The following is a 144179-nucleotide window of genomic DNA, read 5'->3' on the forward strand; positions in this document are numbered from 1 at the left end:
ATGTATGTAAATATGGACGTATGTACTGGTTTTTGAGGCAAGGTTTCTCTATGGAGCCCTGGTTGTTCAAGAACTCACTCTTTGGACCAGGCAGGCCTCATATTCAGAGAGGTGCTTGCTTCTGCATCCAAGAAAGTTGAGATTAAGGGCATTCACCACTACACTTGGCTTACCCTAAGGACTTAATAGACCCATGCATACCGTAAAACTTACACTGGTCTAATCAAAAGAGCAAATGTTACAGTTATGTAGAAAAGTAACTAAGCATCAGTACTATAGATTTTATTTTCTCTGCAACTTGTAGAAATAATCCAAATTGATAGACATGCAGATGACTGAATTACGATGGGTTTTATTTTTTTATTTTTTGAAAATTTTATTAGCTATTTTCTTTATTTATATTTCAAATGTTATCTCCTCTGAAAACCCTCTGTCCCATTCCCCCTCCCCCTGCTTTTATGAGGGTGTTCCTCCACTGACTCACCCACTCCCCGTCCAGGCATTAACCTACACTGGGGTTTCAAGGCTTCACAGGACCAAGGGCCTCCACTCTCATTGATGTCAGACAAAGCCATCCTCTGCTACATATGTGACTGGAACCATGGGTCGCTCTATGTGTACTCTTTGGTTGGTGGTTTAGTCCCTGGGAGCTCTGGAGTGTCTAGTTGGTTCATATTGTCATTCCTCCTGTGGGGCTGAAAACCCCTTCAGCTCCTTCAGTCCTTTCTCTAACTCCTCCATTGTGGACCTCATGCTCAGCCCAATGGTTGGCTGCCAGCATCCACCTCTGTATATTTCATGTTCTGGCAGAGCCTCTCAAAAGACAGCTACAACAAGCTCCTGTCTGTTCAACATACTTAATCATCAGGGAAATGCAAATCAAAATGACCCTGAGATTCCACCTCACAACAGTCAAAATGGCTAAGATCAAAAACTCAGCTAACAGCAGATGCTGTCAAGGATGTGGGGAAAGAGGAACACTCCTCCATTATTGGTGGGATTGCAAGCTGGTACAATCACTCTGGAAATCAGTCTGGCAGGTCCTCAGAAAACTGGACATAGTATTACCTGAGGACCCAGCTATACCACTACTGGGCATATACTCAGACTATGCTGCAACATATAACAAAGACACATGCTCTACTATGTTCATAGCAGCCTTATTTATAATAGTCAGGAGCTGGAAAGAACCCAGATGTCCTTCAACAAAGGAATGGATATAGAAAATGTGGTACATTTACACAATGGAGTATTACTCAGCTATTGAAAACAATGAATTCATGAAATTCTTAGGCAAATGGGTGGAACTAGAAAATACCATCCTGACTGAAGTAACCCAGTCACAAAAGAACATACATGGTATGCACTCACTGATAATTGGATATTAGTCCTAAAGCTCAAAATACCCAAGATACAATTCACAGACCACATGAAGCTGAAGAAGGAAGACCAAAGTGTGGGTGCTTCGGTCCTTCTTAGATGGGGGAACAAAATACCCACGGGAGGAGATACAGAGACAAAGTGTGGAGCAGAGACCAAAAGAAAGGTCATCCAGAGACTGTCCCACCTGGGGATGCATCCCATATACAGTTACCAAACCCAGACACTATTGTGGATGCCAAGGTCTTGATGTTTTAACACTTTCTCTGGTAGTGAATCTTTGTGGAGCGCTACTAGTAGATCCAGCACAACTATCTAGATAAGTTACTAGACGCACCCAAGATTCATGAAATAGGATGCTGCTGCTTAAAAAATATCCAGGGACACTTAAATATTTCAATATGTGATGATATTGACTGAAAGGCTCCCGTCAACATTATGAAGGTGGACTCCTTTGAAAACTAATTGCAATACATCTTTGTAAGGAAGGATAGCTCTACGCTTCCATGTCTGACAGGGTTTTGCTTTATTTTTTGTTCCTGTTGAACATCTATATTATTTTTTAAAATAAATGTCAACATTAAGTGTACTTGATCCCGGAGCCATTACAAAGTCACCTTCAATTACTGGAGGTCAGGCCTCTATCCCCACCTTTGCAAGATTAGAATCGCCAAAGCCCTTCTATTCTTAGAGAAGGGAGGAGATGTCAGGGGCAGCCCTGCTTATACACTGAAGGCCTAAAATCAGCCATAGGACTAAAATCAGCAATAGGCCTATCATATATGTATGCTAACACCAAATCTTGGGTCTCTGTGGAAAAACACTGAAACAGAGGGCTATAAGCTATTATAAACAAGCAGCTTTTGTGGACATTTACCACCCTGAGTAGTCATAGACCTTGTAAATAGGTAGTCTTGGCGGATAATACCAACTTAGATAAGGACAAGTGACTCATAGACAGAGTCATAGTGACCTGTTCCCTGAACCTTCACCCAGCCGATTCCATGTTCTGAAAGATATCTGTATTCTCCCTGAACACCCACTCTCCGGTATCACCCCTTCCCCAAGTTCTGCCTTTTTGTGTTTATAACCCCTGTGTGAATAAGTAAAAATTATGATTTGATTTTAAAAGAATAAAAAAATTATAAAAATAAGTGTACTTGATCTTTAGGGGGTGCTGTGACAGAGTATCACAAATTGAATGGCTCAAAAATCATATAAAATAATTATAGCTGTAGAGGCTAGATGTTTGAGAGAAACTAATATTAACAAAAGCCGAAGGATTTATTCTGTGACTCCTCTATTTTCTTCATTTTTGCAGCAATTATCATTATTCCTAGGATGTCAGCACATAACTATAAGCCCCGTCTTCATTATCACATGCTTTCACCAAGTGTATCTACTTTCATACAGCCATCCACTTCTATGGATACTAATCAGGCTCAACTTGGAGCTCAGTTAACTGCCATCTTAAACTGCCTTTTCCAATCCTATCTGTAAAGAAGTTATTTCCAAATAAGTTCAAGGTTTGATATAAGTAGGACTTATGATTCTGACATCTTTTTGGAAGGAATAATGTATGACCCAGAATGAGAGGTAAGATCTTTGATTACTTGTGATATCAAATAATCATTAGTAGTGGAAAACAATTTATACACTTGCTTTATTTTTTAGGAAATGTTAATGCATTTTAACAAAGTATTCATGCATAGCTTATTCATGATGATCTCTCATTTATATACTCACAGTGCTACTGTGTAGCTTTGGTTTCATTTTTGGTCCAATGAAAATAAAACCATAGCAAGAACTTGTATACCAAAAATTTTTGTGCATATGTCAAGCAATGATATACTTGGGTCATATGGTAGATGCAATTTTAGTTATTTGAGGATTCTCTTTCTGACTTCTAAAGTGGCTGTGCCAGTTTGCCTCCTGTGAACAGTGAATGGGGGTTCTCCTGTTCTCACAGCCTCCACAGCATTTGTTGACAGCTGTTTTGTTGACCTTAGACATGCAGAATGGGGTGATGTGACGTCTCCAAGTTGGTTCAACTTGAGTTTTCCTAATTGCTAAGAAAGATGGACAATTCTTGAAGTGTTTATTAGGTATTTTTATCTTTATATTGAGAAGTCTTCATTTACATCATTTGGGGTCATTTATTTGACTCTTTTTTAGTTCTGGATATTAATCCTCTGTTAGATGGACAGCTGGCAAGGATTATCTCCCATTCTGTAAATTCCTTCATTCTACTAGTTGTGTTCTTAGATGTACATGAACTTTGAATTTTATGTTAGTTATTGGTCTTTACTCCTGAGCAACTAGATCCCTGTTCATAAAATTCTTTCCCACAACATCTGTACCTTGTAGGATACTCTTATTTTCCTAGAAACTAGCATTTCAGGTTTCAAACTGAAGTCCTTGCTATGAGCTAATTTTTGTACACTGTGATAAATATAGGTTGGATTTCCTTCTGCATCTGAACATTCAGTTTTCTCAGCATAATTTATGGAAGGTTCTGCATTTTATCCAAAGTATGTTTTTTGCCTTTTGGTCAAACATTGAATGACTCTAGTTACAAGTTGCGATTGCATCTTTTGTTTTGTTCTATTGTCCATATGTCTGGATTTTTACCATTACCTTATGGTTTTAACACTATAGCTCTACAATATATCTTGATATCTGGATGTACATAATGTAATTTTTGAAAAAAATAGTATGTATTACCAAATGAATAGTCCTTTTAGATTCAATATAACTCAAACGTGCTAGAGCAAGAGTATTTTTCACATACATTTGCCTAAGTTATTTTTTTCTATTTTCCTTTTTAACATGGATGAAAACAGATACTTTTCAATGCTGACTTTAATAATGAAAAAGGCAGTTGGGGTTGATTATGTCAGGATTCCTAGTTCTAGTATACAAGATGCAAGTTGAGTGTGGTGAATTTGGGTAGCAGGTAGCTTATTCCAGTTGGCATTTGGAAGCATAGTAAGGCAAATATTTAAATAAAAGGCATAAAATGCCTAGTATATGCCCATGTTAACTCACAGAATGAAATAGCTGGGGAAAAGAAGACAATAAATTTCAGGAAACTACCTTATTTATATTTTATGATAATATTTTCATGTTACCCAAGATGACTGGTGTGTTATTGACATTCGGAAGGATTAAGATTCTTAGTTGTATACTCTGTGTCAAGGAGAATTAGTAATTTGCACAGTGAATATTTTTCATATGCATAGAAATAAAGCTTGTAATTGGAGAAGCTGAACCAATACGACAGATGTTTCACAAAAGTCAAAAAGGGTAATCCTAGTATTTTACCCTACTGGGGTAATCTTAATAATGAAACTCAGAGAGAATGGCTGGTATGTGGTATGCTGTCCGTTAATACTTAGTCTGGTCATCACAATGTAATATATGTTATAGGAATCATAATGAGGACATTAATATAAGCTCTGACATATAATGATACAGAGAAAAGACAGACACAGGGATTGTTTCAATGAGATGTTTAATGAGTGGGATTTTATTAATGTTGTCCTGAAACACAGGGTTGTCTTTGGACATATGGGAAACTATCTCTTAATTTTGATATGCATATCATTAAAGTTTTAAACTCAATTTACTCTCCCATTCCTTTCTCCTTTGCATACTTATCATTGTGTGGAGCTGGCCTGTGGAGAATTCTGTTAATGAGTAAATCCATTCAACAATCTGTTTTTGAGAAGTGACATGAAAACAGTTGGAAATTCCACAAATCCTATTAAAACTGTGTCTCAAAATAATTTGTGGAAAGAAATCACATTATTTTGCTCTCAATTTTATTTCAAGCTTTATTTAGTTAATGCAGCAATTATTCTTACTTCTTTTCAAAGACACCAGACTTGGATGTATCTAAATAAATTTGCTGTTTGGGAAGGATCAGAGTAGACAATAGAATTTGTTGAACATTTTCTAAAACTGGCTACTTTTTATTTTGACGATTCCCCCTTCTGTATTTGTATATGAAAATGGAGGTACATGTATGCCTCAGTGTGCATGTAAAAGTCTTAGGAGGCAAGCTTAGGAGCTGGTCCTTATCTCCCTTATCTCCCTCCAGGTTTCAGATGGAGTCTCTGATGTTCTTCCTCTAAGTACATTGGGCTATGTGTACCCCAGCCTAAAGTGGATTTTCTGTCTCTATCTTTCATGCCTCAGTATAAATAAATGCTGGATATATATATATATATATATATATATATATATATATGTGTGTGTGTGTGTGTGTGTGTGTGTGTGTGTGTGTGTGTATATATATATATATATATATATATATATATATATATATATATTTTATATCAGGCTTTTACACAGGCTCTAGAGATTTAACTCAAGTCCACAAACTTGTGTAGATAGCACTTTTACAAGCTGCTTCATCCACTTCAATACTTGTATATTAAATAAGAGGTTCTTTAGTTCTCAGAACTGTATGTCTGGTCTTCTTGCTGATATAGTGTGACTTCTGATTGTCTTGGTTTCTCACACATCAGTGTTGATGTAAGATTCTTTTCTGTCTGCCCTTTGAGTGAAACAGTGCACATAATGTTCAGATTTTCTTTATGACTCTTATTTTTCATAACAGCATAACTGAGCTGAAGCACAGAGGGATTTGATTAATATGGCCCAGAGAGCATTCATCAAAACTTTTTCATATCACCAAGTACATACGGATGTAGAGACGTCTCCGTGACATTACCAGAGTTCCTTATGGCTTACATTGATGGGAAAATTATTTGTCTTCTTTCTCTAACACTAAATTTGTCATAAAAATAATAGTGAGGCACTGGGAAACAATATTTTAAGAATTTGGGTTCATCCTGTTATTCTCGATTATACTAATACATGTTTTTCAGTGGGATTTATTTGCATTGTAAAACCATCAACTGAATCCACACTGAATACACATAGAATCACACAAATATAAGAAGAAATTCCATTTTTCTTATAAAGAATTATAAAATACTATGCTTTGTCTGTATGTATGTGTCAATCCTCATTACCTTCATGAGTAACAGTGTTGGGTAAGTTTACATGTCACCCCAGTGTGTATTTGTCTTGACAACACTCTCCTTCAAGGTTATCTTTTTAAAAATACATAACCATCTTATTTTATGTTCATTATCACACTTTAACGTACAAAATAAGAAATTTCATTAGAACAGTCCATCACCACATATAAACACTTTCTTGTGTTATTTGGAGAAACCAAAAGAAGTGGTTACAGACTCCCAGTAGCGTGCCTCTTACAGACCAAAATAATTTCCCTTAAGTCCAGCTCAGTGAACCAGGAGTTTATTGAGGTTACTTGCCGGAGCATGAATGACTAGAAGGCAGCTGCTTCCCTGGAAAGCCCATGCCTATATATGTGATGACTCGCTAAGGCTGTGTCCATAGAGCTCCTGGCATGACATGTTGGCAGCTCCTCCAGTGCGCAGGTCAGAGAATTTCCTTTCCACAGCAATGAGTCACTAGATGTGTAACCTGGAGGGGCCTTGTGTAACGTCCGGCTCCCGGAAGTTTTAAGTTTTACTCACATCATGGGTCTCATGAACCTCTCCAACTCCCTCTCTCCACAAGGCAACGGACAATGTTTTTATTCAGGGGAAATTGCTGTGCAGCCTGTTCCTTACCGGTTTTGCTTATTTCTATCCTTCCTCCCCTCCCTGTCCCCACCTTGCCATGTTCCGAATATTCTTTGTTGTTATTTTGTTTTGTTGTTTACTTGTACACACTGTTTACCTGGACAGCGCACACATAGAGGAAAACAAAACACAAATGACACGCTGGGCTTTGTGGACCTGTTTCACTATGCTGATCATCTCCACTTGCATTTCCCTAATAACAAAAGAAAAAAAATGTGTTATTTACAATTGAAAAAATCCTTCATTTTTTAATATATATATATGTACCCATGTGTGATTTATAGTAGGCTGGCTTCATCACCAGCAATGGTGAACTACACTTTAAATAACATGGTTTTGCAGTAGATTTTATTTATTTAATTTTTTGAATGTTTTTCTTTTCTTGGATTTTTTTTGTTTACATTTCAAATGTTATCCCCTTTCTGGATTCCCCCCTCCAGAACCCCCTTACCTCATCCCCTCCCCCTGCTTCTATGAGGATGTTGACCCATCCACCCACTCCTGCCTCCCAGACCTGGCATTTCCCTACACTGGGGTATCAAGCTTTCACAGGACCAAGGGCCTCTCCTCCCATCTTGTAGGATGCCCTACAAGAACATCCTCTGCTACATATGCAGCTGGAGCTATGGTTCACTCTGTGAATACTCTTTGGTTGGTGGTTTAGTCCCTGAAAGCTTTGGGGGTGGGGTGGGGGAAGTCTGTTTGGTTGATATTGTTCTTCCTATGGGGTTGCAAAACCCTTTAGCTCCTTCAGTCCTTTCTCTACCTCCTCCACTGAGGATGCTCTGCTCAGTGGAATGATTGGCTGAGAGCATCCGCCTCTGTATTTGTCCTTTTAGCTATGTACCCAGCAGTGTAATGGCTGTGTTATGAAAGCTCTACTTTGTAACTTTTTGAGCAAGCATCATACTGGCTAACCCACCTTCTTCTAATAGTGAGTGATAGCCCCTTTCCTTTCATATCGTCTTCTCCCACTGAAAGGCACTTCCCATATTCTCCCTATCATTTTAATTTCAATATTTCTTCTTTCTTTTTCTATGTTTTATCAAACTTAATACCATTAAAATTTTCTAAGTTTGTGTTACTTATTGGCTCTTTTGCTATATGTGTGTGTACAAATACGTATATATGCATTAAGACATTGGTGACTATATTAATATTTTAAGTGGTCTTTAAATTAGTTAATTTTATCTTATAATAATTTCAAAGAACAAATCAAATTTTCTTTGTCCTTTTTTGTACTTTTCTGTTTTTGCATCTGATGTTATGATAATTCCACCAACATTTATAGTATCACGTCTGAAGAATATTTCCTTTATAGATACTCATGTCATATGAACATTTTTTCTCTATAATAATTTTAAGCTTTCATCTGGTATAATTTTAACTACGGTTGAAGGATATTCCTTTGTACATCATGAAATTCATAATTAAAACATCATTAAATAATTCTTTGAATTTTGTCTTCAATTTATTTTGTTTTATTTTAATATTTAATCAATAACTTTTTTATTCATTAAACATGTTCATCATATTTCTTTTAGACAGATAGTGTCTCAATTTTCTAAGAATTTGCAACTCCTTCAATTTTGGAAGATTTGTCATTAAACCTTCTTGGGCTGACCCCAGTCCACAGAACCCAGTTGGATATTCATAGACCTTGTAGGGCAGAAAAGTCTCAAAAGCAGAGACATTGCTGTTTGCATTCAAAGGAATCTTGTTAAGCATATGATTTTAAAAATAATTATTTTTCACTTAAGGATGCTCACTTTGAAGGATCCTAGAAAAGTGTATATGTGTGTGTGCATGCATGGCGTGCATGTGTGTGTGTGTGTGTGTATAAATTTAAGTACTGGTGTCTGAGTAGGTTTCTCTGCCTAATAGTTATGTGCTTGACAACTTAATGTGGTTTCAATTTTCATGAAGTATAATACCGTCTGTTTATGTGTTGCTATGAATTTATTATGTGTTGATATATACCTAGTGAGTCCAAAATACAAGAACAACTCAAGTTGTTCACAGGAAAAGCTTCTGCAATGTTTCTGACATACACTAGGTGTCTCCAGTTTCTTACCCAGATGAGGAATGTGCAATTAATCATACTCACATAGACTTTGATGATAAATGACAAAAGAGAAATACTCAAAAGTTATTCTAATTATATTTTTATACCTATAGGTGACAAAAGAAATAATTTAGATTTCATGAGTTATATCTGAATTCTTAAGCTTAAATGATTTCAAGCAAGTAGACCTGATTTGAACTCAATCACAGATCATTTAGTCAGTTTCTGAATACATTTAAAAAAGTGATTTCTTACTAAATGATAAATCTATTCATTAATTAGCAAATGATGATTATGGACATTAATGTATTTCGTACTTAAGTTATTCCCAATCTTCTTGTTAGGATTGTTTGTTAGAAATTTTATCCCCCTGTCATTTGATAACTATAATGGTCAAATTTATAACTATATGAAAATCAGGATTTATGTTACTCTTGGCAGATGAAGAAACTGTCATTCAGGTAAATGTTGACAAGGAAATCGATGAAATCAGGTTGGTCTGAAATAAAGTTAAGACTTTTTATTTTAACTCTAGAACAGATATAAATAGGAGTGTTTTATATTGTTGGTTGATACATGAGAAAACAATCTTACAAGGGAAGCAATGTTTTTATTTAGCATTAAAGTCCAATTATGAAGGTGCTTTTATGGATTTGTATTCTTTAAAAAGTAGTACACATTTTATAACTTAAACAAAACATGAGGCATTCTTATTATCATTCAGATTAATTTATGACATGATATTATTAGTCCATAATGGAGCATACTAATGCATGGGATAGAACCCAGATCTGAACATGATTTTTCTTTCAAAACTTAGATCTTTGGCAAACATTTATTTAGGGTAAAACAGTAGTCAAGTGTGCAACATTGTATTGCCTTGTAGAGGATCACCACAACAGGTTTCTGTTTGAATAGATTATTTTAGATTGTTATTGTTTCCTTTATCTGCAGTAAACTTGATTAACAAGATGAAAGAGAGAACTGAAAATTGTTCAAAGGGTTTCAAAAGTCAATAGTGAGACCAAATTAACTGAGTATATATAGGAACTACATCTAATTCCTGCCTTCATTAGTAGCACTCCATTTTTTAAAAGTGGAAGCTGTTGATTTAGGAGGCACATACTTGAGGATTATCTTTAAAGTAAATCAGAAGAAATAATCTATTTAATAAATTTCTTATAAGAAAAATCAATTGTTGTTAACAATCTCTTCAGTTATTTTCAAGTTTACTGCTTTTACAGAATATGCTATGGCCCCCTTTTTCCAAGAATGTTTCTAAAGTTACCAACATATGCTTGTAATCAAAAGCATTTCAGAGCTTGGGGCAAACATAATAATAATTGATATATATTCTTAAGTCTAAACATTGGGTTGGTTTTGCATAAGGACAAGTTCATTTTTTATTGTACTTAGATGATGCTGTCACATGTGTTGGTTAAAATATATTTTAAACACACTGTTAAAAAATCACATTCCATTCTGTGTACTTAGCGGAATCACCGTAGCACACAAAAAAATGCAATCCTCATTCCTCTAATGAACCTGACATTCAGAATTTTCACTTGTGTGTGTGTGTGTGTGTGTAATCCATTAATAGATTGGTTCAATTACATTAGTGTTATACTCATGTTGTTACTCTCACTTTTATTTGATTTTAACGTTTGTATACATTGATCCCATATAGCAGAATGCACTGCAGCTCAGTCATTTTTTTGTAACAGTTTCTACAATGTCATGTCATACACAGCCTTGGACTCCTTTATCAAGATGATTTAAATCTTAAAAGCTACCACAGGTGTCTTGAATCTTTGAAAGGGTTTTTACAAGCAATTATCGCTCAAAAGGTGAGTAATAGAACTGATCAAGAACATTCTTATGCTAGGAAGTTGTCCTGAATCAATGACATGGATGTTGAGGACGAATACCTCCGATATTCTGTACTGAACTAGAAAAGGTCAGAGTCATTCTTATCTACTGCCCTTCCTAATCCACCATCGCTGGGCTCCCTCCCTCCCTCTATTCCTCTCTTTCTTCCTTCCTTTCTTCCTTCCTTTCTTCCTCCCTCCTTTCTTTCTTCCCTTCTTTCTTTCTTTCCTTCTTTCTTTCTTTCTTTCTTTCTTTCTTTCTTTCTTTCTTTCTTTCTTCCTTCCTTCCTTCCTTCCTTCCTTTCTTTCTTTCTTTCTTTCTGTTGTCTGTCTGTCTGTCTTCCTTACTTCCTCTTCTCCCTTCTTCTGTCTTTATCTTACTAATTTTCCTTTAAAAAATTACTTTGAAACAAAACATCAACACATGTTTCTAATAGCCTAATGAGGACAATTGGAGCTGATCATTATTTGATTCTGGCATCATCATCATTGTCATTGTCATCCTCCTCCTCACCATCATCATTTTCATTATGGTAGTGGTGGTGGTGATCGTAATGATGGTGACAATGATGAAGATGGTGATGGTGGTGATGGTGATGACAATGATATGGTTGTGATGAAATGAAGTTAGAGGAGAGTTGATTTTCTGGGTTCTGGGAGTGGTTAGACAGAGTTATTGGGCCTGGATACATATATACATGTATGAAATTATTCACCTCTTCCTGGATTTTTCAAAAAGTCTATAAAACATTATAATTTTTTTTATAAAAAGAGGTGATTCTATGAGAGCCCTTGTTAGCTTTTCTGAGAAGAAAAGCTAACTGAAAGATGTAGCATACCTGGTTCTTCTTATGTGAGAAAATCTTTTATTTTTGCTTTTAGGTTTTTAGCACTTCCAAGTAGAATATTGTTTTTGGAGGAACACCAATTTATATCTTACCTCTATTTGCTAATATTTTTGCTCTCTATTATATTTCATAGGCAAAGGTAGCACGTTAAACACAATAATTATTATGTATCATGTGACAGTAAGTAAAAGTTCTCTTATATTTTACGAAATGGTATAATTTATTTCTCTTCCATGAAGAATAAAATTTAAGGAATCAACCATATAGTTCACTATTTTTTCCATTCACGATTAGAAAAAATTAATTATATAAATAATTAATAAAAGTGTGAATTAATTTAGATAATAAAATTTATATATAAAAGCCAATTATATGAAATTTTTAAAATTTAAGATAATGTATATATTATTATTTATCTAAAATATCTTAGAAAATATATTCTATGTTATACCAAAAACTGTGCCTAAATATAAATAATCAATAGCAGTGTTTTTGCTATTTAGTTGGAATATAAATCAGAGAAGAATGGATAATATGATAATGAATAAAAATAAATTCTTTTGCCAAGAATTCTTTAAAAGCTTAATTCTTCTTCATAGAACACATAAATATATATCTTGTCTGACAATGCAGAATTCTGAATTAACTTGCAAAGACTGCTGCATCATTAACAACAAGAGATTCAAAACGTTGTCAGCAAATAGTGACAACTGCATCCTTCTCAAAAAACATCACTGCCTTCAGGGTTGGCTATGGCTACTCACCTATTAGATAGAACTCTATGAAGGCATCCTTTCTACAAACAGAACACTGGCAATTAAGAAACAATCATACACTCTTATCTGACAGGGATCTTAGAAGAGGTAACTAACAAAGCCACTAATTTAGCCTCTAAGTTTGAGTTTCTTTAGAATATGACAGGAAAAAATTAATTTTTTTATGTATGGCTAAAGTTGCGGTCACTCTATTCACGTCACTTGGCGTTATTGAAGCTGAACCACAGTGAAGATAGGAATGGTTGGTATGCTCATTTAATTTTTTTGTAGTGTTTCCATCAGTACGTGGTTTTATATTAGTTCATACACATAAGTGCTAGAAGAGCTTACTCCACTGAAGGAGCTGAAAGGGTTTGCGGCCCCATGGAGAGTGCAACAATACCAACCAACCAGTGCTCCCAGGGTCTAAACCACCAGCCTGGGAGCACTTAGGGAGGGACCCATGGCTCCAGCTGTATATGTAGGGGAGGATGGTCTTGTAGGGCATAGGTGGGAGAGAAGATCCTTGATCCCATGGAGGCTGGACACCGGGTGTGGGAGAATTCTTGGCTAGGGAGGTGGGAGTGGGGGGTAGGTGGGGGCACATCCTCACAGAAGTAGGAGGAGGTGGGATGGGAGAGGGGGTTCCTAGGTGGGGGAGAAATGGCTTAAGGGGATAACATCTAAAATGCAAATAAAATATCCAATAAAAAAAGAGCTTACTCCAGCACAAATATGATGATCGATTTATTCCTATAATAGTCTTCTGAGGAGTGGTGACAATTGAACATTCAGTCTTGTGTTTCAGGGGACCATCCGGCAACAACCTGTTCCCTGGAATGGACTGCAGAGGCTAGGCCTCATCTTTACCCCATTGCTGACATAATTAACATACTGTCTTTTCTTAATTAAATGAAAATCGCTTTGAGGTCTTTTTTGTTATAATCTCTACTAACTTCATAGTTTCATCATACTTATTTTAATTGCTTTAGGATACTTTATTAAATGATTTAATTCAGCAGGAAACTTGTCCTTGAGGGAACATACTGTGCATGATTAACTGACTTCTCTGACTTTACATGGCTAAATTGTAAGTGGATTTTTTTTTGTATTAAATGTAATCTATATGTAGCATACTCAACAATGCTGCAGAGGTACATGGAAAAGGAAATGAAATTCTTTTAAATTCCCTTAGGGAAAAATCTGTCGCCAGCTTAATTACTTTCTTTCTTTCTTTCTTTCTTTTTTTTTTTAACATTCATAAAGTAGACCTACAAAATCAGACAATCTTTACTGCAATGTTTCCAGTCAGCTTTATATTTATATCAGTGTCTAGCATCAGGCAGAATTAGTTTTGGAAGAGAATTTAAAGGTCATGTACTCCAAACAGATAAGAAAACATTCTGTATGTTTAGTGATTAATCGAAAAGTGTTCAGTTCAGGGTTGATATAATATTTGAGTGCTGTATCAAGGGATGGGTAGGAGGGGATAGTTGGAAATGCAGTGTTAGACTTCAATTTGTAGAAACAGGAGTCAGGAAGCAATGCAAAGAAGAATGCAAAGCCAGCTTTTAGATGTGTTGAATTTGAAATAGAAATGCCTGGCAGGCAGTCACAGATCCAGGGTTGAAATTTAAACTAGATATATTAGAGGGAGAGATGTGGGTTTTCAGATCAGCTCACAGAGGTGGTTGTTAAGCACTGGTCTCTATGAAACCTTTAGGGTAGGTTAAGGCTGAAGGCTGAAGACTAAACTTTGCAACTAGCATATAGGAGACTGATGGAAGAGAAGTTACAAATGTTCTCTGGAGACTTTCCTTTCTCCTAGTCTCACCTATGCATTCACTTACTCCTCGGTGCAATTCTTTTCCACCATTATTTAGACTATGAAGAATTCGAGGGTGGGAAGGTGGGAGTGGGTGGGTAGGTGGGGACACATCCTCATAGAAGCAGGAGGAGGGGGGATGGATAGGGAGTTCCTGGGCTGTGGGGGGTGGGGGGCTGGAAATAGGGTAAGGGGATAACATATGAAATGTAAATAAAATATCCAATAAAAAAGAAAGAAAATTATTTCAAACTAAAAAAAATTAAGATTAAAAAAAGATACTAAGAAGTAATATCCTCCATGTAGCTGCATATTGATGTTTGGCCTGATGCTATTTGTAAACCAGTTTCATAGACTATCTATTTGAAAAATAACGAACTTGCTGCTCTCATTCCTATTTTTTAAAAAATTTAAAAATCATTGTTAATAAGTCTTTAGTCTCTTCTCTTTTACTCATTTTTTTTATAAGTCCTCCTACCAACGACCTTCTATAGTAAGCACAATATGCAAATTCCACTTATTTTTCTCCCTGACATTTCAGAGAGTGGTTAACATCATGTTTCTCTTTCACTGTATTTGGAGTGTCCAGTCTCACCTAGAAATCCTTTCTGACCTTCCTTAAGGATGCCTGTGAATTCTCCAAGAACTTGTCTATTATTTCCACCTCAAGAAATATCCGAGGACAATCACTCATAATAGTTTGTAGGACTTCACATGAGATCACACTAAATAATTAAAATTAAAGCCTATTTTCTGCATTTTTGTTTAATTAAAAATAAGCTGTTTACATTTATTTATTGTGTGTGTGTGAGTGTGTACGTGTGTGTGTGTGAGAGAGAGTGTGTGAACAAGTAATGAGAAAAGAAACTATGATCTTGATAAAAAGATGGATTTATGGAAAGCTTTGAAGAGAGGAAAGGCAGGGGGATATGATGTGGTGGTATTATAATCTCAAAAGGGAAAATAAATAAGTTTTAAAAATCAACTTTTGTCTCTCTTTCCCTTGCTGCTATGTATTCATATCAGTTCAGTGTTTAAATGAGACAAAACCCTAGGGGGTGCAATGAACTACTGTGGTCATCTTCCACGTATTTTAATAAAGTCCACAACCAGGTCACTTGGCACTATAACTTATAGAGTAGCATTCTTAATGCTGAGTTCAGCAGTTTGAGCCTTTTCTAAGTCAATTCTAAGGAAATGATAATCTCTGTGAAAAGATATATACACTGTGTATAAGTCTGTGTGGCTTTTGCATTGCTAAGTACTTAGGAATCCCCATCTTATTAAGTGAGAGCCTATTTTAATTTTAAAATAAAGGTTGCTGCATCTTCACAAAGTGCCCTATTAAAGGTAGATGTTTTTCTTCAAAGTAAGCAACATGTATTTGGTTATAAAAACATCGATTTTGGAAATGTAGGAAATATTAAAACAAAATATGTAGTTGAACCTTTTATCTTTGCCTTTGAGTTACAAGAGACAGATATATAAACTAGTTTATTTTCAGCATCATATTAAAAAATACTGCTTTTATTCTCTTCCCCAGGATTATAATCCCAATGAGATAGTGTTTCACTGTTGAAAATCAATTTACTCTCCACTGCTTCACTTTTGTCTTTCTTGATGATGAAGTCTCAATGAGACTGTAAAATGTGCTTATATTCAGTAGAATTCTGGTGTGCAATGTGGTATGAATGTAACAACAACAACAACAACAACATAAATCTATAAAAGAACTCAGTAACTCAAAGACAGGAGAAACATAATTAGGAGAAAATCAATGATCTTTAATCAATTTAACCCAAATGCAAAGGTGGGGAATTTAGAGTAGAAAAATGACATGCTATAAAATTGGGTAAATGAGGTATAAGCTCTACAGCTGCAGTAGCAGTTTGGACTTCTTTATTACTGCATATAACCAAACCAAACCGAACACAAACATCTGTTTATGGGCTGGTAAGATGGTTCAACGGCTGAATAGTGTGTTATGCAACAGTAAGAACCTGGGTGTAGGTTCTTAGTACCTATATAGAACTCCCCAGTATGCATCTACAAGCTTAAACTCTTGAGCATGAGAAACACACAATCTTTGAGTTCATTTGCTTGGTAGGTTGCTAGTCTAGCTGAATTGTACAGGTGAAGGTTCAGTGGTGATGTCCTGTCTCAAAACATAAGGTGGAGAGTGATAGAACAACATAGAGAACATTGACCATTGACGTCCACATGTGTGTGATTACAGCTGCACATTCACCTATATGCACACCTTCCAAAGCTTGCACACACAGATACAACATATACACGCAAAAATAACTTTTACAATTCCTTATAACAAAAATAAAACATTTTTTATGCTTTGCCTGGTTCAGTGTTCTTAGTTATTTGGAGCTCAGGATGATGGATAGTAAAGCCTTTGCCTATTGTCATGGAAGCATGAATTGCACCTGTTGCCTCCTAAGGGCTCCTCATTGTTAACAGCATGAGAAAGGGGCAGAAGAAAGCACAGCCTTTTCCTGCAACACAATGGAAAGACTTAAGATTACAGGCCACTATCCAGAAGTGTTCATACTGCTCTGCCTCCCCAGGTGTTGGGCTGGGAAATCATAAGAGAAAATGGATTATTTGGGAACCACTAATGTGAGTTACACATTTTCTGAATTGCACATATTAGAACACAATTTTGTTAAATATTGCCTCAACAAATGTATATCAGATACATGTCCATAAATAATAAGAGGTAAGAAGGATTTATGTACATTATGTGAAGAAGTTCCCTGCTTTGCCACAAATATGATATCTCTTTTCTCTCATCTTTATTTAATGTTTGATTCATCTCCTCAGCTCCTCATGTTCCAATCGGTTCATGTGATTATCCTTGTGACCTATTTTTCTTTTTACTTTCCTCTCTTCCAGGGTGTGCTATCTTCTTCTGGAAATCATGCTATCTCCCAATTGCTCATGATAACAGAACTGTTATGGCTTCCATGGGCTTTTATTTATAACATGGCACAGAAAGCCCTATCACATGGGTTATAATATCATCTAGAAATAATGTTTTTTCTTCCGGGTCAAACCAGTGTCATTCAACTGAATAGAAGTACTGCTTGTTTAGAATATTAATACAGAGTGTTAATTTGATCACAAGCTTAAACTCATCACATCTGTCACATCATATCTTGTTTCCAAAGGCTGAGAAATGAATAAAAAATTATGATTTATTTGAAATTATTACCTGTTATATTGTGTCCACTTTTCAACTTTTATCCATTTGGCAAAAAACACAGTGTTTTAACAAATAAAATGATTCACACAATTTATTTATATTAAAACATTACTTAAAGAATTAGAGCTCAAAAATAAAGATATTTTCTTTCAAAAGTCAAATTATGGAAATATGCATGTCACATATTTGAGTTGTTACTATGGAAGAAAGATATGGCAATGCAGCATTGTAATTGAGAATTACACTATTTTTAAAATGGATGTTGTTTTAATTATGTGTATTTCACACCTGAGTAAGTTTGTGGATAAAGGGTCTTGACAAAGGGGAAGATCATACATTGTATTTCAATGAATGTAAGCATGTCATGAATTTGTCATGAGAGTAGATAATATATCAGTGTCAATGGGCAACATTGTACTATAAATTGGAAAAGGCAAGAAAATAGGCTGTTATTAAAATCTCCCAAAAGCAACACAACCCTTCAAACACTTTGATTTGAATTCCCTAAATCTCATAGACTTCTGAGATCTAGAATCATAAGTCTGTGTATTTAATTTATTCACTGTAGAGATGGCTTGAGGTGAACAGAAGAAAATAGTATACTCATGTAATATCATCTTACAGTCATTCTACTTAGAAATTTATTTTGATATGAGGGTAGTTTCAGAATAATGGTGTTCTTACTAATATAAAATCATAAAAACTTAAAGGTAGACTTTAGTAGAATGGCATGATATATTCGATATCAGTCCATTTGAACTTTTATTTTATGTCTATCATTAACTTGGGACTTGACACAAAGAGGACAAAGCAAGGCTCCTTTTGTAAAACAATCCTTAAGACTCTTCACACTTTGATTTCAGTGAAGCCATTACCTATTACAGGCTACTTGACCTCTTTGATCAAGCTTCAGTTTGCTGTTCTGGTTTGAGACTTACAGTCCCAAACATCACTACAGAAGCAGCCACATGATACTCAGTGGTTGAAGCAGCTCTAATTTCCTTTTGTCTTGTGTCCTCACCTCCATTTTGGGGTGCACAGAAAATTCCAACATATTTCAATCCAAGAGGTTTTTCTCTTAAAATTTATCTAGTGACTAAATTTATCCTTAGTGATAGAAGCACATCACCCCAAATATATAAACATTTTGTTACTCACCTTGTTTATGATCAAGTTTATTACACTCAAAGGTCTCTCAGTAATCAAACAACACAATTAGATAATAATGTAAGTCAGAATATTTTTCCCACTTTGACAAACCTTTGTAACAGTAAACTTAAAGATACATGCACATTTTGTGTATAAGATCATCTCTATAATGTCTGATCTCTCTGAAGAGTTGTTGAATTATTGTTCTCTGAGAACACATTCAAATTACTAGTCAGAAAAACTTTCCAACTCTAACTGTACAAACTAATATCCCTGGTGTCCATGTCCATTTTCATATATATATATATATATATAAAATTTGCCATTGTCTTAATTGCTTTTCAGTAAAATAATACTGTTTGCATACCAAATAGTTATTGTATTTTTGTACACAGACAAAGTCTTTACTGTTAGTATTCTGTCTAAACTCCACCTCCACAGTTACCTGGCAACAGCCAGGTATGCTCCTTCCCACAGTTACCTGGCAACAGCCAGGTAGGCCTGCCCACTATAAAAGAGGCTACTTGCCTCCTCCTCTCTCTCTTGTTCTCTTGCTCTCTTTCCTCTAGCTTCTCTCTGTCCCCTCGCCTCTCCCCTCTTCCCTCCCCACTCTCTCCATATGGTCATGGCTGGTCTCCACTTCTCTCCTCCCCCTCTCCTCTTTCTCTGCCATCTTCTCCCACTTCTCTCCCCCCACCTTTGCCCTCTGCCCTGAATAAACCCCATCCCCTTTGGAACCATTTGGTCTGGTGTTGTCTGTTCTAAGCTGCATGCCAATATCTAACATTTACAATCAGACTAATTTGTAATTATGAATACATGCAGAAAGGCAAAGCTTATCCTGATATGAAAATATTGACTAATTAAGTGGTTACCAATAAAGCAATTTTCTATTTAAACTTTCTGAAAAATTAGGGTCATTTTTTGCATTTCTTTAAGTAATTAAAATCAGTATTCTGTTAATTCAAAAGTAAAAATTAGTTATAAGATTAAAATATATTTTTTCAAAGCCTAAGTATTTTATGGAGCCAGTCATTATGTCTTTGAAAGGCATTCATTCTATTTTGGTTCAGTTTCAGGCCCATAACAAGCTCATAGTCACTGGTTCATTTTCACACTGAACAAAGTGGCTGTATTTTTTGAACCACTGGGCATATGGTTCAAATTGAATAATTCACAAAAATATCAATGTATCAGTGCTATTGAGACCTAGGAACCCAGTATATTTATACTATTTTGAAATGAAAACAAAGAAACAAAATAGCAAACAAAAAACAGCCAGAGGTGAAACGGTTAAAAAAAAAAGTCAAGCTCACACCAGTAGAAAAAGGAAAGTAGGATAGTGTTTGCTTCACTTGGATGCCCCTGGAGAGATCCTATGTGGAGAACCTGATGCTAATGGAAGGTGACATATTTCAAGTATATCATCATTCCTAAAAAACTATCAGTCACTCATAAATTACTCAAATTCATTTTTATTCATGATTCCATTTATTTACTCATAGTGTAATCAGTACTTCAGAAAATGTGATAGTTTTGCAATTTTTTTGAAATTATGTAATTTCACCTAAGCATAGATCAAAATTATGTTTGTTACTGTTTTATAATAAGATTTTAGTTATGTGCTACAGATTTTACTTAGGTGGAGTTTTCAAAGTTTTATTTTCCTTAGTTGATGCAAACTTCAGAAAATATTAAATTCTAATAAGTATGAAGGAGGAAATGTTATAAGAGAGTATTAGAATCTGCACATGATTCTGACAGAGACGCCAAACTTAGTCATAGAGAACTGCAAGATTCCATTGAGAATATTTTCATTAAGCTAGAAGCTGTATATTGGATATAGCAGGAGTAGGAATGAGAGAGGACGAATATGCTCAAAAACCAGAAAAGATCTCAGGAGGCAGCTTATAGCTCCAATAATATACTTTGGGAAATACAAGGTAAGGAAAAGAAAGGGAAGAAGAGGAAGAAGAAAAGAAGAAGAGAAGAAATAAGAGGAGGAAGAAGAGGAGGAAGAAGAAGTTGTTTTGACCATGTCATGTGAAATATAAACCTAAACTGAGGGAATCAAAAGAAGAGAGAATATATATCTGTGTGTGTATGTGTGTGTGTTTGTATGTGTGTATAGAGAGAGAGAGAAAAAGAAAGACAGAGAGACAGAGAGAGAGGAAGAGAGAGGGAGAGAGAGAGAGAGAGAGAGAGAGAGAGAGAGAGAGGAGAGACAGAGACAGAGACAGAGACAGAGACAGACAGAAAGACACACACACATATACACAGGGTATGAGAACGTGTCCTTTTGGCCCCTGGAAAGTTGAATTGTGAATTCTGTTGTGTAAGCTGGTAGACTAAAGGGTTAGAAAAGAGATAAGTGTTGAAGGCCATTCTGAAAACAGTCTAGAGGCTGTCTTCCTAGGAATACCTCTTTTAGTTTTTAAATTACTAAGTGGTTAAAGGAGAAACTTATTCATATTTCAGTGCATATTCTATTTCTAGTGAAAGTTTACTGATATATTTTTAAACAGGTGTAAATATTGACTTTCTAGTACACATTTGTATAGCAAATGTCTAGGCAGCAGAATGTGTTAAAATCAACACCAAATTAACTGTTTCAATTAGCAATGAAGAAAAGCTGCTATCTCATGGGAATAATGGTATGCATCTCACACCTGAAATTCTTGAAAAACCTTTGCTTGAAAGTTATGATCAGAGATTGTTAAGCCATTGAAAAGTTGCATATATTTCATATATCATTATATGGCAACAAAAAACCCATTAAACATCTTCATAAAATAAAATTGTATTAAATAGCATAACTATCCTTAAGTTAGTGAGAGTAAAGCATTGTGTGTATGTGTGTATATATATATATATATATATATATATATATATATATATATATGCATGAGTCTTGTACTCACATAATTTCCCTCCCTTCTCCACTCGTCAAACTCCATCACTACCACTACTACCTCTAAAATTATTGATATCTTCTAATTACCAATGTTTTACACATACACACTCAAACACACATTCCCTACACACACACACACACACACACACACGCATGCACACATGCTCCTCCCTGACATACATATTAGAAGGACTATTTACTGCTGGCCATATGCATTTGTGCTTCTGAATAATAACTTGGGACTAGAGAAGATTTTTTTTTCCTTTTCTCAGCTGCCATTAATTTCCTGAAGCTTTTCATCTAGTGGTGAGGTTCTTCTTATGATGCTTCTCCCATCTTTGATTACATATCAAGTTTGTTATGATGTTATTGTCCTTGTCTTGTATAGGTGACCTTATTGTTAATGTTTAATGGATGTAGCTTCCCTGTGATATATAAGATATTATCAAACATCAGGAATCATAATCCTGGCTCTTAGACTTTTTTCACATTCTCTTAATCAATGTTACCTGAGGTCTGGAAATTGTATTATAGAATTTTCAGTTGGGGTTCAGCACTCTACAGTATGCAGTTCTTATCATTTTGGCCAACTGTGGAATTCTTTAATGGTTATCTGTAGCATAAAGAACCATCTTTGACACTGAATGAGGGCTCTTCTGCATATGGCTCTAAAGATAAATATTTAGAACACAGACAAATATTGAACTAGCTTAGGAAGTGAAAATAGTAACTTTACCTCTAGAATGCATGGCCTCTTCAGACACAAGCATTTAGCTATATTTTAGTATCAGATCTGAATTTTCTTCTTAACCTGGGAGTAGTACTTAAGCCTATTTAGATTTCTGTTGAAATATTAGTGCAATTATTGAACTACTGTGGATATCTTATTAGACCTGTCATGGATTTTGGTTCATAGGTTTTGTTTCAGTTGGATAGGCCTATGGATAGTCTTATGAAAGATGTCATAAGCCAAGTTCAAGGAAAACAAACTATATCAATTTCAGACCGTCTTTGTCACTTTTATTTCTACTTTCCCTTTAATCGTGTGTGTGGAGGGTGTGTCTCTGCTCTGTCATAGATTTTTACCATAAGTCAAATGCTCTCAAGCACCCTAGTTTGAACTGTGACACTCATTGGCTTTTATTCTATGAATTCATTTTCACTGTAACAACATATATTTTATTTACTCCTGTAGAACTCTGCCTTGTAATGTGTTCCGTTTTACAATCAGTGCATTATATAATGACTCTACTACTTATGCAATCAATAAAGGTATTTGTTCCAAGAAAATGACTTTTCATGTTTGGAATCCTGGCTAATTTGTTACACTAAGTCAATTTTCATACTCTTATTAAAGGAAATTGGATAGAAAATCTAATAGGGGAAAGAGAAATCAGATGTGTATTTGGTGTGATGTAAATTATATAGGGATGGATTAAACCTGCAGAGGCTAAGATTAAAAAGGAGTGAAATATGCTTATATGTCAAAATTTCATAGAACATAACATGGGGAATCTATAACCCCTTCTCAGCACTATTTAAAAGGATCCTTTCATACCTTAGTGAGCTCAACCACTATATTGGACCTGCTTCTGGACCAAATTACCAAAATGTAGAATTGTCTCATTGGATACAGGAAAATATTTGTTCCAACAGTGTAAAGGTACACAAGTATAATAATGACTGTTCTATTTGTCAAGGTATTAATGAAAGAAGATGTGTTCTTTCACTATCAATTGATTCTGAGTATAAAATTTGAACTACTTATTTAACAAATGTGTGTTACTTGGATTGTAGGCAGGAAAAACAGAAAATAAACTCAGGGAAGACATAGTCTGCAAATACTATTAGAGGAAGTACAAACATCAATATTGTGACCTATATCTCAAATTTTCTAAATGCATGGGCATGGCATGCAACAGCCAGCTTTAATTTGAAGTCAGAGAAAAAGGATTTGTGAGGTAAAGAATAGAGGAATTAACCATCCAGAATGCATAGTATGTCAGAGATGTGTGGAGGGCAGAATAAAAGAATTTACAGACTAGTCTAATGGCAGTGTTGGTCATGGTACTATATGTAATTTCAACAAATTCTGTGGTATCATATAGTTGAATACATTGGACAACTTCTAAAGTGATGTAGCATAATTTCATACTCTAAATGCCATATATGAGTTGTTTAAATTAAGACTAAGCAAACAAGATAAAAGTTTATAATATATTATAGCAGAAATTTTCTGCTTATTAAGCTGTTTGTTAGTACACTTCAAAAACAGTAAGAACTTAAAAAGTTAAATACTAACAAACCAAATAACCTAATTAAAAACGGGGTACAGAGATAAATATAGAATTCTTTTATTTATTTTTTATTTTATTTTTATTGGCTATTTTATTTATTTACATTTCAGATGTCATCCCTCTTCACCCTTTCCCCTCCCTAGAACCCCATATCCCATCCCCCTCCTCCTTTGTGCTTTTACGCTATTTTAATTACATGCAAGTATTAAGATCAGTTATAGGTTGAAGAACTAGCAATACAATAGATGCAAATAGTCAAGGAACAAGCAAGACAATAAACACAAATAGTCAGAGAACAAGCAAGGCAATGAACAAATTTCCATGAACACTCTTGTGATCACTGTTTTTAAGGGCTTATGAGGATGACCAAAATATCTGAGCCAACTTCTCTGTTCTAGGCTAGAACAAGGACGTAGGCTTCAGTTATGTAAATATAGAATTTTTAACAGTGAAATCTTGATTGGCCAAGAAGCATTTAAAGAAAAGTTCAGTATTCTTCCTCATCAGGGTAACACAAATAAAACAACTTTGAGATTCCATCTTATACCCATCAGAATGCTAAGATCAAAAAGTTAAGCCATAGCACACGCTGGCCTGATTGTGGAGCAAAGGGAACTTTCCTCCATTGCTGTTGGGAGTGCAAACTTGTACATCCATTCAGGAAATACATCTTACAGTTTATCCAAAAAGTGGAAAGAGTTGTATCTGAAGATCCAGCTACCAAAATATTGCTCCACCATTCCACAAGGACACGTGGTTCACTATGCTTATAGCAACTTTATTCAGAATAGCCAGAAACTAGAAACAACCTGGATGTCCCTCGACTGAAGAATCGATACAGTGAATGTGGTTCATTTACACAACATAATAGTATTAGGCTATTAAAAACAAAGACATCATGAATTTTTGAAGGCAAGTGGATGGAATTAGAATATATCATGCTGAGTGAGGTAACTGAGACTCAAAATTACGTGCATGGTACGACTGGTAAGTTGATATTAGTCATAAAGTCCAGGATTCTCAGGTTATATGCCACAGAACCAAAGAAGCTATACTAGAAGGAGGCTTGAATCTCACTTAGAAAGTGGAATAAAATAGTCATAGGAGGCAGATGGAAGGAGGGAAGTGGGTGGGAGAGGGAATGGGGAGTGGAAGCGCCATTGCCATTCAGCATTATGTGTGTGGAGAGACAAGAAATAGGACCGGAGGGCCAGGAGAATGAATGGCAATCTGCAGCTGAAAGGGGTAGGGATGAGGGTTGGAGACAGACAACACAAGGAAGTGCCAGTGAATTTGAGTGGAGTGGGGGGGGGACTCTCAGGAAGCTATGGCAGTAGCTTTAGCTGAGACTCATAGCAGTGGAGATATGGAACCTGAAGTGGCCATCTTCTGTAGCCAGACTGGACCTCCAGTGGAGAGAGATGGGTATCAACCCACCCACAAAAGTTTGAACTCAAAATTTGACTTGTCTACAAGAAACGCAAGGACAAAGATGGAGCTGAGACTGAGGGAATGACTAACCAATAATAGGTCCAACTTAAGACCCATCCCATGGCCAAGTACCAATCCCTGACACTATTAGTGGTACTTTGTTATGCTTGCAGACAAGATCCTAGCATAACTATCTTCTGAGAGGCTCCACCTAGCAGTTGACTGAAACAGATGCAGAAACCCAGACTCAAGAATTAGGGAAAAATTGAGGTCCCCGAACGATATAGGGACACCACAAGAAGACCCAGAGAGTCAACTAACTTGGACCCTTGGAGAAATCTCTTGAGACTGAACCACCAGCCAAAAGCTCATACATGGGCTTGACCTAGCCAACCCAACTCCTACACACATGTAGCAGGTATCCCAACACCTGGATCGGGGGGCTGTCCCTATGGTGATGAACAGACAGGCTGTGGAATCTGTTCCCCTAACTGGATTGCCTTGTCTGGCCTCAGTGGGAGAAGATGTATCAGGTATACAGAGACTTGATATGCCAGGGTGGTAGGATAGCCAGCAGGGATAGGCAGAGGAACTGTTTGAGGGGGAACCTGGAGGCAAGACAGAGACCAGGACAGGATATAAAGTAAATAAATACATAAATCAATTAAAGAGAAAAGAAATAGTAAGGCTTTCTAAAGCATCAGCCAATAAATTATTACTTTTAGAAAACTGTGAGACTACATTTTCCACTAAATATAATTATGCAGTTTTATTAAATGCCCTGATGAGTCAGAGAATAGAGTGGGAAATAGTAATAAAGCTGATGAAAGTTAGATGCAACTGTATCTCTTCATAAACACTGATAAAATGTAACCATCTTCCTCAAATTCAGGCTTAGATATCAATATTCAAAATCATTTCTTTAGTTTGTATTTCACTGTTACTTACTTAGGTTTAATTATGACCAATAATACATGCTCTAATTTCATATAAAATCAAGCACATTTATAAAATGAAACTAAATGGTAATTGACACAGAATTTTCTACCCTTATTCAGTAACTCTTTGAATCCTATTAGGGTTAACTTTAAATGTTCTACTTCTGGAAAGATTATTTTATATATCATATAACTTTGTCTACTCAAGTATTTTAGTTGAATGTTGTTAATTCATCCAGTTGCAACACTAACAGACACAAAACACCTGATCTAGCAGAACAAAAGTTCATAGAAAGAGATCAAAATAAAATGCACCATTGACCCATCGAAAAAAGGAAGTTTTGTGCCTAGGAATATTGATGTGAATAAAATGACAATGAGTTTTATTTTAGAATAGAGAATTTTCAGTTGAAGTTACCTAGACTCTAGATGTGTAGACTAAAAAGAAATAATTTATAAGAAAGAATTTTATTTTCCTCAAAGTAGGTAAAATATCCAAGTATGCTGTGGAATGTAAAACTAATTCTCCTGCTCAGGCTCTTACATGAATAAATGGTAATAATACATACTAAGAGTATGTCAGATCACAAGACATCTTTATACTTTGAAAAATGGAAATGGGCAACTGCATTAATTTTCAAAACCTCAGTTATCTACTGTTAAGAGATAAATGGCATAGGATGACATCATAAAACAGGAAAAAGGATTTCAGGTAACTTTAGGAATTAGGGGAGCTTGGCTTCATGGCTGCAAGTGCAACAATCATTGAAATAACAATTTCTAAAATTTTTTCTACCACACTAATTAACTTTCCTGTGTGCCTACATTGTAGATGTCTATTATTTATTTTTTAAATCATAGTTATTCTATATTTTAAATGAGGTTACTAATATTATAAAGTTCAAGATAATTTTAAAGTAAATTCTGAACCAAAAGATAAAATTATCTATGTTGAATGCATTTTATCTACTTTGAATTTTGGTGCCATCTTGCATACAGTAAGTGAATGACCAATATAAGTTGAGAAGAGTGACATATATTCAACGTCCTCTTATGCCAAGTTAGTATACTAATCATTGCTAAACAATGATTTTTAATTAAAGCAATATGTTTACAATATCTTAATATAATCAGTAATAAAAGGAGAAATTTACACAATCAAGAGTTCAATTATTTCCAGATTGGTTGGCTATTTAGAGATATTCATACCTGTAGCACACATATTCAGGGAACTTCATTTAAATGATCTTAATGTACACGCACACACACACAAAATATTTAAAGGTATGTGTGTGTGTGTGTATGAGCGTTATGGAAGGTTAACTCATGTTGGAATGATGGCTGTCATTAGTTGTCTTCTACAAATGAATTTTATGTTTTGTTTCTGGTGTATATCAAGAACCTTTTGACATAGTTCATGTTTGGTTATTGAAGCCTATTACTACTTTTTTGACAACAAAATCACTGTGACTAAGTTACAGTCAGTTAGCAAGAATTTCAGGTGTTGCATGTTAGTAGAACTATAGATAGCGCAGTTGTGTAATGCACATTTGATTTCATCATAAAATGATAAATATTTGAGAACATAAATATGTCTAATCTGATTTACATATTACAAAATGTATGCATGCCTGAAAACAGTTCGTAGGTAGTACCCCAATGACTTCTAAGTTTTTTGCTATCTTTTATGTTAATCTTTTATTTCTTAAGATTATAATATAATTACAATATTTCATCTTTAAATTTTCTTTCTCCAAAACTCCCTTTGTTTTCTTTTTACTCTATTTCAAATTCAAGGCTTCTTCTTTTTGGATGAACTATCATTACATGCACATACCCATGCACACAGACACAGACACAGACACACATATACACACACACACATATATGTATATGTATTTATATATTTCCCAAATACAATTTTTAGATTTATGCATATTATTTAAGTTTAACTTAAACTTTTATCTCCAATGCAATTGAAGAAAATATTTTGGTACATAATTATTGTAATAAGTTCATAAAACAGTTTCATGGACTTCATATTCTAATTAAAATAAATTCACATAGTTTCTTTACTCTTAACTAATTAAATTATAGAAATATATTATTTCATAATTCAAAATGTTTTATATGTTTATGATCAGTGCTTGCAGGTAAATGATTCTTAGGGATTCACAGCCATTTCATTTTAATATGCAATATTTCATACATATATTTTTGAACCCCAATTTTTCTATTGCTATAATTTGAAGCAAATTCTAATTTAAATCTGCAATGTTTCTAATTTATAACATTTCACAGAAAATAATATACAGAATATTATTAAACAAGAAATGTTAAAAGCACATAAGTATTCATTTTGTTCAATCATTAATTTTTAAACATTGAGGTTAAAATTGCAATAAATAATTGATTTGACATCCTGTTAAAGATAAGAAATTAAACACATGAATTTTCTACAACTTCCACCTAATTTTCCCCCAAATGACAGTAAAGTGTTTACATGAATAAATAATGTAACTTTAAGTACGAAAATGATCAAAAAGAATTTTTATCCTCACTATTTTGGAAATTTAAAAGCATATGGATTAGTGGGAGCTAATTTAACACACCTGAGGCACAGGACATTCAATATGAGGAGAGGATGCCAAGGAACAGACTGGCCTCTGTGGAAGGTGTTTCTCCTGAGAGAAACTAAAAATGTCAATTTTCCTTTGAAAGAAATGACATAGGCAAATATCTAAGCCAAACAGCTAGAATATGCTCTGGGATTAAAAGTCCTTGAGGAAGAAAGTACTATCAAATCTACCTTGATATTCAATGTATCTAATCTTGATTCGATGTTTCCGAATTTTATTGTGTATATATGAGGATGCTTTCTTTAAAAGTGATGGCCTTCATATATAGTTGCCAATCCATTTAACATAAATATTTATGAATTGATTGTAATATTCTTTCATTAGACTGTTTGGTTGTTACATTATTATTCTGAGTAAAATTTCTTCTCTGGATCTAAGTTCATTTAGTATGTCTTTTCCTCAGTTTTCACTATTTTCCCCCAACTTTTCACATTAGTTTCTAAATATGATAATAAAACATACTAATCATCAAGGGATTACAGTGGGATTATGTAGGATAGAGGGGCTCACTGCAAATCAATAGAAATGTCAGTGATTCAAGCTGTTACAGGAAAGACATGCAATCCCTTCTTTTGATTTATACATAAGGATTATGCACTCGTATTCTTTAAAAATACTTGCTTAAGCAGATTTCCATTTCATTTACAGGAAAATTAGAAACACTGCAATATGCACATAGCTATTCATATAATTTTACAACCTTATACAAAGATAATTTAAAATAAGTAATCCATAATAAGCATTGTTCTGCAACTTCTGTACATATAGCAGTATTTACACAAACATTCTTTTGACTTGAAGTACCAGGTTATCTAGCAAACTGATAATTAGTTTCCAGACACACATCAATTCAAATTCGAAATCAACATAATTTCTAAGTTTTGCATATCAAATAGGATTATAAGGCTATGTATATAAACTTACCAAGTTTTTGGAACTGTAACTAGAGACTAGTTGCTGTCTTCTGATCATATTTGTGTTTTTTCCTATCCATTTCTGACTACTAATTTTCAGCACAAATTTCAGGAAGCTTCTAACAAATATCCTGACTTTTGCAAGGTTTATGTCTCTGCTTCAATTTCCTCTTCTATGAAATAAATCATTAACACTTTCTCCAGAATTGTACATTCTATAGTAAAATTAAAGGTAATATGGTAATTGTTTACAACATGTATAAATTATTATTTAGTGATTACTAAACAGTATATTATTGTTACATTGTGTTGTTCTTAGATTGTGATACATATACCAATTATTATACAAAAAATAATTTTATTTAATAATTTAAGAAATCAGCTCAGTAACATAGAAGATAAAATTTCAAAGACCTGACTGTGGGTTTGACACCAAAGTGAAGCTTTTCACACTATCGTTATATTGAAATATTTGCTTATTATTTAGACATACTGTGCGCCAAAACTTAAAAAAAAGAGTCTGGAAAATGTTACCCTCATTTATTTTACAAGAAGACATAAAACTAGATTTGTTCCTTTTTATTTTCTTTGTCTACGTCCAGTACTACAGCCTTCCTAGTGTGCAATGATAAGCAACTTCTGTGTATCAAAATTAAAAGGAATTGGTAACAGAGATATTGGGAGATATTCAGTAAATTCCCTGAGATGCAAACAATGTGAAGGATGTGTATTTGAAACTTCTAGACTTCTGTAATTATGCAAAAGCTATAATGGTTCTGCTCGTAGGTATTCTGGATTATGTACATATCTCACCAACTTCTAATGTGATTCCAATTGAAATCCTTAATGAGAGCCAAAACTGAAATGTTATTCCTATGGTTGTAGGTAATAGTTTCATCTTCATTTTGTATATAGCAAAGTTTTAGGTTGCTATCTGGCTTATTTCAGGTTGTTCAGTTTAAAACATGGCTCCAAGGCTTAAGCTTTATGTATATTTTATTTACAAATTATTTAAATATATGTGTCTGATTTTGATTTAGTGATCAATAAAGCGAAACCTCATGTTTTTAGCTGATTTTTAGTATCCTCTAGGTAGAGTATAGCTTGTGAAAAACCCAATTTTGTATATATTTGGTTTTTAATGTAGAATATATTGGATCAAAAGTGCCTGTAAAATCTGTCCATATTTTTAGACTTCAAAATTTATCGCTGAACATGTACACTAGGTAATTTTGTTTTTTTTTCTAGTCAGAACTGACAGCATTATAAGAAACTTGTAATGTCATTATTAAATAGATTCTTTTGCCACTTTTACATTTTGAATATTTCTAAATGCACAAATGTCAAGTAAAGTGTTTAAATACATAGACATAAGGCTATCATTAGTGAAGCTTCTTCACAGTATTTTTTTTCAAACAACATAAATGCTGTGGCTAAAATATCTAACATGTAGCCAAGTTATATATAACATGGCTTATGGGGAGTGGAATACACATGCTTTATTTATTTCTTTTTAAAATCAAATCATAATTTTTTACTTATTCACACAGGGGTTATAAACACAAAAAGGCAGGACATGGGGAAGGGGATTACACCAGAGCATGGGTGTTCAGGGGAAGTACAGATATCTTTCAGAATATGGTATTGGCTGGGTGAAGGCTCAGGTGACAGATCACTATGACTACGCCTATGATTCACTTGTTCTTATCTAAGTTGGTATTATCCTCCAAGGCTACCTATTTACAAGGACTATGACTACTCAGGCTGGTAAATTTCCACAAAAGCTGCCTGTTTATAATAGCTTATAGCCCTCTGTTTCAATGTTTTCCACAGAGACCCAAGACTTGGTGTTAGTATACATGTATGACAGGCCTATTGCTGATTTTAGGCCTACGGCTGATTTTAGGCCTTCAATGTATAAGCAGGGCTGCCCCTGACATCTCCTTCCTTCTCTAAGTATAGAAAGGCTTTGGCAATTCTAATTTTGCCAAGGCAGGGATAGAGGCCTGACCTCCAGTAACTGAAGGGGACTTTGTAATGGCTCCGGTCCCCCTGTTGTTGTTCAGTGAGGCATGAGGGCCATACCCGTCCCAATACACATGCTTTTTTATTCTTGCAGTGTTATAGAAGATACACATACACACACACACACACACACACAACTTATTAAATATTGTTTGTTTCCAGGGTCTTATATTTATATTCTCATTAAAAAATACATTTTGTTTCTCTTAAAATATAAAATGACTTCCCCACTCTATCTTATTTCTAGCCATTTTGTATCCTATTATGTCTATTTCTGGTGTACTCTGACATGATGTATATTGTCAATGGAGTACAACATGATAGCAGCCATTCTATCTTGGGAGGAGGAAATTTCACAAGAAGCTGGTCATTATTACTGGATTACTATGGCTGAGTTTTTTCCCAGGCTGGAGCAATATCCATACAAGCAGAACTGGCAGATAAAGTGGCAATACCTTAATAAAGTTTACATATTTGTTAGGTATACATTTTGAAGTTAAATAGAATTGTGATTTTCCTTTAACCTTAAGCTCACTTGAGTTGTGAAGAAAGAATTTCCATCTTTCCATAGATGGTGGAGACTTTCTGAAAGGACACACACACACACAAGGCTGACAGGATGAAACTTGGGACAGATTTGGAGAAATACACTTGAACCTGAAAGACTGTTATTTCATGGATATATCCAGTCATTAATCGTTTCCATTTTCTTGATAGCAATCAATGGACACCCGATCCCCACATTCTTGTTCTTCCAAGAATCATCTTATATTTGCATCTATTGATCTGCTCAAATGATCTCTCCCATAATTCTAAGAATAAGAAAACATAACATTTCATTCCAAAAATGTTGGTTATTGAGGGTATTTACTGGTGAGTTTGACAATCCTAAATAATTCTCTTGATTTTGCTAAGACATTTGTTGCCATAGACTAATATTCAATTTAGAAATAACTTTCTCTTCTTAAACACAACTGATAGTAAGGAAACTTCATATAGAGTCTGTGCTCCAAACATTTCATAGAATTCCTAAAATATATTTTGTTTTCCCTTTGAAGAACAACATTCCCAGGACCTTCCTCATCTGAAGGTCATTGAACTCTTTGTCTTTATTAAAGGATTAGCCCATACATTAGTCATTAGCAATTGGATATCTTTTAAATGTGCTTTGTTCTTATTAATCTGATTTTAACTGCCCTCTTTCCGATGTTTGAGGGATTCACAGTTCTAATGAATGTCTTCCATGCTAGTGTTGAAGAGTGGCGGCTTCTTATGCATTCTCCTTGTATGAACTCTCTTTATCATTTATCCTCTGATTATCAGCACTCTCATAAGTATCATTCCTGTGCACAAAATTAGCTCTTAAAGATAGCTTCCTCCTGCATACTCCACTTGTGAAATGATATGATGGTTTTTCTAGTCAACAAGCAGAAATGGCTTGATTTTAGGTTGAAGACCACAGGAGATTTTCAGGAGACAGTTTTACATGTTACAGCAAGCTACTCTCCACCCCCCCCCCAACAGAATGTCTGCTCGTTAATTTGTGTTCCTTTCTTGTTTTTGTATTTTTTGTTATGGACTTGCCTCTTAAAAGGTGTGCCTGCAACGATAACACGTAAACATTCTGCTGCTGTTGTCAGTGACTGTCCTCCTAGCCAAGCAACCATTATCTCAGGAGTTCAAATTTGCCCTCTTTCTAATAGATCATACCAGCTTGCCTTGTTGACAACTATATGCGCTCATGGTTGGATAGAGAGGACGACATGGCCCTCACCTGAATAGCATGACACTCCCTATCAACTGCTGTATGTAGTCTCTGGAAAGGACAAGAGTACATAAACTAGGGAAGACTAGGAGAGGGAATCTCATCATATGAGGCCATGGGGATGTGATAGACGCAGAAAGGCTTTTTAGATGAGGTTGGTTCAGGTGGAGGAACACCCCCCCCCATATCCAACCCTTTACCTGTGCTCTATAAGGAATCCCAATAAACACATTGGTTCTTCAAAGTGAATTTGGTGGAATTATGCCTTGCCTTGTTTTTTTTATTTTTTTCTTTGCTAGGACCTTATGAGATGAGCTAGATAGTGTTTATATCTCTCCCTGTGAGGAATTTTAGCAAAAGTGGTTTTGGTGGAGTAAAATTTTCTAAGCATGAGATCAACTAGCCATGTTCTACAAACTTCACCAAAATCCAAATGCTTGCATTTTCTGATTTCCTGATGACAGTCTGATGACTTTCCTGAGAACAAATCCATCCTATTATTGTCCTTCAGAAATTAAGTGCCAAACTTTTCTCTTCATAGACTTAGCTGTGTCTTCTTAATATTGTGTTCATTCCCTGTCCAGAGCACTCTGCCAGCCCTATTATTCATAGATAATTTATAAGATGGCTGGTTTGGCACTGTGGTATTGTCCAAAGGACACAGATGATACCACTAGACAACACAATCTGTTACTAACCATTTTATATCCTCATGCCATTGATCCAACACATTGGAAAGGAGTATCATTCAATTATTTGGAGTGACAAATTCCAAATACAAGTGGCAAATTTGTTGGCTTTCCCAAAGGGAAAGTAAAGAGAATTATATTTGGAATCAAGGAAATTTGTGATATTTCTCAAATGTGCTGGTAAATGGAATACATGAGCCTATACTGAAGGACTCATGTTGGGAAGGCTTTGAGGTTTGGGCAATGATCCCTGTGTATCTGACTGAAGGCACACAACACATGGAGTAAAGACTAATGAATGAATCAGAGTTAAATAACCATGATCGTAAATGTGAGTCATTGTTAACTGTAGCAATTTTCCCTTGTTTTAATCAGTCTTCCTTTCTTTCACCATTCTATGAAGAACAACAGCAGAAAATATTTTATTATGTTCTGGAAGGCAACTGATTTAGGTGAGCTCATTTCACGGTAGCTCAGACGTGGGCTCATGTAGGAACAATACATAGGGACAACAAAAACCATGTCAGGCATTGTCTAATGGCCTTTCTTTTATTTTCCCTATGTTCTAATTGACTGGTTTTGACAGATTACAAAATTGTAGTTGGTACCTTATGGCGTGCAACTGAGTTGAGTCAATGAGGAACCTGGGTTGGAAATAAGAGGAAGAGAGAACAGTAAAATTTAGGCTCCTTTCCTGTGTAATTGGAATGGCTTGACACTGTCCTACATATAAATTCATCATCCCAGTCATCTCTACTCAATAATAAATGTTTTGCTTCTAGGAATCATATTCTCTAATCATATATTTAGTTGTGCATTGAGTAGCAGCTAGAAACAGATGTCTGATGATCTTTGCATGCGTGTCAAAATTAAAATTATCTATGACATAATGTAAAACGTGCCACAAGGATCTGATATATATATATATATATATATAAATCAGAAACATATATATATATGTTTCTGATTTAGCTTCTAACTGGAAAATAATAAAGATTAATGAAGATTACCTGCTTCTATTGTTATCTGCTTCTATTTATTTACCGAATCAAGGATTTATCTACAAAATTAAAAAAAATTCAGATTTGATAACATGGATTTACTGAACCTTACAGAATTTTTAACTGTGATGTATAAATTATATTAGTTCCAATTTTTACATAAATGTGAACCAATGCTCAAATATCATATAAGTTTTCAAGCATATACAGTCAGTAGATAGTTGAATCATCATGAGCTAAGGTCCTATCATCCATGTGTTTTTAAAAGGATCCTTTATTTACATAATATGATTTTAATGTTTATTAGGTATATAACAGGAAATACATCAATAATAAAGTTGGCTTTGAATTATGGGTTAAGATATTCCATACTTGCAAAGAAAGTGCTACTAAACATCTTCAACTTTATTCAAACAATATTATTATTTCAAGAAAGCAACCTCAGACTTTCTTATGTCAGTGATCAATTGTTTATCAGTAGGAAGCTGCCAGGACATAATACTGTTAGGTTAAAGTCAAGATTTTCATGCTGCCTTAACTGATAGATCTTTGTAAACCGAAGGAATGCAAGCCAATTGCAAAATGGCAGCTGCAATTTAGTTGTTTCAATTAGATAAACAGAATTAGACTTCAAGATTTGGCTTTCCCTTAATAATGGAAGTTATTAGTTCATAACTAGAGGCATAGCTGTGAATTTAGAACACAATCAGGGGCATCAGTCAAGCATGACAAGAACAGTTCTCTTCACATATGTTCCATTTCAAAATGGAACATCCATAGCAGCTCACTGGAGCTCAAAATTACAGCCGAGAAGTGAGCAGTTTAACTACCTTCAAAAATCTATGTGAAGGAAAAAATACTGAAAAACTAGTTTCTTAACATTAACATGTGCAAATTATATTCATGAAAATATCTGATGCTTCTCAAAGTAAATAAGTATCTAGATATATATTTAGTATTTAAGAAAAGTAAAGTCATGCATTTTTGCAATATGAATTTATTTTAAGGTCAATTTCTTACAGAAAAAAATTAAACTAAGCTTGAGAGATTAAAAAAATGTGACAAGTCACACATTCATTATGAATGATGCAGGGGGCAAGAGAGATAATGAGGAAAGTGTCATTGTTTTGAAGTTTTAATTTGTATGATTTGTTTATTTGATTTAAAATGTTTTATTATATGTATTTTTTATTTATATGTATACATATACTGTATTCACAACATTTCTCCTTCCAGTGTCTCCTCCAGAGAATCCTATGTACCTCACTTTTCAAACTTATGCTATTCATATGTGTGTGTGTGTGTGTGTGTGTGTGTTTCTCCATGAGAATATAGGTATACACACAGGCCTGAAGGACACCTGGAGCTGGAGTTATAGGCAGTTAGGAGTCACCTGATGTGGATACTTAGAACTTCATAAATTAGTAAGTGCTCATAACTAATGACACATTTTTCCAATGACTCATATTTTTCAAAAAATATTTTTCATATGCTTTAATTTTTCACTGAATTAATTCTTTTCTTATAATGACCAGATTTTAACAGTACAGTCAAAGGTTTAAAAAAAAAGGAACTAGGGCATGTGATGTAAAATAGAAAAAAGAAAAGGGAAAAAAATTTGCAAGTACCCAAGGTAAGTATCATAGTTGCAGTATTGGGTTATGTCAGTGGTAGATGTGGTTCCAATTCATTTGAAGATATAAATAAAAGTTGAAACAAGGAAGAGTGACCCAGAGACCTTTTACTGACAGCCAGTAGAAATGAAGATAATTCTATGACTTGATATTTTGTAGCAGTCATGAAAGACTGTCATAATATTTGAAGAAAATAAATACCATCAAATTTAACTCAATTCTGCAGAAGGCATTCCCCTTGCCCTATGAATAATCCGATTAATCTAGATTCCAGAGTCCCGGTCATAATCTTGAGATACAGGCAGTGATTCTAAGGTTGCTAGCGCTTTGTAAATATCTAAGCATTATTATTAGAATTACTATATTTGTCTAGTTAAAATGCACATGAAGGACCAATGCTTTAAACACCTATATTAAAATGTTTTATGTCAGAATATAAAAAAATGTTTTATGTCCAAAATAAACAAATTAATTTAGTTCCTATTTGAACAGGGTTAGGCACTATCTACTTTCCCATGACACCTTTGATACAGTGAGATAAGTTCAGAGCCAGTGGCTTTAGATTATAGAAGAATGGACCCAGAAACCAAACTCTTTGACTGACATTGACTTTTATTTACTAGACATGTATATGAATTATTTTTGCCTTTCTTTTCTCAATCTAAATAGCATCTTCTAATTGTGATGTTAAAGAGTATCCCTCTAAAGTCTGACTGTCTCGTTATTGTCCAGCATCAATATTTTTCTTTTTAAACAGAAAATTCTGATTTATTTAATGGCAAGTGACACTAAGAAATCACAGTTTGACATGATTCATGCACATGGCTGTAAGAATCATCATTCTGCTCCAGCTGTGACACAATGATATCTGGTGCAGGCTAGACTTCAGTGACTTCCCCACCCTTCAGCCTTCTGCCTTTTACCACAGAAAGAACTCCTTCTCACTATCCTGAAGGTGCAGTAATTTGCTGAGGATGGAAATGTGCAGGTATTAGCATAAAGATTAGGAATCTCTATACCATATATGGAATAAGCAAAGGTTATCATTACAGTCGGACGTTGATTCATACTTTGAACTTTTAGATAAATGTTACTGAGAGGTGCAGATCTTCATGACCACTCTCTTGTGTGTGTGTGTGTGTGTGTGTATGTGTCTCTCTGTGTGTGTTCTGTTTATGATTTGTGTTGTGGTTTGAGACTGTATTTCACAGAGCTATCAATGACAAAGGACAACTTTTTTAAATTTTTAATTAATTATTTTATTTATACTTCAAATGTTGTCTCCCTTCCTGGTCTCCCCTCCTTATACCCCTGCCCACTTTGCCTCTAAGACATTCTCACCCACCCATTCACCCACTCTTAAATCACCCTTCTGAGGTAATAAGCTTCCACAGGACCAAGGGCCTTCCCTCCCTCTGATGTCAGATAATGCAATCCTCTGCTACAAGTGAAGCAGGAGCTATTGACATGACTTTGTATACTCTTTGGTTGGTGGTTTAGTACCTAGGAGCTCTATGGGGTCCGGTTAGTTAATATTCTTTTCTTTCTTAGGGGACTGTAATCCCCTGCAGCTCCTTCAGTCCTTCCCCTAACTCTTTCATTGGAGTTCACAGGCTCAGTCCAATAGTTGGCTGTGAGTATCTGCATGGGTCTTAGTCAGGTGCTGGCAGAGACTCCCAGAAGACAGACTCCAGTCTGCAAGCACTTCTTGGCATCAGCAACAGTGTTGGGGTTTGGTGTCTGCTCATGGGCTAGATCCCAAGGTGGGGTGGTCTCTGGATGGCTTTCCCTTCAGTTTCTGCTCATGTTTTTGTTCCTGAGTTCCCATGTATGTCCTTTTGGGTCTGTATTACATACTCAGGATATTCTAGTTCCATCAATTTGCCTACAAAATGCGTGAAGTTTTCGGGCCCTTTTTCTCTTTTTTTCTTTTTTTAAAAATTGTATAATTTCTTTATTTACAAATATTATCCATTTTTCCTGATTTTCCCTCAGGAAACCCACTATCCCATCCCTGCTCCCCCTGCTCCTATGAGGGTGCTCCCCAACACATTCACCCACTCTAGGCTCCCCACACTGGCATTTCCCTACATTGGGGCGTCAAGACTACACAGGACCACAGGCCTCTCTTCCCACTAATGCTTGACAAAACCATCCTCTACTTCATACACTGCTGGAGCCATGGATCCCTCCATGTGTACGCCTTGGTTGGTGGTTTAGTCCCTGGGAACCCGAGAGGGTCTAGTTGGTTGATATTGTTGTTCTTCCTATAGGGTTGCAAACCACTTAAGCACCTTCAGTCCTTTCTCTAACTCCTCTATTTGGGACTCTGTGCTCAGTCCAATGGTTGGCTGCAAGCATCTGCCTCATTATTTGTCGGGCTCTAGTAGAGCCTCTCAGGAGACAGCTATATCAGGCTCCTGGCAGCAAGCACTTCTTGGCATCTGCAATAGTGTCTGGGTTTGGTGTCTATGTATGGGATGGATCCCCAGATGGAGCAGTCTCTGGATGGTCTTTCCTTCAGTCTCTGCTCCACACTTTGTCTCTGTATTTCTTCCTGTGAGTATATTGTTTTCCCTTCTAAGTTGGACTTTGGTCTTCCTTCTTGTGCTTCATGTGGTCTGTGAATTGTATGCTGGGTGTTCTGAGCTTTGGGTTAATATCCACTTAGCAATGAATGCATTCCATGTGTGTTCTTTTGTAACTGGGTTAACTCACTCAGGATGATATTTTCTAGTTCCATCTATTTGCCTATGAATATTATGAAGTCCTTGTTTTTAATAGCTGAGTAGTACTCCACTGTATAAACGTACCACAGTTTCTGCATCCACTCCTTGGTTGAAGGACATCTGGGTATTATAACTAAGTCTGCTATTAACATAGTGGAGCATGTGTCCTTGTTATATGTTGGAGCATCTTTTGGGTACATGCCCAGTTATGATATTCAGATAGAATTATTTCTAATTTTTTCATTGATTTCCAGAATGGTTGTACCAGATTTCAATCCCGGCAGCAATGGAGAAGTGTTTCTCTTTTGCCACATCCTCTGCTGTCACCTTAGATTTTTATCGTAGGCATGTTGATTGGTGTAAGGAGGACTCTCAGGGTCGTTCTGATTTGCATCTTCCTGATAACTAAGGGTGTTGAACATTTCTTTAGGTGCTTCTCAGTCATTTGAGATTCCTCAGTTAAGAATTTTTTGTCCTTCCAAATGAATTTGTAAATTTCTCTTTCTATCTCTATGAAGAATTGAGTTGGAATTTTGATGGGGATTGCATTGAATCTGTAGATTGCTGTCTGCAAGATGGCCATTTTTATTATATTAATCCTGCCAATCCATGAGCATGGGAGATCTATCTATCTTCTGAAATCTTTGATTTCTTTTTTCAGAGACTTGAAGTTCTTGTCATACAGATATTTCACTAGCTTGGTTAAAATCACACTGAGGTATTTTATGTTATTTGTGACTATTGTGAAGGGTGTCATTTCCCTAATTTCTTTCTCAGCCTGTTTATCCTTTGAGTAGAGGAAGGCTACTGATTTGTTCGAGTTGATTTTATAAAGCCACTTTGTTGAAGTTGTTTATCAGGTTTGAGAGTTCTCTGGTGGAAGTTTTGGGGTTACTTAAATATACTATTATATCATCTGCAAATAGTGATATTTTGGCTTCTTCCTTTCCTATTTGTATCCCTTTGACTTCCTTTTGTTGCAAAAATTGCTCTGGTTAGGACTTCCAGTACTATATTGAATAGGTAGGGAGAGAGTGTGTAGCTTTGTCTAGTCCCTGATTTTAGTAGGATTGCTTCAAGTTTCTCTCCATTTGGTTTGATGTTGTCTACTGGCTTGCTGTATATTGCTTTTACTATGTTTAGGTATGGGTCTTGAATTCCTGATATTTCCAAGACATTTACCATGAAGGGATGTTGAATTTATCAAATGCTTTCTCAGCATCTAATGAGAGGATCATGTGGGTTTTTTTCCCCTTTGAGTTTGTTTATATAGTGGATTGCATTGATGGATTTCCAAATATTGAACCATCCCTGAATTCCTGAGATAAAACCTACTTGATCATGATGAATGAATGTTTTGATGTGTTCTTGGATATGGTTTGAGAGAATTTTATGGAGTACTTTTACATCTATATTCATAAGGGAAATTGGTCTGAAGTTTTCTTTCTTTGTTGTGTCTTTGTGTGGTTTAGGTATGAGTGCAATTGTGGTTTCATAGAACGAATTGGGTAGTGTTCCTTCCGTTTCTATTTTGTGGAATAGTTTGAAGAGTATTGGTATTAGGTCTTCCTTCCTTGAAGGTCTGATAGAATTCTGCACTAAAACCATCTCGTCCTGGGCTTTTCTTGGTGGGGAGACTTTTAATGACTGCTGCCATTTCTCTAGGTGTTAGGGAGCTGTTTAGATGATTTATCTGCTCCTGATTTATCTTTGGTACCTAGTATCTGTCTATGAAGTTGTACATTTCATCCAGATTTTCCAGCTTGTTGAGTATAGGCTTCTGTTGTAGGATCTGGTGATTTTCTGAATTTTCTCAGTTCCTCTTGATATGTCTCTCTGTTTTTATTAATTTGGATATTGTCTCTGTGCCCTCTGGTTAGTCTGGTTAAGGGTTTATCTATCTTGTTGATTTTCTGAAAGAACCAGCTCCTGGTTTTATTGATACTTTGTGTAGTTCTTGTTGTTTCTGCTTGGTTGATTTCAGCCCCAAGTTTAATTATTTCTTGCCATCTACTCCTCTTGGGTGCATTTGCTTCTTTTTGTTCTAGTTCTTTCAGGTGTATTGTCAAGTTTCTACTCTATGCTCCCTCCAGTGTCTTTTGGTAGGCATTTAGAGCTATTAGTTTTTGTCTTAGCACTGCTTTCATTGTGTCCCATAATTTTTCGTATGAAGAGCCTTCATTTTCATTAAATTCTAAAAAGTTTTTAATTTCAGCTATTAGAAACAATGAATTCATGAAATACTTAGGCAAATGGGTGGAACTAGAAAATATCATCCTGAATGAGGTAACCCAGTCACAAAAAACACACATGGTATGCACTCACTGATAATTGGATATTAGTCAAAAAGCTGGCAATACCCAAGATATAACTCTCAGAACACATGAAGCTCATAAAGAAGAAAGACCAAAGTGTGGGTGCTTCAGTCCTTAGAAGGAGTATCAAAATACTCATGGGAACAAATATGAAGACAAAGTGTGGGACAGAAACTGAAGGAGGAGTGGTCTTGAGACTGTTCCACCTGGGTATCCCTTCCATGTGCAGTCACCAAAGTTAGACACTGATGTGGATGCCAGGAAGTGCATGCTGACAGGAGCCTGATATATCTGTCTCCTTATTGGTCTGCCAGAGCCTGACATATGCAGAAGTGGATGCTCACAGCTAACCATTGAACTGATCATGCGGTCCTAATGGAGGAGTTAGAGAGAAACTGAAGGAGCTGAAAAGGTTTGAGGCCACATGGGGAGAGCAACAATACCAACCAACCAGAGCTCCCAGGGTCTAAACCATCAGCCTGGGAGCACATAGGGAGGGACACATGGCTCCAGCTGTATATGTAGGGGAGGATAGCCTTGGGGCATAGGTGGGAGAGGAGGTCCTTGGTCCTGTGAAGGCTGGATGCCCCAGTGTGGGGGAATTTGAGGGCAAGGAGGTAGGAGTAGGTGGGTAGGTGGGGTCACATCCTCATAGAAGCAGGAGGAGGGTGGATGAGATAGGGGGTTTCTGGGGGAAAATGTGTAAAGGGAATAACATCTGAAATGTAAGTAAAAAAAAATATATATATATATATACATATATATATCACACATACATACATACATACATACATACATACATACATATATTACAAAAAGTTTTTTTTTTGTTTAGTACTGTAGATGACAACTTTTTAAGGCTAGGTTTGTTTTGTTGTTCCCAGTGGGTTACATAGTGCAAGTATCTGGTCAAAAGTGTCTGAGTAATCCTCCTGTTTCCAACTCTGTCTCATTATAGAATAGAAGTGTTGGAATGATAACTGTGTACCAGAGCATCTGGACTGTTATTTGGGTCCCAGGGTTTGAATCCAAGTCACCAAGATATCTTGACATGCAGTTTTCTTGTTGTTCTTATTTTTTTCCTGAGGTAGACATCTTGTAAGTGCCACAAATTTTAAAAAAATACAATCTGATGTATTTTCAAGATTGTATTTATTCACTTAGCCACACCCTTATTGATATAAAGACTATTTTAAGCTCCTCAAGATGTTTCTTTTCATAGATAGGTCAACCAATTGAAAATGAAGTCACTCTGTAAAATATTTTTCTCACAGGAGACTTTTACTGTGTTATAACTAATGATAAATGGAATTGCAGAGTGTATGCACTTCCAGATTTGGATTCTGTCATTCAGTGTATGTTTAACAGATATATCTTTTAGCATACAATTCCAAAGGTTGCATTATTCATAGAATATGTGCAAAAAGAAATAGCAGAGGGTGGTGTTCTGTATCTATCTTCTGAGAAGTATATCACTAAAGCACTTCCTGAGGTAGACAGTGATGCTCCAGCCAATTTGTCTTCCTTCACCAGATCTGTAGCAGTCTTTCATACTTAAGAGGCAGGGCTTGTGGTGTTTTTTCTCTTCTATATTTAGCATCTACATTTGTTAATCTGGCTCTTTATTATTTGTCTCTCAGTGATAATCTTTGTATTCTGAGGACATCCTTTATCCAGATGATTAAAACAACTTCACTACGATTAATAACATACATGAAATGAAGTAGCGTGTAGTAATATAATGGGATTGTACCTAACATTTTACAAAATGAGCATGTTAAATAATAGCGTATGTTAAATAATAATAAGTTTAGATATATATATGGGTATTAACTCTTCAAGGATCGTTTTAAACACCATGAAAATGAATTACTTTTGTATTTTCCCTTTACAAGAGTAAACAGAATTACTAAAATATATATGTCACATGTTCTCTTAATTAAAAGAACGTGATAATATGATTTAAGATGATTAACATTAATGAATAATTTTCAAATTAACAGTATTTGAGAAATTTAAAAACTGACTGAAATTGGTATATAGTGTCTTAGAGTTTGTATTGATATCCAGTGCTACTTAGATTCATAAATGATACATTTTAAAAATATATTACTCTTCAATGTTATCTAGTTCTGAATCTATAGATCTTTATATTCTTAGAATAGAAAGACATTAGAAGAACAAAGAAACCTAGTAATATTAATGATAAAAATTCTTTTTTTTTTTTTTTTACATTTTTACTATGTATTGATTATATTATACCTGAAGGCTTCAGGAAAATGAAAGGTCACTCTTCTGAATAAGGTCAGAAGGTCATAAAAATTCTTAGTATTTTGTTTTTCAAACTGAATAATTTTGCTATACAAAGAAACACAATTTAGTTTAAAAGATTGTGTTATGCGCTGGAGAAATGGCTTAGCTGTTATTAGCTCTCACTATTCTTCCAGAATACCTGAGTTCAATTCCCAGCATGTCCATTTGTAACTTCAGTTGAAAAAAATCTCTTGTTCTTTTCTAGGCTCTACAGACACTAGGCACACATGTGTTATCCAGGCATAGGTGCAGGTAAAACACACATATACATGTGGAATAAAATAAAAGACATCTTAGGACACGTTGAGACTACTAATTTTAATTCTTCTTACTCTGAAGATAGCAAAGCCTCAATAGTAGTTTAGAAGTTTGTAGTTTTCATTTTCACTCTCCAAATACATTGTCTCCAGAGTTAATTAATTAGCTGATTGGCATCTCCTTGAAAACTGCATGCAGATAATTTAATAATAATATGCAGTCCCTTAATTTTCCTGTCTTTAGACAAAAAAGTTTTAGTATTTATAAATTTTATATTGTCTACCTTCTATTCCTACATTTATTTTTTATTGATTTATTATTTAATTGAGTTCCAACTGTGTAGCCCTGGCTTGCTTAGAATTTCTTATATAAAATAAACTGGCCCAGAAATTTATTTCTACATTTTTAAATACCAACACTTTTCCATATAACAAGAACATCAAATTATAGTTAGTCCTTAGCTAATGCTACTTTTAACATTTTAATGTTAAAATGTCTATTGGCAATATGTATATTATATATATAATTTCTTTTGACTAACTGGTTATCCAATCATGTTCTATCTGTCAAAATTTGGAATTGTGATACTAAAATGTCATTTTTTTTATTCATAAGATGTCTGAAAGTGTTAGCTCAACATCCCCAGAAAGAGAAGATGCTTAAATAAGAATATAAATCACCCGCATGAGAGTGCACAAGTTTAAATTGGTTCCCATTTTTTTATAGGAAGTTGTCCATCAATTCTCATTCTAGCACAAGTACCATAACTCATGGTAGGGTGGCTGGTACATTGAGACATTTCTCTAAATGCAAGTTTAGACAATTCTGATTTAGGACCAACTTGTGTGTAGTTCAGTATTTGTGAACCACTTAGTTTCACAAGAAATAGTCAACTGATATGCCCACCACAGTGACACCTACATAGGCAATGTAATACATAAGCAAAATCTCCACCATTTTAAGACATTATAATACAAGTTTACTCATGGATAGGGGCATTTGAATATTACAACATCTTACATATCACAAAATAAGGCCTTTTGCATAAATGTTTAACTATCTAAAATTCTCTTGAGTGCCTCAAGTGCTCTAATAGTCCATACTCTATAATTCCTACATCTGTTATCTCTTACTAGATAATCTTAACTCCTGTTAAATTTAATACTCTTTCCCTTATCTTTTTTTCAGTTTCTATATCCATACACTACTAGACTTTATTTGCATGAAAATCCCTTTTTCATCAGCCATATAAAACTGATGTGATTTATATGTCTTCATACTTTGGAGATTTTGAACCTGGGACTATGAGTTATTAGTCCTAATGAGGAAGACTCTCAAACTCTTCAGTATCCAGCTTAAAGTAGTGGCTGGGTACCAGGCCTGCACAGGTGGAAGAGGAAGCAATTTTTGAGACTTAGTGAGTTGGCATTTAGGAGATGAAATTATCCTTGGAGATGAGAAGAATCTTGGAAAATAATATTTATTTTTAGAGTTTTTTGCTAGATGAATATACTTATCTATGTTTCTATCTATATATCTATATCTATCTATCTATCTCTACATCTCTCTCTTTCATTCTCTCTCTCCACCTCCTCTCTCTCCATATATATATATATATATATATATATATATATATATATATATATAATTTTTGCTAGATGGTTAAGTGTTCAGAATAATTCATATTACTGAATTTCTACTTGGTCATATAGAAATAGAATTAATATGATGAGTAAACTAAGTTTGTATAATATATTCTATTTCATGATTCAAATAGATCACAGAATCATATAATTATAAAATTTGTTAGATGATGGAAATCTAATGTACAAATTTGTGTATTGAAAGCACATGATAAAAAGAGTATTAAGAAGTTTACAACTAAAACACTGACACTGCATTATTTATTATGTTCAATAATTTTAATTGTGTGATTATGCAATGTGTGCTTGTCACATATGCCACTGCACTTGTGGAGGTCAGAGGAAAACTTTCAGACTTTGTTCTGACCTTCTACTCTGAGTCTGGGGATCACACTCAGGTTAGAAGGCTAGCACGACACTTTTATCCATGCAGACATCTCATCAGCCCCCAAACAATGAGTTCAATGGATCAGAAATCAACAAATACTTTAATTTATGCTACAGTGCTCTTCTGGGTAAATATTAGCAGTTAAGAATTCTGTGCTCTTGGGGAGATCCTATATATTAGCCTGAACAACTTCAGCAAAAGTCTGTAATCAGATGATTTTGTGACTAAGCTTTTGTATCATGAAGACACCGGAGAATGAATCTCATTCCATCCAACCTCTGCTACAAATGTTGTTATTCAGTCTACATGATCACAGAGATATTATTATAATAGAGTTCTTACATGTTTAGTCACAGACCATATCCTGCCCAACATTCCTGTCATTTTGATAATGAAGTCCTCACTGGTTATTCTTATGTGTATGGTATCCTGAGCCTCAATACCTAAGACAAGTTCCCCACCAGACTCCTTCAATATTTTCCATTGGGCTTAATAAAACTTTAACTTTCAAATTTCAAATTTAGTAGTCATTTAAAAAGATCGTACTATTTAATGGAAACCAAGAAATTAACGAATCTTGAATTTCTTCATTAGGAAAAGCACAGGTCATAAAATCTCCAATAGTATATTATTCATGGTTGAGTGATAAAATTACTTTTGTCTTTCACTAAAAAATTCTCTGGCATAATTTTTGTTTATTTTATGTAAAAATGTTCTATTTTTATTGCATTTTTAGGATGGGTTTGTAGATAAGTGCATTTACTTCCTATTGATATTAGTACTTAATTGAACTGTTCACTACTTTAACTGCTTCAGGCCAGATACACTGTTAAATGGCATGCAGAACCCTCTCCCTTGCACAAAGTCTACTTGGATAGCTTTGTTTCCAAGTCAAAAGTACAGAGCATCCATTTAAATTTGACATTCAGGTGATAAAGATTTTCTGAATATTGTGTCAGCATCCTCACATTCTCCCCAACTAAATTGTTTAAAATAAAGTTAAAAATTATCTTCATGCTCTTAACTAGACATCCATAAGTTAATGCAAGTATTATTTTTAAAGATCCTGACTATTTCTATCATAGTCAAGAAATATATAAACAACATAAATTTATTACTGCAAATTTATCTGTGCGTATCTCTTTTAATGTTATTTAACATTGAATTTCTGAAAAAGAATCCTGTATCCATCTTATTTATTAATGTCTTTTGTAGTCCTAGAGCCTGGTATGTGTCTGTTGGATTGAAAATTGCTTATTCCTACTGAATAAAACATAACTTCTCAGTGTCTCCTATGCAGAAAAGTAATTCAATCTAAGGAAGATACTTTTTGAACACAATGGGCCATAACTCAAAGGTATATTAATTTTGGTCTGAATTTTTTATGGTTTTAGTTCTATTTATGTCAGGAATCTTTTCTGTATTCAGTCTTTAAGCATGTATTGTATAAACATTTCAGGTACCTACATAAGACATAGGAGTAAATCAATGTCACTTTACCTGTCTCTAAAAATGAATTCACAGATTTCTTTACTACTCACTGGCCTATTGTTAGATGAGCTGACACCAAAAGATAAGATGCAGAATTTGAATACCTGTGGCACTTATAATTAACCTTTCTGGAACTGAGCAAACTTCATTCAGCTCAACTTCACAGATCCTACTTTGTTGAATTCTTTCACACAGAATTTCAGAATGAGTAAGATAGTTTTCTTTGTGAGGCACTTGTAAATACTAAATTAACTAACTGCTTAGAAAAAGTCTAGTGTTTTTCTCCCTTTGAAGCAGTAAAGGAGACCAATAACACTTTTCCCAAATATAGATCAAATATTAATTTTTAAGAACCGAGTACAATTTTGTAAGTACATATGGATGTATGACCTATGGATTATTGCCAAATAAATATAATATAATGCACATATATTAATTACTATGTGCATGTCTAGAAAAATAAGATTATTTTGGCCAATGATAGTAGGTGTTAAAAGAATTTTATATTAAATATATGGTATTTGAAGTAGAATGTATATCAACAATATATAAGAGGGAGTTGTGAACTATTGCTTATTACACTTCTATCTGGTAAAGGGGTGTTTCTTGAGTCACTAAAATTTCTACTTTTCATTCTGTTGAGACACAAGCAGAGCTCTTCTGATAGAGTAGGACTCATATTCAGCCAAGCAGTTTAATTGCTGGATTTTTCATATGTACAGAAAAAATAAAATCTCTTTCCCAGAAGGCTGCTTCGCCCTCTTTACTCTTGTAATCAGCTTTATTCTATATTTATACAAATGAAGGTCATAAGAATGTTTATGAGTTTTATTTGATTTAAAAAAATTCTATATGATAAAACATATGAATCATTTCTCTCTTCTTTTAGTAAAATTTAAAAATTGTTATCTATATACAAATAATAAAGTTTTGCTTTAAAGGTAGCTTTTTTTTTTTTTTTACTTTTAAGCGAAGAAATCTTAAGACACACCCAAGGCATGTTTGAAATACCTATCAGGTAATAAATTCAAACGTTCGGAAAACAGTCTCTTTCAAACTCACTAATGAAGAGATGGTGACTCTACAGGACTCCCCATGCTTTATTTCCAGGATCTTCTTACATAAAAGCACAAAAAAATCAAACAAATCTCAAAAGTCTCATAGCAATAAAAATCTAGAAGGCCAGAAACCCAAACCAGTGGTACCTATGAAACCATTATAACTGAACTCAGAGATGTTTAACTACAGTTTTCAAATTATAAAATAGACCTAACAAATGCTAATTTCCTTTTTGTTCATTGAAATTCATGTTCCTACCCATAGCTGAATTTATTATTTAATCATTTCTTTGTACATTTTGATAGTATCTTTGACCCAAGGAATAAGGATTCTATTTCCTAGGTACTGTTTTTGTGATGAATACCTTAACTTTGTCATGTGTATCAGCTTTAACAGTCCAACTCAGTTCCAGTTTGAGAATTCCAGAGAATCAAGGAACATTACTTGTATACAGAGATTTAGATTATCAAATGCTTTTATCATGAGAAAGACAATAATCAATAATGGGTCTTAATGATGATATAATATTATCCCATGAAGCAATACCAATACTGCCCTCAAACTATAATAAAATGTAAAACTAGTCATTAATAATCATACTTCAGTCTTTAGAAATTATGCATTATAATCTTAGGATAAATGCACTGAAGTTTGCAACTGTCATATTGTTGTGTCCTCTCTTTAACTGTGTGTGGGTTGATTGTCATTTCCACTTTATCAGTTAGATCACAGACTGACACATCTAAATTATATAGCTAATTTTGCATTTCTATTAGTCACACTCAAAGAAAATTAATTCGTGCTATTGTGGAAATCTTTAGTCCAAGATAATGCTTTTTTGTGGGAAGATAGGAAAATAATTCTAAGTTATGTTACAAAGCTAGCTAAACTGTATAATATATTATCTGTGTATACTTTCTTCAAAACTTTAATTGACATACATTCATTCTACACAGAGAAAGTTGGTTAAAGATATTTCTTTTAAGTATGTGATATATTTGATGATGTTCATCTCCTGTGACATCTTTTGAGTCCGTTTCCAATAGTTTCCTTCCTCCCCCGGTCTTCTTTATTTTCACAATATATACGATTATATATGCCTATATCCAGTCTAGGATCACATTTGTCTGTGTCTGGTTTATATCTGCTAACACAATGACCTTTAATTACAATCATATTTTTCAGCCAATAGAATAATTTCATTCATCTTTATGGCTGAATAAACTACATTGTATACATACTCCACATTTTCTTTATCCATTTATCTGTTGATGGATTCCTAGACTGATTTAATATCTTGGCTGCTGTGAATATTACTGAAATAAATATTGACATGCAAGCATCTCTGTAGAATCCAGACTTAGGGTCACTTTAGTATATAGCCAGGACTTATTTTCCTGAGAATCTCTATGCTGATTTCCATGTATTATAAGCAATTACATTTCAAACAGCATTATATGTAAAAGATGTCTTTTTGATGGTCATTTCTATCATTTTTGATTGTTTATTTTTAAAAACAGGAAATCTGACTTAAATAAGAATAAAAATGAAGTTTGTTGCATTTATCTGATGAATAGAGAGTTTGAATATTTTATAGAGAACTGTTTTGGCTATGGAATTCTGCTGTGAGGTGTTAGAAATTTCAATAAAGGTATAAGGAAAAGAGAAAAACAAAATCTTAAGATAAAAGAAACAGATAAATAATTGTAAATATGCATAAAATAATAGTTGTGTAAGAGTGAAATTGTCTTTTGAGAAAAAAAACTAAAATTTTTTAACTTACACTGAGAAGTATCAACAAAAACTAAAACAAAAACAAAGATGACATCTACCTGTAAAACAACATAAATTGAAAGGATAATGACAAGAGAGTTCATACACACTATCAGAACAATATAGGGGGCTTATGTACAACATTTGTTCTTTAATAGAATACAGTACATGAGAATTGGAAGACCAAAACTACATGAACAAACTAACTTGGAATGGAAGTCTAAGTAGCACTATATTTACTAAAAATATTGAGTTGATAGTTGGAAACATCTAGCATTTCAATTCTAGGCAGATATCACTATACTGCAGCAATCAATCCTACAAAATAGCAAGATTAACTTCAGAGTATTAATAGAATTATTAATAAACAATAAATAGAAGTATTAATAGAAAACAAAATTGGATGGTACACTATTGAACTTATTTATAAATCCTTAATTGCAATAGTACTGACATGAAAAACACAGTTATCTTTACTAAAAAATCCTGGAGAGCAACATGCATCTCAGCTAGAGAAAAGTAGTCCACTGACCTTGTCTTCATCTCCTCCTCCTCATCCTGCATCATCATTGTCACCATCATCCATCACCATCATCCTCCATATTGCATCTTCCTCATCCTCCTCATCTGGATCCTTTCTCACCTCCTCCTTCTACACAAATGAATCACTTCAAGATTTAATTTATTTAATGTATAGATAATTTTTCAGCTTTCAAAATTTAATTAATTAATTTTGAAGAGTAAAATAATAATCACATAAAATTAATGCATGATCATCTTAAAAGATATGAAATTTGGCAAATTTCAAATTATATATGTCATAAAAACATCTTCACTCCCAAACAATAGATAGTAACACTGAGCACAATAAAAGAAATTATGAGAAACTTACAGCTTAGAATATACTAAATTCTCAAGGACAGAGTATGCCTTAAAAACAAGGTAAAAATGTCTGTCTTGCCAGTTTCTTTTGAATGAACATTCTTAAAAACAAAATGAGGAGCTTAAGTAAAATTTTTATCTATCTATCTATCTATCTATCTATCTATCTATCTATCTATCTATCTATCTATCTATATCATCTACAATCTCCATATTACACACACACATACACAAACACATATATATACATACATAATCATACATACATATTTTTGTATACAGAAGAAAAGAGCATGTTATTCAGATATGTTTCATTATTAAAGGCATTCAAAGTCAGTATTAGTTTTACAGCAAAATGTCACAGTTACATGAAAATAAAGTTGTCTGTAATCCAGTAATAAAAGATTATCTTTGGATATTACAATTCTGGAATGTTGAAAATTAAGAAATAAATTTTCATTCTATAAAATCTCCAGTCTATAGTATTTTGTTAAGACAGCCCATGCAGTATAATGTGAGTTTCACACTGAACAGAAATGGAAGTTGTTTGGGAACAGAATAATGGATGGAGGTGTTAAAGGGTTTGAGGTGCATTCTGGTAAATGTTAATTACGATATAAAAGGGCTAGCTCAAGTTGTTCTAGGGTTTGAGAAATTTGGATCAAGAAAAGTAAGATGCTGACAATCTGACACTGAACATTTAAGTAGTAGAACATGAGCATATGATGGAAGTTTAAATCTGGGTCTAGAAATACAAGCAAAACCATGTTGATGACAGATTAGCAAATATAAACAGTAACCATAAAGGGTGCTTGCCTTTGTGGAACAAGGAATAACTGTGGGTAAGGTGTACATGCTGTATTTTTCTCTGGTGATTCAGCTCTGAAGGATGTAAAAGAATTGCAAGCTATGGACACAAGGAAGGTTGTAGAAGAAGACCAAAGGCCAAGGTTAGAGTTTGAGGTGAAACTGAGCTGAAGCTGGCGTACACTGATAAGTCAGGACAGTGAGAGGTCAGATCCCTAAGACACAGTTGTCCTCAACCTTCCTAATGCTGTAATCCTTCACTATTACAGTTCCTCATGCTATGATCCAACAATAAAATGATTTTGTTTCGACTTTATAATTAGAATCTCATTACCGTTATGAATTGAATGTAAATATCTAAAAACGGGGCTTGTAACCCACAAGTTAAGAACCACTGCCTTAGACCCTTCTTGACAATGGTGGCATAAATTTTACTCTCATATAATTGAAATCAAAAGAAATGATTAATGCTAAAGATATGTGTTTCGCTCACTTTAAAGGTAGAAAAATGAGAAGAGGAAAAAAGAAGGACAGGAAAAATGAAGGGAGGGAGGAAGCAAATGAATGAGAAAATGGTAGGTTAAGGTATGTAAGACTTTAAGTAGCTGCAGTAAAACCTTGAGTTTCAGCCAGCAATTGATCAATGCAGAGGCAGATGCTTTGAGCCAAACATCAGACTGAATTCAGGGAACCTGGTAGGGAGCTGACAGAAGGACTGGAGGAGCAGAGAGGTTTGCAGCACCATTGGAAGAACAACGTAGGCTGTCCTGACTACCCAGTTTTCCCAGAGACTAGACCACCAACCAAGGAGTGCACCTAAAGGGACCTTTGGCTCTAGATACATATGTAGAAGAGGATAGCCTTGCTAACAGCAACGAGAGGGGAGGCCTTTGGTCTCCAGGAGATTTGATGCCCCAGAGTAGGGGGGATGCAGGAATAGTGGGGCAGGAGAGTGTGGGTGGGTGGGGGAGCACTCTCATACAGGCAAAAGGGAGGGGGAAGGCAGACGTGGGACACGGAGGTGGCGGAGAGGTGACCAGGAAGTGGGATACCACATGAGATGTAAATGAATGGAATGATTAATAAAAATTAAAAAAAAACTTGAAATCTAACTGCCGCACAGAAAACAGAATATAGCATAATCAATGGAAAATGCCAGAAGTATTAGCCCTAAAAATGGGAAAGAACATTGAACAGACCTAGGGTGTTGTGGTATAAAAGATTAAATTAAAGTCCATTTTAAAAATGAGTTTACAGAACTTGCCAAAAAATTGAGATGAAGGACAGATGAGAGCACAGAATATTGAATCATTGGAAGCTTAGCTGTTTGTCTAGAAAACTTAACTGATTCTTCATCATTTTTAATTCCTAATCTGGAATACAGATTTAAGTACTGTGATACATGTCTTTAATTTTTCTGGAATTAATGGTCTAGTATCATACAAACTTAAGATAAAAATCACCATTTCATACCTAAACTTTCAAACTTATTTGCTAACCATGCAAAAATTTATTCTTGATTTTAAGTCAGATATTCTACTAGTGAGTGAATATTCACCTTGTCAAATTTACATGAAGTGTAAACATGAACTGCATAATGACATACCTGAAAATTTGATTCTGAGCTTATTTCCCAATTATGTGAACCTTTCTTGGACCTGTATCTGTCCACACCAATAAAAATTAATTGAGATTCTGTCTGGAGTGTCCAAATCGTTCTTCAAATGGCTTTTTACATCATTATAAATCTATCTTCTCTTCTTAGTAACCGAATATTACTACAGATTCCTAATCTAGAAACCCTTTTTCCTCCTAAACTTTAGCTTTCCGTTTCTTTTTTCTTTTTTAATAGTCTATAAAGTGTTTTCTTTTAGGTAGACTTGGCTGTCTTGGATCTCATTCTATAGACCAGGTTGACCTCTGAACTCACAGAGATCCACTTGCCTCTTCTTCCAGAGTGCTGTAACTAAAAGCATGTACCATGTTCAGCTTTCTTAAGATTTCTTGACTGTTATATATTTTATAGATTTGAAACTCTTGTACCCAGAGGTCATGTGCTTGCTTTCTCTTTCTCCCTCCCTCTCTCTCTCCCTCTCTTTCTTTGTGTGTGTGTGTGTATGTGTGTAAAATTATAGTACTTATGTATGAAGAAGGTAAAAGTTAGCTCAGTCTATAGTTTTCTCATAGATTTTCTGCTAAATTGCAATTTTGAAATAGTTTGGTGTAAGGAGGTAAGCACTGCTACTCACATTTGAAAGTGAGCAGTGTACTCGAAGCAAGTTTATTGAGATAATATGTTGTATACATTTTGCAATCTGAAATGATGCACATATTTATTTAACTGTGTAGAAACTTTCAGAACAGAGATATAATGGGATTACCACCAATGCTTGTATGTATTTTTTATTCATTCTTACTGGGTGTCCTCATACCCTGTTTGATAAGCCTAAGTAAAATTTATTTTTTTAATTTTTTTATTAGTTGTTTTATTTATTTACATTTCAAATGTAATCTCCATTCCCAGTTTCCCCTCCTCAAAGGCCCTATCCCATCCTCCCTCCCCTGCTTCTATGAGGGTGTTTCCTTACCCATCCACACACCCCCACCTCCCTGTCCTGGCATTTCCCTATACTGGGGCACCAAGCCTTCACAGACCAAGGCCTCCCTTCCCATAGATGCCAGATAAGGCTATCCTCTGCTACATATACAGCAGGAGCCATGGGTCCCTCCATGTGAACTCTTAGGTTGGTGGTTTAGTCCTTGGGAACTCTGGGGTGGGGAGGTTGATTGGTTGATATTGTTGTTCTTCCTATGGGATTGTAAACCCCTTCAGCTCCTTCAGTCCTTTGACTCCTCCATTGGGGTGCCCTTGCTCATTTTGATGGTTGGTTGCGAGCATCCACATCTGTATTGGTCAGACACTGGCAGAACCTCTCAGGAGACAAACATATCAGGCTCCAGACAGCAAGCACTTCTTGGCATCAGCAATAGTGTTTTGGTTTGGTGTCTGCATATGGGATGGATCCCTTGGTGGGGCAGTCTCTGGATGGCCTTTCCTTCAGTCTCTGCTCTACCCTTTGTCCCTGTATTTCTTTTAGACAGGAGCAATTCTAGGTTAATATTTTTGAGATGGGTGGGTGGCTCCATTCATCAACCGGGGACCATACCTAACCTCTGGATATGGTCTCTACAGGTTTTCTCTCCCTTTTGTGGAGTATTTCATCTAATGTCATCCCCATTGGGTATATAGATTGAAATACTATTACGAGTTCCTGACAACTCTTGTCATATATTTTGAGAAAATGCTTATCCATTCTGTTTTTCTGAAGGCTAGCAATGAGATTATCCTATTATACCTTTCACTGAACATCAGAATTTATATTTTACTTATTTATTTTTGTTTTTTTTTTTTTGTTTTTTTGAGACAGGATTTCTCTGTGTAGCCCTGACTGTCCTGGAACTCACTCTTTAGATCAGGCTGACCTCGAACTTAGAAATCCACCTGCCTCTGCAGAATTCATATTTTAGAATGGAATCAAGAAAATCTTGTTCTGCTCTATACTGTCTGTATGCTTTCACAAAAGGAAAACATCTTGTTTTTATTTTTATGTGAAATATATCAGAGGGATTTTCTCAAAACTGATCATAGACTCGAAATCTTATGTACTGTGACACAATCTTTAAATGATTAATTATTTCAAAAACAGTGCTCAAATGATCTTTGTGCTAAAGAATAAAGCATATTAACTTTGGCTCATTAGTTGTTTTTATTATGTATGAAATATATTTGACATTTGTGCTTATTTATGTATGAGATCAAGCATGAAGATAAAATTAACTCTGAAGGTGAATATGGATTTCTTTTGTGTGAGAAAGGAAGTAGATAAAATGAGTTGGTGTATGGTGCATATCAATTAGTAAAATTTATGCTGACTTTGATGTTTATTGAGGAAATTTTTCTATTAGATTTCAGTTAGTGTGGAAAATTGGACCTTGCTATGCTCTCTATAGAACCCAAGCTCCAGACAGGCGTATGGACATCTCCATCTGTCAAATATCATGCTCTTTGGTTTGGAACATATTCCTTGCTTTGGAGCATTATGTTTGAACAGATGGAGTGGCCTGTTTGTAGATAAAATTAACAATGCATTTCTGTATATATTAGTGCGTTCTAGTTTTCATAATTTTTTTCCCTTGTGGTATTTAAAACACAAATTAGATGTGTTGTCTAAAAGAGAGGGTTTGAAAATGCTGAGCTCAGGAAACTCAAAATAGCTCTGCTGAAAATGCAGTGAACATTAAAGGTTTCAGAAAGAGAGTCCATGAATAGTATCTCTTGAATGCTCTAAATATAATGAACAGCAACAATTTTGGGTTTATAATTTCTGAAATCGTGTAAACTACAGAATCACTACAGTTCACAGTAGTATGTTTTTATTTTTTATTATTAAAAGCCATCCTCACATATTATTCCTTGTCTGTCCTCTAAGGAAAGAAATCTAATTCTATTGTAAATCTCCTAATTCCATTTAGTAGAAATAGATGGCACTGAGTACTTCAAAAGGAAAAGCATCAAGCCCATGAACTAAACATAAAGAGAAAATAAGCAATTTAACAATGACTCTACTGTTAATTCATGTTTTCTTACAGACACATAGCACACATATACAATAAAATACAAATATTGCATATATGTATAATACAAGGATACAAATATATTCTCAGTAAAATTTTATTATAGTTGATATTCTATTTTCTTTCTGAAGAAAACTGTTTACCTAAGTATGGTTCCTCAACAGGTTGCAAGATTTTTCCTAGCCTGTATATTTAAAGAAAATGTACACAACATCTAGGCATTATTATTGTTGTTTTTGTTGTTGTTGTTATTTTCTAGAGGAGTTGAAATTATTTAACTAATTGTATACCTTTAACAATAATAAGAAAGCTTCTTTTAGAATCAATGGGAGAAGAGACCCTTGGTCCGGTGAAGGCTCAAAATACCCCAGTGTAGGCAAATGCCAGGGTGGTGAGGTGAGAGTTTTTGTGTGGGAGGAGGAACACCCTCATAGAAGCAGGGGGACGGGGATGGGATGGGGGTTTGCTGAGGGGAAACTGGGAAAGGGGATAACATTTGAAATGTAAATAAATAAAATATCCAATAAAAAAGAACCATCTTTGGATGTGATGGATGTTTCAGAGTACTGTGTTTTGCTGCACAAGTCCCGAAAATTTAGTTAGAAATACTTGCAAGTCTAATTGTGACCTAATTGTGTTGCTGGGACTTAGGAAGCTTACAATGTTTAGTATCTTACTCTGTTGATACTGAAAGACCATGTTTGGCATATACACAGTTGTAGTCTTCTCAATGTATTGCTTTAAAGGACACAGAGCATTATAGAAATGTTATCTCTGAAGTAAATTTCATGAGATGTGAGAAGTATCTCTGTCATAGACTTTGTTGTGTTGTGTGGCTCAGGAGAAAGTTTCTTAACTGTCTTTTCTACCAGTTTATCTGCATACAAAATACTACAACTACCTCACTAAGCTTACAAGTTTTTAAGAGTTTGAATAGACTGTTATAAGTTGTGGCACAATATTTTTGTCTTTCAGTAAATACTATAAAATAAGAATTACATGTTTATTTGTCACCTACTGAGGATTCAAATGTCAGTTATTATTATTGTCACTACTTGTAAACAAACAGGTGTGTGAACCCTCATTGAACACATGTATTCTTTCTATCATAGCATGTTGTTGGCCTCCTTTTCCTATCTCTAATAAAGCTGCACTCCTTCTTCAAAGCTCTCAAACTTCAAGCTGAATTAATTACCATTTTATGAATATTATATCATTGTATGTATTTTTAATTTTATTCTAATTTAAGTGTTTATGTCTTTTTCATATTAAAAATTTTCTTATATTACATTTTTGATTCATTATTTTGTATATAAAAATGTCTGTAGGTGAGGCTAGAGAGATGGAATTTTCTCTCTTGCAGATAACCTAAGTTTGGGTCCCAAAAAGTACATTACTACTTTCTAACTACAGTTACAGAAGATCTGACACCCTGTTTTGACCTTTAGAGGATCTTCCACTTACAAGAAATCCATATCTACATTCAGACATATTGGAATACAGATGCATATAATATTGTTGAAATATTTGTGACTAATGCTAATAAATGTTTCCTTTAAATTTTAGACTTTAGTCTTTTGGAGTCTTCTGCTTTTTAAAAAATTCTAAGCACTGATTTAATATTCCCAATAGTAGAGAGATGGAACCTGAAGAGACAACTGCCAATAGATAGACAGGGCTCCCAGTGGAGGGGTGGAGTCATCAACCTACCTTCAATTTATTGACCAGGAATTATTCTTGTCTAAAAGAAATACAGGGGCAAAAATGGAGCAGAGATTGAAGGAAAGGACATTCAGTGACCTGCCCAACTAAGGATCAATCCCAATGCACAGGCACCAAACTCTGACAATGTTACTGATGCTATGTTGTGCTTACAAACAGGAGCCTAGCATGGCTGTCCTCTGATAGGCTCAACCAGCATCCTCCCAGAGGCCAAAAGGAGAGTAATGGGCTGAAGAACTTTTGGAGGGGGTACCTGATAGGGGGGCAACATTTGGAATGTATATAAAACAATAAAAAATTATTGCTTTTACCTATCTCCTCTCCCACTCAGCCACTGCCTTTCAGCTTATTTCTCTATCTCATATCTCACAGACAGGGGCTATGTTACTGAGATTAGAATTATGAGTCATTGGAAAGAAGTAAATTTTTATAAACTTAACTAAAACGAAAGCTTACTTTTGTATCTTTCCTCATAGACACTCATTTATTATTATCATTATTATAAATTATCATTATCATCATCATCATCATCATCATCATCACTTCTATATTTTTCCAGTACAGTTGTTGCACTCCTCCTAGTACACCCTTCCACAGTTCCACATCCCATTTCTCCTACCCACTGACACCAAAATGATGTCTCCATTTCCCCACCTTAACCCCTCATCATGCCTCTGGCACTGGGGCCTCAAGTCTCTTGAGAGTTAGGAACTTCTCTCACTGAGGCCAGACCAGGCAGTCCTCTGCTATATATGTGTTGGGGGCCTCCTACCAGCTAGTGTATACTGCCTGGTTGGTGGCTCAGTGTCTGAGGGATCTCAGGGTTCTAGGGTAGTTGAGACTGCTGGCCTTTCTCTGGGGTTGCCCTCCTCTTCAGCTTCTTCCATCCTTTCCCTAATTCAACTACAGAGGTCCCCAACTTCAGTCCATTGTTTAGGTGTAATTATGTGCATCTGTCTCAGCTGCTTGTTGGGCCACTTGGAGGACAATCGTGCTAGGCTCCTATCTGTTAGCGTACCATAGTATAGGTAATAGTGTCAGGTTTTGGAGCTTCCTATTGTGGTGGATCCCAAGTTGGGCTGGTCACTGAACCTTATTTTTCTCAGTCTCTTGTTCATTTTTGTCTCTGCAGTTCTTTTAAACAGGAACAAATCTGGGTCAGTGTTTTTGATTGTGGCATGGCAACTCCATCAGCTACTTGATGACCTGCCTTTATACAGGAGGTGGACTCTAGAAGTTCCTTCTCCCCGCTGTTGGGCATTTCTTCTAAGGTCTCTCCTTTTGAGCCCTGAGAGTCTCTCACCTCCAAGGTCTCTGGTACATTCTAGAGGGTCCCCCTCACCTCCTCAATCCCCTGAGGTTGCATATTTCTATTTTTTCTACTGACCCTCAGAGCTTCCCTCCTGTCCCCCAAAACCTGATCTTGGTCCCCATTTCAACTTCCCTCCCCTATATTCAAGACTGAAGCTTCAGGCTGCTTGTCTTTGAGGAGATCTGAGAAATTTATTCATTGCTCAATTTCTTTCTTCCTTAACATGGTCAAGGACAGTTTGAAAACCTCAGGGCATAGTGTTAGAAGACTTAAATTCATGCACTGGTTAATCTATGTGTTCTGGTGATATAATCATTGACACCAAGTTTCCACATGGTTTAAAAAAATATCCCACTGTATTCATTTTACAACCAACAATTTTTTATACACACACATATATATATATATGTGTATATGTATATGATGTATATGTATATGATGCATATGTGTAAGTGTATGTGTATATGTATATAGTTCAACATAGTAAAAGGAAACAACTCAGTTGATATAATAAAAATTGTAAACCATGGTCAGTAGGAACTGAGGCATTAGTGATTGGAGAAGCTCAAGACAGTAAAACAAACAATCTCAGAAACTTCTTAGAGTTGGGAATTGTACATGTACATATACAGAACTATATTAAAAATAATATTAAAGCAATGATAAACTCGATAATTATTTTAAAATATTATATAAAAGATTACAATGAGAAATTATTTGAAAAATCATTGTCGTACTTTCACTTAAGGCATCTAGCCACTACAATTCATTTTAATATTTATGTAGTGATATTATTTTTCAGTGATGTCTATGAGAGATCTTGAAGAAATACTACAAACAAGCATTTAATATGTTTATCACACAACTTTGTGATTACTATTTTACATTATTGTGAGACATGCCGATATAGCAACATCAAGCTGTTATAGTATAGATAGGGCTATTATGAATTCTAGGCCAGCCTGAGTTACTTTGTGACAACTGTCCTGCATTTTGAAGAATATATTTCCTTCACAACATTGGAGTTTAGGAATGAATATTTAATGACTTCAATGATAATTGGTAGAAATATGTATCTATTGCATTTAGGTTTTCTTAGCTTTTTCTTTTTTTGATTTAACCCTTTTCCTTAGAAACATTGTCTTCCTATCCCTGCTGCTGCACATTCAGAACATAATGGTATTTGACAATACATACTCAGCCTCATCAAATCACTTATCTCCCCATGCTTCTGGAGGAATATTGAGGGAATCTGAGTAAATCACATCTCAGAGAGTACAGCTGCTCTCAAACAGCATAACTAATAAATTGCCTTGACTGGAAGAGAGCAAGTAATGTCGTGCATTTATAATCTGTGACAGCTGATGGTCCAGTCCTTGATGTGAATCAGTCACCATAACTAATTACAACCTGAAAAATTATAGCCACTCTTTATGCTAGTAATTAGCAAACACCTAGCAGTGGCTTATGAAAAATAAAATAGATTTCCATACCTTTAATATATTATCTGAGCTACAGGACTGAGTTTCTGTTTAATTTTGGTTTTTATCTTTATTGCATTTATAGTTGTTTGGGCATCTCTTTAAAACGTTACTGATCTTAAAAAACTTGAGAACAAAGTAATATTCTCATAAAATAGACATTTTAAAGGCATGATTTAAAAATATTTTGCTCTATGTATATTTTCACAGCTGACCATTTGGTACCAAACAGCAGAGAGATGTGCTCTTCCCTAGCTAAATTCCCCTCTCCTTTTCAAAATATTCTGCAGTTTGCCTGTAGCATCTTTGTGTAGGGTTAAGGTCTGTTGGGATTTTCTCCATCTAATTTGGAATGTCTATGTCATTTGATCCTTTGGTTCTAGAATGTTTCTGCCCACTTGTCTACAATGTTACTTGAGCCTTAGATGAAAGAGCATTTTGTAGATGTATATATTGGGGCGGGTCTTCCCACGTCTGCATTTTGCTTGGTTGGGATTTTCTGTGATGAACTCTGTCTGTTGCAAAGAGATATTTCTTTGTGAAGGATGAAGACTATACTTATCCGTGGCTATAAGGACAAATATTTATGAATTGTTGTAAAGGATTAGTAAATTAGTGATTGCAGATTCTCCTCCAATAATCATGCCTTCACTAGTACTGAATAGTTAGCTAGGTTTCTTGTACCAGATATGATTTTCCTGTTGTTGACTGGGACTTAAGTCTAATTAGAGAGCGGCTAACCCCTGACAAATATATGTGAGCCACTAGTGAACCCTTAGGGTTATTGTGCCATGCTACTCGTAAGTGTGGTTGGCGTGCATCACAACTATCATTTTGCATACTGAACAGATTATATTTAGGAATATATGTTTATATGTATATGCGTGCAATAATAATTAGTGAAAGAAGAGGCCATGTATTGGAAGGAGACTAGAGAAAGATACATGAGAAGAGTTATAAGGTTTAAAGGGTAAAATTGAAATGGTGAAATCATGAAACCGTGTAATTGTAATTATATCATAATATCAAAAATAAAATAATATTAAATAGCTATAAGTTTTTATTGAAATGTTATGCATCAATATTGATATACCTATTGCATATTTAGTATTTATCATAATACTGCAGAGGAAGACTTAGAGTTGATACCTTTTAAAATTTCTATTTAATATTGTGAGCTGTGTTAAAACACAAGGATTTGATTTTTAACTACTACATTTGTCTTGATGTGAACTTTCTTTAGATATGCAATTTAGTTCACAACTAGGTTGCAAAATTCACAGGTCAGGAGTAAAACTGAGCAAAATAAAGTGACCAAGAATGAATAATTTTCATATTTGATCCTGTGAATTAGAAACACATTTTTTTAAAAGAAAGGAAGTAATGTAGGTGAGAAAACATTTTTCAACCTTTTTACAAACTAAAAAAAATAAACTGAAATAAAAATACAGGAAGGTATTCTTCAATAAAATGTATCCTCTTCCACAGGTTTAGTGAAAATAATTATGAAAGATTTTTCAGAAACACACTTAAGATCTGCTAAGATATCTATCTCTACTTCCCAAATAAGATCCCTATAATGGCAATACTTTTATTTCTATGTGTAAGTATTAGGGAAATAAAATAAATGCAACATGTGTAAGAGATATGTCCATGGAAACTGTGCTGGCATGAAGAAGGAAAGATAAAAATACACAAATTAGAAGAAAAAGAAACAATTGTCAATATAAAAACACATTCTCTGTGTGTTACATGATAAACCTTGTGACTTTCTTTCTTTGTCTTCTTAGTAGATATTTCAGGATGCATTCCAACTTCATAACTAAACTATGTTGTGCTGTGAAATATATTAATCTACTTCTTGTATGTGGATTTCTTTACCTGAAATTCTGGAATCCTAAACAAAACAATGACATTCTTGGATTGCAAAATCACAGAAGCAATGCTTTCCACATTATGAACCTTTAATGCTGTAAATAGAATGTTATTGGGATGATGAATTCCTCCTTTTTATATATTACTCAGTTAGCATTCTCAAAGATGTAAACAGTTGTGTGTAACGGAACTATGCCACAATAAATGGGTCAGAGTAAGTTCATCATTAGAAGAATATCACAAGACATACGTACAAATCCAGAGAGTGTAACTGGTATAGATCATGGCTATACGGTACAGTCAACTACTCAGAGGAAACAAACATATATACTATCCTTTTTATTACATACTTATTGTAACAGAGTTTTAATGCATCAGTACAGGGAAGTTAAGAATAGATTTAGGTTGATTCTGCATACTGTATAGTGTATTCTCATCCTGTCCTCAACCCCCTGGGTTGCCTTGTCCAGCCTTTATGTTAGGGTTTGTACATAACCTCACTGTAACTTGTTATGTCATGTTCGGTTGATATCCCTGGGAGGTCTGCTTTTTTGTTTTGTTTTGTTTTGTTTTGAGAGAAAACAGAGGGGGGTGAATCTGGGAGAGAGGAGGGAAGGTAGGAGGGTAACTGGGAGAATTTAAAGGAGGGGAACGGTCATTGATATATAATGTATGATAAAATGAAGATCGAGTAATTAATTTTTATGGCTTTACAATATATATGTTTCAAGCTAAGAGATATACTTTAGCATTTTAACATAAGAGACACAATATGTTTTAACATTAAAAGTTCAAAAACAAAATTTGTAACATAAAAAATGACAATGGGGGTATTATTGCTGAATGGTGAAGTGATATTTTATAATATATAGCATAGCCTATACATTTAGTTATTTGAAATTTATAATAGTTTACAAAAATCTCTTAGGACTTCACATGCTGGAAGCATTCACCTGTGGAGAAACTTCAGTTCTTAAATGTATTATTTTATTATAATTATTATTACATTCTTAATTTGTTTCTATTTTAAAATATATATTTTGCCAAAAACAAAACAGAAAAAAACACATTTAAGCCTAGAGAAGGGCAGGGTCATCCATATCTCTGTAACTACCTCTGTATTTTATCCACTTGAAGGCCTTGAGTAGCAATGGTGTATACAAAATTGTCTTCTCTCATAACTGCCTGTTGAACTTCCTCTGCAGCAGCTGACTAATTGGTTTATAGTCTGATTTTAAAAAATAAATAGGCTTAGTCTCTGGGAGTGTCCAGGGGTCCAGATTAGTTTACACTGTTGATCTTTCTATGAGGTTGTGAGTTCCTTGAGGGTCTTCAATACTTCCCCTATCTCTTCCATAAAGGTCCTCAACCTCTGTCAAATATTTGTCTGTGGGTATCTGTATCTGTCTCAGGCAGTTGCTGGGAAGATCTTCTCAGAGGGCTGCTATGCTAGGCTCCTGTCTGCAAGCACAACATAGCATCTTTAATAGTGTGAGGGATTGGTCCCTGACCATAGGATGAGTCTTGAAGTGGCCCTGTTAGTAGTTAGCCATTCCTTCAGTCTCTACTTCATCTTTGTCCTTGCATGTCTTTTAGACAGGACAAATTTTGGTTCAAAAGTTTTGTAGGTGGATTGGTGTCCCCATCCCTCCACTTGGAATCCTGTCTGGTTACTGGAGGTGTTCTCTTCATGTTTTATATATATCCCAAATGTTAGGCACTTTGGCTAAGGTCAAGAGCATTGACTCCTGGGAGCCTTCCACATCTAGGGTCTCAGAGACTTAATAGAGAATCCCTCTACCACCATCCCCTGGCAATTACATATTTTCATTCATTCTCCTGGCCATATGGAATTCTCTCCTGTCTTTCCCCATGGCTGATTCTACTCCCTAACCAAAGAGCATACATAGACTGGTCTGAAATCCCAGCACATATGTAGCAGAAGAGGACTTCTTTGTCTGGCCTCAGTGGAAGAAGGTGTACCTAATTCTGAAGAGACTTGATGCAACAGGGTTGGGAAATACCCTGAGAATGCTGCACTCTCAGATGTGAAGGAGAATGGGGCTACAGAAGAAACTTTATGAGGGGAGACTACAAGTTGGGGCACCATTTGGAATGTAAATAAATAAATAAATAAATAAATAAATAAATAAAGTTTTCAGTGCCTTTCAGTCTTAAGGGACAACCTCACCTTCTGCATATCCTAACACTGGTTGAGGTTTTTAGCAAGTATAGCTGCATATATATGTTTTTAACCTATTTTAAACATTTCTCTTCTCCTTTCTCCTTTGCTCCTTAAGCTTCTCTCATCTTCTTCCTCCTCTTCTTTGTCTCCTCGGCTTCACTCCTCTCCTTTCTCCCTCCTTCCTCCCCCTCTCTCAATTAGTTTACCTCTATCTTAAGCTCTCCCATTTTCATTCCAAACTGATACGAGATAAGATGCCCTCTTGGCAACATGCTTCCATCACTCTTATATCTAAAATTTGCGGAAGATTATGTTCTAGAAAACCTCAGAAGGCTATGGACAGAGCTAACTGGCAATCAAATGCCCGCAAAGGAGACTAGCATTCTGACAGGAATCTGAACATTAGAGACGTTCATCAGGTTTCACAAGATAATGAGGACTCTTGGGCATTGGGATTCAGATCATGCATGTTATATTTGACAGAAAATCTACCTGCATTTTGTCTAACACCTAAGCTTTCGTGGAAGCCTGAGTATAAGGACAATAGACTATGTCCTGTGGCAGACGATTCTGTTCTATGTCCTATTGAGGCAGTTCATAGAAATCTCAGGAGTACTCATTGATAGATGCTTTGAATGGGGTTTGCAATGAAATGGGGATAAAAATCAAATTTAAAGGATTTTAAAATGCACTCTTTGGTCATAAAACCCCTTGTAAAGTTGGTGTTGATAAAGCTTTGGTGCTTGAGGAAATGATCAATATTAAAATAAGTTAAGCATTTTACAGAGGGAAAAGGAGCTTCCTTGAGAATAGTACCAGAGAAATCAACAAAACTCTCCACTCTTCACAGGCTCCAGGGGATAAAGTGTGAACTCATTTACAGAAATGTCTTGAGAAGAGCTTTATTCATTTAATACCTCAAAATTAAAATGCATTTCTTTTTACTCCACTTCTCTTTTTATACCAGTGTCTTATGAAATAGTGTAAACTCATTTTCTGATAAATTCTCGATTAACATTTTGAACAAATATGTATTATATGACTGATTCAAGGAGTGACTTAGTAGTATATAAACAATAATAGTAATTATTAGTGTCCCTTGAAGAATTAAAAAAAAAAAACACAAGCAAACAGGGAAGGAATTAAACAAAACCATCAGGATCTAAAAAGGTAAATAGAAACAATAAAGAAATCTTAAAGAGAGACTAACCTGGAAATAGAATATCTAAGAAAGAGATCAAGAGTCATATATGCAAGCATCAACAACAGGATACAAGAGACAGAAGAAAGAATGTCAGGTGCAGGAGATACCATGGAAAACAGTGACACAACTGTCAAAGAAAATGCAAAATGCAAAAAGCTCCTAACCCAAAATATCCAGGAAATCCTGGAAACAATGAGAAGTCCAAACCTAAGGATAACAGGTATGGATGAGAGTGAAGACTCACAACTTAAAGGGCCAGTAAATATCTTCAACAAAATTATAGAAGAAAACCTCCCTGCTTAAAGAAAGAGATGTCCATGAACATACAAGAAGCCTACAGAACTCCAAATAGACTAGACCAGAAAAGAAATTCCTCCAATAACATAATATTCAAAACATCAAATGCACAAAGCAAAGAAAGAATATTAAAAGCAGTAAGGGAAAAAGGTCAAGTAAGTTATAAAGGCAAACCTATAAGTATTAGACCAGATTTCTCACCAGAGACTATACAAGCCAGAAGATCCAGGAGTGATATCATACAGACCCTAAGAGAACACAAATGCTAGCCTAGACTACTATAACCAGAAAAACTCTCAATCACTATAGATGGAGAAACCAAGATATTCCATGACAAAACCAAGTTTACACAATATCTTTTGACAAATTTAGCCCTACAAAGGATAATAGATGGAAAACTCCAAGACAAGGAGGGAAACTACAACCTAGAAAAAGTAAGAAAGTAATCTTCCAACAAACCCAAAAGAAGATAGCTATGCAAATATAATTCTACCTCTAATAACAAAAATAACAAGAAGCAACAATCATTTTTCCTCAATATCTCTTAACATCAATAGACTCAATTCCCCAATAAAAAGACATGTACTAAAGGACTGGACACATAAACAGGACACAGATTTTAACTGCATACAGGAAATATACCTCAATGACAAAGACAGACACTACCTCAGAGTAAAAGGCTGAACAATTTTACAAGGAAATTGTCCCAAGAACCAAGCTTGAGTTGCATTCTAATATCAAATAAAATCAACTTTCAACCAAAAATTATCAAAAAAGATAAGGAAAGACACTTCATACTCATCAAAGGAAAAATCTACCAAGATGAACTCTAAACTCTGAATATCTAAGCTCCAATTGCAAGGGCACCCACATTCATAAAAGAAACCTCACTACAGCTCAAAGTACACACTGCACCTCACACAATAATAGTGGGAGACTTCAACACCCCACTCTCAGCAATGGACAGATCATGGAAACAGAAACTAAAGAGAGACATAGTGAAACTAAGAGAAGTTATGAACCAAATGGATTTAACAGATATCTATAGAACACTTCATCCTAAAACAAAAAAATATACCTTCTTCTCAGCACCTCATGGTACCTTTTCCAAACTAGATCATATATTTGGTCACAAAACAGGCCTCAACAGATACAAAAAGATTGAAATAATCCTTATCAGATCACTATGAACTAAGGCTGGTTTTCAATAACAACAAAAACAAAGGAAAGCCCACATACAAGTGAAAACTGAATAATGCTCTCTTCAGTGATGACTTGGTCAAGGAAGAAAGAAAGAAAAGAAGAAATTAAAACTTACTAGAATTGAATGAAAATGAAGGCTCAGCATACCAAAACTTATGGGACAGAATGAAAGCAGTGCTAAGAGGAAAACTCATAGCTCTGAGTGCCTACCAAAAACAAACAAACAAACAAACAAACAAACAAAAAAAACTGGAGAGAGCATACACTAGAAACTTGATAGCACACCTGAAAACCCTAGAATAAATAGAATCAAATGCACCCAAGAGGAGTAGATGACAGGAAATAATCAAACACATGCCTGAAATGAACCAAGCAGAAACAAAAAACTATAAAAAATGTCAACAAAACCAGGAACTGATTCTTTAGAAATGCAACAAGATAGATAAACCCTTAGCCAGACTAACCAGAGGGCACAGAGACAGTGTCAAAATTAATAAAAACAGAACTGAAGAGAGAGACATAACAACAGAAAATGAAGAAATTCAAAATATCATCAGATCCTACTACAAAAGCCTATACTCAACAAAACTGGAAAATCTGGATGAAATGGACAACTTTATAGACAGATACAAGGTACCAAAGTTAAATCAGGAGCAGATAAACCATCTAAACAGTCCCCTAACCCCTAAAGAAATAGCAGCAGTCATTGAAAGTCTCCCCACCAAAAAAAGTCCAGGACCAGATGGTTTTAGTGCAGAATTCTATCAGACCTTCAAGGAAGACCTAATACCAATTCTCTTCAAACTATTCCACAAAGTATAAACAGAAGGAACACTACCCAATTCCTTGTATGAAGCTACAATTACACTCATACCCAAACCCCACAAAGACCCAACAAAGAGAACTTCAGATCAATCAACTTATCAATATCGATGTAAAAACCTCAATAAAATTCTTGCAAGAACACATCAAAATATTCATCCATCATGATCAAGTAGGCTTTAGCCCAGAAATACAGGGATGGTTCAATATTTGGAAATCCATCAATGTAAACCACTATATAAACAAACTCAAAGGGAAAAAAAAAACACATGATAATCTCACTAGATGCTGAGAAAGCACTTGACAAAATTCAACATCCCTTCATGGTAAAAGTCCTCGAACAATCAGGAATTCAAGGCTCATATCTAAACATAGTAAAAGCAATATACAACAAGCCAGAAACCAACATCTAACTAAATGGAGAGAAACTTGAAGCAATCCCACTAAAATCAGGGACTCGTAAGGCTGCCCACTTTCCCTATCTATTCAATATAGTACTGCAGGGCCTAGCCAGAGCAATTAAACAACAAAAGGAAATCAAAATGATTTGAAAAGAAAAGGTAGAAGTCAAAATAACACTATTTGCAGATGATATGATAGTATACTTATGTGACTCCAAAACTACCACCGAGTACTCCTAAACCTGATAAACAACTTTAGCAAAGGGGCTGGATATAAAATTAATTTAAACAAATCAGTAGCCTTCATCTACTCAAAGGATAAACAGGCTGAGAATGAAATTAGGCAAATGACACCCATGACAATAGTAACAAATAATATAAAATATCTTGGTGTTAATCTAACCAAGCAAGTTAAAGATCTGTATGCCAAGAACTTCAAGTCCATGAAAAAAAATTGAAGATCTCAGAAGATAGAAAGATTTCCCATGCTCATGGATTGACAGGAATAATATAGTAAAAATGGCCATATTGTTGAGAGCAATCTACAGAGTCAACGCAATCCCCATCAAAATTCCAACTCAATTTTTCATAGAGGTAGAAAGAGCAATTTGCAAATTTATTTGGAATAACAAAAAACCCCTGGATAGTGAAAGCTATTCTCAACAATAAAAGAACTTCTGGGGGAATCACCATCCCTGGCCTCAAGCTGTACTACAGAGCAATAGTGATAAATACTGCATGGTATTGGTATAGAGACAGACAGAAAGGTCAATGGAAAAGAACTGAAGACCCAGAAATGAACTGACACACCTATGGTCACTTGATCTTTGACAAAGAAGCTAAAACTGTCAAGTGGAAAAAGGACAGCATTTTCAACAAATGGTGCTGGTTCAACTGGAGGTCAACATGTAGAAGAATGCAAATTGATCCATTCTTATCTCCAAGTACAAAGCTTCAAAGTTCAAAGTACAAAGTTCAAGTAGATAAAGGACCTTCACATAAAACAGATACATTGAAACTAATAGAACAGAAAGTGGGGAATAACCATGAATACTTAGGCCCAGGAGAAAAGTTTCTGAACAGAAAACCAATGGCTTATGCTCTAAGATCAAGAACTGACAAATGGGACCTCATAAAATTGCCAAGCTTCTGTATAGCATAGGACACTGTCAGTGGGACAAAATGGCAACCAACAAATTGGGAGAAGATCTTTATCAATCTTACATCCAATAGAGATCTAATGTCCAATATGAACAAAGAACTCAAGAAATTAGAATCCAGAAAATCAAATAACCCTATTAAAATATGGGGTACAGAGCTAAACAATAAATGCTCAACTGAAGAAACTAGAATGGCTGAGAATCACCTAAAAAAATTTTCAACATCCTTAGTCATCAGGGAAATGCAAATCAAGACAACCCTGAGATTCTATCTCACACCAGTCAGAATAGCTAAGATAAAAAACTCAGGTGATAGCAGATGCTGGTGAGGATGTGGAAAAAGAGGAACACTCCTCCTTTTTTGGTGGGATTTAAAGCTGATATAACCACTCAGGAAAACAGTCTGTCAGTTCCTCAGAAAATTGGACCTGAGGACCCAGCTATACCACTCCTGGGCATATACCCAAAAGATGCTCCAACATATAACAAGAACACATGCTCCACTATGTTCATAGCAGTCTTATTTATGATAGCCAGAAGCTGGAAATAATCCAGATGTCCTTGAACAGAGGAATGGATACAGAAAACATGGTACATTTACACAATGGGTTATTACTCAGCTACTAAACACAATGAATTCATTAAATTCTTAGGCAAATGGATGGAATTAGAAAATATCCTGAGCGAAGTAATCCAGTCACAAAAGAACACACATGATATGTACTTAGTGATAAATTGTTATTAGCCCAAACACTAGCAATACCCAAGATACAATTCACAAACCACATGAAGCTCAAGAAGAAGGAATACCAAAGTGTGGGTGATTTGATCCTTCTTAGCAGGAGTAACAAGGTGTTCATGGGAGCAAATATGGAGACAAAGTGTGGGACCCAAACTGAAGGAGGGCAGTCTGAAGACTGCCCCACCTGCATATACATCCCATGTGCAGTCACCAAAGGCAGAAGCTGAAGTGGATGCCAGGAAGTGCATGCTGACAGGAGCCTGATATACCTGTCTCCTTATTGATCTGCCAGAGCCTGACATATACACAGGAGGATGCTCTCAGCTAACTATTGAACTGATCAAGGGCTTCCCAATGGAGGAATTAGAGAGAAGACTGAAGGAGCTGAAAGGGTTTGAGGCCCCATGGGGAGAGCAACAATACCAACCAACCAGAGCTTCCAGAGTCTAAACCACCAGCCTGGGAGCAATAGGGAGAGACCCATGGCTTTAGCTGTATATGTAGGGGAGGATGGCCTTGTCAGGCATAGGTGGGTGAGTAGGTCTTTGGTCCTGTGAAGGTTGGATGCCCCAGTGTGGGGAAATTTGAGAGTTGGGAAGTGGGAGTAGATGGGTGGGTGGGAGCACAGCCTCATAGAAGCAGGAGGAGGGGGATGGGATAGGGAGTTTCGGGGGGGTATAATGGGGAAAGGGGATAGTATCAGAAATTTAAATAAATAAAATATCCAATAAAAAATAGAAATCAAATCGCACAGACACACACACATACAAAATACTGTGAAAATCCATGTCCCTTGTCTCTCTCTAACCTGTGACATAAGATGGAAAAAATCCAGAAAAACAAAAACAAGAAAACAGAATGAAACACATGACCTTTGTAAGTGTATTAGTAATATATGTTAGGCTCCTTTTTATCTCTGACTGCAGTAAAGAAATACTTTCCTGGGCCTTGTAACTAAAGCACCCAAGTTTCAGGCTTTTACAAACATTAGAGACCTTTTCCCAGCATGGATCGACCATCACACAGATCATGCATTGAGTAAAATTAATTGAAAAACAAGTGTGGGAGCTGTAGGTGTCAAGTAAAGAATGTAAGTAGTAACAGGAGAATGATAATTCAAAACCAGCTAGAAAGCATGATATATCTGAAGAGACATATTTTTACAAAACCAGTGATAGGTGCCAACCATTCCTCCAAAAACATAAAAAATAACACTGAGAATTACATAAAAAAGAAATGCTTATTTATTATTATGTTCTATTGGCCAATAAGAAGCAAAGTCAAAAATCTGGAAGTAAAGCTAATACCCCTCATGTGAAAAAGAACAAAGAAAAGTTTCTAGAGCTTGTCTTTCTAGATTCTGTGTTCAAGATGACAGTATATTGAAGTCTTAATATTTTAAAAATTCGTAAGTTGCAAAAGTGAATAAGTTTGAAGTCTATCACTAGCAAGTTGGTATAACCACTCTGGAAATCACTCTAGCTGTTCCTCAAAAAATTGGAAGTATTTCTACCTTAAGACCCAGCTAAACCATTCCTGGGCATAAACCCAAAAGATGTTCCAACAGAAAACAAGGACACATGCTCCACTATGTTCATAGCAGTCTTATTTATAATAACCAGAAGCTGCAAACAACCCAGATGTCCTTAAATAGAAGAATGGATATAGAAAATGTGATATATTTATACAATGGAGAACTACTCAGCTATTAAAAACCAATGACTTCTTAATTTTTTTAGGCAAAAGGATGGAACTAGTAAATATCATCCTGAGTGAGGTAACCCAGTCAAAAATGAAAACACATGGCACGTACTCACTGAGAAGTGCATATTAGCAAAAAAAAAAAAAAAAAAAAAAAAAAAAAAAAAAAAAAAAAAAAAACAAACTTGGAATACCCATTATACAACTCACAGACCATATGAAACCCAAGAAAGAACAACAAAGTGTGGATGCTTCAGTCATACTCAGAAGGGGGAAGAAAATAACCATAATCACTGGAGATAGAAAAAGAGAGAGACTTGAGAGGAAAGGGGAGGAAAAAGGGGGCAGGATCAGGTGCGGGAGGAGACAGCGGAGAAGTACAGAGGGTCAGGAAATTGAATGGAGGTGTGTAGGCTGGGGGATGGGGAATTGAGGGTAGTCACTAGAAAGTCCCAGATGCCAGGGACGTAAGAGGTTCCCAGGACCCAACAGGAATGACATTAGCTGAAATACTCAGCAAAGGAGAGAGAATCTTTATAAGCCATATCCAGTGGATAGGCATGGCCCCGGGTGAAGGATGGGGCCATCAACCCATCTCAAAAATATTAATCCAGAATTGCTCCTGTCAAAAGCAAATGCAGAGACAAAGAGTGGAGCCGAGACTGAAGGAAAGGCTATCCAGTAACCACCCCACCTAGGGATCCATCCTATTTGCTGACACCAAACTCAGCTTATGCCAAGAAGCACTTGCTGACAGGAACATGGTATAGCTGCCCCCTGAGAAGCTGTGCCAGTGTCTGACCAATGCAGATACTGTTGCCCACAGCCCACTAACTTACTGAGCACTCGATGGAGGAGTTACAAGGATGGAAGGAGCTGAAGGGGTTTGCAACCACATAGGAAGAACAACAATGTCAACCAATCAGATTCCCCAGAGGTCCCAGGGACTAAACCACCAACCAAAGACTACATGTGGAGGGACCCACGGCTTCATCTGCATATGTACCAAAGGATTGCCTTATCACTGGGAGGGGAGGCCCTTGGTCCCTTGGAGGCTTGATTCCCCAGTGTAAGGGAATGCTAGGGAGCTGAGGCTGGGGGCTGGGTGGGTGTTGGAGCTCCCTCATAGAATCAGGGGGGACAGGGGAGAAAAGAGGGTGTTTAACTGGGAAGGAGGAATAGCATTTGAAATGTAAGTTAAATTAAATTAAATTAAATTAAGAAAACCAAACAACTAAATTCTGTCTCAATGAGCTCAAACTGAGGGCATTGTAAGTTCATTAGTTCTATAAGAAATGGTAAAGGACATTTCTGGGAGACAAAATCCTAAGTCAAATGCCCTGATTTTCTGGTCCTTACAAATCTTATTTCTTCCTCTTCCACAATGTTCCCTGAGTCTTAGGTGTGGGAGTTGTTTTGCGTATCTATCCCTTGTGTCTGGCTCCACAAGTTTGGATTCTGTTTGGTTGTGGCTTTCTGTAATAGTGCTCATCTGTTGTAAAAAATTTCCTAGATGATTCATGAACAATAATTTACCTTACCCACAAGCACTACTTTACTAAACCAGCATAAAATGCTATGCTTCTATATGAGAAGAAAATTTGTAAATTAAGAACACTGGAGTCTTAAATCACAGCCAGAATGTTTCTGGCAGTGTTCATAGTTGTTTGGAGTGAGGTTATGCATGATGTAACGTGTACATGTGGTATGTTCAGAACCGAGGAACCCTTGATGTTTGTAGTACAGTCAAACACTGTCAGAAAACCTAGGATTCATTGTGCATTTGGGAAAATAAGATATTCCTTCATCCCTATTCACTTCCCATTTACAACCATAAGAGAAAACATTTTCCAGTGTCTCTCTTAAGAGAGACTTCTACTGAATCATATCCAATTTCTTTGTTGCATGTTTCCATAATGACACTGAACTTTCTCTTTTGTGTTACTCAGCATGGTATAAATTGCCTGGAGATTATGTTCTGTGTTACATCAGAAACCATTTGACGTTTTACTAAGAGAGTCCCAGTGCATATCACAATACTGAAAGGACCTCTATTATTAGCAATCAGTCTTTTTGAATGTATCAGTTCTACAGAAAATTCATGCAAGTCTTGAATTTTTTATACTGAAATTTTTCTCACAAAGCAAGGAGGAAAGTATGTTAAAGAGTGATTTGAATTCTTTAATGAACATTTTTCCCAAAGTAATTCTTTAAATTCAACAGGACACACTACAATAATCTGCTTAATAGACAAGTAAATAACAAGGAAAACATAACCATGTATAAAGTATATGAAAATATCTATTAATATTTAAGTTTATCATTGCTAATGAAATCAATATATCACTAGATAATGATATCAGGAGTGTTTACAATAATGCTTAAATATATTTGTAATAACTTATAGTAATTAGGAAATAGACACACTCCAAATCATAAAATAAATGAATGTGACAGGAATTATAGTTTTATGGTTGATGAAATATTTATTATCTAATAAAGGAATTGGATAAACAATGAATGAAAATACATTTGTTGTTTGACCATTGGAAGTGTTTATCATTTCATTGGTTTACAATAGTTTATTTTTATAGTTTTTACACTTTTGCTGTCTATATTTATATGTTGTCATTTTTATAATCCTTGCATATTTGTCAATTCTCTTTTCTCTTTTTAAAATCCAGTATTATAGTTTTGTAAAAATTGATTTTCATATAACTTTAATGTATTTTAATTGAAATAAAATTAAAAAATTTTTCTCCTTCAAGAGCTCAGTTACCCATCCGAGATCCTCCCCATATTTTCTTCCTAAAGCTGAGAGCTTCTTTTTCTTTGATTATTATTGTTATATACACACATAAACACACATATTATTTGTATATACAAATTATATATATATATCATATACATATATATATGTATATATAAACAATATCCTGAGTCCATCCATACACACACACACATAATTATTGGAAACCAATCAATAAAGGGGCTCATTCTTGGTAGAGGGTAGCCAATTATGCTTCTCCCAGGAATCATTAGTTACCTGTAGATTTTGTCAAAGATTAAGACCGTGAAACATGATCACCTCTCCACATTAGCCTACTCAATTTACTACCATTGTTCTGGTCTTGTTTATGCACCATTTCTAGGAGTGACTATTTAATGTCAAATCCTTTGGTTTTCTTGGAGGGTGGGCTCCTATTACTAAGACACTTAAGATATAGGACACAGGGTTAAAAGATTCGTTGCTTACATGGTTGCAGAATAAAGATGCAAGTTGCCAAGGAATGAAAATAATGAAACAGTTCTATCAGCTGTAACATATATGAACCAAAACATTTACAACATGGGCCACACATATGTTGGTGGTAGCCAACTCCTGTCAAATTGCTCCCATTAACAGGCAATTTGTGCCTCTTACTGGAAACTTACAAAGCTTCCCAATGCTGGTAAGGTAATGAATCTCAGGAAAAAAAAAGTTACTATTTTAATTTTTGCTAGACCAGGATAATTCCTTACTATATTCTAAATCTTACTTAGCCTTATATCTACAGATAAATATAGCTGTCTCACTTCCTTTAGGAAGCTTCTCTTACAGCAAGTGGAGACCATCACAGAAAACCAGACTGGATACTTTTTCAAGTGTAGTGTTGAAGTGTTTTGTTAGGTAGTATTTGGCTTCTAGGGTCAGCATTGTCAAATCTCAATGGGAAAATTAATTTAAACTATATGTGTACATATACACATATTTATATGAGTTATACACAATTTTAGGTACATATAATAATATCATTCCTCATAAAATTTAATTATTTTAAAATATTTTATGTTATTTAGGTTATGTTTATGTATAAAGGTGGGTATTCATGTGAATTTAGATGCATATAGACGCCAGAAGCAACAGCTTTGTGTTGAAGATTTGAAGATCTGAATATGGAGTTATAGGAAGTTTTTATCCACCCTACGTATATTCTGGGATAGAAACTGGGTCCTATGCAAGACCAGTGCTTTCTCCAAGCCCCTTCGCTATTTCCCCAGATACTAATTCTTTCTCATGCATGATTATTCATTTTTTTCTCTAAGATCTGATGTTAGTTCTACATATAAGTATAAAGGAATTCTTACTTCAAAAGTTCTGTTAGATAAAAATTAATGTTAAATATTAAGTTCTATGGCACAAAATCATATAATGCTGCAATTTATTAATATCAAATTATTAAATGACTTGATAAAGGCCTAGAAATAATTGTAAAGAATATAAAAGAGTCCATGATGTAAGATTCTTAATATAACTTCTAAAAAAGGAAAATGTTAAAGAGACTATCAGTTATGAAAAAATTAGAAAACATGTACACATTTTATCTATAAATATAAATAAATTAAATGCAGCTGTTTCTTAACAAGCAAAATAAAATAACATTGGCAGAAAAACAAATGTTATAATGTATAAATTATGTTAAACAAAGAAAATTCTAAAGCAGCTGTATATAGTCATTGCTGAAATAGAGGGCAGAGATATAATTACAATAATTACATGTCTGTATTCTAGATTATTTTATTATATGTTTAGCAACAGACAGAATTCTCAATGGTTATTATTGTCTTCTAGACATAAGCAGAAAAATATTGTTTTTCTACAAGCCTCTTTAATTTCCCCCTCATATATATTGAACTATATAGAAATTAATATTTTTGAAGGATAAAATATTTTATCATATTTGAGTAGAATGTGCTACCTGTAAATGGCCACTGTTTTTCCCATAACATTAGTGTTCAAGACAGGGAATGTCTCCAAATTATGTACATACCCTCTCCCCATTTCCTTAATCAACATTGATTACAAAATTCTTGTTAATTGACTCAATTTTGTTATGCTTGTCTTGACTCATCCAAATCAAGAAAGGCTCATTAAAATTCAAGTTTCCTGTAATAACATCAGATTATACATTAATAGGATCCATTTGTTTAGAGACAAAACTGGATGAGATTGCAATATCTTATGCAAGAAAAGCAAATGTGACCAAAAAGTATAGCATTTTTAATTCAGAATTAAAAACCTAGGAAATTACACTTATTTTACAATGGTAGTCATCTTTGGAATAAACTCAGGGAAATAGATGTATGTATATTCAGTGAACACAGATCAATATTGTTTAAGTTTTCAATCATTTACATGAAAAAGATATCTTTGATGAATCTATGAGAAATATTTTGAAGTTGTATTAACCTATGACTAAAGAGTATATTCATTTCTATTAAGGAGATTGAAGTAAGAAAAATCACACCTAACTTCTTGTTACACTGTTAAATGCACTTAAACTCTCTTCTTTCATGTACTTCTGCAATTATTTTATTTCTTGATAATTTCATACATGCTTATTGTATACTCTAGTCATACATCTAATATTCTCTTTGCTCCCTTATTCAAATCATGCTTCTTCCCTTAATTTCTCCTTAATTATTATGTCTTTTAGTTTTCTTTAACCAGGACTGCCCTCATGGACATTGCTGTAGTCATGTTCTAGTCATCTCCTAGAACATTGGTCACTCACTAGTGGCTATGCCACTAAACACAATGATTCTCCCTCCCCTAGCACTACCAGTAGTCAATAGCTTTTTTCTCTAAACAAGCCCCTCCCCAGTCTATGAATGAAAGTGGAAAGGCCAAGTATTTTGTAGGATGCTAGAGATGTCAGAATCATAAGATGATTACTGTGTCTAGCTGCAGGTATAAATTGAAACTGAACCAAAAGAGAAACAACAGGATCTGCTGGCGACAGAACTGGAATATAGTAGCTATCCTAGATAATTAGAACACAGATGATTCAATCCTGAGCCAAAGATGATGAAAAATTTAAAGACAATGAACCTTTAGAAACAGGAATGAATGCATTTTCTTTAATAAGAAAAGTCTACACCTTTGAAGAAACATTGTAGAGTACGATTATATAAAGTTGGAATTCACTTGTATTGTTGTCATAGTTAACCATCATTGTCAACTTGAAACATAATAATTGATATAAAAACACATCTCTATGTGAAACTCTTTTTTTCTATTGCTGTGATAAATACCATGATCAAAAGCATCTTAGAGGAAGAGATGTTTTGTTTTATCTTACAACTCCGAAGTGACAATCCATCCTTGAGTGATATAACCATGAAGATCCCAAGGCAAGAGCCTCAAGGCAGAAATTGAAGCATAGACCTTGGAGAAATGATGTTTACTGATTTGTTTCTCAAGGCTTACTCAGTTTTCCCTTTCAAACAACATAGGACCACAGACCTAGCAGTGGCATTGTCCACGGTGAATAATGGCCTTTAATATCAGTCATTAATTGTAAAGTATAAACTTGGACAAATGCAATCTGTAACATTCTTTCCTCAATTGAGCTTCCCTCTTCTTATTTGGCTGCAGATTGTATCAAGGTGTCAGAAAACTTACTAACTCAGGGTTTATGAGAGTATCTCCCTAAATGTTAACTGAGGAAAGACCCATTATTAAAGTGGGTGACACCAATAGGCTTGAACCCAAATTGTGTAAAGAAGAAAAAGTGAGTTGAGTGGAGGCATTCATCTTTCTCTGCTTCTTGACTGTGGATGCAATGAGGCCACTCCTCCCCCCATTTCATCTCTCACCCAGTTTCTTTCTTCAATTGACCTCTGATAACTATTTGGTTTCACCTTCTGAGAAAGATTCAACCATAGTCCCTTGGGCACTCCATGTTATTTGGCTTCTTTAGGTCTGCTGATTATAGCGTGGTTATTATGTACTTTACTACTAATATTCACTTATAAGTGAGTATATACTATGCAAGTCCTTTTGTATCTGGGTTACCTCACTCAGAATATTTTCTAGTTCCATCCATTTGCCTGTGAAATTCGTGATACCATTGCTTCAAATGTCTGAGTAGCATTTCACTGTGTAAATGAACCATATTTTCTTTATTCATTCTTCAGTTGAGGGACATCTAGTTTGTTTCCAGTTTCTAACTATTATGCATAAAGTTGTTATGAATATAGCTGAACAAGTGTCTTTGTGGGATGGTGGAGAATCTTTTGGGTATATGCGCAGAAGTGGTATAACTGGGTCTTGAGGTAGAACTGTTCCTAATTTTCTGAGAAGCTGCCAAATTGATTTCCAAAGTGGTTGTATAAGTTTGCACTAGAACCATCATTGAAGGAGTGTCTCCCTTGCTCCACATCTTTGTCAGCCTATACTGTCCATTGAGTTTTTGATCTTATCTATTCTGATATGTGTAAGGTGGAATCTCAGCGTCATTTTGATTTGAATTTCTCTAATGACTAAAGACACTGTATATATTTTTTATGTTTTTTAAATGCAAAAATATTTTTATTGGAAATTTTATTTACATTTCAGATGTTATCCCTTTCCCCATTTCTCCCCTACCCAGAAACGCTCTATCCCATTCCCCCTCATCCTGCTTATATGAGGATCTGCGCCCACTCACCCACCCTCTCCTACTTCCCAGCCCTGGCATTCCCTTACACTGGAACATCAAGCCTTCACAGGACCAGGACCCCTAGGCTGGCGGTTTATTTCTTTGAGTGCTTCTTGGCTAACTGAGATTCCACTATTGAGAATTCTCTATTTAGCTATCTATCTCCACTTTTTAAACTTTTTTTATTGGATATTTTATTTATTTACCTTTCAAATGTTATCCCCTTTCCCACTTTCCCCTCCAGAAACCCCCTATCCCATCCTCCCTCCCCATGCTTCTATGAGAGTGTTCCCCCACCCACCCATCCACTCCTGCCTCCCAGCCCTGGCATTCCCCTACACTGGAGCATCAACCCTTCACAGGACCAAAGGCCTCTCTTCCCATTGATGAACAATGCCATCCTCTGCTACATATGCAGCTGGAGCCATGGGTCCCTTCATGTATACTCTTTGGTTGATGGTTTCCCTAGGAGCTCTGAGGGGTCTGGTTTATATTGTTGTTCTTCCTATGGGTTGGAAACCCCTTCAGCCCTTTCTCCAATTTTAATTGGGGTTTTTTTGTTTGTTGGTGTCTAACTTTTTTAATTCTTTATATATTTTGGATATTAAGCCTCTGACAGATATAGGGTTGGTTAAGATCGGTTCCTAATCTGTAGGTTGTCATTTTGTCCAATTAATAATGTCCTTTGACGTATAGAACATTTTCAGTTTCATGAAGTTCTGTTTATTGATTGTTAACCTTTACCACTGAGCCATTGAGATTTTGTTCAGGAACTTTTATCCTGTACATGCGAGTTCAAGACTATTCCCCACTTTCTGTTCTATTAGATTTAGTGTATCTGGTTTCACAGTGAGCTCTTTGATACACATGGAATTGAGTTTTGTGCACGTTGATAAAAATGAATCTACATGCAGATAACCAATTAGACCAGCACCATTTGTTAAAGATGTTTTCTGTCTTCTAATGTATGGGTTTGGCTTCATTGTCAAAAATTATGTATTTTTAGGTATGTGGATTTATTTCTGTGTCTTCAATTTAATTCCATTTACCAACCTGTCGGTTTCTATATGAATATCATGTCATTTTTATTGCTATTGCTGTGAAGTACAGTTTGAGGTCAGGGATAGTGATACTTCCAGAAGTTCTTTTATTGTTCAGAATTATTTTAGCTACCCTGGATTTTTTGGTTTTCGATATGAAGTTGATAATTTTTATGTCAATGTCTGTAAAGAATTGTGCTGCAATTGCAATGGGTATTGCATTGAATCTGTACATTGCTTTTGGTAAGATGGCCATTTTTCACTTTATTAATCCTACCAATCTATGAGCATGGGATATCTTTCCATCTTCTGATATCTTCCTCAATTTCTTTCTTCAGAGACTTAAAGTTCTCTTCATATAGTTATTTCACTTGCTTTGTTAGGGTTAAACTAATACATTTTATATTATTTGTGGCTTTGTGAAGAGTATTATCTCTTTAATTTCTTTCCCAGCCTGTTTATTTGTATAGATGAGCACTACTGATTTTTTTTTTTTAGTTAATTTTATACTCAGCAACTTTGCTGAAGGTGTTTATCAGTTGTAAGAGTTCTTTGATAGAATTTTTAGGGTTACTTATGTATACTATCAGATTATTTGTAAATAGTAATACTTTGACTTCTTCCTTTTCAATTTGTATCCCCTTGATCTCTTTTAATTTTCTTATTACTCAGGCTAAAACTTCAAGTACTATTTGAAGAGATAAGGAGAGAATGAGGAGCATTGTTTTATCCCTGGTTTTAGTTAAATTGCTTTACATTTTTCTCCATTTAATTTTATGATGGTTATTGGCTTGTTGTATATTGTCTTTATTGTGTTTAGGTATGTGTTTCTGTCCCTGATCTTCAAGACTTTTAACATGAAGCAGTGCTGGATTTTGTCAAATTCTTTTACAGTATGTAATGAGATTATCATGTTTTTTTTATTTTAGTTTGTTTATATGGTGGATGAAACTATCTCTTGCATGACTAAAAAAAAGATAACTTGATCATGGTGGATGGTGTCGTTGATGTATTCTTGAATTCAGTTTGCTAGTATCATATTGATTATTTTGGCATCAATGTCCATAAAGAAAGTTGGTCTGAAGTTCTCTCTCTTTGTTGAGCATTTGTGTAGCTTACATATCAGGGTGACTGGGGCCTTATAGAATGAGTTTTGCAGTGTTCCCTCTGTTTATGCTTGTGGAATAGTTTGAGGAGTATTGGCATTCTTCAAAAGTCTGGTAGAAGTTTGTGCTAAATATATCTGGTCTGGGGCTTTCTTTGGTTAGGAGACATTTGATGAATACTTCTATTTCCTTAGGGCTTATAGAACTAGATCAGATAGTATATCTGATCCTGATTTATATTTGGTAAATGGCATCTCTCTAGAAATTCATCCATTTCGTTTAGATTTTCCAATTTTGTGGAACAGAGGCTTTTGAAGTAACACTTAATGATTTTTTGAGTTTCTTGTGTCTGTAGTTACTATTCCCTTTCATTTTTGATTTTGTTAATCTCTGTACTGTCTCTCTGCCTTTTAGTTTGTCTAAAGCTTTGTTTATCTTGATGATTTTCTTAAAGAATCAACTCTTGGTTTTGTTGATTTTTTTCATTGTTCTCTTTGTTTCTAATTGATTGATTTCACTCTGGAGTTTGACTATTTACTCCTGGGTGTGTTTGTTCCTGTTCTCCCCCCCCCCATTGTCTTCAGGAATAGTTTAATTCATTACTGTGAAAACTCTCCTATTTCTTTATGAGAGCATTTAGTTCTATGAACTTTCCTCTTAGCACTGCTTTCATAGTGTTTCATAAGTTTAGAGGTTGTTTTGCCCTCATTTTAAGTGAATTCTAGAATATTTTTTTTCATTTCTTTCTTTACCCAGTGATCACTAAATAGAGGGTTGTTTTGTTTCTATGAGTATATAGGCTTTCTGATATTTCTGTTGTGGATGAAGTCTAGTTTTAATCCTTTTTGATCTGATAAGATGCATGGGGTTATTTCAATTTTCTTGTATCTGCTGAGGCATGCATTGTGACCAGTTATATGGTCAATTTTGGAGAAGATTCTGTGAGGTGCTGAGAAGAAGGCATAATTATTTGTGTTTGCATGAAATGTTCTATAAATATCTATTCTGTCCATTTATCATAGCTTCTGTTAGTTTCATTATTTATCTATTATATTTTTGTCTTGATGATCTGTTCATTGAGAGAGAACAGGTTGTTGAAATATACCACTATTAATGTGAGGGTTTCAAGGTATGATTTAAGCTATAGTAATGTTTCTATTATGAATGTGGGTACCTTTGTATTTGGGGCATATATGCTCAGAATTGACATGTCCTCTTGATGAATTTTTGTTTTCATGAGTATGAAGTTTCCTCTGTCTCTTTTGATTACTTTAGTTGAACGTCTATTTTATTGGGTATTAGAATGGCTGTTCCAGCTTGCTTCTTGGGTCTATATCCTTGAAAAACCTTTTTCTAGAGTTTTATTCTGAGATAATGTCTATGTTTGCTGCTGACATGTATTTCTTGTATGCAGTAGATTGACGGATTCTGTTTACGCTTCCATTCTATTAGCTTGTATACTAGGGAATTGAGTCCATTGATGTTGAGAGATATTAATGACCAATGATTGGTATTCCATGTTGTGTGTGTGTGTGTGTGTGTGTGTGTGTGTGTGTGTGTATGTGTGTGTGTTTCTCTTGTTAGTTTTAATGGTATGAAAGTATTTATTCCTTGTATTTTCTTGAGTATAGTTGCCTCATTTGGTTGGAGCTTTTTGTTTAGAATCTAGTGCAGGCCTGGGTTACTGAAAAAGTATTGTTTAAATTTGTTTTTGTTACAGAATATCTTGATTTCTCTATCTATGGTGTTGAAAGCTTTGCAAGGCATAGTAGTATGGGCTGATATCTGTGATCTCTTGATCTTTAAGACATCTGCCCAGGACCCCCTAGTTTTGAGAGTCTCAGTTGAGAAGTTGGGTATAATTCTGATAGACCTGCCTTTATATGTTACTAGGCCTTTTCTCCTTGATGTTTTAAAATTCTTCCTTTGTCCTGTATATTTAGTGTTTCAATTATTATGTGGCAAGAGTACTTTCTTTTCCAGTCCAATCTTTTTGGTGCTTTGTTAGCTTCTTGTACATGTATAGGCATCTCTTTCTTTAGGTGAGGTGAAATTTCTTCTATGATTTTGTTGAAGATGTTGCCTGAGACATACAGCTGGGAATCTTCTCTTTCTTCTAGTCCTATTATTCTTAGGTTTGGTCTTTAATAGTGTTCCAACCTTCCTGAATGTTTTATGTTATGAACATTTTAGATTTCACATCTTCTTTGACTGACATATTTTGATCATATCTTCTATGCCTGAGACTCTATCTTCCATCTCCTGTATTATGTTGGTGAGGCATCTGTCTATAGTTCCTGTTCTTTATCCTAGGTTTTCCATTTCCAAGATTGCCTCAGTTTATGTTCTGTTTATTGCTTCTATTTCCCTTTTCAGATCTTGGACAGTGTTATTAATATCATTCACCTGTTTGATTGTATTTTGCTGGATTTCTTTATTGTAATTTACCTCTTCTTTAAATGCCTTCACCTGTTTGGATGTATTTTCTTATATTTCTTTAAGATAACTATTTATTTCCTCCTTAAAGGCTTCTATCATCATTATAAGATTAGATTGATGATCATCTCCTTGTACTTCATTTTCATTAGGACGTTCAGGGTTTTCTGTAGCAGGATTACTGAGCTCTTATGCTGCTATATTGCCTTGATTCTCATTGGTTGTATTCTTGCCACTATCCTTTATGCATCTGTTTTTTTTCCCCTGGTGTTGGCTGTATAATCCTGATGGCAGAAGAACATCTTGGTAAAGTGGGAGAGATGTGGGCCAGACAATATCAGTTGGGAGTGTGCCTCTACCACGACATGATTCTGCAGGGCAGTGCCTCAGGCAGACTCCATTGGCAAAGGATTGGTGGGGCAATGTTCCAAACTGGTAGGACTTGGGGTCTCCACAAGACTCCAGGGGAAAGTAGGATGCTTTGGGTCCTACAAGATTCCTCAGAATCAAATAGTGAGCCCAGAAAGACAATGGATTTCAGAGGAATGCACACAACCCACTTCTACAGGCAGTGCAGTTATTTCTTTTAAGAACTATTCCAATAACATTCTCCTCTCTTTATCAAAGTTGAAAATTTTATATTGTTATCTTTGTTAACAGGTTCTTATGTCTTTGTTCATTGCTTTATGCAAACTCTCTCCGTCTCTGTTCTCTCTCATGCTCTCTCTCTCTCTCTGCCTGACTCTTTCTTTAAAGGCAATGGACTCATCTCAATTCTGTAATTTAGTGTAGTGAAGATTTTTATTTAAAACTGACATTCAATTTGCTTCACATTATATATATTTTATATTCTTTATATGTAAATATATGTCCAGTGTTTTGACTTGACAGTTGGGACTTTTTAAAAAGAATATTACATTGGTTTATGTGCATGCAGATGGACCCAGAGGCCAGAAGAAAGCATCAAGTCCCAGGAACTGGAATTATAGGCATTGGGAGCTGATATTTGGCTACTGGAATATGAACCAAGTTTAGCTACAAGAGCCATATATACTTATCCAATGAGAAATCTCTCTATCCCCTATGTGGCTATTTTTACACAAACCATTTAAATATATTAGATAATATAAATAATGTTTTCTTCATCATATTCCCCAAGAAACTTGATATTATCAAATTCGATCACATATTCATGTACATCATATTACAACACTTACATTTTGAATTTTTATTTATGAGACACTGACTCTTGTTCAAATCCTGTAGAGAATGTCAGGTTTACATTTAGTACAAAGATTTTCAGTTCAAGTTGATGCTGTAAAGAATAGGTTTTATTTTCTGAACAAGAGGTTCAAAGTCATTCTTCTTTCAAATGAACCACAGTCCTGTACACTTTTCTATGTGAGTACTAATCATAATCTTTTAGCTTCTCACATACTAATAAAAATTAGTAGCCGGGCATTGGTGGTGCATGCCTTTAATCCCAGCACTTAGGAGGCAGAGGCAGGCAGATTTCCTAGATCAAGGACAGCCCGGTCTACAGAGTGAGTTCCAAGACAGCAGGGCTACACAGAGAAACCCTGTCTCTAAAGACCAAAAGAAAAAAAAGAATTAGTTACAAATTGGCCTGATGCCTTCCCCATGCCTAACCTCACCAGAAGTGATAAATTATAAAGAATTACACTTCAGCACCCTTAACACAATTTTTAAAAATTCTCTTCAATGTGCTTCTGTCTAGGCCGTTACTTTTTTGTTGTTCTTGACATCCATGGGCCATGCTACCAAACTGGACTATACTGATATGAGTCGCCTGTGCTTCCTACAAGGGCTATGATAGTTTCCATGGCCTGTGCTGAGGGAAATGCTGATGTCTGTAGCCAGTACTGCCATGTGAGACCATAGTGAGGTTTATGGCAAGTGCTGTAGCCAGAAACAATGTGAAAGTCCAGGATCTGTGCCCCTATTGACTCAAAGGGACAAGAAAGCTACTTTTTTTTTAGTGGTATCAATGACTGAATATTCACAACTGAGAAAGAAAAACAGAAGACATCTGTGATAACCCATAGTATGCCCTGGTGGCAGCACAGGGTAAGGATATCAACAGGGCTATAAGTGGCAGCACACACTTTGGATATACACATAATCTTTGAGGATAATATGGGTGAGGGACATCAATATAGCCCTTTCTTAAAGCTCTTAGAGAGTAAAAATTAATCTAGACAGAAAGCCATCAAAGAGAACTCTTAACAATTGTGATAAAGGTGCTGACATATATCTCTCCATGATTCATGGTTTCTGTTGGGAGTAGAGATAGAGGTGGAATGGGGAAGAACTTGGTTTTCTTGAAGAGGCTGGCCACTGGGAGTTTGATCATGCTTCAGCGAATATATGGGCAACACAAATCGGATTTGTTTTCATTTATTTGTTTGTTTTCTGAATTTATTTCTTTTTAAAAAATGTTTTATTCACTTCTGTACATGTTAAATGTTGCTCCATCTACTGGTCCCCCTTCACACATTTTTTCACCTATTGCCCTCCACTTTGCCTCTGAGAGGGTAGCAACCACACCCCTTTGTATCCCTTCACCCTGGTGCATCAAGTCTCTGCAGGATCAGGCACATTCCCTCTCACTGACACCACACAAGCTAGTCTTCTGGTACCTATGTGTATATGTGTGTGTGTCAGGGGATGAGGCTGACTTCCCCTAATATGCTTTCTGGTTAGTGGCTCAGTCTCTGGGAGCTCCCAGAGGTCCAGGTTAGTTGATACTGTTATTCTCTTTTTTTAATTTTTTATTGGATGTTTTATTTATATTTGAGATGTTATCCCCTTACTCCATCTCCCCACCCAGGAACCCCCTATCCTATCCCCCTCTTCCTGCTTCTATGAGGATGTGACCCCACCTACTCCCACTCCCACCTCCCCACCCTAGAATCCCCCCCACACTGGGTGTCCAGCCTTCATAGGACCAATGCCGACAAGGCCATCCTCCCCTACATATACAGCTGGAGTCATGGGTTACTTCCTATGTGCTCCCAGACTGGTGATTTAGACCCTGGGAGCTCTGGTTGGTTGGTATTGTTGCTCTACTCATGTGACCACAAACCCTTTCAACTCCTTAAGTCTTCTTTCTAACTCTTCCATTGGGAACCCCTTGATCAGTTCAATGGTTAGCTGTGAGCATCCGCCTCTGATTATGTCAGATGCTGGCAGATCTCTAAGGAGACAGCTATATCAGGCTCCTGTCAGCATGCACTTCCTGACATCCACATCAGTGTCTACCTTTGGTGACTGCACGTGGGATTGATACCCAGGTGGTTATTCTTCATGTGGGGTTGCCATATCCTTGAGGGCCTTCAAGCCTTCTCCTAACCCTTCCACAGGAGTCGCAGACCACTGTTCAATGTTTGTAAGTCTATGTATCTCTCTCTGCTGTGTAGGAACTCTCAGAGGGCTACTATGCTAGGCTCCTGTCTGGAAGAACAACATAGCATCATGAATAGTGTGAGGGATTAGTGCCTGCACATGGGATAGGTCTCAAAATAGGCCAGTCACTAGTCGGACATTCTTTCAGTCACTGTTCTATCTTTTCCCTGCATTTCTTTCACACAGGATGATTTTGGGGACAGAAATTTGTAGGAAGGTTGGTGTCCCTATCCCTATATATTGGCTCTTGTCTGGCTACTGGAGGTGGTCCCTTCAGGTTTCATATTCAAACTGTTGGGCATTTCTGATAAGGTAACCTGTTTGACACCTGGGTGTCTCCCTCATCCCGGGTCTCTAGAACTTCTTAGAGAATCACCCATACCAACTACTGGCAGAGTATATTTACTCATCTGTCTCTCCCCATGCCTTACCCTCTCCACTATTCTTCTAGCCCTCTCCTTACCCACCCAGATCCCTCCTGCTCTCTTCCTCCCATGACTATTATGTTCCCACTTCTAAGTGGGAATCAAGCATTCTCACTTGAGCTTCCCTACTTGTTTAATTTCCTTGAGTCTGTGAAGTATATCATGGATATTCTGTATTTTATGGCTAATTTCCACTTAACAGTAAGTGTATACTGTGCATATCCTTTTGGGACTAGGCTACCTCACTCAGAATGAAATTTTCTAGTTCCATCCATTTGCTTGCAAAATTCATGATGTTCTTGTTTTTAATAGCTGAATAGTATTTCATTGTGTAAATGAACCACATTTTCTGTATACCCAGTGGTATAACTGGGTCTTTAGGTAGAACTATTTCCAGTGTTCTGAGAAACCTCCAAGAAACAAAAGAGACTAACCTCTCTAATATTTAATAAAATAGATGTTCAACTGAAAGCTATCAAAAAATACATGGAAGGATACTTTATTCTCATCAAAGGAAAAATCAACCAAGAGGATACATCCCACACATTAATAGTGGGAGACTACAGCACTCCATTTTCATGAATATATAACAGGACATCGAGACAGAAATTAAACACAAAAATAACAAAACTAATGGAGATTATAATTCAGATGGACAGAATAGATATTCATAGAACTCTTCACACAAACACAAAAGAATATACCTTCTTTCTAGCTCCTCATGGAACCTTTTCCAAAATTGACTGTATAATCAGTCACAAAGCAAACCTCAACAGATAAAAGAAGATTGAAGTAACACTATGCATCTTATTAGATTACCATGAGTTAAAGTTGTACTTCAACAACAGAAACTAAGGAAAGCCTACATATTTATGGAAACTGAACAACTCTCTACTTAAAATGATCAGTCGGTCAGGGAAGAAATAAAGAATTTTGTTTGCTTTAAATGAGCCATGTCGCTGTGAGCAGAACATGTTGTCACAAAGGGCCATCTCAGGGTCTATGGCCCTACTGCTGAAGGTCTTGCTGATGTCCGTAGTCTATGTTACCAACTTAGACCATGTAACTGTCCCTGTTCTGTGTTGCAACCTGAAGCAATATTGATCTCTCTGTCTATAGTAGGATATTAACATGGCCACTTAAAAACATTTTTATTTATTCTTCCTTCATATAATACATTTTGGATCAGCTATTACAATCTAAGCTCACAACCAAACATATATTTGTCATTCATGAGAACTTAAAAGAAGTAAAGGAGGAAAAAAAGAATAGATTAACTTTTACTGTCTTCATTAGCATTAAATTTTTCTTCTGTAAAATATCTACATGAAACCCAACATTTTTCTACAGTATATTCCATGCTTCTATTTTAAGCTTTATTTCACATTTCAAGCTAACATTATGAAATAAGTCAAGCACAGACCAAGAGATCCTAATGGAGACTGCATTTGAAGGTTCTTTTATTTGGGGCAAGTTCTTTCATTTATCTAATGCTGCCCCCTCCCAGTCCTCCAATGTCCCTAACACATTCTGTCAGATTTTATAATCTCCCACTGTAAAAGAAGGTGGATGTTCTTATTTCATCTTACTCAATCAATTTTCCATAAAGAAAATTAACATATTACAAAAATAATTTGGAATATTTATACCTATTCAATATGGACTTCCTGTTATCTCTTTCTTCTCTGTTGCTTTGTTTTTCAGCTTCTCAATTATCAATTTTATAGGCATATATATGACAATGAAAAGCTTTAGTATTTTAAGACAGACTAATCTAACACTATATCATAACAGTGAAGGTCATAATATGGAATCAAGTAGACTTCAGTGCTTTTATAAGATTTTAAGTACATTAAGCCAAGTCAGAAAATTATTTTTCTCATATAGTATATTCATTATATATTACAACATATTTAACATTTTCCTAATATACAAAAATATAAATTAATTCCATTTTAATGGAAAATAAATACATATAATATTTATAATGCAGAAAATAGCTTAGAAAACTACAAATTATGCAATTTGATGTGAAAATATCAACTATAATACTATGATAATAAAACAGTAACTTCTGTTTAACTTAAAAGTTGAAACTAAATTTGTTTACTACTCTAATTAACCCTGTTCATTGTAGTCAGAAACATGTATCTAATCTTAACATCTAGCAATGCTACACATTAGACCAAGGGCCAATGATTCACACACATGGACTGTTTTCCAGATGATGATCTGTTGTTTGTAACATATCAAATATTCACTGATCAAATGTCATTTTGTTTTTTGCATGAATGATATAGTACTTCTACATATTGAACACATTTGAATTCATCATGCAAGCATATAACCATTCTAAAATAAAATCAAAATATTATTTTCAATAAAATGATGCTGGAGAAATTATTCACCAGACAAGAGCATGTACTGCTTTTACAGAGGACATGAAAGAAGACCTTTTATAGAAGCCACATCTGGTAGCTCACAGTGGATAGAGCAGACTCTTCTAGCTTTCTTGGGTACCTACAGTTACGTGAACTCTTATTCACCTCCATGTGCACATAGTTTTTAAATAGTTTTTAAATGATAGCAATGAGAATAACATCTCATTTTCTGGCTTTGCAAAAATGTTTTACCAGAATATTCTGAGTGACTTTTAATGTAAATGAAATGGTTGTTGGTGGGTACTATCTTTTTAGCTAAGAGAATACAGATCTGGGAGTTACAGAACATTTCAGAACTGATAGTGGGTGTTTGCTGCCTTATATTTGGCATGGATTAGAGTTTTGTCGTTTAGACAACTTTAGACACTTCCTTTGCCACTATCATTCCATTGAAACTTTTGTTGCTTGAAATGATGAAACAGTGACAGAGTGCTAATCAGACACCACTGAATTGCATTATATTGGCAAGAATCCTCTACTCAGTTGGACAGATTGAAGTTGAAAATGCTACATAGAAATATTTTATTTGCATTTATGCCTCCTTCTTTGGTTGATTTATATCAACAACTCTATTACATTGTCTGTTACTTTTATCAGTTATTCTTTAAGGTCTCTTCTTTAAATATAACTGTTGTATGTGAATGTAAACATTAAAACTGAATGCTCATTGGATGTATTTTTTTGTCTTTTTGCCTGTACGCACTGAGACAGCTCTTGACCTATAATTTTAGATATTTATTACATATGTGACATTTAACTTTATGTCCTGCTATACCATATATTTAGTGGTTAAATTGGTGATCTTAAACCAGATTTCATATGGATATACTAAGATTTCATTTTCTGAGCCTATAAACTTGAGAAGACCAGCAATAATCTGTAAAGCTCACCTACATTGCCATAAAACAGAAAGCTGTCTTCAAAGGTGTCATTACCCCTATACCTCTGCTCTTCAGTTAATCATTTTAACTGTGAAGATTTATATTTATGAACACAAAAAGAATACTTTGTCAAGAGAATTTCTATTTTTAGATATATTGAATGTTATTTGTGAAACATAAGAATACCAAATTGTATTCTACCTCTCCTCTCCTTTATCTCTACATAGCCAGGCAATCATAGATTATAAAGCTTTTTGGTGGTTTCAGTGAGTAATGTGCCCCTTATTTTAGGGCATTTAGATACTTGATCCCCAGTCCACATCATGGTTTTGGGAGATTTAGATGGCACAGTCTTGCTGGAGGAAGTACACTATTAGGGGTGAAATTTGACATTATAATGTCTCTATCACCACTTTTTCCTGCTTCTTTCTTGATGTTCCACATGTGAGTGTTCAGCTTCCCTCTCTTGTTCTCATGCCTGCCACCAGCAGCAACACTTACCTTGAAATTATGGTTCCTCCAAAATCTTAAGTCAAACTAGTTTTTTTTAGTTGTCTTCATCATTGTGCATCATTGTGTTTCCTCACAGCACCTGAAAAATAAGTAGGTCAAGCTCTTTTCTTAGTAATCTTTCCTTTTGGGGTGCAGTTCAGAAGCATCATACACATTTTCTTCCTGAAACTTAAATCTTTTTGATTCAATAAACATTATGAATCCATGTCACAGATTTGGCATAAATTCATAGTATATGGTATACGTCATTTAGTAAAATTAAGGAGTATTTTTTTTAATCTCTAATTTGGACTAATAAAATATTTTGAAATAGATGAAGATTTTTAAACATAATAGAATTATTTTTAAATTAAGGGAGAAACAGAAGACAGAAACCCCAAATCATATTAAATTTTAATGTTTCCCATCCAAGTATAAGCTAATGGGTATAGAGATGAGCTATGATTATTATATACCTAAATACATGTCTCAGGACTGTTCATGCTCTGAAATTATGTTTGTTTTTCTTTGTACAAACCAGAGTGGGTCTAATCAAAGTAAACACTTCAAATGCCAAGCACCTGCTGCTTTTTTACATGAGATGTCAAATCAGCTCAATTCCTCATAGTCAGAGAGAAATGGTATCGTAGACCAGTTTTATATCACTATTCTTTCCAGAATATTTTATGGTGATATTTTGAGTATTATCAAATGTCAAGTTGATTCATTACATTTACATAAAATCCAACAGAGCAAGAACATTAAAGTGCCATTTATCAAAGTAATGAACTATTGGAAATACAATTCAAATGTCTCAATTGTTCCAGGCTAGTTACCTACAGGTTACACTTTATGTATACAAAACCATTAATTTGGTAATGGAAAACATGCCATGAAAATAAAGAAATACAATGAAAAATCCTGTGGAAAACTTTGTAGTCTTAAATGTAGGAATTCTGAACAAAGATGTCTTCATTGAAAAATTATAAAAACTTTTAAAATATCTCAGAATTATCTTTTCAAAAGGTAGTAACAAAATTCTTAATTTCCGGTAGCACTGTGTGAGCTTCACTGACTCCTCATGATAAGTCTAATGATAGCACAGGATAAATCATCATTGTATCTGTCAGTCACCAAAGCTTAAAATTATGTGAATGATCAGTTTTTTTTATGAAAAAAAAATTCTAGTCAGAGTTTAAAATCAATGTCTTCTTATTCTGAAAGGTGCTTTCAATCTCACTTAAGTGTAAGTAAAGATTATACACTATTATTGATATGCTATAAATAAATATAACTCCTTAGTATAAGCCAATATCACAAATGAAAGTATTTTTCAACAGATATCTATTTTTCTGAAGTATGATTTATTAGATATAGAAGTTAAGTTAGTATGATGAGCATGGAGCTCCCAAGTACTTCTGTATACAATGAGAATGGATAGATGGAATCCTGTTGATTACAGCTAGAATCTACGTGTGCTGGGTAAAAGTAGCCTCTCAAGTCAGCACCAGGTTATAACTTGGAAATATTATCATTTAGAATATTAAAAGATGCTCATTCTTCTGAAGTTAGCAATATTGCCTGACAGTGGCATGATGGTAAGCATTAGTTCTCAAGCACTGAAATTAAACTTGTATTACAAGCACAAAACTCTTTCTGACCAAAACAATCAGTTAAATGATAGTTGCTAAATAAGTGAAAGAAATTTTAAACTCTTGTTTGTCTTCCCAATTGCTTTCTGCACAAGTAAATGTGCTTACAGCAGTTAAATGGGAATTCATGGCTTATTGCTGGTTTAGCCAAGCACTACATTCATCTACTTACGGCAATGCTAACACGTTGCCCTATACATTAAGAAATAATCATCTTGTCTTGCATTAGAAATTGTTTATAAAAACAAGAGCTCCAGTGGAGACTTTTAACAGCACCAAAAGCATTATAAAAACACAAAACACACACATGCTAAGCCTCTGAATGGACTTTCATTTGTGGGAAAATCTTATGGCTGATGCTCCCATGTACCTTGGAGTTTGATCACTTTTGGATCCTTTATCAATTCAATATTGACAGGACTTGAACGTGAGATAAAGCATTATTTACTTGATTGCTCCATGTATTAAAGTGATAAAATATACTTTTGCTCTGAAATATTTTCTATAATTTGTTTTAATTCAGAACTATAAAGCCTTCTTAAAATTGGGTCATTCTGTTATCAACATGTTCTCAATCAACCAAGAGTAGACTTAAGCTAATTTAGGATTTAGTGAATTAATTTTAACTAACAGATCCATTTGGGAAAATTTGACATGCAAAGAAAAAAATCCAGCCCCAAATAAAGTCATTCTTAATTTAACATTTTTGTTGAGCTAATAAAATTAACTCTTTTTCTGGACTACATCTTCTTGACTTCTATACGAAAATAGCATTATTAAATTTCTTTAATCTGTGTCACAGCACACTACCTAGACACTAACACAGAGAATAAACAGGGAGGATATTGAAAAGACATAATGACTTATATTTAATAACTAGAGACTGTATGGGGTATTCCTTTATTAAATATTTACCATCTGCTACAAAACCAGATGGCCCAAGTTGTTCTTTGTTAATATGGCTTACAATAATTTGCTAGTTTTGTTCTAACACGAGCAAAATATGTTTAAGAGAAAAATAAATGTAAAACAGTCCTATAAATTGTTAATAAAAATTTAGCTCTTAAATTTTAATATTTTGTAAATCTAATTAGACATAGTCATTTGTTATTATTCATTTATCTGAAAAAGCTGTAGATCCCTTAAATAGAAAGGATTGAATCAAAAGAGCAAGGTTGTAATATATGTTTTAAGTAATAGAGCCATCTTATGAAAATGAGTTCTCAGATTTTTTTTCATATTTTATTAACTTACTTGAGATCCAGAGAGCTGTGACATTTTGATATGACAACTCAATATGAACAATAGAAATTTAATTTCATCTTCTGGTTATTGTCTGAAGAAGTGAATGAGAAGAATAATAGATATTCAGTCAGTCTAAGTATATAGAAGAAAATACATACAGGATATTTGGTTTAAATTGGTTACTATACACCTTTTATATCTGTAGTTACTTATGTCTCATAATTTGATTGATAACTAGTACAAGAGTAACAAAACTATTATGTATTAAGAACTCAGAATGATTGATTCAGTATTGAATGCAAACCTTTGTGAACCAAAATGCATATATAGTGAAATTTAATCGGATCATAGTTCCTTTGTACATTCTTATGTCCATGATTCATTATAAACCTAGCAGTTAAGATGTCATATTTGTAGAAATCTAATATATTGTGATAATACTACACAATAATGAAAATATATGAGGCATGAATACAAGCTTTGAAAATAATTTGTTGCTTATGAATAGCTACTTTTTCCAATTTTATACTTAAAATCCCTGTCAAGTATCCCATACTGAAGTTATATAAAGAGCTTGCACTAAATTTGTTGTTTTTACAAAGTGTAATTCTACATGTTGTTTTAAATTTTAATTTACTAATTTTACTTATTCACTTTACATCCTGCTCACTGCCCTCTATCGTTCACATTCCCAAACCTGGTTCTGAATCCCCATTTCTCTCCCTATTCTCTTCCCTCCCAGTTACTCACCCCTCAATTTGTCTCTGACTATTTTATTCCTCTTTATTAGTGAGATTCACAGTTTAATACTTGGGCCTTCTTTCTTAATTAGCTTTTTGGGTTTTTGGAGTATAACATGGTACCTGTGTTTTATGGCCAATATCCACCTATAAGTGAGTACATGCTGTATATGTCCCTTTGGTACTGGGTTATCTCACACAGGATGATATTCTCAAGTTCCATTCATTTGCCTACAAAATTCATGTTGTCTTTGTTTTTCCTAGCTGAAAAGTGTTCCATTTTCTTTATCCACTCTTTAGTTGAAGGGCATCTAGGTTGTTTCCAGTTTCTGGCTACTATGAATAAACCTGCTATGAATATAGTTTAACAAGTGTCTTTGTGAGATGTTGGAACATCTTTTAGGTATATGCTCAGGAGTTGTATAGTTGGGTTTTTCTTTTTTGATAACAATGTTATAATTGTACAAAAGAGATAATTTCATATCTTCCTTAAATATGAACCAACTTCACTCTCTAGCTTTAGAACAGTGTCATACAAAGACAGAGTTATAATTTCTGCTCAATATCAGACAATCATTTGGCTTGAGAACTTTGGCTAGGTCAGTTTATTATTTTCTTCCAGATATCCTTCATCACCATATCAGTATGGTTTGACCCAATGTGTGTTTATCTGGCAATAAATGAGGGTGGTTCCGTAGCATTTGCTATCAAGCAAATACCTATTTTCTTTTTGTTTATTGATTATTTTATTTATTTACATTTCAAATGTTAGTCCCCTTCCTGGTTTCCTCTCTGCAAACCCCTATCCCATTCCCCCTCCCCTTCTTCTATGAGGGTGCTCCTCCTCCCACCCACATACTCCTGTCTTCCCATTCTGGCATTCCCCTACACTAGGTCATTGAGCCTCCACAGGAGCAAGTGCCTCTCTTCCCATTGATATCAGATAAGGCTATCCTATGCTACATGTGCAGCTGGAGCCATGGGTCCCTCTATGTGGTTGTTGGTTTAGACGCTGGGGTCTCTAGGGTATCTGATTGGTTGATAGTGTTGTTCTTTCTGTTTAGATGCAAACCCCTTCAGCTCTTTTAGTCCTTCCCTTGACTCCTCTATTAGAGTCCCTGTGCTCACTGCAATGGTTGGCTGGGTGCCTTCTCCTCTGTATTGGTCAGGATCTGGCAGAGACCCTTAGAAGACAGCCACAATAGGTTTCTATCAGCAAGTGTTTCTTGCATTCCACAATAGTGTCAGGGTTAGCTGTCTGCAGATGGAATGGATCCCTAGGTTCAGCAGTCTCTGCATAGCCTTTCCTTCAGTCTTTGTTCCACTCTTTGTCCCTGCATTTCCTTTAGATAGAAGCAATTCTGGGTTAACATTTTTGAGATGAGTGGGTAGCCCCATCCCTCAATCAGGGCTGTGCCTAACCTCTGGACATGTTCTCCACAGGTTCTCTCTCCCCTTTGTTGGGTATTTATCCCCACTGGGTACTGGGAGCCTCTTGCTTTCCTGGCATCTGGGACTTTCTAGTGGCTACCCTCAATTCCCCATTCCCCACTACTGTGTACCTCTGTTCAATTTCATGAACTTCTCTACTTCTCCCCTTCTCCTCCCACACCTGATATTGTCCTCCCATTATCCCCCCCTCCTCTCTCCCGCTCCTCTTCTACTGTGATTTATAGCTGGGTCTTGGGTAGAACAATTCCCTGTTTTCGGAGAAACTGCCAAATTGATTTGCAAAGTGGTTGTACAAGTTTGCACTCACATCAGCAATAAATAACTGATCCCCTTGCTAGACATCCTTGACAGGATGTGGTATCTCTTGAGTTTTTAATACAGAATACAAAGGTTTATTTCTAAAAAGATTACTTTTTTTCAACCCAGGATACACAGATGCACTTAATATAACAATACCTTATGCAAAAATAGGTTACATAATACTCTGAAATGCAAGGAAAATCTTATTCTTTAAAAATTAGACAGCAGGCTTTTGAAGCTCAAGTAGCCTTCAAAATGGAGGGAGCAAACACTCGTGACACCACAAAGCTATGCTGCAAATGAAACCACTACCATTCAGCTGCAAATCACCCATGTTCACACAGTGCCAAACAGAACAGCCTTGTGCCAATCCTTTCCAATGGGTCTCAATGCTGCAAGCCAAAGTTGAATGATCTACAAAACTAAGTTTCAACAGAACTATTTAAACACCTTCCCTAAAATTGAGGAAAGAAATTGTGTTACATTTTTGAAAAAAGAAAAACAATAGTCAGCTAGAACTCTCCAAGCAGATGTCCTCCTAGTGAGAAGTCAGGAAAATTTTACATGAGATCTCAATAAACTGTCTTGAAGACATAGCAGGAAGCTTGCATTAAAACAGCTATGGCGGTCTACTCTTAAATGGCTTAAACCCAAAGCTGCTTCCACTCATCTGCACAATTCTGTTAACTGGAGATTCAGTGCTTGAGTGTTGGGTTGTCAGGCCAGGCTGTGGAAGGGTATCTTGGTTCTTGAGTTGGCATGGGCCTGGAGCCCTGAGATGAGAGGGGTTCGGCCATGCCCCCAGAACCCAGGGCCCTGCCATTCAGTCTAATCTTCCAGTCTAATCTCCATTTAACCTGCACTGTCAGTCACATAAGTCACAGGTAGAGGGCATGACTACCAGGCCTCCACCTCGAGAGATTTACATATTCATGAGTTATCTAAGGGAGGGGCATAGATAATTAAGCTATTCCTTTCTAGTCCCTCCTCTTTCCCACTCTCCTATTTAAGCTAGCTTTCCCCTAGCTCTTAGGGGACACACGCACATCCAGATCTAATGCCATGAACAATAAATTTCTCTTTGGAACCCAGTCCACGTGTCTTTTGGGGCCTGCTGCTGCCAAGCTTCCAGCTTTTGAAAATTCAGACGTTCTCCAGTATGTGGGACCTGCCCACAGGAAAGTCCTGGGACTCCACCACTGCCTGCCCCTGCAGGCTGCCTCTGCTGGGGGCACCACAGTGGCCAGGGGCTCACCACCCCGCAAGTTTTTTCCCACATTGGATTATCATGCCTGCTCCTGCCTGGCCATCACTCATTCGTTTAGTGTCATGGTAGATAGGCCCCTGAGAAGGTCGGTCATGCCACTCTTTTCTTGGACCAAGACTTGTGTGTCCCGTCCATGAAGTTCCACAACACGTTGTTATTCAGAATAGTCCTGTCCTCCGTTTCCTCTGTCAGAGATGACTCCTCAGTCTCTCTGTCTGTCTCCATAGCCTGAGGCACTATTCAGATTCCCAGGGGGTTCTTCCCTCACAGTGTGTCCAGAGACTTCTCTCCAAGATCTTCTTGCCTTTCAACTCTTGACTCCCATTTCTCTGTGGACATATCTGCTTTGCTTTTCCAGAAGGTTTGTCTAGAAGGATTGGGCACAGCTTCTTGAGGGTGTCTGGGGTGACCAACCTCAGGCCTATCATGAAGGATTACCGTTATACTCCTGTCTTGTTCCCCTTGGACCTCTCGTCTTTCTGTTTCTCTAAGTTCATTTCTTGGTGGTGGAGGCCCATTTCTTCTGGAATCACTGAAGTTTTTGGGTACCTTTCAAAACTTAGTTCTTCTCTTTGGGCTGGTAGTCTCAGTTTTTTTTTCCCCCTTCACTTCGACCAACAAACTGTTACTATCTTTTAAAGGATGACGGCTGTACAGATGCAGTGTCAGGAAACCTGGCCTGCTCTTGGTGACATAAGTCAAGGAACCTGCTCTGTTGATGATAGTTAGACCCATGGTCGAATCGTGCATCTGTATCTGGAGATAATTTTTTATTCTTGCTCCAGTAATCATTTTATTCGTTTACATTTCAAATGATATCCCCCTTCCTGGTTACCCCTCCATTTTGTTAAGTGCTTCTCAGCTATTCCAGGTTCCTCTGTTGAGAAGCTATTTACTCCTGTATTCCAGTTTTTACTTGAGATATTTGGGTTGTTGGTGTCTAACTTCTTGAATTCTTTGTAAATTTTGGATATTAGCCCTCTGTCAGATGTAGAGTTGGTGAGGATGCTTTCCCAGTCTGTGGGCTGCTGATTTGTCCTATTGCCTTACATAAAGGTCCTGTTTATCAATTGTTGATCTTAGAGCTTGAGCCATTGCTGATCTGTTCAGGAACCTGTCTCCCATACCAATGTTTTCAAGGGTATTTCTCACTTTCTCTTCAATGAGACTTAGTGAATCCAGTTTTATGTTGAGGTCCTTGAACCACTTGGACTTGAGTTCCATGCAGGGTGATAATTCTGCATCTATTTTCATTCTACGATATGTAGAAACCCACTTAGTCTAGCACCATTTGTTAAAGATGCTTTCATTTTTCCATTGTTTAGTTTGGACTTCTTTATCATATATCAAGTATCCTTAGGTGTTTGTGTTTGTTTCTGGGTTTTCAGTTCGATTCAGTTGATCCACTTGTCTGTTTCTTTATCAATACAATTCAGTTTTTAATCACTATTGTGTAGTACAGCTTGAGCTCAGAGATGATGATTCCTTCTGAAGGTCTTTTACTGTTCAAGATTGTTTAGGCTATTCTGATTTTTTTGTTTTTCCATATGAAGTTGAGACTGTCTCTTTCAAGGGCTATAAAAAATATGTTAGAAATTTGATGGGGATTGCAGTAAATCTGTGGATTGCTTTTGGTAAAATGGTCACTTATGTTAATCTTACCTATCCATGAGCATGGGAGATCTTTCCATCATCTGATATTTTATCAACTTCTTTCTTCAAAGAATTAAAGTTCTTGTCATACACATCTTTCACTTGCTTGGTATGAGTTTCACCAATATATTTTATATTGTTTGTGTCTATTGTAAAAGGTGTGGTTTCCATAATTTCTTTCTCAGCCCATTTATCATTTGTGTTAATGAGAGCTACTGATTTCTTTAATTTTGTATCCAGCTAATTTGCTGAAGGTGTTTATCAGCTGTAAGAGTTCTCTGGTAGAATTTTGGGAGTCACTTATCTATACTCCTGTATCGTATGCAAATAATGATACTTTAACTTCTTCATTTCCAATTTATTGTTGTTTTATTGCTCTGGCTAGAACTTAAAGTATTATAGTGAGTAGATAGGGAGAAAGTAGGCAGCCTTGACTTTTCCCTGATTGTAGTAGAAATGCTTTTTCTCTCCATTTATTTTGATGTTAACTAATGGCTTGCTGTGTAATTGCTTTGAATATATAGATATGTGCTCTGTATCCCTAATTTCTCTAATACCTTTAACATGAAAGGATGTTGGGTTTTATAAAAAAGATTTTTCAGTGTCTAAGATAGTCATGTAAACTTTTTTCCTTCAATTAATTTATATGGTGGATTATGTTGATGATTTTTGTGTAATGAACCATCCCTTGGATGAAGCCGACTTGATTGTAATTGATGATGTCTTTGATGTGTTCCTGGATTCAGTTTTGGAATATTTTATTGAGTATTTTTGCATCAATGTTCATAAGAGAAATCGGTCTGAAGCTCTCTTTCATTGTTGAATCTTGTGTGGTTTAGGTATCAAGATGTCTGTGGTCTCATAAAATGAGGTTGGTAGTATTCCTTCTGTTTCTATTTTGTGGAATAGTTTGAAGAGTATTGAAATAATTCTTCTTCAAAAGTTTGGTAGAATTCTGCACCAAAACCATCTGCCTCTTGGCTTCTTTTGGTTGAGAGATGTTAATGACTCCTTTTATTTCTTGAGGGGTTGTGTGGCTGTTTAATTCATTTACCTAATCTTGATTTAACTTTGGTAAGCGGCATCTGTCTAAAAATTTTTCAATTTTTTAAAGATTTTCTTATTTTGTGGAATACAGGTTTTTAGGTAAGATTTCATGATTCTTTGACAGTTGTTATGTCTCCCTTTTCATTACTGATTTTGCTTCTTTGGATACTGTCTCTCTGTGTCTTGGTTAGTTTGGCTAATGGTTTTTCTATCTTGTTGGTTTTCTTAAAGAAATAGTTCTTAGTTTTGTTGATTCTCTGTATTGTTATCTTTGTTTCTAACAGATCAATTTCAGCCCTCATTTTGTTTATTTCCTGCCTTCTATTCCTCTTTGGTGTTCTTGCTTCTTTTTTGTTTTCCTACAGCTTTCAAATATACTGTTAAATTGCAGATATGAGAACTTTTTAATTTCTTATGAAAGCACTTAGTGCTATGAACTTTCCTCTTAGCACTGCTTTCATTGTGTCCTGTAATTTTGACACTTTGTGCTGTTATGTTTATTTCTTTCTGTATTTCTTCCATGACCAAGAGATGATTAAGTAGAAAGTTATTCAATTTCCAACTTGCCAGTGTTTACCACTTGGTAAAGTCCAACTTTAATCCATGGTGGTCTGATAAGATACAAGTTGTTATTTTAATTTTCTTGTATCTGTTGAGGCTTGCTTTGTGACTGACTATATAGTCAGTTTTGGAGAAGGATCCATGAGATGCTGAGAAGGTACATTCTTGTGTGTTTGGGTGAAATATTCTATAGATTTCTGTTAGATCCATTTGATTCATGTCTACTAGTTTTCTTATTTTTCTGTTTAATTTTTGTCTAGATGTTATATAAATTGGTGACTGAAGTGTGACGTCTCCCCCTGTTAATGTGTGGAATTCAATGTGTAATTTACATTTTAGCATGTTTTTTTTTTCCCACAAATGTGGCTGTCATTGTGTTTAGGCAATGGATGTTCAGAATTGAAAAATCTTCTTGGTAAATTTCTCCTTAGATGAGTATGAATATATACATATTCCTCAAGGTCTTGTGTACTTTGCACGAATATTGAACAACTCTGGATTTCTTTATTCATTGCCATCTATTGTAAGAAAGTAGATTTTCTGAGGATAGTTGAGAGATACACTAATCTAATGCTATAAAGATTAGAATTTAAGAGCCCTTTGAGTTTTAATCCTATGATTGTAAAAGGTATATTAGAATGGCATCTCATTCACAGAGAAGATTTGAAAAACATATTATTAAGCAAGCATTCAGAGGATTAGAAAATGAAAATAAAAATACTTAAACTAGCAGTTTTCATTGTGTGCCAATATCAAGTCAAAGTTATAAAGAACTAAAATCTAAATCTAAGGCCAAAATAAAATGATATAAACACAGGAACAATTAATTGACTGGTAGCAAGACTGAAGAATGGGTATACACATATAGTAAGCCATTCCCAATATAAGGTAAATCCATGCATTCACCTTGCTAGATATAGTTATAATGATATAGTTGCATATATCATTAGATAGGGAAATATATTACTATGTTTTCTTTGTCAATTTTCTATAATCTGAAATAGAGACATTAATGTGATTAATAGTATCTTTGGTCCTGTTGCTAAAGAGGTGAAAGGTATGGTGGTGTTTTACATGCTGATGATAATTGCTATTCAGTTCCAACATTCAAGTGCTGCACAGTAATGCAGAAGCTAGTTCATTTTATGCTATCCATCAAAAAACTATTGCATGTAATGTAAGTCTTCACTCTCTGCTTCCCTGAAAAAGATCTACCTGTGCCAAATCTTGCATTAAGCATATGAATTATGTGACAGTAGCTGTAGTTGTATCCACGGGATCCATATTTTGGCAAGTACTTTACATCATCTTGAATCTATCTGACAGATGAGTAGGCATGTTTATATTGTCATTGTTGAATATTGATAATATAAAATGAGTAGAGTAAAAGGCTTTTGTTCTGCACCATTGCATTTATTAATTACAGTTGATACTGAGAGGCTGCAAAGATTGATGAGCATGGTTAGTCCCTATCTGAGCATAGTACATACTGCTTTTAGAGCTGTATGTGCTAACACCCAGCTCCATCAACATTCACTCCCACATCATAAATTCTTTCCAAGTCATATTGACTTAAATGGAGAAAGAAACAATTAATTTTCACATCTTGTTACAGTAACATCTTCCCAGATGTACAGAATGCTAAGGTAATTCAAAGTATATGTATTTTCTCTAGTCTAACCACTATTTTACCATATCATTTAAACCACATATCAAAGAATGAGAAATATTTCAAATTAGGCATCGATAAAATATTTTTCTGTATTTTGCTTGTTTGGTGTCTGAACAATTTTAAGAAGATTCTGAATGCTTTGACATTCAAAATTTAAAAAACAATGTTTCTTAATATTTCCTGGTCATGTTGAAAATCTTCTGTGACAGACCAAAGCCGATATTGGTATGCATGGAGGTGGATGAATTTCACAGAGCCTACTAAGACACAGAGTCTCCTGAAGGATTTCTGCAGATTAACATTGTTACGAGTTTGACAAAAATTAGTTCTTGCTGTATTATTAGTTTCTGTGTTTACTGGAGAACCATGGTTAAATCTTATGGGAAGTGCTGAGTTAGCAACAACATTTGAGGCTTTTTGATTTGAGAACTTTTCCCAACAGCAGATTTACATAGTGTAAAACCTAAGACAGAATGTTTCATCTGAGTGTCACAAACTTCTTTAAACAGGATTTTCTTCTTTACACAGAACACTAAAGAAATTACTTAAAATTAGGTCTTAAGTCACTCAAGTTGTAAATTGCAAAGTTATTTTCTATAGTCTAAGTTGTTCAAAAGTTATGTCAAAGTGATTTTTATTGACTTTAAACCTAAAATCTAACCGCCCCCCCACACACACATACACACACATACCACAAACAACTGGTATAACATATATTATTATGACGTAAGACTTTTGAAAAAATTTAAACTTTTAGAACTTTTCTTCATGTTTTGGACTCAGAATTATTTGAGAAATAATTCTAATGTAGGATATTTTAGATGTCTATAATTAGTTTTTATATGTACTTCAAAATTCTATTTATACCGATTTAATTACACAGTAAATAATTTTTGATGGAATAAGATACCTTGCCTTTTTTCTTTTATATGCATTTTGTAAATTTTATACTAGTTATAATTGTTATGTCAAATGCTATGACCAAAAATGTGAATAAAAGCAGACTGTGAAATTTACTAGATCAAATTTTGTAAGTATGTATAAAGTTGGTATCTAATAAACTCATAAAACAATTAGGCAAAGGATTTTTTATATGTATGTAATATAGAATATCTTTGAATACAAAAGAAAAATGCACAGTCGGAAAGTAAGGTAAATCAAAATTTAAGGAATCTTCTGCACAGTAGCTCACCATTTTTCTTTAGTTAGTATAGGAAATCAATGAGTTTATAACCTTCTGAAAATTATAAGGAATGCTCAGGCTCATTTTCTCTCAGGGCAAGCATACTAGGACACAGACATCAATTCTCCATGGTAAGGTGATGGTGCCAGTTGTGGAGTAGACAGCTATCATTTGTTTAAGTGGCTGAATAAATAAATGACTAAGCTAATTTTTAAATTGACATATAGAAAAATATAGATTCCTATTTGAGAAATACTTATACTGGCATACACTGACTTTGTTATCCTAAGAAAATAGTTTAGATATGGAGTCAGGAAAGTTACCTAACAGGAAGGGCACAGTATGGACTAATTCTTTGATATGGATATGCAAACAAATTCATTTCATTCAGATAACTTTAAACAACAATTACCCCATCAATTTTTAATTATTTTGAAGGCATAAGAAAACATAAAGCTTATTTGTGAAATGACAGAAATAGCATAGGAATTACATTGGAATTTTATAAATAAAGGATCAGGGCCATAATTGCTGACTAGTTATTTATAATTTAAGCAAGAAAAAGTAAGTTTTTATCAGGAAACATTCATGATTGTAAATCAAAGATCAGCAACTAATGATTTCAAATCAAAGATAGCATAGGAATATTAACTCATGTTAAGTAAGCTTGAGTAATATTTTTAAAATATATTGTCCTTTACATGTCTACAGAAATAGCAGCGACCTACTCCTGTGTGTGTCCGGTTGCTTAGGCTACTAATCCTGCTGTCTGGCACATCTGCTCATAGTCATTTATGAATCCAAATATTGTACCATTTCTTCCAACAATCCCTTCTTTCTTATTGAAATTCTGTCCTAAAAATCTGTTCTCTAAAAATAAATCTTTCAAACCAGAGGCAGTAGCAAGGGTGGTGGTGGGGCATGTTAAAAATGTGCTGAATATCTTCTAGTTCAAAACTTAAAGTTTAGCCTCTTTTGCTAAACCTCTATTTCCACCTTGTTTAAAATAAATTCTTTATACAGCACTTCTCTGTTTCTTTTTAGCATTCACTAAATAGAGAGAACAGAGTACCACACTTAGGTAAAGCAACAGAAGCAGGAGGTGAAGTGGTTGCTTAGCAACGACACCTGTGAGTAATTAAGCATCTCTTGAGAACTGCTTGGTTTGGCTTTAAGTTCTTGGCCTTGTTACAAGGAGCTATATGAATTGGTTGGATTTTGGCTAACTATGGTATTAAAGATTATAGTGGTCAAGATCCTCATCCAGGTAAGTAGATCTCCTTACTAAATTGTATCAATGGCGTTTATATTTCGCCATTCTCCTTGCAGTCAACTCAGACATACCTTAGGGAAAGTAGAGATGATTCTTCTTGTCCCAGGTGAATATCTACGTTTTTATAAGTAATTCCCAGTTCTATATTAATTTCTGGTTCCTGTAGCTATAGTTTTGTATTATTAGGCTTTAATTCTGTATTAAAATACATAGAAGACTCTACAATAGGAAATCACCTGTGTAAAAGACTATCGCTCTGAATGCCTATGTTTAGAATGCTGGGAGCAAGGTTAATATTGGTTTACATTAAAAGAGGGTTTTTAAGAGATGGATAGGAAGGAAGAAATGATGCAATTATTTCATGATCTCAAAAATAAAATAAATTTCCCTTTGCCTGTGTGCTACATTTGTGTAGCTTGGTCTTCTTACTGAACTCCTAACAATGGGAGCAAGGGCTGTCTCTGACTCTTCTCTGTGCTTTTGGAATCCTTTATCATACTGTGTTGCCCCATCCAGCCTTAATACAAGGACAGGTGCCTTGTATAGAGAACCCTATATGCCATGTTTAGTTGATATCAGTGGGAGGCCTGCCATTTGTGAAGAGAAACTGAGGAGGCATGAATGAAGACAGAGGAGGTGGAGCAGGGACTGTGAGAAGAGTCGAGGTAAAGGGCTGCAATTGACATGTAATATATGATAGAAATATAAATTTTAATTTTTTAAAAAACTTTAAAATGCCAATTTAAAAGACTTACTGATCATTTGAAGTAAAGGAAGTACAGAAGACTGAGCAAATAAACTCGTTATGATCCTCACATAGTCATGTTCTGCTCTTAGGATGCATATTTGGTAATTCCCTTCACCTATAAGGAGTAAATTTCTATCAGAGAGCTGCCCCCTAAAATAACTCATGAAGATAAAGTTGCATTTTCATGTTAATAAAAACTAAAAGTCATACATTAGAAATACACAGAACTTACAGAGCTACATACATATTAAAATATTTTATAGTAAGTTTGAAATAAGATGCAAAATAATAACCAATTATGCTTTTCTTGTGCTAGTAATTTTATATTTCAGACAACAATGGGATGAAGAGTAAAGTGACCCAACAGCTTTCATAAATAGTTTTAAATGGCGATGTGTAGAGTGGGTAGTTGGAAATCTGGTAAAACCAAATTGTGATGCAGGATGTTGAAATGCTGTCATCGAGGATGGAAGATCATTTCCCTAGTAAATGTGTGGCTGCACAAGCATGAACATCTGAGTTCAGAGAACCACATAAATGTACAGCATGATAGATCTCTCTTGAAATCCCAAGCTGGAAGAGAGAAGGATCCTTAGGCTTCATGGTTATCCTGGCTATCATACTTGGTGAGATATCAAAGTGTGATATATACGTTTATCAGATGGCTAAGGCCAAGGAACATAAGAGAGTTTCTCTAGTCTCTACTTAAAGTACTCACATGTGCATACATGCTTTCATGTCATATACATGCATAATCACACAAAATTTCTTCTTTCATAGAAGTATATCACACCTTTGAAAAGGAAATATCTATCTACAGAGATCTAATGACTTGTTATTCACTTTACAGGAATATTAAGTCAATTACTTAAGGAAAAAATGAGCATAGGGACTTATGTTACAACAGAAGTTATCCAGCACTGAGGAATATTCTCAGGCCTCAGCTTTTACTAAATGAAAATATACTTATTTATTTTTAAAAGTGTCTGATAAAATTAACAGATGAATTCAATGTTGCATTTTAGAAAGATTCAATTGTGTGTACAATCCAAGAAGTGTCATAAAGGTCACGAAGAGCAGAAATGTTGGTAAATCACAGAAACATATCAGCGTTTTTAAAAAACTCAATGGTCTCTACAGTGTCACTGTCAGAAAGAGGGATGTTTCTATGGAAACCAAAGCAAGTTGACAGTAAATTGAATGTTTACCAGGAATTCTTGGTGATTAAGGAGGCATGCATCTCTTCGGAGATATCCTGAGGATAGAGAAACATTAGTTCTGCAGACGGAACGAGCCATTAGACTAATATGGTTCAAACAGTAACAACATTAAAAATACTTCTTTTAAGTATTAATTTGCATCTTACTAATTTATATAAATACAAATATATTCTGAAAATAAATAGAATTCTGACTTTATATTTTAGGTTTGGAGCCTAGCCTTTCATGGCTGAATCATCTTTCCCGCCCTAGTTCCTGAGTTAAGGAATGGCAATGAAATTCAAGGAAATTGTTTGTAATTTAGAGTTCTCTGTTTTTATTTATATCTATGAAACTGATTACATTGTGGTGGCTAAGTTTAAAATTGTGACTTACGATTTGATTATAATTTATAAATTCATAAAGCAACATCTGTACACAAAAGTCATATTTTTCTGGTTGGTTCCTGAGTCTAAGGTTAGGGACTCAGAAATGAGTTGATTAGCTGTATGTAATTCAGTAATCCATGACAATTTGCTGCATATTATACTCTATTAACTACTTAATATATCAGTTATTCCTCAAAATAAAATCCCAAGCAATTACTCTATGGAGCAACACTATTTGTGTTGTATTATAATCAGCCTCCACCATCTTTTCAGAGTGACAAGTTGCAAGGTTAACTGTACATGAAGGAAGTGTCTATCTCATGGTATCACACAGCACATAGCTGCAGCCCTTGTAACTTATTCTTCAGTAACTATTCCACAACACAGCATTCTGGAATGAGTAGATACAAAAAAGTTTACTATAAATGTATTTTAGTCTCGATATCTTTTTTGTGAACATAATTTCTATGGTTTCCTCATTCACCCATTAATCATACTGAGAAATAAACTATGAAAATCAAATCAAATCTGAGTTGCAGAGAAGAAATAGCATCTTGATGGTATTGGGATTTTCTTTGCAGTAGAACTATTATGTGATGATGTCCCACTGACATGGATCAATTGCCTGCTAGTAGTGTTGGATTCGCTCTTGTCCAGCTGAGGAAATTCTATACACCAGTATTGTCAATGTTACCATGTATTTATTCTTCCTCTTTCATTCATTTTACAGGTTTAATATCACAGCCATTGTTTGATTGCTGTGCATGTGATGGTTGGTCTTGTCAGTTTGGCTGAACTTAGAATACCCAATGTGACACACTTCTAGACTTTTCTGAGAGAATGTTTTCTAAGATGATTAACCTGAGAGAGATGGCCTATACTGAGCATAAATGGCATCATGCTATGGGTTAGAGGCTCAGCCTAAAAAAAAAAAAGAAGAAAAGAAAAGTGACAAAAAGCGATCCGACCAAGCACTGGCATCCCTTGCTCTCTGCCTGCCAATCACATGAAATGGGAGCAGTAGTTTTCATACTTGCACTGCTATGCACAGGACTTAGGTTCCTTCTTATTTTTTCCCACCATGGTAGAATGTGCTTTCAGACAATGAGCAAAAGTAAACCCTTTCTTTCTTAAATCGATGCTTTCACTCATTTTACCACATCATGAGAAATCTAACTAACATGGCTATTTAATCTAGAGATATTTCCAAAGAATGCGATTCTTTTTTTGAGAGCATATCAGAATAACAAAGCATGCATATTAGTATTATTGACTTATCACATAGAAGAAAGATAAGCACTATTTTAATTACCCATTCATTTGGATTCTTATGCTTTTCTTCTCTTTTATTCACTATTTCTTCTTGGGGGTAGTTCTAGGTATGGTGATCTTGTTGAATACACATTGCAAGTAACAAGGAAACCACATTCTTCAGTGGTCTTCATAACACTTCTTATTCTTTTAACTTTTGATATCTGGGGCATTTGTCTGTGGATGTATCTTTTGCTGTCTTCCTTTTCATATTCTGGTGATCAGATTGCCATGGCCTTACTTGGAGACATGCTGTTATTACAGAAATTCATGAGTAGAAGGATCATATATGCAAAAATTCCTCAAGATTTGTGAGAAGGAATCAGACCATCCACTTGCCTAAGAAAATGATATTGACCATGTGAGTATCAGAGGAAGGGAATAGACTTTGTATACTGGGAATCAGTTACTGCATGCGGCTTGGCAGTAAAAGGGGTGTTACTAAAGTGTGGACTAAAATAATTTGCAAGAAGGTGGCAGCATTCCAGTTTACTTGAACTATAACTATATATTGATCTCTTCACAGGCCCCCAGCCCCTGTAGCATTTTGAGAGGGAGCTATTTTATTGTACACAAATAGTCTCATATCAAACCTTAACATCTTTATTCTCAGTCACCTCCAAATGAAATGCAAGATTCCTCAGCAGTCTAAACCACCTTAGTTTACTTACTTTGATCTGATGATACCACTCATATGCTTGATTCAGTTTCCTTCATATTTGTGTTTATTGTAACTAAATGCCTTGCATATATTTTCCCTCTGGCAAAAATACAATATTCTCCCATGTCTACTCCTTCTGTTATTTTCAAGGGGAGAGAAGAGGAGGTAAAAACAAATCTCAAAACCTGGACTAATGTGCTTTTAATGTCCACACTCTCACTGTTCTAACACTGCCAGCACTATCATCATCCACTGACACCCAAGTTAGTGACCTCTATCAATAGTGCTGACAGAGCACTGATGTCAATGAGCATTTAGTAAATAGCAAAATAAATCCCAACTTGGATTCTAGCAGATAATCTTGTCGGTTTTGTGTGTGTGTGTGTGTGTGTGTGTGTGTGTGTGGTGTGGTGTGAAACTGTCAGCTTGGATTGAGGACCTATTTATAGTCCTCCCACATTGAACTTGTCATCTTCCCTATAAACAACTTGGGAAATGAGAAGCAGAACAGATTTTGATTTCTGATGTGCCACTTGGGGAAGCTCCTCCCAATAGAGACGGAAAGTGCCCATGAACTAATTGAGAGTCTCTAAATATGCAGGATGTTCTTTCTTCCCTTCCTCCACTCATTTCCTGTGCTATTATTTCCTGCCTCTGGCTCTTAGTTTCACTAAATGCTATTCTCCTTACAATCTACCATTCAGAAACACAGCTGACATGTATAAAGCCTTCTCAAACTTGAAAGCATACCTTTAATCATTAGTACAAATGTTCCAAAACACCCTCTGAGATCAGCTTTCTTATCATCCATATTTAATTGATGTGGAAATTGATTAAAAATATATTAATTAGTTTGCCCATGATTATACTACCAGACATCTCTAGGAAGGTAGCAGTCTTTCAGGGGAGCAATTGGATGCTCATTTGGTTTCCTCATTCTGTTCTAAGCCAAATGGATGAGAAAACAAAAGAATAATAGACAAAACGTTAAATGCCAGTAAAGCAGAAGTTCAAAAACAAAGCGTACCTTTTCAAGCAAGCCAACCTCTTCAGAATGAACTGCTGTGTGGTGCAGATAGACAGATATAAGTATGACCCCAAGAAATCAGGGCAGAAATCAACTAGGAAGGAGATTTAACTCAGTTAACTTACTGCCATGGCCTGAAGGATCAAAGGAATTTTCTCACTTCAAAGAGATTACTGTCAACAGGAAAACCATTAGATCCATGAAAATAATACATGTCCAGTTTGCTACTGAATATGTTTGCCTACCTCTCTTGGGGCAGGAGGATACGGGATCAATAAAGACATTGAATATGAAAATCTTTATACGTGGAAATAGAAGGGGAAAAACACAGGAAGAAAAAATACTGCTCACAAACAATGGCAATTTTATATTCTTTTTCTTCCTACACTTTTCTACCCGCCCTGTTATTTTCAGCTGATGCCTTTTGCTTCATACTTCATTGAGAAATATTAATAGCTAACACTTGCATTATACTTGCTCAGGCTAGACGCTGCTCTAAGAGCTTTACATGTATTGAGTCTTTTAATGAAATGGAAGCAATCAGGCAGAAAGTGCCTGTATTACATAACACTGAATCTACAAAACACATTCCCTTCTTACTTGGGTGATTTTCTGTCTTTAAAGTTACAAGGAATAAAATGTTCTTGTTTTAAGATAGGATTAAACCTAGCATCACAAACTCCTGCTTATGTTTGTGTCAAAATATGCCCTTACTTTTGCAAGAATTTTGCTGATGCGATTATTTCATTTTTACTAGTGAATCTTTAATAATTTGCTTGTAAATTTTTTATAACTGTACCATGGCTAATTATAAATACAAGTTTGTTCAATATATTTTAATAATTATTTATTTTTAGTGAAAAATGATATTTTTGTGTCTTTCCTGTGGGTAAGTTGCTTTTAGTATCTGTGCATTAGAAATGTTGTAGAGAGTTCATTAACATAGGTGTTAGATCACTTGTTTTGTTTTATTTTTCAGTGAGAATATTTAACATCTGCTCAGAGGTTTGGAAGAATGTAATATACTGGAGGCTTCATAACTCACCACAAATTTATATTTGCTATCTGAGATTACATACCTGTCTATCAACATTCTCTAGTTTTTTTGGCCCCTAAAATGCTCTCTACTTTTGGTCAACTGCCTAAAATTCACATGTGAGTGCAATCAAGCAGTCTATGCTTCTCTGTGCTTAAATAATATCTTTTAACATAGTTACTGCACCCATATCCACCTTTATCAAATACTGTGTGATGCCTGTTCAAATATATTTTAAAGGAATGATGAAAACGTTGTCCTCTTTTTTCAAATTCTATTATGTATAGGATTAATTTAGCTTGAGCCTACTTTCATGTAAAACAATTAAATGAAGCTAATTCTGACATGACTTGCATTTCCCACTGAGTGATTTTCTGACTAATTTTTCTTCAGTGTGTTTCTTTTCTTGATTTTCAATATTCTGTGTGTATGTGTGTGTGTGTATTGTGTGTTTGTGGTTTATGTGCACTCGTGTGTGTGTGCGTGTGCTTGACTGCAAGTATTTCTGTGTGCCAGAAGTCAAGAAGATGTTGGAGTCTATGGAACTAAAATTAGGAGTTACAGATGGTTGTGAGTTGCTTTGTATGTGCTGGAAATCAAACTTCGGTCCTCTGGAGGAGTAGCTAGTGCTCTTAACAAAGGAACTACCTCTGTAACCACAAATGTATAGCTCATGCTGGCCTCAAACTCATAATCCTCCTTCCCTTCAATTTCACCATATTCTACCTCCAGGCACCAACATAACTAGTTCCTTTATGGTTAATATTGCTTTATTTTTATTTATGTGTCTACATGTGTGCATGTATGTATGTGCATATATGTGCAGATGCCACAAGAGGGTTTCAGATTCTCTGGAACTGGAGTTACAGGCAATTATACGTCACCCAATATGTGTGTTAGTAATTGAACTGCTGTAATTTACATATGTGCAGCCTAGTCATCTCTCTATTTAATGGTGAACTCACCAAGGAATCATTTTGTCTTTTTCAACTTTCCTGAAGTACATTCTTTTGGTAATAGCATATGCTAACATTATAGCATTTTTGGTTTGTTTTCTGTTTTGTTTGTTTTACCTTCTGACTAACCTGAATATTGCAATGTCCCAGAACAGAATTGTAAGTCCACTTAGTTCCAATATTTTTGAGAAATCTTCATATACAAACTGAGTGTGATAGTGCACCTATAATCCCAACACTTTTGCCCAGCATTACTTTCATTGGTTTCATGGCAAAATTGATGCATCATTCAGCAACATGTTAATGTTTTATAATGAATATATTGTTATAACCATGTGCAATTCAGGATACACAATGCATGAAATTATGGTATTGATATTTGGCAGGAATTAATTAATTAATCAATTATATGTGTTTGAATGTTTGCCTACATTTATGTTTATGCAAAAAATGCATACCTAGTGACTGTAAAGTTCAGAAGAGTTTGTCTAATCTCCTATTGAAACTGGAGCCCTCTTCAAGAGCAACAAGAAGTTTTAACTGATGCACCAACTCTCAATTCCCTAAAAAGAATACTTTAATTAAAATTTAGAAGTTAGAAAAATAATGTTGTATATTAGAGAAAACAAGGTAATGTAGGTAATTTAATATACAAAGAAAATAATTAAAATACTTAAGGCTGACCAGGATATGGCGCAGCTGGTAAATCACATGCCTAATAAGCTTGAGGACCTGAGTTCAACCCCAGTACCTATATTGAAATGTGTGGCATGTTTCTGCATGTGTCAGCTCACAGAATTTATCTCAGCATTCTGGAGACCCTCTGAGTCTAAAGGCAGCCATAACCACAGTGAGAGACAATCTCAAACAAAAATAAAAACAAAATTGTGTGGCATGTAAGTGTGTGCCTGTACATCCAGCACTCTGGAGCCAGAGACACATAGAGTTTGCTGATCAACCATTCTGATTGAATACTTGAACTCCCAAACTCAAGATAAATCACAATATAGGGTATACAAATGCAAGTTCCAAAGTACTTTTTAGTTATATTGTAAAATTTGTCAACATATATAACTGATATTTTACTGTTAAATAGTATTTTACCAGCAATAACTGTGTAGAAATCTCGAAGAATTTTAAATCCCTGATACAGGCATTTAAAGTTTGATGTTGTTCTACAGGATGCTGTGTTCATTGCTTTTCTGTGATAGTCGCCATGACTGAGTCAACTTATAGAAGAAAGGATGTATTTAGTATTCTAGTTCCAGAAGATTAGAGTCTATGATGATTGGGGCAGCATTGCAGACATAGTGGAAGAAGTGGGAAACTGATGGCTCATGTCTTGAATACATAACTGAGACATCATACCAGAAGTAGTCTTTAAAGTCTCAAAGCTTGCCTCTAGTGAAATGCTTTCTTCAATCAGACCATTCCTCCTACACCTTCGAAATAATGCCACTAACTTGAGACTAACTATTAAAATGTAAGGGGCATTTTTACTTACAGTATTATAGAGAACATCTAGGAAAGGAAGAGATATAAAGAGAAGGAGGTTAGAAAATGATGCAGAGAATAGATACCAAAGAGAGTTAAGTTTATTTATGAATAGAATACCTCACTTCATATGTATGTCACTTTAATATTTCTTTAGGAATTATTACTGAGTACTGGGTAGTCATCTATATTTAGTGAAACATCACAATGAATCTTTTGTATAAATAATTAAAGGCAAGTCACAATTAATTCTCTAAATGAGTCTTATTTTTATAAATAAGTTATAAATCAATTATAAGTTATCAATTAGTTATATTGTATATATGAAGTAAAACAATACATTAGCATATTGAAAATAACAAAAAAGACTCAAAATCTATTATATTCAGCTGTGAGCTACAGCAATGTCTGCCCTGGCAAAATAGGCCTACTAGTGCAATAGCAGTAAGGTATCATGGGACTAATCAGGTACCTTCTAATTGGATTTAAGTCTCAGTCCACAGTGTAATTTAAATTTTTTTTGAAAATTGTTTTTGATGATGGGTTTTAAACGTTTTAACCTCTTTTGTATCCTACCACCAACCAGAGGTAGTGGAAAAGAAAGGATATGGGGGGAAGTGGACCTGTTTATAAAGGTTCTTTGGAGCAAATCATGTCTGTGTTGTTTGGAAATCTACAGTTTAGTTTATAGGTCAGCAGCGATAGCTCGATCCACTCATCAACATTTCACAGATACACCAGAGTCCTGTTCAGTAGAGTCTGGATAGTAAACACGAATGAACAGTAGAGGTACTATCTAGCAGAGACAGGCAGGCCTCAGCTTCACACAATGTGTCAGCAGGAGGGATCTGGAGAGACACCAGAAGTTCTTTGCTGTGCTTCTCTAAGGAAAGTGAAGATCAGAGAATTATAAGACCAACAAGCATTGTACAGCTAGCTCTATAAGCAAGCCGAGTTTTGCCTTTCCCTGTCCATTGAGTTTTATTTATATTTCCTCCAAACATCACATATTCTCTACACGTCTTGGCTCAGTGTGTTCCTTGCCTTAGCATGAGCATCTGTCTTAGCTGATATCACTCTGTCAATCAGCCTGTGTTCCCTTAAGCAGCAGGAATGCTCAGCATAACCACCAGAAATTTTTTGGCATGTTTCTCAGTGTGGAGTCCTGACAAATGTAGCTCAACTAAGCAATGTAAAACAGACCAATACGTGTATGTCCTTAGTGAAGAATCCCTCATCATGTGTCCATTCATGTGATTCCTTTAGCAGAATAACCTTTCTCTGGTGTCTACTTTAGGAAATGTTCCTTTATGAGTCTGTCTTAGTCTTTTACCTGTGTCCACTTCAGGAAAACACTCTTTCGGGTATTTGCCCCAGCAAGACACCATCTAACACAACTGACTTTCCAAAGAATCTTTAAGTTTCCACCTCAACACAACCCATATCATACATCTATCTAATCTAGGCAGGTTTTGGGCCCTATGGCTGAACCTACTACTAGTATGCTGCAAAATGGACATACTGCTTCCTAATGACTTATCAATATAGCCGAAGGTCAATCTATCTCTCAACTCTCATGCAAAAGATGGTTTTGTAAAAGATGGTTATTACAATGACCCATAACTGGCCAAAGGGAACAGAAAAAGAGGCTGTAGAATGATTATCCCTAAAAGGGGTTTTTATATATACATCCCCACCTTTAAGACTCAGGGATCATTGCAGAAAAGTGACTGAAAGAGTATAAGAGGCAGACACAGTGAGTTTCAGGGTAGCTGCCCATGTGCCCAGATGGAACACTGTGTAAAAACAAACAAGACAAACAACAAATGAACAAACAAACAAACATGAAAGTCTAAGGCTAAATCTCAGCTCTGAGAGAAATATTCTACACATACTCCCACCCCCTTTGACATGTAGTACTTTGTGGAACTCTCTCAATCTAGTATACAGCAATGGTATAAAGACCTTCCCATGAGCATTCTATAGTGAACAAGATGTAATTATATAGGATCTTTTTCATGAAATATGTTTTTTTAACAGTTGAATACAAAACCATGTGGTCAAAGTAGTAAAAAAAAAAGAACAATTGCATAGAAGTCACTGCACATTGTTGTATGTGTGCAATGTCTGCAATAATTTCCACATTTCAAGGAATGATGTGAGATACTTATTTTTCTTGGAAGTTGTCTAGTTAATGTACTGAAGATGTCATAGATCATTCATTCCATCTTTAGCTGAATATTGTCAATTAAATGTGCCTCACCAGCTACGGAACTTGATTGGTTTGTTCCCCAGATATGTCCTGGGACAGCATTAGTTTTATGTCATTCAGAGCTATCTATAGTGATAGAATTAGGGGCAATTACATTTTCTTAATGAGATTTCTCCTAAGAGAGCTGGGCAGAACATTCATGCTGAGAAACAAACTAAAAGGTTTAACCTGAACTCTTTTTGTTAAGGTAACCCTGGGAAAATATCATTCTAACTTCTGTGAAATTAAAAACTTTGCCTCATAGTATCTCTTTTCTGTGATCTGTGCTGAAATATTGAGGGGATTTTAATACAATGAATTATTAAAATGATGGGGCTTCATTTCTCTTCTATCAGTTGGATACTATGAATACTAGGAAGGTTAGACATTTCTATTGACATTACACCTCTATTCACATTAACCAAAATACTGTGACAATTTTACAATTGTGTGCATCATTAATTGTATTTATATTTAAATGTACATAATTATTGAGTTTATATGCTAGTTATTGTAATACTTACTTTTCTGTTGTGATAAAAAAAACATCATGATCTTTTATTCCCTCTGTGTACTTATAACATTTTTTCTTACATCTTTTGTATTAGTGATATCAGATAACATGTTCAACACTTAAAATTAAAAGAAATAATAAAAGAGGGAAGGTATTTAGTTCCTGAATATTTGTAAATCATTTTCTTTATAAATTTCTTATTAGGTATAAGCAAAGAAATAGATTAATTTATATAATAGTGGTACAGAACTTTAAACCTGACATTTAAAATGAAGACGTTTGAAGACAAATGGCTATAATGGAAGGAGTTGTGCTTTAAATAAATTTTGTTTTGTACCACATATGACAATGTTATTTGAAATTTCGTTTGTTTTCTTCTATTATCTTTAAGACTATAATATAATTTCATTTCTCCTTTTCTTTTCTTACCTTCAAATTCTCCCACATACCCCTTGGTCTCACTTTCAAATTTGTGGCCTCTTTTCTCTAAGTGTTATCAGGTACATATATGTATATGCATAGATATATGTACGTATAAATATAATCCAGTCAAATTATATAATATTACTTGAATGTCTGTTTTCATAGCTTCCTGTAACCAGATTTTGGCTACTGTGTATGTTCTCTTTTCTTCCACCATTCTCCACTCTTTTCACCCCTAACACTAGATAGTAGAGAAGGAAAGATAGAGGGGAGAGGAGGCTACATTATCATCAGACTGATTAGGGACATCAATTTCCTTGGGGCAAGTTTGATTGATTTCCCTAACAAGATATTTAATTTCTGCTTGTTTTTTTTTTTTAAAGCATGTCTCTTTAACCAACTGTGACAAACAGTAACCAGCCAGCAACCAACAACCCACCAACAGTTCCCCACACTTTGGGGCTCTAGCATTTATATAACCTCCGAAAAGCCCCAAGAATTCTGAACATTACATAGCCACAAAAATGATCTGAAGCCTGAAAAATAATGCCTCTGCTAGAGCACAAGGTACATCATAGTCAGCTGTTGTGGAAAATCTGAAGCAGCCCTATATCATAGGACTGGGATTAAAATAAAAATGTATTATATTTCTGTGTTTTTTTAAGGAACCAGAATTTTCACTATAGCTGCCCATTTGGTTTGGATAACAAATTGGTGTGCTATTCCCTAGAGGAGACTGGTTATCCTAATCTCATCATTCCTTAATTGCCTATAGTACTTTGTGCAGAGGTGAGGGTTTGTGGGCTTACAACTCCATGCTGGCATATCTACTACTGTTCTCATTAAGCTCATGTTTGGGCAGTCACACTGGTGAGACTTAATGGGTGTAGTTTCTGACATCATTAGGAGACACAAGTCACAGCAAAATCTCTGACCTTCAGGATCTAATAATCTTTTTGACACCCCCCCCCGTTTTCTAAAGTGATCCTTGGGCCTTAGGTGTAGGAATGTTTTGTATTTTCTTATATATTGACATGTTTACAGTCCTTGCTACACAATTAGTTTATTATGTGATTCTATAAAATTCTGGAGGCTAGATTAGGTATCAAAAAATGATGCTATTTAGTTCACATTTTTGGAAGTCCATGTTGAGGATCTTGTGGAGGATAACATAACAACACTATAGTAGCTCTCTCTCTCTCTCTCTCTCTCTCTCTCTCTCTCTCTCTCTCTCTCTCTCTCTCTCAATCACTCTCAATCACACACACACACACACGCACACACATCCACACACACACACACACACATGCACATCCACACATACCCCTTTTGGGAAAGAAAAACTCCAAATGTTAACACACATGCTAATTAATCACAATAATCTGCTATTATCTCAACTTGGACCAGTTCTTTAAATAAAAGGAAATGTTGAATCATGAAGTTTTAACTGGAGCTTGTCAGGTTTCATCCTTATCTGTTTTCATTCTGTCATTCTGCTTCCCGATTTTGACTTATATTGTCCTTCAAAGTCAGGCTGATTGCTTTCATCATCCTCTTCTCGGGAAGTTGCTCCTGGTATACTACCCTGTAATCAAACTACACTGTGCAACATTCATAACACGGATATTTTTTCCTCCTCTATATGGATACTTTAGACATAAACTCCTACTTTCCTTTTATGACACTGGTTCTTAAACTTTAACACATTTTAAAATCATTTCTGGCTAGATATGTAGCTCAGTGATAGAGTGCTTGCCTAGTACAAAAAAGACTACAAGTTGCTTTTCTGACACAGCAAATTAATTAACTAAAATTAATCAAGGGTGTAACAAGTTCATACCTTGTTAGATACTTGCCCCAGTTTCTGATTCAGTAGGTCACATCCTGATAATGTGAATCATGAACAATTTCTATTTGTTGTTATTCCATCATAGAGAAAAGTTCATTTTGACATTTGTTACCCCATAGAATTAACTGATCAAATTTAAATTTATCATTGCAGAATAATTGGTTTTTACTTAATTTCCTTGACTTTGTCTATATTATTTTCTTAGTCTTGCAACATGACACTTCTTTTCTTTAAACAAGGCCCTAAAGGACTCTTCTGGACTGATGCTGTGGCACTTTTAATCCCAGAATGAGGGGGCAGAGGTAGGTGCATTTCGGTAAATTTAAAGACAGTCTAATCTATGTAGTGATTCCAGGACAGCCAGGGTTATACAGTGAGACCCTGTTTTGCAAACGAAACACACAAACGCAAAAACAAACAAATAAATCCTCTTTGATTGTTGGTCCATTTGTACTCAGATTGTTGGTCCATTTGTACTCACTTTAGAAGTAATGGTGAAAACTGGATAAATCCACTTGTTATAAACATTTTGTATTATTGTTGATCATCAAGTCCTGTAACAACTCAACTAGCACACTGGTCTTTCAACTAAATACAGAATCCGGTTTGAAAAAAAATAACCTAATCAAAAGGTGAGGAAGATGAGAAAGAGCTAGAGCAGAATGTAGGTAAGAATCAAGACACCCAGAGAAATTTAAATAAACATGATTAAGAATATCTTAGGGATTATAGATGTAGCTAAAGTGATAGGATGCTAGCCTAGTATACTTGATGGCTTGGGTTTGAATACCTATATTTTATAAACTGCATATGATAAAATATAGCTTGATATCTTGATTCCTAGTACTTGAAGGATAGAAGCAGGCAAAACAATAAGTTCAAGGCTATTCTTGACAACTTAGTGAGTTTGGCATCAGTCTGAACTACACACGAGACCCTGACTTACAATGTAGAGGAATTTTCATCCAGCAATGTAACCATTTTGTCAAGAGAATCATGGCTCACTGGGATAGAGTTAGCATGAAATGTGGTTGACCAAGTGTATAGATTTTATGTAGATTCATAAAGATATAATTGTGCCTTGATAATCAGAAAGAATGGATAAGATTTATGAAAAGACACTGGATTTTATTTTGTTAAATGCAATCCATTGAATTAGATAAACCACACTTTAAAGATGTTTAACCTCAAAATGGAAGAAGGGGATATGTTGTTGGGAAAGAGGATTTTGTCTATATTTACACATGTAATAAAAGACTATGGGTTCCATCCAAATTAACCAAGATCTAACCTGAGTAATAGAAGCTTCCTCATGAAAAGCATGGTTCAAGGAGAGAAAAGAGAAAAAACAGAAAAGTAGATGACACAGAAATCTGACTAGCCCTGCATGTAGACAGCTCAAACAAACTATCTGAAAAAGGATAAATTGTTCCTAAGACTGGCAGATTGGAAAGCCTTGATGCTGAAATAGACATTTGCTGAAGGACAGATGATCAAGATTAGAGTTATGAAGGATTATTAAATCAACAGATCTTCAAAAGGACATTTAGACTGTTAAGTTTATGGGATTGATATTTTTCTGTTGTAATTAATAAACTATATGATTTTTAGCTTAAACAGAATGGAAAGATATTAGAAGAGTTTAATCCAGCAACATGGCTGCTTTGGCAAGTGATCCAAAGACCTTCTAGGTCAATGTGATCAGGTTGGATTGCAGACATGCCCCACATGTTTAATCCCTCTGGGTGGAATACAGGCATGCCCTAAGTACATACCTTTAATCTCAAACAATAAAGGTCAGGTTAGTGTGTAAGGAAGCACCCATGTTTGAAAGTAACATCTAATTGAGAGGCAAACAAAGTAATGAATGAGAGACTGATGAAGGTGTGCCATTACTGCCCTCTGGTATGTCTCCTGTGCTTGATTTTGTGGGTTATTGTGGATCTGTATCCTCTAGTGCAAAGTGTGAGTTTGAAAGCTAATTCTAATTCTTAATCAATCTGAGCTTAAGTTTTCACTATTTGAGTGTGTTCAGAAAAGCCTCTGATTATATTTAATCTTATGACCAGAAGGTGTAGCACAAAAGAAGATATAGTGTTGAAACTTATTTTTCATTCTTTTCATGTTCATAAGTGAGTTAATCACACTAACAAAATACAAAAATATTCAGTTATTATGGTATACGTCAATAATCTCAGCATTCAGGTGATGGATTCAGGGAACTGACAGGTTTGAAACTACCTTGGAATAATGGAAAACACAGAGAGATCCAGATCTAGCCTAGGCAATAGGATATAAGAATCTAAATAGTCCAGTAATAGTATTGTCATTGACCTAATAGAATTTATAAATTGTGTTACCATGGGTATAACTATTCTCTCAATAAGGTTATATTTTAGAAATTAATACACAATGATTAATATAGTAAACAAAAATATAGTTTTCTAAAAATTCATATTAATATTCTGTGAATAAACATGTTTATAATTTTCACTGGAGTCTATTACCATTTCTCAGGCCAAAATACAAAGACTCAAGAACTTGTCTTCCACATAATATTGTTACTAAACCACAAGGTTATCATGATTAAGAAAGTCTTCTTCCTAGAATGATGGATGACATATGAACAAATATCTGTATTCTATCATGTTGCCTTTTTCATTATCAACAAATTTTATGCTATTATGTGATTTTTTCAATAAAATGTTAAAACCTTGTATATAATAGCCCCTAATTGTATGGATAGCAAAAACCAATTCATATTCATCCCAGCTTCCAAAATATTCATTGGGTTTCTTGATGTGATTTCGTTACTAGGGCTAGATATGGAGACTAGTGTCTGAAGAAAATCCTGAGTGTCTGAGTGCACTATATAGGGAAGCTATTCCAAAGGGGTTCCTTGTCAGAGTTCTCATTCTTATAAACACATTTAGAAAGGATTAGCTTATATTGACATTGTATGGGCACATATATATGGTATGACATTATTTTAATGGCTTCATAGAAGCAGTTATATCCAACTATTACCCAATCATATAAATATATTAACTTATATTCTCTTGGATTATATCCATCAGTATAAGTTAAATCTTCCCAGTACTTTATCATATACAAGAACAGAATATACCAAATCATATAGAATCCATGTTCAAGTGGTCTTAGTTGATTGATCTTTCATTTTTTTCTAAGTACAGTGCTAGAAATTCAATCCAAGAACATTAATTATACTACTGTTGCTTGGTTCTTTTTTGTTGGTATTATATATTTTAATAGTTCATGTTTCCTGAAAGCTATGTTTCTGCTTTCAGAAATCTAAAAGGGAATTTATAAACTGTGTACACTTTCTGTTAATCAGCAGTACACACACTTCAAACAGTCACGTTATTAGATGGAGAGTTTCATATTTCTATTGAGTATCCTCTTGTTTGGTTGATGGAAAAGTTAGAGACCAATACCTGAGTACAGCTTGCATGAGGAGTGTATCTTTGTGTAGCTTACATATTCCCTGAAACCTGTAGAAGAGAAGAGAGCATGAACCATCAGAACTAATGTCTGTTGAGAATACAACACATTCTCTCAAACTTGCTTGTTTGAAACAAGACACTTTTATTACTTCATAGTTTCTTTGGGCTAGGATTGGGTCTTAGGATTGATCCTTAACAATCTTAAGATATCAACAGAGTAGGGTCTAATTCTGAACTAATTCACATGAATATGAATAGTATTTAATTCTCTCGGAGTTAACTGAAGGTCAAACTGAATGAGAGATTGAATCCAAGTAAAAGCAACAGTCTTAGTTTGGTTCATTGATAAGGTTACCTTTAAGTATCACAGTTTGTTTCATCAAAATACCCAAGTACAGGAGGTTTAAGAGAATCTAAAGTCAAGATGAGACTTATGTGATGACCTTTCACTTCTAAATTTTCTAATTTCTAATAGGACCATGGGATTCATCTCAAATTCACTGAAAAGAATTACTCTAGAACATAAGACACTGAAATAGTGGCATCTAGGCTAATGGCAAAGTTAAGATTAATGCTTTATAGAATATAGACAGGAGTTAAAACAGCTGAAGTAAAAAAAATAATAATAGTAAAGCAATTTTTCAATATCATTCTTTAATTAGAGACAAATTAATCATGATTGGGAAAAACACTAATCAAACCATGCAAAACAAATCTTATGCTGGAGAGATTTACAAATCTTAGCCTTACCTTTTAAAATTCAAATCCACATCTGTTTTCGAGTGAACTTAAAAGGTTAGCTGTACAAAAAGGACTTGTTTTCTTTTTATGAAGAGTAGAAGGTTAATAGTATGGCAGTTATGATTTATTAATTTTAGCAACATATGAAAATTAAAAGCTGACTCTTAGGTTTTGGTAATGCCCAATTCATACAGACATGAAAATAACTTTCCCTACAATTGTCAGGAGACTTTATTCCTTGTTGCTTTTCTCTTTTATCTGATAGCATTTTAAGCTTTTAATTACAGTATAAAACCTATCCATATATATATCTGGGGAGAGATAGCAAACTACTAAATAAGTGGAAATTGTTTGGACAATAAATAATCTTTCCACCAAACTTATTTATCAGATTAATAGACTTTAAAAGAACTTTGGGGCAATACAATAGTTGCCTTCTTCACTGCTGTGAGAACATATCTGATAAGAAGCAGCTTAGTTTTATAAACTTATTTGGGCTTAGAGTTCTAAGGGACATATTCATTATGGCACTGAAAGAATGGCTTAGGTGCCAGAGGTTGCTGGAGAATTGCTTAGGCATTCAGGAGGCAGAAAGTGTAAAGGAAGTATGGCTGGCTCTCTAACCTCCTGACCACTCATTGACCTACTTCTTCTAGCAAGGTTCCATCTTCATACAACACCATCACTTGGACACCAGTATTCCAGCACAGGAACCTATGAGATATATTTCACAAATCTATATCAGAATATACACCTGAACTCAGGTAGCTGAAGTAGAGAATCATAGTAGGTCAACTATGGTTACCTAAAGAGACCCTGTCTCAAAAGGAGAAGGATAGATAGATAGATAGATAGATAGATAGATAGGGATAAAGACAGAGAGAGACAGAGACACTTAGAAAGACAGATAGAGACAGTAACACAGAGAGACAAAACATTGTGATGCAGAATAATGTTATAATAAAAACATATGGATACACAGTGAAACCCATAGTGTTCAAACTACCTGGGATTTTCAGTGTTAGGTTTCTGTTGTATCATGCTGTAGATTATCATATGTGAGAGATTTGTGCCTAACTATTCTAGTAAATGATGAGAACATATTTGTTTAGATCCCTGTTTGAGGATATTTTTCTTGCTTAGACTACACATACTTTTCATTATAATTTAAACCTTTTAGTTCAGGTGTATAATCATCCTTTCATGGATTAGAAATGAACGTAGGCAAGTGTGGCAGTAAAAGGCACCAGGTGAAGTATTGTATGGACTGCTGCTCTTTAAAAGTCAAAGTCACTTTTAAACTCTCAAAAAATCAGGTGACTTACTCTGTTGTGTCTGATTTCACTAACATTGAAACCTTAGCATCACTTCAAAAGAATTATGGGCATTGGTTGTTCTCCAAATAATTCAGTCTTAGTGCTAACAAAGCTTAGTTCTGTAGGCACTTGGTTTTAGAAGCCTACTGGTGATCATTTGCCTGATAGCAGTCTGTGCTACTTATAGATAAAGAAAATAAATGCCCATAAATAAATTTGGGACACTAGAAAAAATTATGAAATTTACACTAGAAGGTCTATTTCATTCTTTTTCTTTTCTTGTTTCACCTTGCTCAAGTTCAAAAGAATAATGAGTTAATTAGTTCAGGAACTAATCACTCAACTCTCTGAAATGTGAATTAATTAGTTGAAATATCTAGAGGATAATAACTTAATTAAAATATTTGCTTTCAATGTTTCTTTAATTTTTATTATGCATATATAAGGTACAAAAACAATATTTTCATATTCTCCATGAACATGTAGAACAATGAATTTACTCAAATAAATTGTTTACTACTTGTCACAATTGTGTTTTTCTAATAAGAGTATCAGAAATCATGCAGTTTTCCAATATTTGGTATACGATATAGCTCCCTGTAACCTCCATGTATTCATTTTTCTTTAACTCTCTCCCTTTTAACTTATCTCCCCCCATTTCTGATGCTCCCCTATTTTCCCTGTCCTGATGCTGATAACCACTATTCTTTAATGTTTCTGCTTTTAAACTTGGTTTGTTTCATTTTTAGTATTTGGTTGAACAAAATACACATTTTTTAAAAACAAACCCATCACAAGGAAGACAGAAAAGTTGAATTTAAGAAAGAAAGGCAAAGCCTAGGGCTGTTCTTTATTAGGTATCAGAGTCAGGCCAGAGCCTTCCTTAAGGGCACTGGTGATTTCATCCTTTGGCATGGATGTGGGTCCTGTTTTTAAGTTCCAGAATGGTGGATTGAGTGGAAGCCAGCCCTGGAGTGTTTAAGTGCTTTACATCTCACTGGCTCAAGGACTTGACTTACATGCAACTATTTGAAATACAGAGGATAAGTAGATTAATGAGAAGGCATTTCCTCTCTTTCCCAATAATGTCTTGCTATCACCAATAGTGCCATTGGACACCAAAGGCATGGTTATAGCAATAAGGAATTTGGGTAGTAGCTTCTGCCTGCTAGTGGTTGCCCTGTCTTGGTGAAAAGCCAGTGCTTCTTCTGCTGCCAAGCACCAGGCCACCAGCATAATGCAGAATCCACTTATTTAGTGGCTCTGATAGTCTCATAGTCCTATCACATATTCTTTTCTTATATAAACTTACAGGAGAAAAACATATTTAAAAAACTGTTTGAGGAAGTAGCTAGTAACCACTTTCTTGGCTCTATAGCTGTGTTCTCTGAGCCCAGGAATTTTACCCATTCCAGCTGTTCTTAAGCTCTCCAAGGCTGACTGCCACAGATTCTTTCTCACTTTGTCTTTAAAGAGTGGAACTTAATTCAAAGGTAGATTTATTTGCGATTTTACTAGAGTGAACTAACTCAGAAAGCTGCCCTTTGACATCATCTGTACAAGATCCCGTTCCTCAATGTAGTGAAATTACAAAGATAGGACTGGATGAGAAGCCAACTCATTGGATGCCTTGATCATGGTGTTACCAGGATATTTTGAGATTCATCATCTACTTTGGAAGTTTGTTTGTTTTTTCATAAAAATGTAATGTGTATAAACTTCTATTTTCCCAACCTACTTTAATAAGGGATCTTAAACATGTCAACCTCCTTTAGAGTCCATCAGCCACCAGAGACAGTGGAAAAGAAAAACTATTAGGACACAGTGGGAAGTGGGCCTGTATAGAAATAGTTCCAATCTTTGATGTCAGGATATCAGTAGTTCAGTCTACTAGCAAACCACTAAGCATGAATCAGCATCTGCAGTACAGCCTATTTGGCAGAGCCCACATACAAATAAGCAGTGGCAGTTAGATCCAGAATAAACCAGGGGGCTCAGCCAGATTAGCACCAGTCAGAGGAAGGAGGAAGAAGCCCCTAGAATATATTGAGATGTTCATTAGAGAGTTACTCTCCACAACGTCGTGACAAGCAATGATCCCTAATCCCGTGCAAGGCCAATCAATATAAGAGTGTCATCAGCAAAGACTATCCAGGTAGAGTAAAGTGAGCCAATGCTCATATTTGTTACACCATAAATGGTCATTTTTATATTCTTTCTAAACATCATGTGTCCTTTCATGTGTCTGCTTTAGCAAAACATCCATTCACCTATCTGCCCCAGCAAAACATCTTGGCTCTATAGCTGTGTTCTCTGAGCCTAAGTGAATCTCCAAAAAACTCTGAAAGTTCCATTTCAGTTGTCTATGAAGCAGCCTTAAAATGGGCCAAGTAGTACCAACACAGGAAATGTGAGTTAGATTTCAAATTAATGTTTATGCTCTTTGATAACTTTGCTAGTTCCTATGCTGTTCCTCCAATAGTTACAATTAATACCTGCACATGCTTAAAACACTCACTTATGCCAGTTGTTGGTGTGTTTTAATCTGCATTTAATGTTGGTATTCTGAGATACAAAGGCTACCCCTTCATAAAGTGTTAGAGACATCCTTCCTGCCAGTGTTGAAGTAAAAAATATATCATCATTCCATACAAATTACATTTAAGTCATAAAAAGTTGTTCTTGATCTTACTATTAAATAATTTTTATTTGTACAGTTGTTCCTGTATTATTTTTTCTTAGAAAATGTTCTACATGAGCTTCCTGCTTAATTCTAGAAAACTCTGCTCCATCCTGAAACCTTTATGTAATCTGACTCAATATAGATTTGACCATAACCATGACAAAAACTTTCTTTTATTTTTCCCAATAATTAATTTATTTGTTCATTTTACATTTCAATCACAGATTCCTTCTCCTTCTGAGTACCCCCTCAGACAGCCCCTCTCCCTTTCTTCTGTGAGAAAGGGGTGGTCCACTATGTACTTGAGAAATCACTGCAGGACTAGGTAATCCTCTCCTACTAAAGCCAGAAAGGGCAGCACAGTTAGAGGAACAGGATCCACATGTAGGCAACAGAGTCAAGGAAGGATTCTTCTCCAGTTGTTGAGGGACCCACATAAAGATGAAGCTGCAGCATATCTGCTACATATGTGACTAGCAGTTGGGGATATGGAGCCTAAAGTGGCCCCCTTCTTAGCCAGGAATGACTCCAAATGGAAGCATAAAGAAAACAATCCACCTACAAATACTTGACCCAAAATTTGTCCCTCATATAAGAAGTGCAGGGAAAAAGATATAGCTACGTTGAATGACCAAATAATGACTAGCCCAACTTGACACCAATACCATGAAGAATAACTAATCTCTGACACTATTAATGATATTCTGTTATACTTGCAGACAGGAGACTAGTATAACTGTGCTCTAGAAGCTCCACCCAGCAGTTGACTAAAACAGATACAGAGACCCACAGCCAAATAGTAGACAGAACATGGGGAGCCTTGTGTAAAAGTTGAGAGAAAGATTGAGGGACCTGGAGTGGAAAGAGTCTCCACAAGAAGACCAACAGTCAACTAACTTGAACCCTTGGTGGCCTCTAGAGACTAAACCACCAACCAAAGGGAATACATGATCTGGACCTAGGGCCCCTGCACATATGTAGCAGATAGACCTCTAGAACTTTTGTGTCTTATGGGGACCCATCATGAGTTATATTTATCTTTACTGTCTCTGTAAATTGTGGTTTTATCTTACAATAACTTGTAATTTTTGGCTGTAGAGTTTTCAAACATTTTCACATCCTGACAAATTAAGGTTTTCTTATACCAACAATCATCTTAATGCTTACTTTTAGTCCTTCTTCAAAATTTCAGGAGTACACGTTCTTAGATCACCCATGTTTGAGACTCACTTAATGTTAAATAAGTTAATAGCTCTTCCATCATAGTCTTTGGATGTACCTTTTATTAATTTATCATTTATTGTTTTAATTTATATACCATCTATTGTTTTAATTATATATTTTAGTTCCTTTTCTATCTAGCACTTCCTTTCTTCCTCAGATTTTCTCAGTATATAATATGGTCCATGGAAAAACAAGTTAATTTTATTCATATTTGTGTAAACTCCAAGGAATTCTAACTAAAATACATGCATAACGTATTTTATTTTCTTCCAAATATACTTTCACAGTTCAAATTTTCAAGTCAGCTCTTTGTACATGAGTCAAAGGTCAACAAAATCTATTTGTAAAATGGAAAAAATAGGAAGATGTACAACCCTGTGAGCCTAATTATTTTTTACCTTTGAGAAGAAAGTAGGCTATGAAAGGCTATTGAGTGTTCTCATGATTTTTTGTAATTATTTAGAAAAAATATTTTAGTATCTCCATATACAAGATCAATGGGGCACTAAGTCACTGTTATTATGTCACAGTAGCCACATGCCCTTAAAATTTCTCTTCAAATTCATGACTTAGAGTAACTGAGATTATGCACAGATGGTATGTACTATATGCACAGAGATCTGACCTATATCCTCCTGAGAATTTTTATTACAGTCATTTTGAAAAAGATTGATGATACTCTTATGAAGATGGATAGCTTTTTCAAAGGATTTACAATGAAAAAGTAGTGCTTCATATATTATCTTCCAGTTTTAAACTATATCAAACATTAACTTGAAACTTAAATGTTTGGAAATACAGTGTCAACTTCGTGACATTTTGATGGCACAGGTAGATGACTATAAATTTCCAATCACTTTTTTAATCATAATCATGGAAAACTTAGTACCATTGTGGAAAATATTTGAAGTTAGCTTTATATCACTTGTATTGATCAATATTTTTGATCTCTCTAAGATCAAGAAACTATATAAATCACAAAACTGTAATTTCAAATCTAATAAAATCTCCCATTAAGAGAAATTGAACAAATTCTCCACAAGAATTATCACAGAAAACAGGGACTTCAATAAGTTTATATTTATAACCATCTTCAGTTTATTTTCTCTTTTTAGTCATTTAATACATGCTTGAACATTTAAGATACTGCCTTACTGAGACCTTTGAAGACACAATAATTTTAAAAAATTACATTCAAGATTCTGTATTCTAAATGGAGTAAGAAAAATGCAAGATATAATTCATAAATCAGTATCATTGAGGATAGATTGAAGATGTAGACTGGCAGTGAAATTCAGCATTTTTTGATGTGCTAGATAAAGAAATTATGAAGGCAAGTATGCATAGAAGATAATATATGTCTGGAGAGTGCATAGAATCAATCATTGATATTAAAAATAAGCTGCCATCTGTGCCAATTAAACTTCAGTGTTGTTGGCTGGATGACATAGAAAACAAAATTTGGAGCATGCCTTTGAGGGTATTTAAAGTTAGGTTCCACTGATGTGAGAAGGTTCACCCTAGATGCAGGCTGCACCATCCAATGGATGGGGATTTCAGACTGAAAAAGCAGGAAACATGGATAGAACACTGGGTTTCATTCATCTCACTTTCCTGGCTGCAGTTGTGTAGTGACCAGCCACCTAATCTCACCTCTCTGATGCCAAAATGTCTCCTCTAGGGTGCCCTATATATTTTCTTAACCACAAGTCAAAAGAAAAACTTTCATGCATAATTAATTTTGTCAAGTATTTTGTCCTGGTGTTCAGAAAAGAAGTCACTATATCTCATATTTTCTATCTACCAATAATTTAATGAATATAGATGAATAAACATTTTAAAGTCTATCCTTTTATTGACATTCATAGACTAAATTTCCAAAAGTCTATAATAAAACCATGAATAAAATGTTGATAAATTATCAAAATGGTTGGACAGAGTTGATGGAAATGTTGTATTTAAATATTTTATATAATCATAATACACACAAACTTAAAATCATTTTAGTAACAGACTGTTGGCTCCTTGCCAGTAGGTCTAGGCAAGAGGAGAGCAGTCTGGGTCCCATCAGGTCTCTCCAGGGCTAAGCTGGATGGCAAGTGTGGATGGTCCAAAAGAAACACACAGCCCAGGAGTCTTGTTGAAGCAGGAACTCAACTTTATTGCATAAGCCTCTTGCTTATATAAACTCAGAGCATAGGGAAGGGAATTTTTGCTGGTGTGAGATGGCATAGGACATAGGGAAGGGTGACAGAGGCATGAGGTGACTGACAGGGCTAATGGCAAAGCTCTACATTAGCAATGGTGGGGTAGAGGCAGAGTCAAACAGGTTTTGCTGAGTCACCCTATACAGAAGTGACTGAGCTAGGTCTCAAAACACCAGCCAGGCTTAGGCTCTCCCACAAGGCCTCAGAAAACCCAGCCAAGCTCAAGTTCGTCCTCAAGGCCCAAACCAGGGCCAAAATGGGGCCCAACAACAGATGATAATGTTTTTATTTTTATTTTTTATTTTTTATTTTTAGGTTAGTTCTAAACATTGTGCAATTAAAACTGTATTTTACTTTTTGTGAAAATGGTAATAAATGAAACTTTAAGGACACTAATTATATCATGCTGGTACTATATCCTTAAAGAATGTCATAAAACGAAACTGGATTGATACATTTGGGACATTTTTTGTCTACTTAATTAATGTATAATTTAAAAGAAATATACTTTTGTACAATAAGATCAATAATGAAACAACAGGGAAAGCACCCCATTGTCAAGGCTCTGCATATTTTATCTAAAGTATCTGTGAATTGTTCTTAGAACTAAAACAAACAAATGAAACATTTCAGGAATAGACAAGATTGTCAGTCAAAATTATTTAGAGTATAACTCTAAAGTAAGAAACACCTCAGCATTAAAGTTATGCCACATACATGTTTCATACATATATATTATATACCTACAATGAAGGCATACATAATATTCAATTTGTAATCAAACTAAATTGTATAAGAATGGTAGTTTTGTTGGTTTGCAATTTGGTATTTCTTAGATGCTAGGATTATTTTATTCTCTGTATTACTATTTAATTTTTCTATATCCCTTGATTTTGTATGTCTGATCTTATGCCTACCCACTTTTCTTTATTCTTCAATATGTATTAAAATATGACACACGATTAACTTTACATATGTTATTTATGGAATACGGCTATAGAATAAATACTAACTTTAAATTGCTAATATTTATGAAATTTGACTATGTGAACAGTATCTTACATGTCCATAGAGCAGGGTGCTCAGCTGACCTTATGATTATGTGTGATGTCAGTGTGAAAATGATATCACATCTTCCTTAAGGGGCTTTCACAAATTCTGCTTTAAAAATTATATGATGTCACAAAGCATTTCAGAGCATATTATTACAGAAAGACTATAATATAAACAATATAAAATGCATAATTTAGTTGTATAAATCCATATATAAATATACATGAATAAATGAATGTATAACCATAAATATATATAACATAAATCTAATTTTAGGAATTTGTAGGTGTGCTTATTAGTTTAGATTTGCTTTATTGTTTGTGTGTGTGTCTGTGTGGTGTGTGTGTATATGTGTGTTTTGTCAGCAAAAGCTGGAGTCATTTGGTAAAATGAAACATTAGTTAAGAAAATGACTCAATCATATGAGTCTTTAGGTAAATTTGTGAGAAAATTTGATGATTGACTGATATGGAAGGGTACAGCCCACTTTGGATGGTGTCACCCTGAGCAAGTGATCTTTGTACACAAAAGCAAGCTGAGTCAGTTAAGGACAGAAAACTAGTAAGCAGCGTTCCTCAATGGCCTCCGCTCCCAGTCCTGCCTTCTGGTTTTTGTACTGAGTTCCTGCCCTGTTTTTCTTTCATAAAGGACAATGATTAGGTCATGTAGTCAATATAAACCCATTACTCCCCAAGTTGATTTTTGTTACGACATTTCATCACCACAGTAGATATGTAACTAAGACAATAGAATTTATTTTCTCAGTTGGCATTCACTATGGATTTTGATTTGTATACTATTTAATTACTTTTCATCTTAAAGTCAAAGATTCATGACAGACATAGGACTAGAAAAATAATCAATTTTACATCTTTCATGAATCAAATGTCTTCTGTCAGTTGTTCTTCATCATTTAATATTTACCCTTTTTCCTTTCTATACAACACCAAGCAGTATGACTTATTATTATATAGAATTTTTTAAAAAGCACATCTTTTTCATATTTTCTCACATAGAATTTAATGGTGTACATTTTAAAATCATATAGATGCATGCTTAACAAGACAATGCTAGCACATTTTCAGTCTCATGATGTTCTTTCCTATAATAGATGTCTGTTATATCAGTCTAATATTATTTCTCTACTCTCCTCATGTACAGACAACACAATGCCTGAACACATTTTTAATACTCTATTGTTTTCTCTCTTCTCTTTTTATTGCACTCCCAAACATATGTGTTGAGATGAAAGCCTGACATACTGAGATATTAAAAAAGAAGTCTTACTGCACATATGTTTTTTATGACTCCACTTCTTTTTATGTTCTCAAAATCATTCAATTAAAGAACTGATGGGTTTAGAAATGGCCTCCCTTAGAAAGAACATTTTATTTGTGTCAGAATACAAGAGCTTGCTGTACTCATTTGTTTGGAATTATTTGCACTGGGTAAAAAATAGAAACAAAAAGGTAATTCTAATCAAGAACTTTATGATTTAGATCTCCCTAAGTGCAGAAAGATGAATAATACAAATAAAGTCTAATATAACTTTAATAATAAAGATGAACATATTTAAGAAAAGAAATCAATTTCTTCCTTCTCTTTAACTCACGTACATGATATTGTTAATTTGTCCCCATCATTTTATAAAAACCTATAAAAATAATATGAAATTGACAGACTTCAAGGGACATTTTTCTTTTTCCTAATGAAGTACAAATGATGAAATGCACACAAACCCACAAAAATTTAATTGCAAACATTAAGTACCATAGAATCTATTTCAGAGTATTAGAAATGTCACCACATCAAACAGAATGATCTGAGAACGTGTTATTGAGTGAACTGGAAAAAATTACTGTATGAGAGATCATACACAGAAACATTCTATATACTGTTGAAAAGTCTACCTCTAAAAGATCATTTGCCTTGCAAGTGATTCTTTGGCTAGATATAAGAGCTTAAACAAAAACAGAACAGAAAATGAGAACAAAAACAAACGATCAAGAGAAAATTCTCAGTTTTTCTGTGCCAGAAACTGAAACAACTCCTAAGTCTCTCAGTTGAAGAATGGATAAGGAAAATGTGGTTTATTTATACAATGGAATACTACTCATTTATAAAAAAAAGAAAGAAAGAAAGAAAGAAAGAAGAAAGGGAGAGAGAAAGAGAGAGAGAGAGAGAGAGAGAGAGAGAGAGAGAGAGAGAGAGAGATCATGAAATTTACAGTCAAATTGGTGGAACTAGAAATATCATTCTGAATGAGGTAATCCAGATCCAAAAGGACATGCATTGTATGTACTCACTTATAAGTAAATATTAGCCATAAAAATACAAAATAACCATACTACAATGCACAGACCCAAAAAGCTAAATAACAAGGAGGATCCAAGGGAGGATGTTTGACTTTCACTCACAAGAATAAATAAAATATAAAATAAATGTTGGAGACTGATGGACAGAGGAAACTGGGTGGGAAAGTGGTGGGGAGGGGAACAGACTAGGTGGAATCAGACATAAGGAAAGTAGGCCACAGAGGGTCAGGAGAGTGAACAGAAATCAGCAGCAGGCAGGAAAAGGGCTGACATCTCTAGAGCTTTCCAAAGACCAGGGATAGGGGAGGCATCATTGAGTCTATGAGAGTGACTGTAGCTGAGGTTCCTAGCAGTAAGGGATATGGAGCATGAAGTAGCCATCTCCTGTAGATAGGCAGGACTCCCAGTAGAAGAATAAGGACATTATCCTACTCACAAAATCTGTGACCAAAACTTTGTCCTACCTACAAGAAGTGCAGGGGAACATATGAGACAGAGACTGAGGAAATGGCAAACCACTGACTGGCCAACTTGAGACCCACCCTATGTTCAAGAACCAATTCCTGACACTATTAATGATAGTTATGCTTGCAGACAGGAGGCTAGCACACTTGTGTTCTGAGAGGCTCCACCCAGCAGTAGAGGCCCTTAGTCAAACATTCTATGAAGCTCAGGAGAGCTTGTGGAAGAGTTTGAGGAGGAATTGAGGAACCCAAAGAGGACATGGACTCTGCAAGAAGACTAACAGAGTTAACTAGCCTTGGCTCTTCGGGGCTCCCAGAAACTGAACCACAAACATGCATACATGCAAAAGTGTATACATGAGCTGACCTAGCACCCCCTTCCACATATGTAGCAAATCTACAGCTTAGTCTTCATGAGCCACCACCCTCTAAAACTGGAGCAGTAGCTATCCCTGACTCTGTTGCCTACCTGCTACCCTATTTAGTCTGCCTCTTCTAGTCTCAGTAGGAGAGAATGTGCCTAGTCCTGCAGAGGTTTGATGTGCCAGAGTGTTGGTACCCACAGGGTCCTCCCCTTCTCAGAAGAAAAAGGGGATATGGTATGGGGGAAGGGCTATGTGATAGGGAGACTGGGAGAGGGGCTTTGATCTTTATGCAAAGTGAGTCAATAAACCAATAAATAGACAGACAGACAGACAGACAGATAGATGATAGATAGATAGATAGATAGATAGATAGATAGATAGATAGATAGATAGATAGAGAAAAAGTATGTCACAGTCAGTGTGGTAAGACATGAGTTTTAATTTCAGTGTCTTGGTAGGCAGTGGTAACTGGATCTCTGTGAATTCTAAACTGGTATACACAAAGTTCCAGTCTAGTTAGGGCTATCTAGGGAGACTCTGTCTCAAGCAAGCATGCAAACAAACAAGCAAACAAACAAGCAAATAATAAAATGAATGCACCACCATGTTAACTGTTAACAGCCTTCAGACAACTATGACATCTACTGTTATTCCTTCTATTTAGTATGCTTAGTTCAATCTAGACTATATATTAGTGTATTTACTTATATTTTTGAATGACAATTTATCTTGAAATAATTAAATAAAATATTTTTTTTTACTGAAAATTTAAAATGTTAAGGTTGAATTTACAAACTTCTTTTAACACAAAAGTAATCTCATCATTCTAGTTTGATGGTGATCTTAGGAGACCACTCTGGTGTTTTGAATATTGCCATATGTTAACTTCTACCTGTTACATTGCTATTCTTAAACACCAGAAGATGAATTTATTTAAAATATTGTCATAAAGCAAAATTAATAAGTGCAATATCCAAGAGACATGCTTATTTTCTCACATTTTCTTTCTTTATATTTCTCGTTGGGTTGAGAATAGGAGTGAGCAAGTGTAGAATCTACCTAGAAATGAAATATGTTCACTTTGTGATTTAATGCATTATGTAGTTCAATAACTTAGAATATTATGTTGGCAAATGAACAAGAAAAGCATGACAGATAGAATAATTGCTTTTTATATGTTTCACAGACAAACAGCTAAGCCAGTGAAAAGTTTGGACATCTGGAGCAATAAAGAGAAATAACCACCTTTTTGTTCCTTTCTAAGGAATACAAAAAAATGAAGTGAATGAGGATAGAGATAAAATAGATATTTTTGTTTACTCTATTATTTTATGTTCTCTGTAAGGTCAATGTTTTAATTTTTTCGTGGTCTCAATTACTTTTAGCTTGTTGTTTCAGTCAAGTAATAAAACAATATACAACCACTGTGATTTCAAACCAAATAAAATATATTTAACAATGGCTTTCTTGAGTGGTTCTGTTTTGAAGTACAAATAACTAAACATACTCACATGTGTACTCAATTATCAGAAATTGAATGTGTGAATTATTACATGCATAACTCAACATTCTTCTTAAGAATACTGTTAATTGTATACATAATTGAGAACTAGAATATTAAAGTATAGTACAACTCATTGATGAATAATTGAAAATTAAATGAAACATACCACTATCTAAAGAAAGTTGTAAGGTAGGTAGAGAGTTCTTCATGAAAGGCTTATCAGCCCTAAGATTTGGACACTGTCATGAAAAACTGATACATTTCCATAGTGTTGAGCCCTTAAGTGAGTAGGAAGATGCAAACCAATTCAAGCAGTGGCTAAAATTTTAAGAAATAAGAACCTTTCATTTCTGAACCAAAGATATTTTTAAAAAACAAAACAATCTTCACTCTCCTCTATTCCTATTATTCTTAGATTTGGTAGTTTCATTGTGTCTTGAATTTCCTGAATGTTTTGGGTTAGGCTTTTGCAGATACTAGCACCCAACCAATGGACAGAAGCCAGGTAGACCCTTCTACTTGAGTTGGGGAAAAGCTGGAAGAAGCCAAGGAGGAGGGAGGTCTCATGGGAAGACCCAACTCTCAACTGACTTGAGCCCAGAGATTTCTCAGTCACTGAGCTACTAACCAGGCACCATATACCAGTCAATATGAGGTCCCCAACACATATATATAGCAGAGGACTTCCTGGTTTGGCCTCAGTGAGAGAAGATGCACCTAAATATTGAGAGACTTGAGACCCCAGGGAGTGGGGAGGCATGGTGGGGTGAGGGCACAGGGTGTAGACATCCTCTTGGAGATGGGGATGGGAGGAGGTATGGGGTGGGGAGTGATTGTAGGGTAGACCAGTTGGGGGATGAAATCTGGACTAAGAAAAAGTAATTAAAGAATAAAAATAATTAATTTTAAAACAAAACAAAACAGGAATATAGGGATGATGGAGAAAGTCAATGCTGAATTTGCTTTCTCCTATAAATCATGAAGCAGGTATAGTCACTTTCTTGAAATTGTCCCATTTTATTATTTATTGATAATAGACATCTGTCTCCTTACTTTACTGTCAATAACTTTTTCTGACCATTTATTGCTTGTGCAGAGGAAGGAGACTGATTTTTAATTAATTTTGTATCAAGCCACTTTGTTGAAGGTAGTTTTTTAGCTGTAGAAGTTCTCTGGTAGAACTTTTGGGGTCGTTATATATATCATCTACAAATAGTGGTACCTTGACTTCTTTCTAATTTGCATCTCCTTGATTTCCTTTAGTTGTTTTATTGCTCTAGCTAGAACTTCAGGTACTATAATGAAGAGATGCTGGGAGAGTGGATAGCCTTGTCTTGTTCCCATTTTAGTGAAAATAATTTTCTCTCCGTTTAATTTAATGTTGGCTATTGGCTGCTGTATATTGCCTTTATTATATTTGTGTATACCCCTTGTATCCCTTCTCTCTCCAAGAGTTTTATTATGAAGGGGTCTTGGGTTTTGTCAAAAGCATTTTTTGTCATCTAGTGAGATGACTATGTGGGGGGTTTTGTTGGTTTTGGGGTTCCTTCCTTCCATCCTTCCTTCCTTCCTTCCTTCCTTCTTTCCTTCCTTCCTTCCTTCCTTCCTTTCTTTCTTTCTTTCTTTCTTTCTTTCTTTCTTTCTTTCTTTCTTTCTTTCTTTCTTTCTTTCTTTCTTTCTGTTTGTCTATATAGTGGATTATATTGATGTATCTTCATATATTAAACCACACCTGAATCCCTGGGATGAAGCCTATTTGATCATGGTGGATAGTACCTTTGATGTGTTGTTAGATTCAGTTTGTGAGCATTTTATTGAGTAGTTTTGCATCAAGTTACATAAGGGAAATTGGTCTGAAATTTTCTTTCTGTGTTGAGACTTTGTGTGGTTTAGATATAAGGGTGACTATGGCCTCATAGAATGAGTTTACCAGTGTTCCTTCTTTTTCTATTTTTTGAACTAGATTAAAGAATAATGGTATTAGGTGTCCTTTGAAGACTTGTAGAATTCTGTGAGAAATTCATCTGGTCTGGAATTTTTTAGGTTGAAAGTTTTTTTTAAGGTTTATTTATTTATTTATTTATTTATTTATTTATTTATTTATTATACAATGTTCTTTCATGTATGCCTATGTGCAAGAAGAAGGCAACAGATCTCATTATAGATGATTATGAACCACCATATGGTTGGTCGTAATTGAACTCAGGACCTCTAGAAGGGCAGCCAGTGTTCTTAATCCCTGAGCCATCTCCTCAGTCCCTGGTTTGAAGACTTTTAATAACTGCTTCTATATCCATAGTGGTTATAGGATTATTCAGATAGTTTACCTGATCTTGATTCAGTATTGGTAATTGGCCTCTGTCTCAAAAACCATCCATTTCATATAGATTTTCCAATTTTGTAGAGTAGAGGCTTTTGAAGTAAAACTAAATGATTCTTTGAATTTTCTCAGTGTCCATTGTTACATCTTCCTTTTCATTTCTGAGTTTGTTAACTTGGGTACTGTCTCTGGTTTTTAGTTATTTTGGCTAAGGGTTTGTCTATCTTGTTGATTATCTCAAAAAAAGAAAAAGCTGTTGATTCTCTTTGTTTCTTGTGGATTTATTTCAGCCCTGGATTTGATTATTTTCTGCTATCTACTCCTCCTGAGTGTGTTTGCTTCCTTTTTTCCTAGAACTCTCAGATGTAATTGTAATTTGTTAGCATAAGAACTAACCAATTTCTTTATGAGGCTACCTAGTGCTATGAACTTTCCCCTTAGCACTGCTTCCATAGTATCTAATAAGCTTGGGTATGTTTTGTTCTAATTTTCATTGAATTATAGCAAGTCTTTAATTTCTTTATTTCATCCCTGACACAATGATTATTGATTAGAGAGTTTTCCAGTTTTCATGAATATGTAGGCTTTCTGTTGTTTCTTTTGATGAAATCCAGCTTTAATCCATGGTGATCTGGTAAGATGTAAGGGTTTATTTCAATCTCCTTGTATATATTGGGGTTTACTTTGTGACCAATTATATGACTAATATTAAAGAAGGTTCTATGAGAAGGTGCTGAGAAGAAGGTATATCCTTTTGTGGTTGGATGAAATGTGTGTGTGTGTGTGTGTGTGTGTGTGTGTGTGTGTGTGTGTGAAGTCCATTTGAATCATAATCTCTGGTAGTTTCATTATTTCATAATTTCTCTGTTTAGTTTCTGTTTTAATAACTTGTGAATTTTAAGAGTGGGGTGTTGAAGTCTCTCACTATTAATGTGTGTAATGTGTGGGGGTCAATGTGTGATTTAAGCTTGGACAATAACTATTTTATAATGTGGATTCCCTTGCATTTGGGATATAAATACTCAGAATTGAGAAGTCATCTTGGTGAGTATACAAGTATTTGATGAGAATACCTGTTATTCGGCATCCCTCTTGATTACTTTTGGTTGAAAGTAAATTATATTAGATATTAGAATGAGTACTCCATATCGTTTCTTGGGTCCATTTGCTTAGAAAACGTTTTTTACAGACCTTTACTCTGAGGTAATATCTATCTTTGATGCATATTTGTGGTTCTTATATGCAGCAGAATGATAGATCCTATTTTCACATCCACTCTGGTATCCTGTGTCTTTTTATTGGGAAACTGAGTTCATCAGTTTTGAGTCTATCAATATTAATGACCAATAAGAGTTAATTCCTGTTATTGATATAAACTGTATTAATGTGCATATGTTAGTGTTTGGGCTTCCCTTGTTTTGTCTTTACTTGTGTGAAATTATTTATTTCCTGTGTTTTCCTGGGCATATTTATCCTTGTTGGGTTGGAGATTTTTTTCCTAGTACTTTATCTAGGGCTGGATTTATGGATAGATATTAAATAAATTTGGTTTTGTCTTAGAATATTTTGTTTTCTCCATCTATGGTGCATGAGAATTTTTGCTGTGTGTGGAAGTCTAGGTTGGCATCTGTGGTTTTCTAGAGGCTATAAGACATCTCTACAGGCCCTTCTAATTTTAGTTTCTCTGTTGAGAAGTTAGATATAATTCTGATAGGTCTGCTTTTGTGTATTACTTGGTCTTTTTCCCTTGCAATTTCTAGTATTCTATCTTTGTTCTGTAGATTTAGTATTTTGATTATTATGTGGCAGAAGTATTTTCTTTTCTGGTCCAATTCATTTAGTGTTCTATAAGCTTCTTGTATATTTATAGCCATTCCTTTCTTTAAGTTGGGGACATTTTCTTCTATTATTTTGTTGAAGATGTTTTTGGTCTTTGGACTTGGGATTCTTTACCTTCTATTCCTATTATTTTTATGTTAATTCTTTTCAAGTATCCCAGATTCCCTGGATGTTTTGCATCAGGAATATTGTATACTTATTGTTTCTTTGACTGATGTATCAATTTCTTCTATCCTATCTTCTACACCTTATATTCTGCCTTTCATTCCTTGTTTTATGTTGGTGATGCTCGTACTCATTGTGCCTGTCCTCTTCCTTAGATCTTCCATCTCTAGGATTTCCTCAGTTTGTGTTTCCTTATTGCTTCTACTTCTGTTTTCAGGTCTAGAACAGCTGTACTCATTTCCTTCATCTGTATTTATTTTTTCTTGTATTTCTTTAAAAGATTTATTCATTTCCTCTTTAAAGCCCTCTACCATCTTTATAAGATCAGATGTAAATCAGATGTAAGTCTTTTTTTTTTTTTTTTGAGCTTCTGTTGTGTTGAGATATCCAGGGCTTGCTGTAGTATGATAGCTATTTGCTGAAGGAATTATATTGTCCTGGATTACATTGATTGTGATTTTGTGCTGGCTTTTAGCCAGCAGGTTGTCGCTGGATGTTCATGATGCAGCAGGTATTGAAAAGGCTGGCCTGACCTGGCTATTAGGTGCAGTAGGCCTCTGGTGGACAACCTTGTACTGGGTAATGGAACTCAAGGAGCAGTGCAAATCTTCCATCATGTCTATTTAGAATTTGTATTCCTGCACAAAACATCATAATCAAGAAGAAAGTTGGGGAGGAAAGAGTTTATTCATCTCACAGTTCCACATTGCTGTTCATTACCAAAGGATGTCAAGACAAGAACTGACACAGGGCAGGAACCTGAAGACAAGAGCTAATGCAGAGGCCATGGAGGTGTGTGGGGCAGTGGGCTGTGAGAGACAGCTAGGTTTCTGGTTGAGCACTGGCTAGAGGTGGCCAAAGACCCAGCAGATCAGAGACCTCACAGGTTTCCCTGCAAGGGATGGCATGTATTTTGTCACGCTCCCAGACTCCAGGCTCCTGACATGAGGCACCTTTCAGGCACATAGAACAATGACCCTACAACCTCTCCCAAAGAGAGTTTTTTGTCATGTAGCACAGGTAGAGGGCGTGACTACAGGCCACAGAGCCTCAAGCAATCTCCATATTTATGTTACCTAGAGGCCAGAGGGTGTAGCCAATTAAACATTCCTTCTCAAACCGTCCTCCTACTTGCAAAAAGTACTTAACTTCAGGCTTGTCCTGAGAACACAGGGTACAACTTCATCCACTTTCAAGATCATGGACTTCCTCTTGTACTTGGGGCCAACTGTGGGGAACTGTGGAGGAGGTCTACTTCTTCTACTGCTGAGCTGCAGTCTAATCTCCTGCTGAGGACCTCTTCCATGTTCCAGTCACAGAGTCCATCAACTCAAGAAAGCTAGCTGAGTCAGCCATATCCCAGCCAAGTGGGTCACGGTGATCAAGAGTCTCTACCCTGTGGGGTGCTTCTCCCCCTTGCCTCTTTCATTGCAAGTTGGTTCAGCTCTCATGCCCTGCCCCGAGTCTTGG

The sequence above is a fragment of the Grammomys surdaster genome, unplaced genomic scaffold, assembly GCF_004785775.1.
Source record: "Grammomys surdaster isolate TR1022 unplaced genomic scaffold, NIH_TR_1.0 136, whole genome shotgun sequence".
NCBI lineage: Eukaryota > Metazoa > Chordata > Mammalia > Rodentia > Muridae > Grammomys > Grammomys surdaster.